Genomic DNA, 144,179 nt, shown 5'->3' on the forward strand with positions numbered 1-144,179 from the left:
GGCAGGGGAGGAAGCAAAAGACAATAATGAAATTACAGCAGGGGATCACAGTGGATTCATTTTGTGAGGTAAAATATTTCACTGACTGTTTTTTAAAAAAATATTTTACCTCACAAAATGTATCCTCTGCGATCTCCTGCTGTAATGTCAGTATTGGCTTTTGCTTCCTCCCCTGCCCAGGAGCTGTGGTATGTTCTGTACATGATCAGACACAGGGGTGACTGTGTCTGACCGTGTATCCTCTGCGATCTCCAGCTGTACTCGATCCTAGGCTGGTGCCGTTACCAGGCATAGGCGATGAGTGCTCAGATTGTCGCGATCGACGATAACATCGATCTCGACAATCGCAATGGCACAGCCGCGGTGTTACAGTGCTGTGCCCTGCCGGTGACCTGCCTAGGATCAGTGCTGTAAGAGCACCAATCCTACGCCGGTGCCTAGGAAATGCCAGCCATGGCCTGGAGCTGCTGATTGGCATCATCAATGTAATCGTCGATCGCACCAATCACAGGGCACAGCTGCCGTGTGACCACGCTGTGCCCTGCCGGTGACCTGCCTAGGATAGGAGCTGTGAGCCTATCAACATGGCAGATCGGAGATGCTCGATCGGGACGAGAATTGGGTACTGCTTGAGAGACCTCCATGATGTCCTGTGACTCCATAGCCTGGACAGGAGATTCCAGAGGCTTGGCAAAGTTTGACGCCAGCAGAAACTATTGCCGACACTGGGCTCGCGCCAACCTTCGCTCAGAATGACAAAGGTAAATAAGAGTGGAGACAGAAATTAGCTCCTCCAGTGTGGCAGGAATCTCCCTAACGGCTAGGACATCTTTTACATGGTCAGCCAATCCCTTTTAAAAGACAGGGATTAGCGCTTTATCCGGCCACTCTAACTCAGAGGCAAGAGTCCGGAAACGGATAGCATAGTGACTGACCATGGACGAGCCCTGAGTTAAAGTCAGCAATTGGAGCGCAGTATTGTGGGTGACTCAAGGCCCTAAAAAGACCTGCTTCAGAGTGCTCAGGAAGGATGAGCCACTCTGCACCACCAAATCATTGCACAACCACAGCGACGTTGCCCAATCCAACGCTCTGTCCGACAACAGGGGGATCACAAATCCCACCTTAGCCTGCTAAATTAGGAAATGTGACGCCAGTAGCTCCAAATGTATAGCACACTGGTTCATGAAAACCCTACAAGCTTTGTTGTCACCTGTGAACTTGTCGGGCAGAGGGAGACGAGAGAGGGACAGAACAGAGGTTGCAGTGGACATACGAGATGCAGCTTCAGAGGCTTTATGAGCTGCTACTGCGGCAATATCCACAGCTGAGCTCGAATGCTCAAGAGCAGACAACCTGGCCTCCAGCTGCTAAATGTACTGCCGTAGCAACTGTTCGTCCGTCATTGTTAGCCAGACACTCGCGCTAAGATACTGTTAGGGTTGGCGGAACGCACTAAATAAAATATAATACCACTGTGCAGGGATGGTAAACTGCAGCTAGTAAGGACAATGGTGAAACATAACAGCGACTGTAAAGTATGCCAGAACTGAATTAAATGTCATTCAGCGCTGAAACACGTGCGGTACCAATCGCACACAGCGAAGGACAGATACTCTGCAGCAGAGCTGTGTTATAAGCACACAGCCACAGAGTTGTTTAGATGCAAAATGCAAACCCTGTTAACTTCACAGGTGTTCACTACCTAAATGAGGCATGGGAACCAGTAGCGGACTCAAACACAGCATGTGCACACACAGAACTCCTCTTTGGAGAAGCTGGAATTCTAAAGGCTAAACGCCAGCCCTGAAACTACACAAATATTCTCCTCTCCGGAGGTGCCGGAATTCTAAAGGCTCTAGGCCTGCCCAGTGCACATGCAAACAAGTCAACACTACCATTAGGTTCTACACTCTCACAGAACATAAATGATCTTAGTGCACCGACAGGCACACCAAAGATCCTTTCATAGATTTTGCCAATCAGACAAGACGTTGCTCACAGGCCAATCCGAAGCCGGACCAGGACCTGAGCATGTGACGACCGACCACCAATGAGAAGTCACCTCAACAGCATGCACAGTGGAGCGAATCCTGGACTTAGTCTCAGGAGAGATTTCTTGCTGCTGTCTATTATTAATTACCACAGCTGAACCTGAAGAGGCAGCGGTAACCATGCACACAGACTGAGCAAGACACCGAGACAGACGTCTATGCTGAGCAACAGCCGCTGCGGTGGGGACTCAATGGGAGACCGCAGAGGAAGATAGGGCTTGGGATCTTTTCTGGGCAGAGGAAGAATCCCAACGCCTAACAGTGTCCTTAAGATGATCCGACAGTCCTCTCCTGAACTGACATCTTAGGACATAGTAATTCCAGGCCACCTTGGTGGACCACCATCTGGACTCTGAACAATACATTCAACAGTGAGTTTTCTCTAGGAGAGACCCATGATCTCATCCTCTGCCACCCTGACCCAGTCTGTTTCATCAAAAATCAATCCTAAAGCCTCAATAAAAAAAACCTATCTCTAAACATGCGTTCAGAAGCAGTAGCAGGTAAAGAAAAAGCCCAAGTTTGAGGGCCCTACTGGGGTGAAGAAACAATTATTCCCAACTGCTGATTCTCATCACCCAAGGATCGGGGTCTAAGGGAGAAAAGCAGTTTGAAACTCTCCCTAAATATATGGAACTACTCTTTTACTCCAGAGAAAGCATCTGGGAGCCTGGCCGTAGGTTCAGGAGAGTGTAAAACGACATCCATGGGGGCCTAGTGCTTACAGCCTGATTGTGTCATAGAACCCTGAAAAGACTAAACCGTCTCAGTAAGTTCCCCATGGAGATGATTATGGGAAGTGGCCAGGGCTCTATGTTCCACAGACAATTCCTGCATCTTATGAGTCAGATTAGACATCTGATCCGCCAGGGAATGAAGGGGATACATAAAGAGAGGAACAAGAGAAAAAAAATCTGTCTAGAGCCAGTTATAATGTCACACTGCAGCACTGCAGGTAAATGCAAACTCCACTAGATGGCAGCAGAGTGGAAAGAGGGCTAAAAGACTTGCTCAGAGCAGACCAGCAGAACTTCAGCGAGGCTACCACTATGTGGCAGCAGAAAAGTCAGACAAGCCGGGTTGATATTAGACAATAGAGTAGTACCAAGGGAAATCCCAAACACAGTGTCAGAGGAGCACCAAAGGTCATTAATGGTCCGTAGCAGAAGTACTGGACGGAAGAGACAGAATTAGCTCAGGGCCAAAGCAGAGTCGAGTACCAGGGAATCAAAACGCACAGGAACACACAGAGTCGGGGTAGGACAAGAGGAATGAACAGACACGGTCAAAGAAGGCTAAACGCAGCAGGACAAATCAGGGTCTCACCAGAGCCAGCTACAGATGCCATAGACAGTAAATATAACTGGCACTGGCAACACAGATATATAGCAGACCTGACATAGGAACGAGGCTGTGAAAGTTAACCCTTGACATGAAAAGACCAGGAAAGGAGAGAAAAGACCCAAAACCCAATCTGGATCATGACAATATGATTTTTTATTTTCAGACCCAGGCATTATAAACTTTAGTGAAACACTTGGGGGGTCAAAGTGCTCACAACACATCCAGATAAGATCCTAGAGGGAGTCTAGTTTCCAAAATAGGGTCACTTGTGGAGGGTTTCCACTGTTTAGGCACATCAAAGGCTTTCCAAATGTGACATGGCATGCGATCTCCATTGTCAGGACTCTGAACATTTTTTACCTTTTGTGCATTACTGCCCTTTTCCAACATGGCGTCTTTGGTCTCATGTGCACTTGTCTTCCTGCTATAAAACTCCACCCCAGCCTTCAGTCTGTGCTAGATTATTCTGCTTTGCATCCAGCTCCTGATTGCACCTGCACCTGCTCCTGTGAACCTGTGTTGGAGATCCTGCCACTCTGCTCTGAGTTCCTGCTGCATACACCAGTGTTCAGTAATCTGCTGCTCGTGTTACTTCCATCTGCATTTGCTGGAAATGTAAGTTGTTGCTGCTCTGCAAAACCTGAGACCATTAACCCCTTCACGACATGCGCCATACTAGTACTGTGCTGCCGGCACTGCATTTGTGCCAGCAGCAGTACTAGAACGGCGCACCGATCACCGCGGTCTCGCGCTGAGTGCCGCGGTGATCGGGTGCGGATGTCAGCTGTATATGACAGCTGACACCCCGCAGCAATGCCCACGATCGGCGCTAGCGCCGATCGCGGGTATTTAACCCCTCCGATGCCGCTGTCAGCAGTGACAGCGGCATAGAGGTGGATCGCGCAGGGACGGGGGCTCCCTGCGCTCTCCCACCGGAGCAACGCGATGAGATCGCGTTGCTCCGGTGATCCGGAAGGAGTCCCAGGATGCAAGATGGCCGCGGGACTCCTTCCGGGTCATGAAATGACCTGGCTAGCCGGCGCCTGCTGAGAGTTGCTGAGAGCAGCCGCCGGAAAGCCTCTTGAATTTGCCTGTCAGATCGTTGATCTGACAGAGTGCTATGCACACTGTCAGATCAACGATCTGATCTAATACAGTGATTTCCCACCCTGGGACAATGGTAGAAAGTAAAAAAAAAAAAAAAAATAGGATGTATAAAAAATAAAATAAAAAAATCCCCAAATAAAGAAAAAAAAAACATTTCCAGGAAAACCATTTATTTATGTAAATAAAAAAAAACAATAGAAGTACACATATTTGGTATCGCCGTGTCCGTAACGACCCACTCTATAAAACTATCCCACTAGTTAACCCCTTCAGTGAACACCGCAAAAAAAAAACAAGGCAAAAAACAACACTTTATTATCATACAGGCGAACAAAAAGTGGAATAACACGCGATCAAAAAGACGGATATAAATAACCATGGTACCGCTGAAAACGTCATCTTGTCCCGCAAAAAAAAAGCTGCCATACAGCATCATCAGCAGAAAAATGAAAAAAGTTATAGCTCTCAGAATAAAGCGATGCAAAAACAATTATTTTTTTTATATAAAATAGTTTTTGTGTAAAAGCGCCAAAACATTAAAAAAATTACATAAATGAGGTATCGCTGTATTCGTACTGACCTGAAGAATAAAGCTGCTTTATCAATTTTACCACACGTGGAATGGTATAAACGCCCCCCCTAAAAGAATTTCAGGAATTGCTGGTTTTTGTTCATTCCGCCTCCCAAAAATTGGAATAAAAAGCGATGAAAAACTGTCATGTGCCCGAAAATGGTACCAATAAAAACGTCAACTCGTCCCGCAAAAAACAAGATCTCACATGACTCTGTGGGCCAAAATATGGATAAATTATAGCTCAAAATGTGGTGATGCAAAAACTATTTTTTGCAATAAAAAGTGTCTTTTAGAGTGTGATGGCTGCCAACCATAAAAATCCGCCAAAAAACGCTATAAAAGTAAATCAAACTCCCCTTCATCACCCCCTTAGTTAGGGAAAAATAATAAAATTTAAAAAAATGTATGTATTTCCATTTTCCCATTAGGGTTAGGGCTAGAGTTAGGGCTAGGGTTAGGGTTGGGGTTAAGGTTGGGGTTGGGGTTAGGGCTGGGGTTAAGGTTGGGGTTAGGATTTCAGTTAGAATTGGGGAGTTTCCACTGTTTAGGCACATCAGGGGCTCTCCAAACACGACATGGCGTCCGATCTCAATTCCAGCCAATTCTGCTTTGAAAAACTAAAACCGTGCTCCTTCCCTTCCGAGTTCTCCTGTGCGCCCAAACAGTGGTTCCACCCAACATATGGGGTATCAGCGTTCTCAGGACAAGTTGGACAACAACTTTTGGGGTCCAATTTGTCCTGTTACCCTTGGGAAAATAAAAACGTGGGGGCTAAAATATGATTTTCGTGGAAAAAAAATATATATATTTTCACGGCTCTGCGTTATAAACTGTAGTGAAACACTTGTTGGTTCAAAGTTCTCACAACACATCTAGATAAGTTCCTTGGGGGGTCTAATTTCCAATATGGGGTCACTTGTGGGGGGGTTCTACTGTTTAGGTACATCAGGGTCTCTGCAAATGCAACATGACACCTGCAGACCAATCCATCTAAGTCTGCATTTCAAACGGCGCTCCTTCCCTTCCGAGCTCTGCCGTGCGCCCAAACAGTGGTTCCCCCCAATGTATGGGGTATCAGCGTACTCAGGACAAATTGGACAATAACTTTTGTGGTCAAATTTCTCCTGTTACCCTTGGGGAAAAAAAAATTGCGGGCTAAGACATCATTTTGTGGAAAGAAAAAATTATTTTTTAATTTTCACAGCGCTACATTCTAAACTTTAGTGAAACAACTGGGGGTTAAAAGTGCTCACCACACATCTAGATAAGTTCCTTAGGGGGTCTTCTTTTCAAACTGTGGTCCACTGTGGGGGGTTTCCACTGTTTAGGCACATCAGGGTCTCTCCAAACGCGACATGGGTGCCGATCTCAATTCCAGCCAATTTTGCATTGAAAAGTCAAACGGCGCTCCATCCCTTCCGAGCTCTCCCATGTGCTCAAACAGTGGTTTATCCCCATATATGAAATATCAGAGTACTCAGAACAAATTGCACAACAACTTTTGGGGTCCAATTTATCCTGTTACCCTTGGGAAAATAAAAAAATGGGGCAAAAAGATCATTTTTTGTGAAAATTAATATGAAATTTTTTTTACGGCTCTACATTATAAACTTATGTGAAGCACTTGGAGGTTCAAAGTGCTCACCACACAACTAGATTAGTTCCTTAGAGGGTCTACTTTACAAAATGGTGTCACTTGTGGGGGTTTCCACTGTTTAGGCACATCAGGGGCTCTCCAATCGAGCCATGGGTTCCGATCTCAATTCCAGCAAATCTTGCATTGAAAAGTCAAATGGCGCTCCTTCCCTTCCGAGCTCTGCCATGTGCCCAATCAATGGTTTACCCCAACATGTGGGGTATCGGTGTACTCAGGACAAATTGTACAACGACTTTTGTGGTCCAATTTCTCCTGTTACCCTTGGTTATTTTACAACAAATTGGATCTGAAGTAAAAATTTTGTGAAAAAAAAGTTAAATGTTCAATTTATTTTAAACATTCCAAAAATTCCTGTGAAGCACCTGAGGGGTTAATAAACTTTTTGAATGTGGTTTTGAGTACCTTGAGGGGTGCAGTTTTTAGAATAGTGTCACTTTTGGTCATTTTCTGTCATATAGACCCCTCAAAGTCACTTCAGTGTGAGGTGGTCCATAAAACAAATGGTTTTGCAAATTTTGTTGCAAAAATGAGAAATCGCTGGTCAACTTTTAACCCTTAACTCCCTAACAAAAAAAAATTATGTTTCCAAAATTGTGCTGATGTAAAATAGACATGTGGGAAATGTTATTTATTAACTATTTTGTGTGACATATTTCCCTGGTTTAAGGGAATGAAAATTCAAAGTTTAAAAATTGCTAAATTTTCCAAATTTTCCCCCCAATTTGTTTTTTACACAAATAAATGCAAGTTATAGCGAAGAAATTTTACCACTAACGTGAAGCGCAATATGTCACGAGAAAATCTCAGAATCGCCAAGATCCTTTTAAGCGCTCCAGAGTTATTACCTCATAAAGGGACAGTGGTCAGAATTGTAAAAATTGGCCAAGTCATTAACGCACAAACTACCCTCGGGGGTTAACGTTATAACGGCGACCGCAAAAAAAAAAGTCTGATTGAACATTTAATTGTGATCGCACATCAGAGGAGAGAGAAATAGTGTCCTCCGGGCACCCCCCCACCCCTCCCCCACCGAACCATCAATGTCCATGCCGTCCTCTGGGCCGCTGGAGTCTTCTTCCGGGAGAAAATGGCGGACGTATGCGCAGTGCACCCGCCGAGATCACCCGGCCGGTACACGGCAACAATAGGAAATTTTTCCTATTGGTTCATTTTGATCACTGTGATAGACCATATAACAGTGATCAAAAAAAAAAAAATAAAATAGTAAATAAAACCCTCTTTTATCACCCCCTTAGTTAGGGTAAAATAATTAAATATAAAATGTTATTTATTTCAATTTTTCTATTTGGGTTACAGTTTGGCTAAAGTGAGATGGGCTAAAGTTAGGGTTAGCATTAGCGTTTGGGTTGGGAATAGGGTTAGGGGTGTGTTAGGGTGAGGTTTGTAGATAGGGTTATGGTTGGAATTAGGGTTAGGGGTGTTTTGCGGTTAGGGTTGTGATTAGGGTTATGGATAGGGCTGGGATTAGGGTTAGAGTTGTTTTGGGGCTTGGTTTGTGGTTAGGGTCATGGTTGGGATAAGAGTTGTGGTTAGGGTTACGGTTGGGATTAGAGTTATGGTTAGGGTTGGGATTAGGGGTGTCTTGAGGTTAGGGTTGTGGTTAGGGTTGGGATTAGGGTTAGGGGTGTGTTGAGGTAAGGGTTGTGGTTAGGATTATGGTTAGGGTTGGGATTAGGGTTAGAAGTGTGTTAGGGTTAGGGTTGGAGCTAGAATTGGGGGATTGCCACTGTTTAGGTACATCAGGGAGTCTCCAAATGCGACATGGCACCACCATTGTTTCCAGCCAATTTTGCGTTCAAAAAGTCAAACGGTGCTCCCTCCCTTTTGAGCCCTGCCATGTAAACAGTTGTTTACCCCCACATATGGGGTATCAGAAAACTCAGGACAAATTGCACAACAAATTTGGGGGTGTAATTTCTCCTATTACCCTTGGGAAAATATAAAATTGGGGGCAAAAAGATATTTGGGGGTTCAAAGTGCTCACGAAACATCTAGGTAAGTTCCTTTGGGTGTCTAGTTTCCAAAATGGTGTCACTTGTAGGGGGTTGTAACTGTTTAGGCACATCAGGGGCTCTCCAAATGCGACATGGCGTCCGATCTCAATTCCACCCAATTCTGCATTGAAAAAGTCAAATGGAACTCTTTCCCTTCCGAGCTCTATTGTGCGCCCAAACAGTGCTTTACCCCCCACATATTGGGTATCGGCATGTTCAGAAGAAATTGCAAAAAAACTTGTGGATAATTTTCTCTTTTTACACTTTATAATAGATGAATGTGGATAAAATCTGCGCTGCTGTAACAAATAATGAATCCAGATATAGTTGTAAGGTGTTCGGGTGGTTTATTCAACGCGTTTCGAAGCTCATGGCTTCTTCTTCAGGAAGTTTCCACACAAAGATCTCTTTTTACACTTGTGAAAATAAAAAAAATTGGTTCTGAAGTATAATGTTTGTGAATACAGTTAAATGTTCATTTTTTCCTTCCACATTGCTTCAGTTCCTGTGAAGCACGTAAAGGGTTAATAAACTTCTTGAATGTGGCTTTGAGCACATTGAGGGGTGCAGTTTTTAGAATGGTGTCACTTTTGGGTATTTTCCATCATATAGACCCCTAAAATGGACTTCAAATGTGATATGGTCCCTAAAAAAAAATGGTGTTGCAAAAATGAGATATCGCTGGGCAACTTTTAACCCTTATAACTTCCTCATTAAGTACCAAATTGGCTCTCTCACTAAGGTGTTAAAGAATGGAGGCTTCAAATTATACAAGAAGTTTGTTAATCCTTGAAGTGATTTACATTAATTAATGAAAATTGGACTGAAAAGATAAAATATTCCAGTTAGTCAAATTCCATTCAGAAAAAAGGTTACTTCAGCCCCAAATTTTAGCCTTCACAATTTACTGTGCAATTTTCCCTGAATGCAGCATTGCCCCACACATAGCAGAGACTAATGTTTTATAGCTATAAACAGTACATGTCATTAAGTGTATACAGCTAAAGAGATCTCCAAGATCCTATCCCAATATGTAGTAGCTGTAATAATAATATTAATAATAATATTAGCAAATACCTCCAATTAGAAATGTAGTATACTTTTTTGATTCCCTATGTCTCTTTCCTCATGTACAGACATTGAAGGACCTTAGGTATCCATGGTTACGACCAGTGGCAACTAGCTAACTAATTGTCACTTCATCAGTGGATGTAATCATGGATACCTAAGATACTGCAATGCCTATATAGGAGGAAAGAGACAACGCAAATCAAAAAAACTATATTACATTTGGAGGTATCTCCTAATATTCTTATTATTACACCTACTACATATTGGGATAGGATTTTGAAGAAGATTATATCCCTTTAGGTTTAAAAAATGCACATTTTTCAAAAATTTCAGGAAATGTGTCATATTTTCATGAATAGAGCAAAACTTATTAATCTAAATTTCCCAGAAGTAATAGATACAAAGTTTTACAAAAAGAAAATCACAATCTCAGAATCACTGGCAGAAGCATTTCACAGTTATTACCACATAAAGTGATATGTCAGACTTGAAAACTGGGGCGGACAGGAAGGTTAATACTGATTACCAAGAGACAGGGTTAAGAAACATGGAATGGTAATTTGCAGTACATACCAATGTGTGGCTGTGCACTTTTCTCCGACTCGCTGCGAATCCCTATATAATAATTAAAGAAAATACCAATCAGCCCAGGCGATAAAAAAATGTATGGAACATATAGGTGTTATATATATTTATCTAATATACAGTATAAAGCTGAATGTGTGTGTATGTGTTTGTGTATGTCCGGAATTGGCATGTGCACCGTCGCAGCTACAGCCACAAAATGTTGCAGTCACATATCTGGACCCCGAGTATATACAGGTCCTTCTCAAAAAATTAGCATATAGTGTTAAATTTCATTATTTACCATAATGTAATGATTACAATTAAACTTTCATATATTATAGATTCATTATCCACCAACTGAAATTTGTCAGGTCTTTTATTGTTTTAATACTGATGATTTTGGCATACAACTCCTGATAACCCAAAAAACCTGTCTCAATAAATTAGCATATCAAGAAAAGGTTCTCTAAACGACCTATTACCCTAATCTTCTGAATCAACTAATTAACTCTAAACACATGCAAAAGATACCTGAGGCTTTTAAAAACTCCCTGCCTGGTTCATTACTCAAAACCCCCATCATGGGTAAGACTAGCGACCTGACAGATGTCAAGAAGGCCATCATTGACACCCTCAAGCAAGAGGGTAAGACCCAGAAAGAAATTTCTCAACAAATAGGCTGTTCCCAGAGTGCTGTATCAAGGCACCTCAATGGTAAGTCTGTTGGAAGGAAACAATGTGGCAGAAAACGCTGTACAACGAGAAGAGGTGACCGGACCCTGAGGAAGATTGTGGAGAAGGACCGATTCCAGACCTTGGGGAACCTGAGGAAGCAGTGGACTGAGTCTGGTGTGGAAACATCCAGAGCCACCGTGCACAGGCGTGTGCAGGAAATGGGCTACAGGTGCCGCATTCCCCAGGTAAAGCCACTTTTGAACCATAAACAGCGGCAGAAGCGCCTGACCTGGGCTACAGAGAAGCAGCACTGGACTGTTGCTAAGTGGTCCCAAGTACTTTTTTCTGATGAAAGCAAATTTTGCATGTCATTCGGAAATCAAGGTGCCAGAGTCTGGAGGAAGACTGGGGAGAAGGAAATGCCAAAATGCCTGAAGTCCAGTGTCAAGTACCCACAGTCAGTGGTGTGGGGTGCCATGTCAGCTGCTGGTGTTGGTCCACTGTGTTTCATCAAGGGCAGGGTCAATGCAGCTAGCTACCAGGAGATTTTGGAGCACTTCATGCTTCCTGGCACCTGCTCACAGTGCCAAAAGCACTGGTAAATGGTTTACTGACCATGATATTACTGTGCTCAATTGGCCTGCCAACTCTCCTGACCTGAACCCCATAGAGAATCTGTGGGATATTGTGAAGAGAAAGTTGAGAGACGCAAGACCCAACACTCTGGATGAGCTTAAGGCCGCTATTGAAGCATCCTGGGCCTCCATAACATCTCAGCAGTGTCACAGGCTGATTGCCTCCATGCCACGCCGCATTGAAGCAGTCATTTCTGCCAAAGGATTCCCGACCAAGTATTGAGTGCATAACTGAACATTATTATTTGATGGTTTTTTTGTTTGGTATTAAAAAACACTTTTATTTGATTGGACGGGTGAAATATGCTAATTTATTGAGACAGGTTTTTTGGGTTATCAGGAGTTGTAGGCCAAAATCATCAGTATTAAAACAATAAAAGACCTGACAAATTTCAGTTGGTGGATAATGAATCTATAATATATGAAAGTTTAATTGTAATCATTACATTATGGTAAATAATGAAATTTAACACTATATGCTAATTTTTTGAGAAGGACCTGTATAGGAGGAGATGACATACAGGTATATACTATATACAGGAGGAGATGACACACATATATACTATATACAGGAGGAGATGACATACAGCAGGTATATACTATATACAAGAGGCGATGACTCATAGGTATATAGAGGAGGAGATGACATACAGCAGGTATATACTATATACAGGGGAGATGACATATAAGTATATACTATATACAGGAGATGACATACATGTATATACTCTATATAGGAGGAGATGATATACAGGTATATACTATATGCAGAAAAGATGACATACAGGTATATACTATATACAGGAGGAGATGACACATAGGTATATACAATATACAGGAGGAGATGACATAGAGCAGGTATATACTATTTACAGGGGAGATGACATACAGGTATATACTATATACAGGAGATGACATCCAGGTGTATACTATATATAAGGGAGATCACAAACATGTATATACTGAGGGGAAAATGAGAGTTGGGAGGTGAAAATGAAAAGGTGTGAGTGCAAAATGAGAGGAGTGAGGGAAAATAGTGGAATGATTGGAAAATGACAGATGTGAGGTCGAAATGACAAGTGTTAGTGGGGAATGAGAGGAGTGAGGGGGGATGAGATGAGTGACGGGGAAAATAAGAGTGAAGGGGAAAATGAGAGGTATGAGGGAGAAAATGAGAGATGTGAGGGGAACAATACATTCAACAGTGAGTTTTCTCTAGGAGAGACCCATGATCTCATCCTCTGCCACCCTGACCCAGTCTGTTTCATCAAAAATCAATCCTAACGCCTCAAAAAAAAACCTATCCCCAAACATGCGTTCAGAAGCAGTAGCAGGTAAAGAAAAAGCCCAAGTTTGAGGGCCCTCCTGGGGTGAAGAAACAATTATTCCCAACTGCTGATTCTCATCACCCAAGGATCGGGGTCTAAGGGAGAAAAGCAGTTTGAAACTCTCCCTAAATATACGGAACTACTCTTTTACTCCAGAGGAAGCATCTGGGAGCCTGACCGTAGGTTCAGGAGAGTGTAAAACGACATCCATGGGGGCCTAGTGCTTACAGGCTGATTGTGTCATAGAACCCTGAAAAGACTAAACCGTCTCAGTAAGTTCCCCATGGAGATGATTATGGGAAGTGGCCAGGGCTCTATGTTCCACAGACAATTCCTGCATCTTATGAGTCAGATTAGACATCTGATCCGCCAGGGAATGAAGGGGATACATAAAGAGAGGAACAAGAGAAAAAAAATCTGTCTAGAGCCAGTTATAATGTCACGCTGCAGCACTGCAGGTAAATGCAAACTCCACTAGATGGCAGCAGAGTGGAAAGAGGGCTAAAAGACTTGCTCAGAGCAGACCAGCAGAACTTCAGCGAGGCTACCACCATGTGGCAGCAGAAAAGTCAGACAAGCCGGGTTGATATCAGACAATAGAGTAGTACCAAGGGAAATCCCAAACACAGTGTCAGAGGAGCACCAAAGGTCATTAATGGTCCGTAGCAGAAGTACTGGACGGAAGAGACAGAATTAGCTCAGGGCCAAAGCAGAGTCGAGTACCAGGGAATCAAAACGCACAGGAACACACAGAGTCGGGGTAGGACAAGAGGAATGAACAGACACGGTCAAAGAAGGCTAAACGCAGCAGGACAAATCAGGGTCTCACCAGAGCCAGCTACAGATGCCATAGACAGTAAATATAACTGGCACTGGCAACACAGATATATAGCAGACCTGACATAGGAACGAGGCTGTGAAAGTTAACCCTTGACATGAAAAGACCAGGAAAGGAGAGAAAAGACCCAAAACCCAATCTGGATCATGACAATATGATTTTTTATTTTCAGACCCAGGCATTATAAACTTTAGTGAAACACTGGGGGGGTCAAAGTGCTCACAACACATCCAGATAAGATCCTAGAGGGAGTCTAGTTTCCAAAATAGGGTCACTTGTGGAGGGTTACCACTGTTTAGGCACATCAAAGGCTTTCCAAATGCGACATGGCATCCGATCTCCATTGTCAGGACTCTGAACATTTTTTACCTTTTGTGCATTACTGCCCTTTTCCAACATGGCGTCTTTGGTCTCATGTGCACTTGTCTTCCTGCTATAAAACTCCACCCCATCCTTCAGTCTGTGCTAGATTATTCTGATTTGCATCCAGCTCCTGATTACTCGCTGGCCTTGCACCTGCTCCTGTGAACCTGTGTTGGAGATCCTGCCACTCTGCTCTGAGTACCTGCTGCATACACCAGTGTTCAGTAATCCTCCTTCATCTGCTGCTCGTGTTACTTCCATCTGCATTAGCTGGACATGTAAGCTGTTGCTACTCTGCAAAACCTGAGACTATTAACCAGGCCTCCCTGGTTGAGCTAAGATATGATTTTAACTGCCTTATAGCATATCTATCTGTGTCTGGACTAAGTCAAGGATCTATTCGTGTCAAGTTTCCTCAAGAACAACTGTGCTTCATAGACTTCTGTTTGTTTGCATCTACCTCTGAAGTTTCCTATTGACTGCTAAGCTGCGTTTTATATTTGCACCAAGTGTTGTGGACTTGAGTTTCTCTCTGCACCTGTTTGAATCACCGTGTGATAATATAAACTTTACCACTTATAAAACTGTGTCCTGTTGTCTTGTTCCACGCAAAGAGTCTCCTGAATTATCCCCTATAATTATTACATCCATTCCAACCAATTTTAGTTTGAAAATGTCAAACGGCGCTCCTTCCTTTCCAAACTCTGTCATGCACCCAAACAGTGGTCTCCCCCACATATGGGGTATCAGCGTACTCGCGACAAGTTGCACAACAACTTTTGGGGTCCAACTTCTCCTGTAACCCTTAGGAAAATAAAAAATTGGGGACTAAATGATCATGTTTGTGGAAAAAATATTATTTTTTTTCACGCCAACAAATAATAAACTTAAGTTAAACACTTGGGGGGTCAAAGTGCTCACCACACGTCTAGATAAGCTCCTTCGGGAGTCTAGTTTCCAAAATGGGGTCACTTGTAGGGGGTTTCCACTGTTTAAGCACATCAGGGGCTCTCCAAACGCGACATGGCGTCTGATCTCAATTCCAGACAATTTTGGTTTGAAAAACTCAAACGGCGCTCCTTCCTTTCCGAGCTCTACAGTGCGCCCAAACAGTGGTTTTCCCCCACGTATGGGGTATCGGGAGAAATTGTAAAACAACTTTATCTGTCTATTTTCTGATTTTAACCTTGTGAAAATACAAAAAATTGTTGCTAAAATATCATTTTTGTGATCAAAAAGTGAAATGTTCATTTTTTCCTTCCAGGTTGCTTATGCTCCTGTGAAACAGCTGAAGGGTTAATAATAAACTTCTTGAATGTGGTTTTGATCAGCTTGAGGGGTACAGTTTTTAGAATGGTGTCGCTTTTGGGTATTTTCTGCCATATAGACCCCTCAAAGTGACTTCAAATGTGAGGTGGTCCCTAAACAAATGGTTATGTAAATTTTGCTGTAAAAATGAGAAATCGCTGGTCAACTTTTAACCCTTCTAATTTCCTAACAAAAAAAAATGTTGTTTACAAAATTGTGCTGATGTAAAATAGACATGTGGGAAATGTTATTTATTAACTATTTTGTGTGACATATTTCCCTAGTTTAAGGGAATGAAAATTCAAAGTTTAAAAATTGCTAAATTTTCCAAATTTTCCCCCCCAATTTGTTTTTTTACACAAATAAATGCAAGTTATAGCGAAGAAATTTTACCACTAACATGAAGCGCAATATGTCACGAGAAAATCTCAGAATCGCCAAGATCCTTTTAAGCGTTCCAGTTATTACCTCATAAAGGGACAGTGGTCAGAATTGTTAAAATTGGCCAGGTCATTAACGCACAAACTACCCTCGGGGGTTAACGTTATAACGGCGACCGCAAAAAAAAAAAGTCTGATTGAACATTTAATTGTGATCGCACATCAGAGGAGAGAGAAATAGTGTCCTCAGGGCACCCCCCCCCCCCCACCCCTCTCCCACCGAACCATCAATGTCCATGCCGTCCTCTGAGCCGCTGGAGTCTTCTTCCAGGAGAAAATGGCGGGCGTATGCGCAGTGCACCCGCCGAGATCAGTCGGCCGGTACACGGCAACAATAGGAAATTTTTCCTATTGGTTCATTTTGATCACTGTGATAGACCATATCACAGTAATCAAAATAAAAAAAAAAATAGTAAATAAAACCCTCTTTTATCACCCCCTTAGTTAGGGTAAAATAATTAAATATAAAATTTTATTTATTTCAATTTTTCTATTTGGGTTACAGTTGGGCTAAAGTGAGTTGGGCTAAAGTTAGGGATAGCATTAGCGTTTGCGTTAGGGTTGGGAATAGGGTTAGGGGTGTGTTAGGGTTAGGTCTGTAGATAGGGTTATGGTTGGAATTAGGGTTAGGGGTGTTTTGCGGTTAGGGTTGTGATTAGGGTTATGGATAGGGCTGGGATTAGGGTTAGAGTCGTTTTGGGGCTTGGTTTCTGGTTAGGGTCATGGTTGGGATTAGAGTTGTGGTAGGGTTACGGTTGGGATTAGAGTTATGGTTAGGGTTGGGATTAGGGGTGTCTTGAGGTTAGGGTTGTGGTTAGGGTTGGGATTAGGGGTGTGTTGAGGTAAGGCTTGTGGTTAGGATTATGGTTAGGGTTGGGATTAGGGTTAGAAGTGTGTTAGGGTTAGAAGTGTGTTAGGGTTAGGGTTGGAGCTAGAATTGGGGGATTGCCACTGTTTAGGTACATCAGGGAGTCTCCAAATGCTGAAAATCTCGGCTTATACTCGAGTATATACCGTAACTTTTTTTCACACAAAATTTACTTTAGCTCCAATTTGTTTATTTTAACCCCTTAATCCCATATGACGTACTATCCCGTCAAGGTGACCTGGGACTTAATTCCCAGTGACGGGATAGTACGTCATATGCGATCGGCCGCGCTCACGGGGGGAGCGCGGCCGATCGCGGCCGAGTGTCAGATGACTATCGCAGCTGACATCCGGCACTATGTGCCAGGAGCGGTCACGGACGGGGCGTCACATTAACCCCCGGCACAATGCGATCAAACATGATCGCAGTGTTCCGGCGATACAGGGAAGCATCACGCAGGGAGGGGGCTCCCTGCGTGCTTCCCTGAGACGATCGGTACAAGGTGATGTACTCACCTTGTACCGAGCGTCTCCTCCCTGCAGTCCCCGGATCCAAAATGGCCGCGGGGCTGCATCCGGGTCCTTCAGGGATTACTTCCAGGTGCAGACCAGGCTCTTGTAAGCCTGCACTGCTGTATGTCAGATCGCCAATCTGACAGAGTGCTATGCAAACTGTCAGATCGGCGATCTGTGATGTCCCCCCACCCCCCACCCCCCCGGGACAAAGTAAAAAAAAAAAAAAATCCACGTGTGAAGAAAAAAAATATATATATTATTCCCATAAATACATTTCTTTATCTAAAAAAAAACAATAAAAGTACACATATTTAGTATTGCCGCGTCCGTAACGACCCAACCTATAAAACTGTCCCACTAGTTAACCCCTTCAGTGAACACCGTAAGAAAAGAAAAAAAACGAGCCAAAAAACAACGCTTTATTATCACACCGCCAAACAAAAAGTGGAATAACACGCGATCAAAAAGACGGATATAAATAACCATGGTACCGCTGAAAACGTCATCTTGTCCCGCAAAAAACGAGCCGCCATACAGCATCATAAACAATGAAGAATGAAGCGATGCCAAAATAATTATTTTTTCTATTAAATAGCTTTTATCGTATAAAAGCGCCAAAACATAAAAAAATCATATAAATGATGTATCGCTGTAATCGTACTGACCCGAAGAATAAAACTGATTTTTCCATTTTACCAAACGTGGAACGGTATAAACGCCTCCCCCAAAATAAATTCATGAATAGCTGGTTTTTGGTAATTCTGCCTCACATAAATCGGAATAAAAAGTGATCAAAAACTGTCACGTGTCCGAAAATGTGACCAATAAAAACATCAACTCGTCCCGCAAAAAACAAGACCTCACATGACTCTGTGGACCAAAATATGGAAAAATTATAGGTCTCAAAATGTGGAGACGCAAAAACTATTTTGCTATAAAAAGCGTCTTAGTGTGTGACAGCTGCCAATCATAAAAATCCGATATAAAAATGCTATAAAAGTAAATCAAACCCCCCTTCATCACCCCCTTAGTTAGGGAAAAATAATAAAATTAAAAAAATGTATTTATTTGCATTAGGGCTAGGGTTAGGTTTAGGGCTAGGGTTAGGGTTAAGGCTAGGGTTAGGGCTAGGGTTAGGGTTGGAGCTAAAGTTAGGGTTAGGGTTGGGGATAAAGTTAGGGTTAGGGTTGCGGCTAAAGTTAGGGTTAGGGTTGGGGCTAAAGTTAGGGTTAGGGTTGGGGCTAAAGTTAGGGTTTAGATTACATTTACGGTTGGGATTAGGGTTGGGATTAGAATTAGGGGTGTGTCAGGGTTAGGGGTGTGGTTAGGGTTACCGTTGGGATTAGGGTTAGGGGTGTGTTTGGATTAGGGCTTCGGGTAGAATTGGGGAGTTTCCACTGTTCAGGCACATCAGGGGCTCTCCAAACGCGACATGGCGTGCGATCTCAATTTCAGCCAATTCTGCGTTGAAAAAGTAAAACAGTGCTCCTTCCCTTCCGAGCTCTCCCGTGCGCCCAAACAGGGGTTTACCCCAACATATGGGGTTTCAGCGTACTTGGGACAAATTGGACAACAACTTTTGGGGTCCAAGTTCTCTTGTTACTCTTGGGAAAATAAAAATTTGGGGGGCAAAAAATCATTTTTGTGGGAAAAAAAAATATTTTTTATTTTCACCGCTCTGCGTTGTAAACTGTAGTGAAACACGGGGGTTCAAAGGTCTCACAACACATCTAGATAAGTTCCTTGGAAGGTCTAGTTACCAATATGGGGTCACTTGTGGGGGATTTCTACTGTTTGGGTACATCAGGGGCTCTGCAAATGCAATGTGACGCCAGCAGACCAATCCATCTAAGTTTGCTTTCCAAATGGAGCTCCTTGCCTTCCGAGCTCTGCCATGCGCCCAAACAGTGGTTCCCCCCCCCATATATGGGGTATCAGCGTACTCACAACAAATTGGACAACAACTTTTGGGGTCCAATTTATCCTGTTACCCTTGTGAAAATACAAAAACTGGGGGCTAAAAAATCATTTTTGTGAAAAAAAAAAAGAATTTTTATTTTCACGGCTCTGCGTTATAAACTGTAGCGAAACACTTGGGGGTTCAAAGCTCTCAAAACACATCTAGATAAGTTCCTTAGGGGGTCAACTTTCCAAAATGGTGTCACTTGTGGGGGGGTTTAATGTTTAAGCACATCAGGGGCTCTCCAAACGCAACATGGCGCCCCATCTTAATTCCAGTCAATTTTGCATTGAAAAGTAAAATGGCGCTCCTTCCCTTCCGAGCTCGGCCATGCGCCCAAACAATGGTTTACACCCACATATGGGGTATCAACGTACTCAAGACAAATTGCACAACAATTTTAGGGTCCTATTTCTTCTCTTACCCTTGGGGAAAAAAAAATTGGGGGCGAAAAGATCATTTTTGTGAAAAAATATGATTTTTTATTTTTACGGCTCTGCATTATAAACTTCTGTGAAGCACTTAGTCGGTCGAAGTGCTCACCACACATCTAGATAAGTTCCTTAGGGGGTCTACTTTCCAAAATGGTGTCACTTGTGGGGGGGTTTAATGTTTAAGCACATCAGGGGCTCTCCAAACGCAACATGGCGCCCCATCTTAATTCCAGTCAATTTTACATTGAAAAGTAAAATGGCGCTCCTTCCCTTCCGAGCTCTGCCATGCGCCCAAACAATGGTTTACACCCACATATGGAGTATCAGCGTACTCAGGACAAATTGTACAACTTTTGGGGTCCATTTTCTCCTGTTACCCTAGGTAAAATAAAAAAATTGGAGCTGAAATACATTTTGTGTGAAAAAAAGTTAAATGTTCATTTTTATTTAAAAAAATATTTAGAATTGAGAGTCCTCAGTGGTTGATACCTTTTAATGGCTAACTGAAAAGATGGTAACAAATTGCAAGCTTTCGAGACTACATACGTCTCTTCATCAGACAAAGTCTTTGCCTGATGAAGAGACGTATGTAGTCTCGAAAGCTTGCAATTTGTTACCATCTTTTCAGTTAGCCATTAAAAGGTATCAACCACTGAGGACTCTCAATTCTAAATATTTTTCTATCTACTGGCTAACACGGTACCAAGATATATTTCTTTCCTGTATCATTTTTATTTAAACATTCTAAAAATTCCTGTGAAACACATGAAGGGTTAATAAACTTCTTGAATGTGGTTTTGAGCACCTTGAGGGGTGCAGTTTTTAGAATGGTGTCACACTTGGGTATTTTCTATCATATAGACCCCTCAAAATGACTTCAAATGAGATGTGGTCCCTAAAAAAAAATGGTGTTGTGAAAATGAGAAATTGCTGGTCAACTTTTAACCCCTGTAACTCCAACAAAAAAAAATTTTGATTCCAAAATTGTGCTGATGTAAAGTAGACATGTGGGAAATGTTACTTATTAAGTATTTTGCGTGACATATCTCTGTGATTTAAGGGCATAAAAATTCAAAGTTGGAAAATTGCGAAATTTTCAAAATTTTCGCCAAATTTCCGTTTTTTTTTACAAATAAACGCAAATTATATCGAATAAATTTTACCACTAACATGAAGTACAATATCTCACGAGAAAACCATGTCAGAATTGCCAAGATCCGTTGAAGCGTTCCAGAGTTATAACCTCATAAAGGGACAGTGGTCAGAATTGTAAAAATTGGCCCGGTCATTAAAGTGCAAACCACCCTCGGGGCTTAAGGGGTTAACAAGGGTAACAGGAGAAAATGCACCCCAAAAGATGTTGTACAATTTGTCCTGAGTACGCCGATACCCCATATGTGGGGGTAAACCACTGTTTGGGCGCTTGACAGAGCTCGGAAGTGAAGGAGTGCCATTTGACTTTTCAATGCAAAATTGACTGGAATTGAGATGGGACGCCATGTTGCGTTTGGAGAGCCCCTGATATGCCTAAACATTGAAACCCCCACAAGTGACATAATTTTGGAAAGTAGACCCCTAAGGAACTTATCTAGAAGTGTGGTGAGCACTTTGACCCACCAAGTGCTTCACAGAAGTTTATAATGCAGAACCGTAAAAATAAAAAATCATATTTTTTCACAAAAATTATCTTTTCGCCCCCAATTTTTTATTTTCCCAAGGGTAAGAGAAGAAATTGGACCCCAACAGTTGTTGTACAATTTGTCCTGAGTACGCTAATTCACCATATGTGGGGGTAAACCACTGTTTGGGCACATGGGAGAGCTCGGAAGGGAAGGAGCGCCGTTTGACTTTTCAATGCAAAATTGACAGGAATTGAGATGGGACGCCATGTTGCGTTTGGAGAGCCACTGATGTGCCTAAACATTGAAACCCCCCACAAGTGACACCATTTTGGAAAGGAGACCCCATAAGGAACTTATCTAGAGGTGTGGTGAGCACTTTGACCCACCAAGTGCTTCACAGAAGTTTATAATGCAGAGCCGTAAAAATAAAACAAACATTTTTTCCCACAAAAATTATTTTTAGCCCCCAGTTTTGTATTTTCCCGAGGGTAACAAGAGAAATTGGACCACAAAAGTTGTTGTCCAATTTGTCCTGAGTACGCTGATACTCCATATGTGGGGGGGAACCACCGTTTGGCGCATGGGAGGGCTCGGAAGGGAAGGAGCGCCATTTGGAATGCAGACTTAGATTAAATGGTTTGCAGGCGTCACATTGCGTTTGCAGAACCCCTAATGTACCTAAACAGTAAAAACCCGCACAGTTGACACCATTTTGGAAAGTAGACCCCCTAAGGAACTCATCTAGATGTGTTGTGAGAGCTTTGAACCCCCAAGTGTTTCACTACAGTTTATAACGCAGAGCCGTGCAAACAAAAAATATTTTTTTTCCACAAAAATTATTTTTTAGCCCCCAGTTTTGAATTTTTCCTAGGGTAAAAGGAGAAATTGGACTTGAAATATTGTTGTCCGATTTGTCCTGAGTACGCTGATACCTGAAATGTGGGGGGGAACCACTGTTTGAGCGCATGGCAGAGCTCGGAAGGGAAGGAGCATCATTTGGAATGCAGACTTAGATGGATTGGTCTGCAGGCGTCACATTGCGTTTGCAGAGCCCCTAATGTACCTAAACAGTAGAAACCCCCCACAAGTGACCCAATATTGGAAACTAGACCCCGCAAGGAACTTATCTAGTTGTCTAGTTGTGTTGTGAACTTTGAACCCCCAATTGTTTCACTACAGTTTATAACGCAGAGCCATGCAAATAAAAAATATTTTTTTTCCCACAAATATTATTTTTTAGCCCCCAGTTTTGTATTTTCCCAAGGGTAACAGGAGAAATTGGACCCCAAAAGTTGTTCTCCAATGTGTTCCGAGTACGCTGATACCCCATATGTTGGGGTAAACCCGTTTGGGCTCACGGGAGACCTCGGAAGGGAAGGAGCACTGTTTTACTTTTTCAACGCAGAATTGGCTGGAATTGAGATCGGACGCCATGTCGCGTTTGGAGAGCCCCTGATGTGCCTAAACAGTCGAAACCCCCCAATTATAACTGAAACCCTAATCCAAACACACCCCTAACCCTAATCCCAAAGGTAACCCTAACCACACCTCTAACCCAGACACACCCCTAACCCTAATCCCAACCCTATTCCTAACCGTAAAAGTAATCCAAACCCTAACCCTAACATTAGCCCCAACCCTAACCCAAACTTTAGCCCCAACCCTAACTGTAGCCTTAACCCTAGCCCCAACCCTAACCCTAGCCCTAGCCCTAACCCTAGCCCTAACCCTAACGGGAAAATGGAAATAAATACATTTTTTAATTTTTCCCTAACTAAGCTGGTGATGAAGGGGGGTTTGATTTACTTTTATAGCAGGTTTTTTAGCGGATTTTTATGATTGGCAGCCGTTACACACTGAAAGACGCTTTTTATTGCAAAAAATATTTTTTGCGTTACCACATTTTGAGAGCTATAATTTTTCCATATTTGAGTCCACAGAGTCATGTGAGGTCTTGTTTTTTGCGGGACGAGTTGACGTTTTTATTGGTAACATGCTCGGGCACGGGAGATTTTTTGATCGCTTTTTATTCCGATTTTTGTGAGGCAGAATGACCAAAAACCAGCTATTCATGAATTTCTTTTGGGGGAGGCGTTTATACCGTTCCGCGTTTGGTAAAATTGATAAAGCAATTTTATTCTTCGGGTCAGTACGATTACAGCGATACCTCATTTATATCATTTTTATGTTTTGGTGCTTTTATACGATAAAAACTATTTTATAGAAAAAATAATTATTTTGACATCGCTTTATTCTGAGGACTATAACTTTTTTATTTTTTCGTTGATGATGCTGTGTGGCGGCTCGTTTTTTGTGGGACAAGATGACGTTTTCAGCGGTACCATGGTTATTTATATCCGTCTTTTTGATCGCGTGTTATTCCACTTTTAGTTTGGCGGTATGAAAATAAAGCGTTGTTTTTTGCCTCGGTTTTTTTCCTTTTTTTTACGGTGTTCACTGAAGGAGTTAACTAGCGATATAGTTATATAGGTGGGGTCGTTACGGACGCGGCGATACTAAATATGTGTACTTTTATTGTTTGATTTTTTTATTTAGATAAATGTATTTGTGGAAATAATATTTTTTTTTTATTTAGGAATTTTTTTTTATTTATTTTTTTCACATGTGGAAATTTTTTTTTTACTTTGTCCCAGGAGGGGACATCACAGATCGCTGATCTGACAGTTTGCACAGCACTCTGTCAGATCACCGATCTGAGTTCCAGTGCTGCAGGCTTACCAGAGCCTGGTCTGCACCCGGAAGTAATCCCTGCAGGACCCGGATGCAGCCCCGTGGCCATTTTGGATCCGGGGCCTGCAGTGATAGGAGGGTAAGAGACCCTCGCAGCAACGTGATCACATCGCGTTGCTCAGAGGGTCTCAGGGAAGCATGCAGGGAGCCCCCTCCCTGCGCGATGCTTCCCTGTACCGCCGGCACACAGTGATCATGTTTGATCGCAGTGTGCCGGGGGTTAATGTGCCGGGGGCGGTCCGTGACCGCTCCTGGCACATAGTGCCGGATGTCAGCTGCGATAGGCAGCTGACACTCGGCCGCGATCGGCCGCGCTCCCCCCGTGAGCACGGGCGATCGCGCTGGACGTACTATTCCGTCCCTGGGAATTAGGGCCCACCACACATGGACGGAATAGTACGTCCAATGGCAGAAAGGGGTTAATACTGATTACCACGAGACAGGGTTAAGAAACATGGAATGGTAATTTGCAGTACATACCAATGCGTGGCTGTGCACTTTTCTCCGACTCGCTGCGAATCCCTATATAATTAAAGAAAATACTGATCAGCCCAGGAGATAAAATAATGTATGGAACATATAGGTGTGATATATATTTATCTAATATACAGTATAAAGCTGAATGTGTGTGTATGTACAGTATGTGTGTATGTCCGGGATTGGCATCTACACCGTCGCAGCTACAGCCACAAAATTTTGCAAAGTCACATGGCTGGACCCCGAGAGCATCATAGGCTATGTTGTGAGGCGAAATTTTAACCCCGCGTGTTCCAATTCACCAAACAATTTTGCCCCCATTCTACATAATGGGGAAAAAGTGAAAGGAAAAGTGTTGGAGGCGAATTGACAGCTGCCAGGTGTGAACAAGGGGGACTTAAAGAGTGAGAGTGATGGCGCCAAAGAGTATATATCATACAGTTGCTAAGGTGGGGCCCCGACATGGGATACTCACCACACACGGGGGAACACACACACAAAATGCGCCACACACTGCCACGTGTTTGAACACATATACCACCCTCAGCACACATTTCACCACACATACACCAACCTCGCCACATAAAAGTCGAAACACAAAAGTCACCGCTCAAAACTCGCCACACGCAAAATTCGTCACATGCAAAACTCGCCACATGCAAAACTAGGCTCACGCAAAACTAGCCACACGTGCAAAATTCACCTCATGGAAAACTCGCCACACGCAAAACTTGCACAAGCGGAAAAATTGACACATGCACAAAAGTTGCTACACATGCAAAAGATGCCTAACAGAAAACTTGCACATACTCAAAACTCGCCACACGCAAAACTTGCTGCACACAACTTGCTACACTAACCTGTCACATGCAACTCGACACACAAAAAGTTGCTACACGCATGTCGCCACACAAAACTCATCTCACAAAAGTCTCTACATGCATGTAAGAACATGCAACTCAACACACACAACGTGACACATGAAACTCGCCCTAAAACACACACAAGTCTGGTATTATCCTTCAAAAATAAAAATGTGATTAATAAGCAGACAAACTACAAGAGCAACAAATGTACCATATTGGAAATACGGCAGCTGTCAGTCACATGACCTGTCTATTATGTGTATGTGTGAGCTAATATATACTACCAGGGGGGAGGGCTTCCTGTAGGCTGGGGATTTATCAGGCTGCCAATTTAGCTTACAAATACTGAGGTAAAAATACTGACCAAATAACGTGTGAACGAGGTCTAATACAGGAGGAGGTGACATACAGGTACATACTATATACGGGGGAGATGCCACACAGGTATATACAATATACAGGAGCAGATGACTCACAGATATATACTATATACAGGAGATGACTTACATGTATATACTATATACAGGAGGAGATGACTTACAGGTATATACTATATACATGAGATGACATACAGGTATATACTATATATAAGAGGAGATGACATACAGGTATATACTATATACAGGAGGAGATGACACAGGTATATACTATATACAGGAGGAGATGACATACAGCAGGTATATACTATATAAAAGAGATGACTCATAGGTATATAGAGGAGGAGATGACATACAGCAGGTATATACTATATACAGGGGAGATGACATACAGGTATATACTATATACAGGAGATGACATACATGTATATACTATATATAGGAGAAGATGACATACAGGTATATACTATATATAGGAGGAGATGACATAAAGGTATATACTATATACAGGAGGAGATGACACACAGCAGGTATATACTATATAAAAGAGGAGATGACTCATAGGTATATAGAGGAGATGGCATACAGTGGTATATACTATATACAGGAGGAGATGATATACAGGCATATACTATATACAGGAGATGACATACATGTATATACTATATATAGGAGATGTCATACAGGTATATACTATATACAGAAGAGATGACATACAGGTATATACTATATACAGGAGGAGATGACACATAGGTATATACAATATACAGGAGTAGATGACATAAACCAGGTATATACTATTTACAGGGAAGATGACATACAGGTATATACTATATACAGGAGATGACATACAGGTGTATACTATATATAAGGGAGAACACAAACATGTATATACGGAGGGGAAAATGAGAGGTGTGAGGTGAAAATGAGAGGTGTGAGGTGAAAATGAGGTGTGAGGTGAAAAAGAAAAGGTGTGAGTGCAAAATGAGAGGAGTGAGGGAAAATAGTGGAGTGATCGGAAAATGACAGATGTGAGGTCGAAATGACAAGTGTTAGTGGGGAATGAGAGGAGTGAGGGGGGAATGAGAGGAGTGAGGGGGAAAATAAGAGGAGTGAAGGGGAAAATGAGAGGTATGAGGGAGAAAATGAGAGATGTGAGGGGAAAATGAAAGATGTGAGAGGGAAAATGGGAGGCGTGATGGGAAAATAAGAGAAGTGAGGTACTATAACTAACCACAGATATTTACTATGCCCAGGCAACGCCGGGCTCTTCAGCTAGTGTATTTATAAGTATCATTTGTTTCAGTGATCAGGATAAAGTGACTACAACCCCTTCAAAAAAGTGAGATACTAATTAATACCTCACTGAACTCAAAAACAGTTTCCAAAATGCTGACAAGAAAGAGTTTCACAAGAATGAATACACCCCACATAAAGGCTACTCCAACTAGTATTTGGTATGACCTCTACGACTACTAAGCACAGCACCAAGTCTTCTAGCTCAGAGATGATCCCAAAAATAAAAGACATCAACGTATCATATTTTTGGACTATAAGATGCAATTTTTCCCTATAAGTTTGGGTAAAAAATAGGGGGTGCGCCTTACAGTTCAAATGTAGATTGGGGGGGAGATGAGGCAGTGATGGAGAGGGATCACAAGAGGCAGGACCCCTTCCTTAGGAGGCTGGCGGCAGCAGAAACCCACATCTTCAGGAAGATGGCAGCTGGGAAAGCAATGCCACTCCACTCTGCTTCACCACCGACAACTGGCTCACAGCATTGCACCGCTTCTCCCACCCAGGGCCTGCAGCATACCTCCACTTCTGGTAGCTTCGGCTTCCTAAGGAAGGGACCATGCCTTCTGTGACCTTGCTCCACTTTCGTCGTCTCCTAGCTAAAATACCTTAAAAATCAGACTATATGACGGACCCCAAAAATATTTTTTAAAAAATATTTTTTTTTTCTCCTATTTTACTCCTTAAATTTTTGGTGCGTGAGGAGGAAACACTATGCAAATAAATAATCAAGTAATGCTACTTGATCTCATTTCCATTCTTACCCTTTACGTCAATAATGAATGAAGGACATTTGTTAAGTACAAAAAGAGGTTACATGCCTCTATAGAGAGAGACAGAGAAACAGACACAGATTCAGCCAAGACATCAAAACATCCAAAGGACCAGAGACAGGACAGCAGACAATACATCATGGCTCCCTCAAGAGGGACAAGGATCTATCATTCTACAGGAAACAACCTAGGGGCCTAGGCTCCGGCTGGAAGAATACAGATCTGCTCCATTGACCATCGCTGAACACTGGATACATTTCGAGAAAGCCAGCATTGGGACCCACTAGTCGCCTGGCTCCATGGAGATGTTCGGAGCCAGGTTGTGACCCTCGGGATAACTGGACTTGTACCTCAATAGACTATCATCTTCCTAAGCTTGTCTTTACCTCCTCTCTGTGTGCGTGCCACAGGTCAGATGGTCGACCATGGGCGCTCTGAAGAAACAGCTGCCATTATCCTGGTGAGTTAGCGGAAGTGTGAAATTCTGTAACGTGCACCACCTGGGGTATTTATCCGAGACTGTTCTGTATGCTATGTGTCTGTTTGTGGTTCAATAAAGCGCTGCCACACTGTTTTACATTCACCCTGTGTTGTCTGGGTAGCGTTATGCCCATGTTAAAAGGAGAGAGGGCACTTGGTGGAACGATCCCTGGTCCATGAGGCTTCAGCTAGCAGACCTGCATGCCATCCGACTCCCAGCCCCCCCCCCCCCCCCCCCCCCCGGTGTCTCAGTAGCAATGCACTCCGCTCTGCTGCACTGTCGACAAAGGGCCCACAGCATTGATTGCAACACTTCTCCCACCTAGGGTCTGCAACATTGCTCCACTTCTGCCGACACCGGCTTCCTGAGGTAGGGACCATGTTCCATGTGAACCTGCTCCACAGCCGCCCTCTCCCAGCTAAGGTACCTTAAAATCGGACTATACGATGGTCCCCAGCTTATAAAATATCTTTTTTTCCGCCTTAAATTTGGGGTGTATCCTATAGTCCAAAAATACAGTAGATAGTGTATTACATGCCACTAAAACAGAGTAAAGAGCAATAAGCCTATACATAATATATACCTTGAGACATGCTGTACCGCAAAATAAAGACTGAGTGGTAAAGAGCACACTGCCACCTTTACCACATGTCTACTTCATGATTCCATGATTTGTCAAACATCCTTATTTTAATAGCAATTTTTTTCTATTTTCAAAGAAATGTAAAAAAAAATGCATTTTAGGGATCTAATCACTTCTGAAGTGACTTTGAAGGACTTCTTTATTGTAATCTCTCAAAAGTCACCCCAGTTTAAAGAATGGAAGTTTCAAAGTATACAAGAAAATGTGTTAATCCTTGAGGTGATTTACATTAATGAAAAATGGAATGAAAAAATAAAAATCCATTTATGTCAAATTCCATTCAGTAAAAAATGTTACTTCACCCCTAAATTATTGCCTGCACAATTTACTGTGCAATTTTTCCTGAACGCAGCATTGCACCTTATATAATAGCAGAGACTAATGTTTTATATCTATATACTGTATATGCCGTTAAGGGTATGCAATTAAAGAGAAATTCCTATCTCCAAGATCCAATACCAATATGTAGTAGGTGTAATAAAAATAGTATAAGGAAATACCTGCAAATAGAAACTTATTATAGTTTTTTTGATTAGTGTGAGATATGTGAAAATGATATATAATTGATATTATTTTGATATCTGATGGAATTCCCTGTCAGATACAGTTTGGCTCATGGTGCTACTCTCAAGCTCAGCCCCCATATTTGGCATTCCCCCAGACCAATGTTTTTTTAATTAGCTCGAACAAATAGGCCTGGGTGGCACATTTTAAGGAGCTGAAACTCCTAAACCCTTCATCCAATTTTAATGTGGATACCCTCAAATGAAAGCTGAAAGTCTGAACTTCAACTGCATCTGAATTGTTTTGTTTAAAATTCATTGTGGTAATGTCTATAACCAAAATTAGAAAAATGTTGTCTCTGTCCGAATATATATGGACCTATCTGTACCTGTATCCTTCTAGTGCGCTTTCGGCGATGAAATATAAAATTAATCTTGGGCTGCTCTCATCCCGATTCACTAATCCCCACATCCTCATGCTCAGCTGGTTATTATACGCTACACGGGTTGGTTTCTGACCCGATACAAGCCTGTTGTCGGACAGAGCTTATATCTAAAGAGGAACTGGTAGCAGCATAACGTACTGTGTTAGTGATGAACAATGACATTGATGGCTGGGAGGTTAACATATATATCACCAGCCTGGACTGGAGATATACAGTGCATTGCGAAAGTATTCGGCCACCTGGAACTTTTCAACCTGTTCCCACATATCATGCTTCAAACATAAAGATATCAAATGTAAATTTTTGGTTAAGAATCAACAATTGTCTGCAACAAACTATTAAGTTAAAGGGGCGGAATAATATTTAATAAAAGAAAGCAAAGTCCAGCTCACCATGGTTGACATCTCTGAATATTCGGAGCACGGAACCGCTGTGTCAGGGCGTGGAGGGATCAAAGAAAAAAGGAAAATCCAGCTCAACGAAATAGTGCTAGGGTTGCCGATGTGGCCTTGAACGAGGGCTGAAAAGACTTATTGCAGGCACATGAAGCCGGACAAGAATGATAGCCGGGGAGCTACCCCATAATGCGGAGAATGACTGTGCTATTTCCGAAGAGGGGGGAACCAGGGGGTCCCACTAGGGCTCCCTAAGCAAATCTCTGCCATTGCCCTACCTTGCCGCAGGAGAACGTGCCTCTACTGCCCTTCTCCCCGGACAGCCCAGGTCAGAGGCCTTCTATCAAGTTTCCCTGACCAGTTTTGAGGCGGGGAGTGAGGAAGCCTCCGCAGCCCTTCTGAAAGCGGCAGAGCGCCAGGCGGGATTGGGAGGCAGCAGAACACCAGAGAGAGAGGCGGCAGAACACCATGCGGCTACAGAGCGAGAGGCGGCAGAACGCCGTGTGGCCACAAAGGGAGAGGTGGCACAAGCAGAGCGGGAGGCGGTGGAATGTCATGAAGCTGCAGAGAGACAGCATCAGCTGGAGTTAGCTCGGCAGGGCAGCACCTCCGGAGCCCAAGACTGCCAAGGTCCAAACCTAGGACTTCTCGTTGCTGGAGAAGGAAGGAGACCTGGACTCCTTTCTTCGGGGCTTTGAGCGAACCTGCTGACAGCATCATCTGGCCTCAGATCAGTGGGCCAAGTACCTTACCCCCCGTTTGAGGGGTAAATCCCTGGGCATCCTGGGGGACTTACCTTCTGAGGCGGAGTAGGACTATGAGAGAATCAAACAGGCCCTGATCCAGCAGTTCAAAAAGGCCCCAAAGACACCTGGGTCGACCACATGCGGGCACTCCTGCGAGCTGTAGAACACTGGACCAAGAGTCTGGAGCTCACCACCGGCCAGAAGAACCAATTCATGTGGAACTGCTCAGAGGACAACCAGCAGTACTCTCCGTGACCGGAAACCAAAAGGGGGCGCTGCTTCAGCAGCTCTGGCAGACAACTATGACAATAACAAGGCCCCTGTAGAAAAGCGGACCGCCCACAGCACTTGGAGAGGGGGTAAGACTCATCCTGCCCATTCCCCAAGCTCCTAGACTGCAAGGAGCGACCCCCCTCTCCAGGCCAGGGGTATAACCCAGGACTGTGTCACCTGTTATGACCTGGTGGTTAAGAAGCAACATGGGACAAGCTCTGAGGAGGTGGTATCTGTACTGACCGCAGTTCCTAATCCTAACACCAACACTAGAAGTAGCCGTGGGATGTTCCTGTCACTCCCTAGACACCTCGTCACAGCCTGAGAACTAACTACCCCTAAAGATGGAAACAGAAAGCTATCTTGCCTCAGAGAAAACCCCCAAAGGAAAGATAGCCCCCCACAAATATTGACTGTGAGTGGAGAGGGAAATGACATACACAGAATGAAAACAGGATTTAGCAAAGGAGGCCAAAACTACCTAGATAGACAGAACAGGAAAGGATACTGTGCGGTCAGTATTAAAAGCTAAAAAATCCACGCAGAGTTTACAAAAATAATCTCCACACCCACTCACGGTGTGGAGGGCAAATCTGCTTCCTCAGAGCTTCCAGCTAAGTTGAATATATCATACTGAAAAGCTGGACAAGAAAAAACATAACATGAGCTGAGCGATTAAGCCCACAGCAAGTGGACAACAAAAGAACAAGCAAGGACTTATCTTTGCTGAAATGGACAGGCAATCAGAGAAATCCAAGGAGAGATCTGAATCCAACCAAGAAACATTGACAGCTGGCACTGGCTGAAGACTAGAGCCAGGTTAAATAGCAGAGCCAGGAGAGACGATCAGTGGAAGCAGCTGCTAATGCTAAACGCAATGAGCAGCAGTTCCACTCAAAACCACCAGAGGGAGCCCAAGGGCAGAATTCACAAAAGTGCCATTTACAACCACCGGAGGGAGCCCAAGAACGGAATTCACAACAGTCACCTCTACAACCAACCCGGACACTTCAGGGCCATGTGTCCCCAGCGCCCCATCCTCATTCCTAAAACTGTCCCCTGTCGTGTGTGTGGGTGAGGTGGTGGGAGGTCCAGTGACAATTTCCAGCCTGCCACCATAAACCACGCCACTGCTATGACCCTCGCGCGACCTGAGTTAGTGTCCCCCCAGAACTTGATACCTGGGAAACCCCCTCGCAGTCTTGAGGATGAGAGGAATTGAACTGGCGCTGCCCGCCACCAAGGTCTATTTGGACTGGGGCGCCAGGAGGGGAATTAGGGAGGTGAAGTGAAAGTGTCTGCAAATATTCCCACAAATGTTTTACATGGGACAGTTTTGGGGCGGCTAGTGTCACAGTATGTGGCTACTGAGACCCTAAGTTAAGTTCTGATCCAACAGTGTCCTGATTTGTCTACTGCTAGTAATGTTGTAAATGTGTTGCCTGTGCCTCCTGTGTTAAGGGGGGAGGTGGGATCTGAGAGTCACTCCTGTACTGACAGGACACCAGCAGCAAGCGCAGATGAGACAAAGCCAGAGGACACAGGAATAAGTGAGAATGCCACCAGGTGTGATGAGACAGTGTGCTCTGGAGGGAGATGTAGGGGGAAGGTAGATGCAAGGCCACAACCAGTGGGAAGGAGGGGCTGCCACAGGGATTGTAGGGCCCCTAGATGAGTCCAGACTGCTGAGTTCGGCGCAGCTGCAGGAAGGGGAAAGTTCCAATGGGGTTGGGGCTTTCACAGGAGGGGTGGAGCTTCTAGGTAAGGCCCAAGGGCAGGAGGTTCCCACCCTCGGGATGCTAGGAGACCAGGTTGGTCCACCCGACACGGCGACTTGTGTGGAAGCTGAGGGGAGGCAGGCACTAAAGCGGTCGTGGTCACTGTCACCAGTGCCGGAGCCCAAGGAGCCTTCCCTCTTCTGACCAAGTGGCGGCTGAGCCAGAGGGAGACCTGGAGACGGGGAACTGACAGAATACGTGGCAGTTTTGTCCAATCGGGCCACGCCTAGTCAGGGGTTTCAGGCGGCGCTGGAAGCCGACGACAGCCTGAAAGCTCTTAAGGAGCAGACGGCACAGCTTTTCACGGACTCAGACCTCAAGCGGGTGATCTGGGACCAGGGATGGCTGCTGTATCGGGTGTCGGTTCAGCAAGAGTCACCAGAGGCGTGGCCTAGGGAGCTACAGTTAGTGGTACCCTATCCATTCCGGGCGGAGTTGTTGCGGATCACACATGAGGTTCAGATGGCCGGACACTTAGGGATCGCTTAGACCAAGGCCAGGCTAGCTCAGCATTTCCATTGGCCTAAAAAGGGGGCCGATGTGGCTGCCTTCTGCCGTTCGTGTGACACCTGTCAGAGTGGAGAAGGCGGGGTGGTGCCCCAAAGCCCCACTGGTGCCATTGCCCATCATTGAAGAGCCTTTCCGGAGGATGGCTGTGGATCTCATAGGACTGTTGTCCATTCCAAGCCACTTCGGGAAATGCTTCATACTAACGGTAGTAAATTATACCACACAGTACCCGGAAGCGGTAGCCTTGTCGTCCATTCGGGCCAACAAGGTGGCCACCACTTTACTCGAGATTTTCTCCCGAGTGGGATTTCCCAAGGAAATGCTCACCGATGAGGGACCCAGTTTATGTCACAGTTGACGGAGTCCCTTTGTAAGCAAATATAAGTGCAACATCTGTTGGCCAGCCCGTACGATCCACAGACTAATGGTCTGTGAGAGCGGCTCAATGACACAATCAAACAGATGCTTAAGCTGTTGGTTGACTCCCACGGGAGCTCCACCTCCCACACCTACTGTTTGCCTACCGGGAGGCTCCGTGGATCTCAACGGGGTTCACCCCCTTTGAGCTACTGTATGGGCGGTGTGTACGAGGGCCCATTGCTCTGGTGAAAGAGGCATGGGAAGGAGACTTGGCCACCCCTGGAGTGTCGATCGTTGAGTACGTCGTGCGCTTCCGTGATAAAATGACGGCCTTGTCGCATATAGTGTCGGACAATATGGCCCAGGCTTACTAGAAGTGCTGGTATGACCAGAATGCTTGTGAGAGGTCCTACCAGGTGAGTCAGAAGGTGTGGGTACTGGTCCCGTACCACAGGACAAGTTTAAGGCAGCCTGGGAGGGCCCATACCTCGTGCCCCGGCGGCTCAATGACATCACATTTCTAGTCATCCTAGACCATACCTGTGAAAGGAGGAAGGCCTTCCACTTGAACATGAAGGCGCATCATGAGCGGGAGGCCCATCCCGTGTGCAACCTTCCCGAGGAGGGGGAGGCAGAACAACTCCTGGATCTGCTCACCCAGCCCAAGGTGGGTGGATCGATCCATTGAGGACAGAGGTTAGCCACCAGCTCTCCGAGGACCAATGGTCCCAACTGGCGGTTACTCTATGCCCCTTCCGGGAGCTGTTCAGCAGTCTTCCCGAAAGGACTGAGTTGGCTGTCCATCACGTGGACACTGGGGATCACCCCTCGATCCGGCGATCAGTATATCGAGTCTCTTTCAAGGTGTAGCAGCAGATACGACAGGAGATTGACGAGATGCTGAAGCTGGGGGTGATCCAGGCATCCAACAGAGCGTGGGCGTTGCCCGTATTCCTCGTCCACAAAAAGGACTGAACAACCTGGTTCGGCGTGGACTTCTGTGGTCACAATGCTGTCACGGTCACCGATGCATTGCCTACGCCACACATCAATGACTTGCTTGATAAGTTGGCTGGGGCCAAGTACCCTGACCATCATAGATCTGAGCCGGTGATATTGGCAGATACCTCTGACTCACAAGGCCCGGTTGCGCTCTCTGCCTTCATCACCTCGTTTAGACTGTACGAGTCCACCGTGATGACAATCGGCATGAAGAGTGCCCCTGCCACTTTTCAGTGGATGGTCAACACGCTGCTCCAGGGCCTTGAAGGGTGCGTGGCTGCGTACCTGGATGATATTGACATCTTCAGTCCCACATGGGAAAATCACCAAGATCATCTGAAGCAGGTGCTTAGGCGGATCCACCGGGCAGGTTTGACCATCAACCGGAAGACTGCCAGCTGGGCATGAGCAAGGTCCTCTACCTGGGTCACCGGGTGGGGGGGTTCTGAAGTCAGAACTCAGGAAAGTGGATGCCATTGCATCCTGGTCCACCCTCAGGACCTAGAAACAGGTCATGTCCTTCTGAGGACCGCTGGGTACTATAGGAAGTTTGTTCCACACTTCACACTTGTTTGTACCCTGGCCAAGCCCCTGACGGACCTCATCAAGAGAAAGCTGCCACTCGTGGTAGACTGGTCAGTAGCCTGCGAGACCGCTTTTCAGGCGCTCAAGACAGCTCTCACTAGCTTCCCAATACTACACGCTGCTGAATTTGCGCTGCCGTGTGTAGTACAGATTGACGCCAGTGACTTTGGCCTCAAATAGGTGCTCCACCAGGTCAACACCACGGGCCAGGAGCATCCCGTCCTGTACCTGAACAGGAAGATCTTGCCGAGAGAGGTTGCCTACGCCACAATGAAACAGGAGTGCCTGGCAATTGTGTGGACCTTGCAGCATCCCTTCATTGTGGAGACGGACCACGACCCCCTCAGCTGGTTACACATGGTCTCCGGGACGAATGGGAGGTTGCTGAGTTGGAGACTGGCGCTCCAGCAGTACCACTTCTCCATTTGCCATAAAAGGGGCCGTGACTATGGCAATGCTGATGGGCTTATCCCGTAAGGAGAGATTTCGGGAGTGCGCTCGAGGGAGCACAGGAATGTGATGCCACCTAACGGCATCTAATGGGGGAGGTGTGAGATATGGGAAAATTACATCTAATTCTTATTTTTATATCTGATGTAATTCCCTGTCAGATACAGTTTGGCCCAGAGGGCTGCTCTCAAGCTCAGCCCCCACCTTAGGCATTCCCCCAGACCACTGTTTTTGTTAATTAGCTTGAGCAAATAGGCCTTTTAAACTGTCCCCAGGGAAAGGGGGGGGGGGGGGGGCAAAAGACAAAGACCCTGCGTCCCCAGCAATTATCACAGGGGTGTAAACTATTGTGCAGTTACCAGCCAACTGGCTTCCTTTGTTTGAGTCAGGCTGTCATGCAGACATTGTGGCAACACAGGTTCCAGGTTCCCAGCACAAGGCTCGGAGATATTGAATCTAGAAAATGACCTATAATAAAAGAATACAATATCTTTGAATCTAGCCGAGCACATAATCGGAATCTGCATTCCTTTCCCCGCAAGCCCATACCATGCAGCCACCTCTGGAACTCTGCGTTATTGAGCTATAAAGCATAGCTACTAGGAATTAAGTATGGTAGCCATATTTGGTCTACCAGGAATTAAATACGGTAGCCTTATTTGATCTATCTGTACAGATAAAATCCATCAAAACCCAATGGCACCCCCACCATCCCGTTTAGAGATTCGGGCGGAAAGTTATGAACATCCACAGTTCTGGCCAGAAAACCATGCACTCAGATATGGGAGGACAGAGGCTGTTCAGCCCAGGGGATGGTGCAGCGTGTGGGAGGCAGAAATCTAGGGAATAGGCAGCTCCTCATTTTGGACTCAGTCTTTCTACTGGCAGGAGGCCCATTAGCAGACGCTGTGCCTCCCTGTGGTCACATGCTACATAACATGATAACTTTAATTTATCTGTACCCTGCCCTCGTACTAACTCCTGACTGTATACTTGTATATTTGTTCTTGGATATATACCTGTATCTTTCTAGTGCGCCTCTCGGTGATTAAATATAAAATTAATCTTGGGCTGCTCTTTTATCTCGATTCACGAATGCCCATGTCCTCATGCTCAGCTGGTTATTATACGCTACCCGGGTTGGTTTCTGACCCGATACGAGTGTTGTCGGGCAGGGCTTATATCTAACGAGGAACTGGTGGCAGCATACCTTACTGTGTTAGTGAGGAATTCTGACAGTGACGGCTGGGAGGTTTACATATATATCCCCAGCCTGGGCTGGTGATATATTTCCCTCCTCACTGGGAGCTCCCCAACAACTCGTACCTATAAGGGAAGCCTTTCCATCGACTATTTGCCCTCGGTGCAGTTTCCTGACTGACCTGGGGTACGTGGTGGCACCAGAGAGCCAATCCCTGCTGGGTCATTCTCTCCCCTCCCCAGAGGTGAGGGAAGTCGACATACCTCTTCCTCTATACGATCAATCAGCTATGTCTCTTTCCGCATGTGCAGGCATTGCAGGACCTTAGGTATCCATTGTTACGACCACTGGCAGCTAGCTGTCACTTCATGAGTGGTTGTAACCATGGTTACCTAAGATCCTGCAATGCCTAAACATGAGGAAAGAGACAAAGCGAGAAAAAAAAAACTATACTACATTTCTAATTGGTGGTATCTGCTAATATTATTATTATTATTACCCATACTACATATTGGGATAGGATCTTGGAGAAGGGAACATCCCTTTAGGTTTACAAATTGCACATTTTTCAATATTTTCAGGAAATGTGTCATTTTCATGAATAAAGCAAAACTTAAAGGGAACCTGTCACCTGAATTTGGCGGGACCGGTTTTGGGTCATATGGGCGGGGTTTTTGGATGTTTGATTCACCCTTTCCTTACCCGCTGGCTGCATGCTGGCCGCAATATTGGATTGAAGTTCATTCTCTGTCCTCCGGAGTACACGCCAGCGCAAGGCAATATTGTAAGATCAGTCAAGGACAATCCTCAGGCCACCTCCAGAGATCTGCAGCATCAGCTTGCTGCAGATGGTGTCACTGTGCATCGGTCAACTATACAACACACTTTGCACAAGGAGAAGCTGTATGGGAGAGTGATGCGAAAGAAGCCGTTTCTGCAAGCACGCCACAAACAGAGTCGGCTGAGGTATGCAAAAGCACATTTGGAGAAGCCAATTTCTATTTGGATGAAGGTCCTGTGGACTCATGAAACCAAGATTGAGTTGTTTGGTAATACAAAAAGGCGTTATGCATGGCGGCAAAAAAACACAGTGCGTTGTATAGTTGACCGATGCACAGTGACACCATCTGCAGCAAGTTGATGCTGCAGCTCTCTGGAGATGGTCTGAGGATTGTCCTTGACTGATCTCACCATTCTTCTTCTCTGCCTTTCTGATGTTTTTCTTGGCCTGCCACTTCTGGCCTTAACAAGAACTGTACCTGTGTTCTTCCATTTCCTTACTATGTTCCTCACAGTGGAAATTGACAGGTTAAATCTCTGAGACAGCTTTTTGTATCCTTCCCCTGAACAACTATGTTGAATAATCTTTGTTTTCAGATCATTTGACAGTTGTTTTGAGGAGCCCATGATGCCACTCTTCAGAGGAGATTCAAACAGGAGAACAACTTGCAAGTGGCCACTTAAGTAGCTTTTCTCATGATTGCATACACCTAGCTATGAAGTTCAAAACTCAATGAGGTTACAAAACCAAAAAAAGTGCTTTAGTAAGGCCATGTGCACACGTTCAGTATTTTTCGCATTTTTTTCGCGTTTTTTCGCTATAAAAACGTGATAAAAACGCAAAAAAAACGCTAACATATGCCTCCCATTATTTTCAGTGTATTCCGCATTTTTTGTGCAAATGTAGCCTTTTTTTCCGCAAAAAAATCGCATCGTGGAAAAAAAAGCAACATGTTCATTAAAATGCGGAATTTCAGGGGATTCCGCACACCTAGGAGTGCATTGATCTGCTTACTTCCCGCACGGGACTGTGCACACCATGCGGGAAGTAAGCAGATTATGTGCGGTTGGTACCCAGGGTGGAGGAGAGGAGACTCTCCTCCACGGACTGGGCACCATATAATTGGTCAAAAAAAAAAATTAAAATAAAAAATAGTGATATACTCACCTTCGATGTCTTCCCGCCTCTCCGCTGCATGTTGCCGCTTCGGTTTCTATAGCTGGTGTGCGGTGAAGGACCTGCGATGACGTCACGGTCTTGTGATTGGTCGAGACCGGTCATGTGACCGCTCACGTGACCGCGACGTCATGGAAGGTCCTGAACCACACCGGCATCTATAGGAACGGACGCCTGCAGGTGAGTATAACCATTTTTTTTATTTTTTTTAAACATTCTATCTTTTACTATAGATGCTGCATAGGCTGCATCTATAGTAAAAAGATGGTCACACTTGTCAAACGCTATGTTTGACAAGTGTGACCAACCTGTCAGTCAGTTTTCCAAACGATGCTACAGATCGCTTGGAAAACTTTAGCATTCTGCAAGCTAATTACGCTTGCAGAATGCTAAAAAATTGCGAAAAAAACGGAAAAAAAACGCAAAAAAAAAAAAGTGTATTTCATACAGAAAATTTCCGGTTTTCTTCAGGAAATTTCTGCAAGAAATCCGGACGTGTGCACATACCCTAAGTCAGTAAAAAGTAGGTAGGAGTATTTAAAACAAGAAAATGATAAAGGTGCCCATACTTAGGCACCTGTCAAATTTAGTTTGAATGCAGATTGCACATTTTCTGTTAGTACAATAAACCTAATTTCAAGGCAGAAACATTACTGTGTCCAACAGTTATTAGATACATGAAACTGAAATAGCTGTTGCAAAAAAAAACATTTTTATAAAACATTAAGCTTAAGATTAATAGGGGTGCCCAAACTTTTTCATATGACTGTATATATCTATACTATGTGTGTATATCTATTCTATTCTAACCTGTCAGTGTGATTTTACTGTACACTTCACTGAATTACCGGCTTTCCTATAGGTGTGTATTTCTCACAAGTCACACTGATGGTCTGTGTAGTGTGAGTTTTTCTCGTGGCCATAGACTTTCATTTGCGAGTCTCGGCCTAGATACACAGACAATCTCAGCATGCTGCGATTTCACTTGCACGTATAATACGGCCGAGAAAATAAAGGATGATGGGAGCTGCCCCATAGATTAACATTGGTCCAAGTGCTATGCAATTTTTTCTCGTATAGCACTCTTCCGTATTCCTCTCTAGTGTGACTCCGGCCTTATACTGAAGCTACAAAATACAACAACCCTAAACCGTGTGGTGAATACGATAAAGTAATGAAGCAATACAACAAATACAAAACCTTTTAAGACATATCATTAACCCCTTAGTTACCACCTTTTTACTGAAGTGTGATATAAGAGACAAGCATCACTCTACGGGTGATAATCCTGAAGCTATCAGCTGTACACTATAGCTGACAACTTGTAGTATCAGCCTCAATCAGTGTTGGCACTGACTACAGTTGTGTAACCTTTTGAATGCTGCTGTCAATAGTGACTACAGATCTTCCCTATCTTTAACATTGGGTACGCAGGCCATACGGATGTATGCGGATATCTCCGCATGCGTCATCTTGACGCTGCGCTGACCTGCGTCAAATCCAACATGCTGCATTTTGTTGCGGTCGGCACAGCTTCAAAGCGACGCATGTGGAGGCATCCGCATACATCCGTATGGCCTGCGTACCCAATGTTAAAGTTAGGGTATGCAGGACGCATGCAGACGTAGGCTGAGCTGAAGGAAGATGTGCGGCAGTGGGCGGGGCTTCACGGAGGAAGAAGGCTGCCATCCGCAGTTCTGCCGAATGCTAGTGTGAAGCTAGCCTTAGACAATACATTTGAAAATAGATGCGTAGTAACAATACAGTGACTCCCCATGATGTGGTAACAAAATCTCCCTGAGCTGCAGTAGATAGGTTTAAGTCACACTTAACGTATGAAAAACCGGTCCGATTCTCTCAGCCGAGAATCGCACCAATGGTCTCCGTATGGTGATCCGCGTGTAATCCGTTTGCAATGTGATGATGTGATTTCCTCGCATCTAGTATCCGTATGACATCAGTATGCAATCCGTATGCAATGCGATTTTAACTTGGGATTTTACATACAGCAGTTCTCTGTGATCGACACGTCGTTTTAAAAAGAAATATTCTTCAAAATATATATGAAGAAGCTTCACACGTTAGAAAATGTCTGCTAGAGTATCTCTCTGTCACTAATCCTTGGAAGAATGACAATGCCTTATTTATATCCTTCCAGAGCACTAGGAAGGGTCTTAGAGTTTCAAAGTACGTTGGCAAAATGGATTAGGGAGGCTATTTTCCTAGCATATACATCAGGTGGTAGTTCGGCTCCGCAGAATTTAAGGGTGCATTCCACTCGAGCCATGGCCACCTCTTGGGCAGAAAGATCGGGAGTTTCCATCGACTAGATATGTAAGGCAGCTACGTGGTCCTCTCCTTCCACTTTTATAATCATTATAGGCTGGACATGGGTGCTTCCTCAGATCTTACCTTTGGGTTAAGGGTGCTGCAAAGCTGTAGTCCCTCCCTAAAAATAGTGTTTACATCTCTAATTCCCTCCTGGTGCGGTCATGGGAGTCCAAATAAAGCCTTAAGTTACTTACCTGTAACTATATTTTTCGGAGCCCCTTAGTTCCCTCCCTTCACGTGTGGGTGCGCACTTCATCCTCTTCTAAGTTTTTAAGTGTGTGAAATTGTTCAGGTTTAAATTTTGTCCATATTATTTGCCATTAACCATGGTAGTCCTCTCAAGCTTTGTAATCCAACTGATGCGTGGGAGAGGTGCCGCCCTTTTGTATCTGTAGGTTTCCTGTTCCTGAAGGGCGGATCCCCTCATGGTTCTGTCATGGGCCTCCGAAAAATACCATTACCGGTAAGTAACTTAAGGCTTTCCCCACTGTATTATAAATGTGCACCCATTAATGCCTTTCAAGTGGCACTAAAAGGTGTTTAGCCTTGTTTAACAGAATAATGAACCCCTATATTTTGCAACCAGCAAAGGTAAAACAGACAGGTGTGGGTGAATATTATCAGGTTGGGAACAACCATTGTTATACCAAATACCAACTAGCAGCTGCCCCAGAAGTGGTGCATCACGTTAGATGCACCCATTCTAGTGCTTAGCCCAGCTCTTTCCCGATTGCCCTGGAGCAGTGGCAATTGGGGTAATGGTAGTTGATATCAGCTGTGAGTTCTCAAAAATCACAGTAACTCAAGGGCTTGATGCCAGCTAACAGAGAGGTGTCTAACAGACAGCCCCATTATTAACACAGTAATCAAAAATAAAAAAACAAACACAGAAATACTTTAAAAAAAATACTCCCTATTTTACATCAGTACTTGTAAGCCAGAGGTCTTTTCAATGGAAATGTAGAAAATAGAAACACGTCATCATTTCTGCATATTTCACCCTCTCCTGGTCTTGGCTCACAAATACTCACGTAAAATACTGACCAACTGCCGAACATGTGAACGTGGCCTTATACTGACATGCGACTATTAAATTCTGACGCTGGCAGGGTCGCAGCGTCTAAGTGGATACAAAGGTGGTAAACCTATACATATTTAGCTCTCCTCTCAGATAAAAACTGCAACAAGAAAGCATACGTACAGTATAAACATGTAAAACGCACACACATAAACCTTACCCGTCTTTCTTGTATACTGTACATCCCTCCGAATATATTTAAGTTCGGGATAAAGATGGTCATAAACATAGGAAGGACGAGGCATCCCAGCGAGCCGGGGACTTCGCCTTAGTGGCGGCATTTCTGTGGGTCTGAGCACAGAAACATCACTTAAAGAAGCGTTATCGTGCAAAATTGGGGAATTGAGACTAAAACACAATTACTGGTAATTATGTAACGTCAGTGTACAGCAAGCAACATTCTAAATAAATATTAACAATCACAGGGAACCATGAAAATGCTCTGCAATCTATGAGCAGGATACGCTGAACAGCTTAATATAGTTTTATGAGACAAGCTTCAGTACAAGGGAATGTTCACACACAGCAAAAATCCAACATATTTTCCACCAAGATTTGAATGCAGAATTATAGTAGCGGAATAGAGGTGCAGCAAATGAAATTGGCAAACATCTCCTAATGAAGTAAATGTGTAGAATTCTTCGACTGCTATCACACAGAAACAAACACAGCCACACTCTGAGCATGCTAAGTTATATGTGAATACTGAATATATTCATTCCAAACCACCGCTACACATACTGCACACATAAAATTATATATCTTTTATTAATGATACTCCTGATGAACATTCTGATGAACGCGAAACGCATTGAGTTGGCTAATTGTGCTGGCATATTAATATTTATGAAGTATTTTATTATACAGTACATGGCAATATTTCACAGTTTAAGAAAAAGCAATAGCATCTCACCCTTGGTGGAGACTCCCTGAGAGTTTCAGTGTTTCTTGAGCTTTCTCCTCGGATCAAGGACGAGTTAGCAGGTCGTGATACTCCGACCTCCCTGGAGGATCTTATTTCTTTGGCGACCCGCATTGACTTACGTTTTCAAGAACATTCTCGGGAAACCGCTAGAGAGAGAAGGTCTCCTCGTCTTCTTGCGGCTATTCTTAGTTCTTCCCGTCCTCGTTCAGATTTGACTTCTACTAGTACTGCTCCAGAACCTATGCAGGTGGATCGCCTAATATCTGTATACCAGCGTCGGAAGGAAAGGCTAACCCAAGGTCTTTGCTTCTATTGCGGCAGTGCATCACATCTTTTGCGTTCTTGTCCTGTCAGGCCGGGAAACGCCTCCACCTAGGGCAGGTAAGAGAGGTCTCCCTAGGTATCTCTGAACCCTCTCAACCCCTTACTCTTTCTGTTCTTTCGCATTTGGGTGATAAGCGTTTTTCTGACTTTGCCTATATAGATTCTGGGGCTGCTGGGAATTTCATCCAACTCGAGGCTGTTAGGAGATTGTGGATTCCGGTCAGATCCCTGGAGACTCCTCGACAGATTGCGTCGGTTGACGGTCAACCTCTGCGGGAGTCCGTTACGTTGGTTACCGAAGAATTGGAGCTTCAAATTGGAATTCTGCAGCGGGAAAAGATAGCTTTCTATGTGCTGCCTTCCTTGTCTCATACAATTTTGCTTGGTCTTCCTTGGTTGAGGATTCATGAGCCTACTCTTGACTGGCGGTCAGGTGAAATCCTGCGTTGTGGGGGTCTCTTCTGTCAGAAGAATTGTCTTCTTCCGGTTCAGCCAAGAAAACCTTCTCGTCTTATTTCTGAGTCCTCAAATTTACCTTCCTCGTATCAGGCTTTTTTGGATGTCTTCAATAAGAGAGAAGCAGAGACCTTGCCTCCGCATCGACCATACGACTGCCCAATTGATCTTGTACCAGGCTCTACTCCGCCTCGAGGTCGAATCTCCCCGTTGTCTCCTACCGAGACACAAGCCATGTCTGAATATGTTCAGGAGAATCTAGCTAAAGGCTTTATCCGCAAATCTTCCTCTCCAGCAGGCGCAGGTTTTTTCTTCGTTAAGAAGGATGGAACCCTCCCGTCCTTGTATAGACTACCGTGGTCTCAACAACCTCACGATTAAGAACAAGTATCCACTTCCACTCATTCCTGAGTTGTTTGATCGTCTTAAGGGAGCACGTATTTTTATGAAACTGGATCTTCGTGGAGCCTACAACCTCATCCGTATTCACTCTGGTGACGAATGGAAAACCGCCTTCAACACCCGACATGACCACTATGAATATTTAGTCATGGCTTTCGGCCTGTGTAATGCTCCAGCGGTGTTTCAAGAGTTTGTGAATGATGTTTTCCAGGACTTACTCTACTCCAGTGTAGAAGTATATTTGGATGACATTCTTGTGTTTTCTTCGGATCTAGCTTCCCACAGAAGACACGTCCGCCAACTTCTGTCATGACTAAGAGAAAACACTCTTTACGCCAAACTCAAAAAGTGCATTTTTGAACAAACTTCGCTACCGTTTCTTGGCTATGTCATTTCTGATTCTGGTTTGTGGATGGACCCGGATAAAGTGTCTGCTGTGCTTAACTGGCCGCGTCCGCAGGGAGTAAAGGCAATTCAACGCTTTCTCGGATTCGCAAGTTATTATCGGCAGTTTATCCCACATTTTTCCTCTCTGGTCGCCTCAATTTCAGCCTTGACTCGTAAAGGATCTAACCCTCACGTTTGGTCTTCAGAGGCTGAAGATGCTTTTCGCTCTCTAAAACAAGTCTTTGCCTCGGCTGCTGTACTCAGTCGACCTGGTATCAATAAGCCCTTCATTTTAGAAGTAGATGCCTCTGCCATCGGCGCCGGCGCAGTACTTTCCCAGAGATCTTCTTCCGGACAACTGGCTACCTGTGGTTTCTTTTCCAAGATCTTCTCCGTCTCTGAAAGAAAATTACACCATTGGCGACAAGGAACTATTGGCCATCAAGTTGGCGTTGGAGGAGTGGCGGTATCTGTTAGAAGGAGCTGTTCATCCTTTCAAGATCTTGACCACAAGAATCTGGAGTATATCCGCTCAGCGCAAAGACTTAACCCCCGACAAGCCAGATGGTCGTTATTCTTTGCCCGCTTTGACTTTGAATTACATTTCCGTCCCAGCGACAAGAACCTCAAGGCTGATGCTTTATCCAGATCTGTTCTCGCATCCGATTCGGAAGAGGAGCCTTCACACGTCGTGGATCTAAGCAAAATCATTCTTGTGGCTCCGGTTAGCATGTCTTCCTTGCCCTCTGGTAAGACCTTTGTCCAGGAGAACGAGAGGACTCTAGTTCTTCGTTGGGGTCATGCCTGTAAACTGGCAGGCCATGTGGGATATAGGAAGACACTTGCTCTCATTTCGCGCCACTATTGGTGGCCATCTCTTCTTCCGGATGTCCGAGGTTTTGTCGCTGCATGTCCTTCGTGTGCTAGGAACAAGGTTCCTAGACGTCTGCCCTCCAGTCTCCTGCATCTGCTTCCAGTTCCTTCGGCTCCATGGCAACATATTGCAATGGATTTCATTACCGATTTACCCTGGTCTTCTGGTCATACAGTCATATCTGTGGTCGTAGATCAATTCTCCAAGATGGCTCATTTCGTTCCTTTGCCAGGCTTACCTTCTGCTCCACAATAGGCAAGAATCTTCATTACTCATGTCTTCCGGATTCACGGTTTCCCGCTACACATTGTCTCTGATAGAGAAGTCCAGTTCACCTCTCGATTCTGGTGGGCTCTTTGCAAACTAATGAACGTTACTCTAGATTTCTCTACAGCTTACCATCCACAGACCAATGGACAAGCAGAGCACACAAACCAAATTCTAATGACTTATCTTCGTCATTTTTCCAACGGTCATCAAAATGACTGGTCTGATTTGCTTCCATGGGCCGAGTTCGCATACAATAACCATATCAATGTTTTTTCTTCCAAGTCTCCCTTCTTTATCGTCTACGGGAAACATCCTGGTATTCCTCTGCCGGTACTTCCTGTCTCGGGTGTGCCGGCGGCCGATCTTCCGTCTGAGGAGGTCTCCAGGGTCTGGCGGGAGACCAAAATCGCGTTAGAACAGGCACAGGCCAGGACTAAGAGATATGCTAAGAGACGCCTGGATCCTCCGTTATTTCAGCCTGGTGATAAGGTGTGGTTGTCTTCCAAGTTTATTTGTCTTAAAATCCCCTCGTATTAACTGGGTCCACGCTACGTAGGTCCTTTCGAAGTTTTGTCTCGTATCAATGATGTTGCCAACAAATTGAAATTGCCCACCTCACTTCGCTTCCCCAACTCTTTTCATGTCTCCCTTCTAAAACCTGTCGTTTTCAATTAGTTCAATGTTTCTCCTGCTCAAACTCCTTTACCTGTCTCCGACCCAGATGTCTTTGAGGTTAAGGACATTCTTGCCATGAAAAACTCTCGAGGTAAAACTCTCTTTTTGGTTGATTGGAAGGGTTTTGGTCCCGAAGAGAGGTCTTGGGAGCCCCGTGAGAACATACAAGCTCCTAAGATTTTATCCAGGTTTCTGTCTGGTCTTCGAAAGGAGGGGAGTAAGGGGAGGGGTACTGTCACGGCCACACCTTCCGCTCATTTTTACCCGCTGCGGCGTGCTCCTCCTGCAGGCGCGCGTCCTCTCCTTCATTCTTCTCCCCTCCCTGGTTCTCATCGGGTGCGCATGTGCACCGCCCACTCTAGCACTTCCTCTTTCTGATTTTCAGGCGCTCTGTATCTCCTCTCTGTGATCCCTGAGGACCGTGACCCGGAAGTCCTCCAGCACTCCATGTATATAAGGCGATTCCTTCCTCTGCTCCTTGCCTGTCTGTCATTTGTGCTTCTGTGACTCAGGTTCACTTTTGTCTTTGCACAGCCTGTTTTGAGTCTCCACTCTGTCCAGCCATTTCAGCTTCTCTGTCTCTCCCAGGCTTCCTTGTCTCCTCGTCCAGTCCAGCCCTCCCAGTGTCCTCTCCGTACTCTGTTAGTCTGGTGTCTCTGTCCTGTCCTGCTTCCTTTGTGTCTTCTCCTTCGCAGTGCTCCTTTGGTCTCGCCTGTACCCAGCTCTTACCTAACTGTACTTCATCTTACCCCGCTGTCTGTCCTACGCCTAGCTTCTCTATTTTGTACCTCCTACTACCTGTCTCCGGGTTCCAGCTTCTGCGGCAATAGTTTCTCTTGGGTATGCCCCTAACGCTCCCTGTATAGGGGGTGGTCTACCTGGTCAGCTCACCCTTGGGAGGTTCGTTGTCGTGGATCTGCGGGTCCACCCCAGGTATTCCAAAAGATCACACAATAGGACTGCACTCGGATGACATCTGAGTGCAGTCTGATTCTCACACCCACCTATTTATCTTAAAGGGCCACTGTCACCCCCCTCCAGCCGTTATAAACTAAAAGAGCCACCTTGTGCAACAGTAATGCTGCATTCTAACAAGGTGGCTCTTTTAGTTTTTGGTTCAAGTATTCCCAAAATAAAGCGTTTTGAAACTTAGCCAAAATACCTGTCTCTAGCCAGGGAGGCGGGTCCTCACCCCCCTGCTTGAACCGCTACTCTGCTGTCAGTCCAATCTTCAGGGGCTTTCGGCGCCACCCCCTCAGCGCTGTTTACGCTTTAAAACCGGCGCCTGCGCTGTGTACTAATGTGCTGCGCAGGCGCAGTAAGCTCCGGCCGTCTGACGTCCCAGCCAGGCTTGCAGACTGCGCCTGTGCGGGCAGTACGGCCACCCACCTTTGGAATCCCAGCCCCGCACTGTGTGTTATGCATTCAGCCGGGTCCCTGAGTACACACAAGAGTGACCACATTGGCGCAAAGCTCATCACATGAATTGATACTAGGGCATGGCCACGCGGTCATGCACACCTTTTATAGCTGCAGCAAGTACAGGACCTTCCTAAAGGACCAATGGGAGCTGCCACAGACTTTTGAGCACCTTCAGGACCTTCCTAGAGGACCAATGGGTTTTGCTGCAGTATCTAAGCATGTGACCCTTGATCTCCAATGAGAGATCTTACCCTGGGCATGCTCAGAAGGAGAAAAGTGGGACTTTCCCACGTCCCAAAAACGTCTGCTCGCCGCTGCCCAGTACTGGCCACAATGGCAGAAGCTGGAAAGCCAGCAGTAACCCTCTGCACAGTCAGACTGAGCAAGACGCTGGGTCTGATGTCTCTGCTGAGCAGCCTCCACTGCGGCAGGAGAAGAATGGGAGACCGCAGCGGAGATGGCTCGAGATTCCCCCTGTGCAGAGGCGGGAACTCGACCCAACAGGTGTATGTATTGTATGTACTGTATATGTGGGGGTTTTTTACATTCAACACATTTGCCGGATGATGGGACTATTACTGTCTCATCATTGGCTAATGTGCCAATCACTGTCACTGTAGCAGGCATAGCCCAATGGGACTTGTAGTCCCATCGGACAATGCCTGCACAAACACACACACCAATGATCGACGCACACACACTTCCCTCCTCCCGAACGGCAGCGTTTCTCTGACCCACATCCGCAGCACATCCGGTTTTGCTGTGGATGTGCCTGACTCAATGCAAGTCTATGGGTGCAGAAACGCTGCAGTTCCACACAAAAGAAGTGACATGCTGCGGAAAAATAAAGCTACGTTTCGGTGCGGCTTTTTCAACAACATGTGTACATCAAGTCTGCGGTTCTCAAAGACTTACATTGGTTGTGCACTACACTGCGGATTTGATGCAATTCCGCGCCACAAAAAACGCTGCGGATCTGCAATCAAATCCTCAACGTGTGCACACAGCCTTAAATACTAAAGAATAAAAATACCATCACCTGTATGGTGCTGTTACCAAGATGTCAGCGGCGAATCTACCACCCCAGCCCTGCAGCCAATGAGCGTCTGCTATCGAGCTGCTGTGCTCTCGCTTCCTTTGGACACACTATAGAGGGAAGAGTGACAGCAGCAGCTCAATGGCTGCAGGATTTACTTGGCTTGGCAATGTCATACGACCCACAGGAGACCCAGTGCTAACATCACTGGGACAAATCCAGTACAAGAGAAGATTATATGGTGTTTTAGTTTACAAGGGGGAAAGAGGTATTTAAGAAGGGGTTGTCCTAATTGTGGACAACCCTGTTAAGAGAAATAAATAAGACTTACCTTTCTTTGGGCGTTTTCTTCAGTTTTATCTGCTGGAGAAAAACAAAACAGATTAGGATTTTCATAGCTCTTAAAGCTAAATCCAATCTATCACATAAAACATGCCGACTTTTCATGAATAGAACTTGTAGCCACTCTAGTCAATGAGGGTGTTCACATGTCCGTGTATTTTTGTGGACCCAATATCCGCACCAAAACACAGAGACAAGTCCAAAATTGATCAGAGTCACGGATTGAACTTGCTAACACAAGTCTATCGGTCTGTGAAAATAAATACGACAGCACTTGGATGCCACCTCTGTGCAATCTGTGTGATGTCCTATTTTATGTTAGCTTGACAGGAGGAGCTGGAGAAAACATCCTGCTGCAAAAAAAAAAAAAAATCCTGATGAATCTCTGATGGAAAAAACTGCCACAAGGACCAAACACTGACAAAAATCTGATCCAAAACACTGGTGAAAATCAGTCCACTCTCTATGTTGGAGAAACATCACTGATGTCTATGAGACCCCATAAGTAAAGCAGGAAGCGCTGAGCAAATTGATATACAGCTACAGAATAACGTGGGTTTTATTCTCTGCACCTTCAGAGCCTTTCAGACAAGTGGGTGGTCCTAATCAGACACTGACAGCTCTATCTGAATACACTTATACAACCCCTGGCAAACATTATGGAATCACTGGCCTTGGAGGATGTTCATTCAGTTGTTTAAGGCCGGCGTCACACTCAGCGTATGAAAATACGGTCCGTTTTTTACAGCCGTAATACGCAGAAATGTTCCCAAAATAGTGATCCGTATGTCATCCGTAGGCAGGGTGTGTCAGCGTATCTTGCGCATGGCATCCCCCGTATGTAATCCGTATGGCATCAGTACTGCGAGATTTTTTCGCAGAATTGCAAAACCGACATCTAATGGATCTATGTGCTCAAATGTTCGTTAAAACATATATACAGTATCTCTCTCTCGCTCTCTATCTATCTATCTATCTATCTCTATATATATATATATATATATATATATATATATATATATATATATATATATATATATATATATATATATATATATATATATATATATATAGGTCATTGAGACACAAATATATCTAATATATAAAGCTGAATGTGTGTGTGTATGTGTGTATGTCCGGGATTGGCATCTGAACCGTCGCAGCTACAGCCACAAAATTTTGCACAGTCACACGTCTGGACCCCGAGAGCGTCATGGGCTATGTTGTGAGGTGAAATTTTAACCCCGCGCTTTCCAATTCACCAAACAATTTTGCCCCTATCTACATAATGGGGAAAAAATGAAAGGAAAAGTGTTGGAGGCAAATTAACAGCAGCCAGATGTGAACAAGGGGGACTTAAAGAATGAGAGCGATGGCGCCAAAGAGTATATACTGTACAGTTGCTAAGGTGGGGCCCCGACATGGGATAATCACCACACCACCACGGGGATATGAACACACACACAAAATGCGCCACACACTACCACGTGCTCGAACACATATACCACCCTCAGCGCCCATTTCACCACACACACACCAACCTCGCCACATAAAAGTCGAAACACAAAAGTCGCCGCTCAAAACTCGCCACGCGCAAAACTCTCCAACATGCAAAACTCGCCACACGTGCAAAACTCACCTCATGGAAAACTCGCCACACGCAAAACTTGCACACACGGAAAAATTGCCACATGCACAAAAGTTGCAACACATGCAAAAGTTGCCTCACACAAAACTTGCACATACTCAAAAGGCACCACACATAAAACTCGCCACGCGCAAAACTCGCCATGCGCAAAACTTGCTGCACACAACTTGCTACACTAACCTGTCACATGCAACTCGACACACAAAAAGTTGCTACACGCATGTCGCCACACAAAACTCATCTCACAAAAGTCGCTACATGCATGTCGCCACACGCAACTCAACACACACAACTTGACACACGAAACTCGCCCTAAAACACACACAAGTCTGGTATTATCCTTCAAAAATAAAAATCTGATTAATAAGCAGACAAACTACAAGAGCAACAAATGTACCATATAGGAATCCGGCAGCTGTCAGTCACATGACCAGTCTATTATGTGTATGTGTGAGCTAATATATACTGCCAGGGGGTGGGCTTACTGTTGGCTGGGGATTTATCAGGCTGCCAATTTAGCTTACAAATACTGAGGTAAAAATACTGACCAAATAACGTGTGAACGAGGTCTAATACAGGAGATGACATACAGATATATACTATATACAGGAGGAGATGAATGACACACAGGTATATACTATTTACAGGGGAGATGACACACAGGTATATACTATATACAGGAGGAGATGACACACAGATATATACTATATACAGGAGAGATGACACACACAGGTATATACTATATAGAGGAGGAGATGACATACAGGTACATACTACATACAGGAGGAGATGACATACAGGTATATACTATATACAGGAGCAGATTACCTACAGGTATATAGTATATACAGGAGGAGATGACACACAGGTATATACTATATACAGGAGCAGATTACCTACAGGTATATAGTATATACACGAGGAGATGACATACAGGTATATGCTATGTATAGGAGATGACATACAGGTATATACTATATACAGGAGGAGACGACACACAGATATATACTATATATAGGTGAGATGACACACAGGTATATACTATATACAGGAGGAGATTACATACAGGTATATACTATATATAGGAGGAGATGACATGCATGTATATACTATATACAGGGGAGATGACACACAGCAGGTATATACTATATACAGTGGAGATGACATACAGGTATATACTATATACAGGAGATGACATACAGGTGTATACTATATATAAGGGAGATGACAAACATGTATATACTGAGGTGAAAATGAGAGGTGTGAGGTAAAAATTAAAAGGTGTGAGTGCAAAATGAGAGGAGTGAGGGAAAATAGTGGAGTGATCGGAAAATGACAGATGTGAGGTCGAAATGACAAGTGTTAGGGGGGAATGAGAGGAGTGAGGGGGAAAATAAGAGGAGTGAGGGGGAAAATGAGAGGTGTGAGGGAGAAAATGAAAGATGTGATGGGGAAAATGAGAGGCGTGATGGGAAAATAAGAGAAGTGAGGTGCTATAACTAACCACAGATATTTACTATGCCCAGGCAACGCCGGGCTCTTCAGCTAGTATGTGTATATATATATATATATATATATATATATATATATATATATATATATATATACACATACATATATACATATATATTTATATTTAATTCAGTGCTAGATAGCATATAAGCCGGTAATTCAATTGTCGCCTTTTGCTATCTCCTTCCCAAACCCGACATATGAGACATGGTTTACATACAGTAAACCATCTCATATCCCTTTTTTTTTTTTTTGCATATTCCACACTACTAGTGTTAGTAGTGTGTATGTGCAAAATGTGTGCGCTCTAGCTATTAAAGGGTTAAATCGCAGAAAAAAATGTTGTGAGCTCCCACGCAATTTTCTCCCCCAGAGTGGTAAAGCTAGTGACTGAGGGCAGATATTGATAGCCTAGAGAGGGTCCATGGTTATTGCCCCCCCCCCCCCCCCCCGGCTAAAAACATCTGCCCCCAGCCACCCCAGAAAAGGCACATTTGGAAGCAGTGTAGCCGTGGGATATGGGGTAATGAAGGGTTAATGTCACCTTGCTATTGTAAGGTGACATTAAGCCAGATTAATAATGGAGAGGCATCAATTATGACACCTATCCATTATTAATCCAATAGTATAAAATGGTTAATAAGACACACACACATTATTACAAAGTACTTTAATGATATAAAGACACAGGGTGTTGTAATATTTTATTATTCTCTTAATCCACCTGAAGACCCTCATTCTGTAAAAAAGGAAAAATAAAAAATCAACAATATCCCATACCTTCCGGCGTTCTGGCAAGTCCCACGATGTAAATGCATCTGAAGGGGTTAAATCATTTTACACCCAGGAGCTCTGCTAAAGCAGCTGTGCTCGTGGTTGTAAAAATACATACGGGGAATGAATGGAGTGCAGGGGAATGTCCTGTAGTTACCTTGAGTCGCGGTGATGCGCCCCCTGCTGGATGTCCTCATATGAACTCGAGCCTGGGAAAATATTCGGAAAAGTTCCCAGGCTCGAGTTCAGTCAGTAATGGTTACCGTATATACTCGAGTATAAGCCGAGATTTTCAGCCCAAATTTTTGGGCTGAAAGTGCCCCTCTCGGCTTATACTCGAGTCATGATCGGTGGTGGGGTCGGCGGGTGAGCACTGTGATATACTTACCTAGTCCCGGCGATCCTGGCGCTCCCCCTGCCTGTCATACTGTCTTCGGTGCCGCAGCCTCTTCCCCTGAGCGGTCACGTGGGACCGCTCATTAGAGAAATGAATAGGCGGCTCCACCTCCCATAGGGGCGGAGCCGCATAATTCATTCCTCTAATGAAGCAGTGCCGGTGACCGCTGATAGAGAAAGAGGCTGCGGCACCGAAGACAGGCAGGGGGAAGGAGCGGGACGCTGGGAGCAGGTAAGTATGACATATTCACCTGTCCTCGTTCCACACGCCGGGCGTCGCGCCATCTTCCCGGCGTCTCTCCGCTCTGACTGTTCAGGCAGAGGGCGCGATGACGCATATAGTGTGCGCGCCGCCCTCTGCCTGATCAGTCAGTGCGGAGAGACGCCGGGAAGATGGCGCCGAGGAGCTGCAAGCAAGACAGGTGAGTATGTTTTTTTTTTTTTTTTTTTTATTGCAGCAGCAGCAACAGCTATGGGGCAATAATGGACGGTGCAGAGCACTATATGGCACAGCTATGGGGCAATAATGGACGGTGCAGAGCACTATATGGCACAGCTATGGGGCAATGGTGCAGAGCACTATATGGCACAGCTATGGGGCAATGGTGCAGAGCACTATATGGCACAGCTATGGGGCAATAATGGACGGTGTAGAGCACTATATGGCACAGCTATGGGGCAATAATGGACGGTGCAGAGCACTATATGGCACAGCTATGGGGCAATGGTGCAGAGCACTATATGGCACAGCTATGGGGCAATGGTGCAGAGCACTATATGGCACAGCTATGGGGCAATGGTGCAGAGCACTATATGGCACAGCTATGGGGCAATAATGGTGCAGAGCACTATATGGCACAGCTATGGGGCAATGGTGCAGAGCACTATATGGCACAGCTATGGGGCAATGGTGCAGAGCACTATATGGCACAGCTATGGGGCAATAATGGTGCAGAGCACTATATGGCACAGCTATGGGGCAATGGTGCAGAGCACTATATGGCACAGCTATGGGGCAATGGTGCAGAGCACTATATGGCACAGCTATGGGGCAATAATGGTGCAGAGCACTATATGGCACAGCTATGGGGCAACAGTGCAGAGCATTATATATATGGCACAGCTATGGGGCAACGGTGCAGAGCACTATATGGCACAGCTATGGGGCAACGGTGCAGAGCATTATATATATGGCACAGCTATGGGGCAACGGTGCAGAGCATTATATATATGGCACAGCTATGGGGCAACGGTGCAGAGCATTGTATATATGGCACAGCTTTATGTGGAGCATCTATGGGGCCATAATGAACGGTGCAGAGCATTATATGTGGCACAGCTTTATGTGGAGCATCTATGGGGCCATAATGAACGGTATGGAGTATCTATTTTTAATTTTGAAATTCACCGGTACCTGCTGCATTTTCCACCCTAGGCTTATACTCGAGTCAATAAGTTTTCCCAGTTTTTTGTGGCAAAATTAGGGGGGTCGGCTTATACTCGGGTCGGCTTATACTCGAGTATATACGGTACTTTTTTTAACCAAGCATAGGGGAAAAATTATGGAATCACTCAATTCTGAGGAAAAAATTATGTAATCACCCTGTTAATTTTCATTCCCAAAACTAACACCTGCATCAAATTAGATCTGCTTTTTAGTCTGCATCTTAGGCTACTTTCACACGTCCGTCTTCTGTGCTCCGTCGCAATCCGTCGTTATGGCTAAAAAAAACGGATCCTGCAAATGTACCTGCAGGATCCGTTTTTTGGCCATACACTGCAATGGACGGATTGGGACGGATGGCCACACGTCGCATCCGTCATGCGACGGATGCGTCGTGTTTTTGCGGTCCGTCGAGACGAAAAAAAACGTTCAATGTAAGGTTTTTTCGTACGTTGAATCCGCCCCCTCCTCCCCGGAACTCATAAGGGGCAGCGGATGCTTCATAAGACTGCATCCGCTGCCCACGTTGTGTACAATTGTGCACAACGTCCGTCGGTACACCGGCCCGACGGTTTGCGACGGCCCCGTACCGACGGATGCGTGAAAGTAGCCTAAAAAGGAGTGATCGCACCTTGGAGAGCTGTTGCACCAAGTGGACTGACATGAATCATGACCAACACGAGAGGTCAATTGAAACAACGGAGAGGATTATCAAACTCTTAAAAGAGGGTAAATCATCACGCAATGTTGCAAAAGATGTTGGTTGTTCACATTCAGCTGTGTCTAAAATCTGGACCAAATACAAACAACATGGGAAGGTTGTTAAAGGCAAATATACTGGTAGACCAAGGAAGACATCAAAGCGTCAAGACCGGAAACTTCAAGCAATATGTCTCCAAAACAGGAAATGCACAACAAAACAAATGAGGAACGAATGGGTGGAAACTGGAGTCAACGTCTGTAACCAAACTGTAAGAAACCGTCTAAAGGAAATGGGATTTTTACATACAGAAAAGCTAAACAAAAGCCATCATTAACACCTAAGCAGAAAAAAAAAGGTTACAATTGGCTAGAGAAAAGCAATCGTGGACTGTGGATGACTGGATGAAAGTCATAATCAGTGAGGAATCACGAATCTGCATTGGGCAAGGTGATGATGCTGGAACTTTTGTTTGGTGCTGTTCCAATGAGATTTATAAGGCTATGTGCACACATTGCACATTTGCCTGCAGATATTTCTGCACTAAATCCACAGCTCTTGGCAGAAAACGCAGGTGCGTTTTTTGTGCGTTTTTTGCGGGGTTTTAATGCATTTTTGAAAGCTAAATAAAGATGTATTATTGAACAAAAAAAAAAGATTTGTGATGTCACGTCTTGTCCAACCTCCTCTTTTACATTTGTCCAACCCACACTCCATTACACACAGACAGAGACAGACAGATAGATAGATAGATAGATAGATAGATAGATAGATAGATAGATAGATAGATAGATAGATAGAAGGAATGAGATGTATAGATGTAGATAGATATATCTATGGATAGATGTAGATAGATATATGGATAGTTAGGCTACTTTCACACATCAGTTTTTTTCAGTCAGGCAGGATCCATTGCAAATATTGAAAAACTGATGCAACCGATCCGTTTTTTTGAGAGAGAGAATGGAAAACCTGCTTGATTTGAATGGAAACATGCATGAAAAACTGGATTCGGAGGCCGGATTCATCATTTCACATCTCAGTTTCATACGTTTTTCGCCAGACAGAAAAAAACGTTTTCTCCGTCCGCCGGAAACAGCTTTTCTGACGGATCCAGCAAAAAAACGGATGAAACGTGTGGCCATCAGGCGCAATCCGACACTAATACAACTGTATGAGAAAAAACGGATCCGGCGGAAAAAAAAACGGATCCGTTGTTTTCAAAACTCGCCGGATTGTGCCTGACGACAAAAACTTGATGTGTGAAAGTAGCCAGATAGATATATCTATAGATGCATAGATATATCTATCTATCTATAAATATATCTATAGATAGATCTAGCCATAGTTATCCATCTATAGATATATAGATTTATCTATGGATATATCCATAGATATATAATAGCAAGGCCTATGTTTATTAATGAACATTTAATTTAAAAAAAAAAAAAAGGAAAAAAAGGAAAAAAATGGCGTGGGCTCCAGCGCAATTTTCTGCCCCAGAGGGGGAAAGCCGACGGCTGGGGGCCAATATTTGTACCCTGGGAAGGGGGTAATATCCATGGCCCCCTCCCAGGCTATGAATATCAACCCGCAGCTGTCTGAATAGCCTTTACTGGCTATTAAAATAGAGCGACCCCCCCCAAAAAAAATGACGTGGGGTCCCCCTATATTTTATAGCCAGAAAGGCTACGCAGACAGCTGCGGGCTGATATTCATAGCCTAGAGAGGTGCCATGGATATTGCCCCCCCCCCCAGGCTACAAACACCAGCTCCTAGCCGCCCCAGATGTAAGTTGTGCCATTTCCAGCACTTAGCCCCTCTCTTCCCACTCCCGAGTAGTGGTGGGATATGGGGTTATAAGGGGTTAATGTCACCTTGCTATTGTAAGGTGACATTAAGCCTGGTTAATAATTAATGGAGAGGAGTCAATAAGACACCTATCCATTACTAATCTTATAGTAGTGAAAAAGTTAAAAAAATAAAAATAAAGACACAGCCAGAAAAAAGTATTTTAATATTCTTAATTTAACCATACTTACCATACTCGATCGCCTGCAAAAAATAAAAAATAATAAACCGTTTACTCCCTGTCCGACGCAGTCCAATTAATAACGAGTGTCCCAGGACGATCTCCCCTATAGAACAGTGACATTGGGTGATGTCACTGCTCTATAGACCTTCAGTGACACACTGACAGGAGACAATGGCTCCAGCAGTGCATCACTGAGGTTACCTTAGTTCAGGGTCTCACTTTATGGCAAAGCTGCGTGGGAATTTTACCACACAGCAGTGCCACAAGTGAGACTAGGAACTATTTTTTACAGTAGTGGAGGAATACATGGTGGAAGGATACCTTCTGTCATTGTATTCCTGGAGCCCCTGTAGAGCGGTCGCATCAGCTAATGTGGCTGCTCTCCACGGGAGATCGTCGTGGGACACTCGTATTAATTGGATATCTGCGGATCAGGGAGCATATGGTTTGTTTGTTATTTTAATATTTTTTATAGGTGACAATGGCTTCGGGAATCAAGGTGACAAGGTGATCGTGGGTATGTACTGTTGTATATTGTATGTACTGTTACAGTATATGCTGTATGGTGTATGTACTGTTGTATGGTATATATACTGTTGTATGTCTATGTACTGTTATATGCTTGTGGGTTTTTGGGGGAGTTTTTTACATTCAACATATCATTCGGATGATGGGACTACTACTGTCCCATCATTGGCTAATGTGTCAATCACTGTCACTGTAGCAGGCGTAGCCAGATGGTACTTGTAGTCCCATCGGACGATGCCTGCGCACACACACGCACACCCCCGACAGACACGGCAGACAGCCCTGCACAGACCACCGACAGCACCGCACAGACCACCGACAGCCCCCCACAGACCCACACACACAAACACACACGCAGACCCCGCCCGCACACACAGACACGCACAGTCTCCGCCCACACTTCCCTCCTCCTGATCTGCAGCGTTTCCCCTGCAGCTAAACCGCAGATCTTTTTTACATCTGCGGTTTTGCTACAGATGTGCTTGACTCAATGCAAGTCAGTGGGTGCAGAAACGCTGCAGATCCGCACAAAGAATTGACATGCTGCGGAAAAAACAATGTTCCGTTTCTGCACGTTTTTTTCCACAGCATGTGCAGTCGATTGGGTTTTCCATAGGTTTACATGGTACTGTAAACCGCATGGAAAACTGCTGCAGGTCCGCAGCGTCAAAAACGCTGCAGATCCGTGGTAAAATCCACAACGTGTGAACATGGCCTTAAGATGACTGCCTGAAGAGAACATGCAAATTTCCACAGTCATTGATGATATGGGGCTGCAAGTCAGGTAAAGATAGAAAGTCAATAATCACTGCACTCTTCAGGTAAAGGCACTGGGGAGATGGCTGTCATTACATCTAATATACACTCACCGGCCACTTTATTAGGTACACCTGTCCAACTTCTTGTTAACACTTAATTTCTAATCAGCCAATCACATGGCGGCAACTCAGTGCATTTAGGCATATAGACATGGTCAAGACAATCTCCTGCAGTTCAAACCGAGCATCAGTATGGGGAAGAAAGGTGATTTGAGTGCCTTTGAACGTGGCATGGTTGTTGGTGCCAGAAGGGCTGGTCTGAGTATTTCAGAAACTGCTGATCTACTGGGATTTTCACGCACAACCATCTCTAGGGTTTACAGAGAATGGTCCGAAAAAGAAAAAAAATCCAGTGAGCGGCAGTTCTGTGGGCGGAAATGCCTTGTTGATGCCAGAGGTCAGAGGAGAATGGGCAGACTGGTTCGAGCTGATAGAAAGGCAACAGTGACTCAAATCGCCACCCGTTACAACCAAGGTAGGCCTAAGAGCATCTCTGAACGCACAGTGCGTCGAACTTTGAGGCAGATGGGCTACAGCAGCAGAAGACCACACCGGGTACCACTCCTTTCAGCTAAGAACAGGAAACTGAGGCTACAATTTGTACAAGCTCATCGAAATTGGACAGTAGAAGATTGGAAAAACGTTGCTTGGTCTGATGAGTCTCGATTTCTGCTGCGACATTCGGATGGTAGGGTCAGAATTTGGCGTAAACAACATGAAAGCATGGATCCATCCTGCCTTGTATGGAGCATCTTTGGGATGTGCAGCCGACAAATCTGCGGCAACTGTGTGATGCCATCATGTCAATATGGACCAAAATCTCTGAGGAATGCTTCCAGCACCTTGTTGAATCTATGCCACGAAGAATTGAGGCAGTTCTGAAGGCAAAAGGGGGTCCAACCCGTTACTAGCATGGTGTACCTAATAAAGTGGCCGGTGAGTGTATAATTGCCTAGAATACTACTTCCTGCAATTTGTGCCAACTTCCGTGGCTTTGTCCGGAGCTAATGTCCGGAGATAATGTTCGGAGCTAATGTCCGGAGCTAATGTCCGGAGCTAATGTCTGGAGATTAATTGCCTAGAATACTACTTCCTGCAATTTATGCCAACTTCCGTGGCTTTGTCCGGAGCTAATGTCCGGAGCTAATGTCCGGAGATAAGTGACGTCACCAGTGTCCTACACCCAGGCAGAGCACAGGGGCCCCAGGCAGCATATGGGGCCCCAGGCAGAGCACAGGGGCCCCAGGCAGCATATGGGGCCCCAGGCAGAGCACAGTGGCCCCAGGCAGAGCACAGGGGCCCCAGGCAGCATATGGGGCCCCAGGCAGAGCACAGTGGTCCCAGGCAGAGCACAGGGGCCCCAGGCAGCCTATGGGGCCCCAGGCAGAGCACAGTGGCCCCAGGCAGAACATGGGGCCCCAGGCAGAGCACAGGGGCCCCAGGCAGAGCACAGGGGCCCCAGGCAGAGCACAGTGGCCCCAGGCAGAGCACAGGGGCCCCAGGCAGAGCACAGGGGCCCCAGGCAGCATATGGGGCCCCAGGCAGAGCACAGGGGCCCCAGGCAGCATATGGGGCCCCAGGCAGAGCACAGTGGCCCCAGGCAGAGCACAGGGGCCCCAGGCAGCTTATGGGGCCCCAGGCAGAGCACAGTGGCCCCAGGCAGAACATGGGACCCCAGGCAGAGCACAGGGGCCCCAGGCAGCATATGGGGCCCCAGGCAGAGCACAGGGGCCCCAGGCAGCATATGGGGCCCCAGGCAGAGCACAGTGGCCCCAGGCAGAGCACAGGGGCGCCAGGCAGAACATGGGGCCCCAGGCAGAGCACAGGGGCCCCAGGCAGAGCACAGGGGCCCCAGGCAGCATATGGGGCCCCAGGCAGCATATGGGGCCCCAGGCAGAGCACAGTGGCCCCAGGAAGAGCACAGGGGCCCCAGGCAGCATATGGGGCCCCAGTCAGAGCACAGTGGTCCCAGGCAGAGCACAGGGGCCCCAGGCAGCCTATGGGGCCCCAGGCAGAGCACAGTGGCCCCAGGCAGAACATGGGGCCCCAGGCAGAGCACAGGGGCCCCAGGCAGAGCACAGGGGCCCCAGGCAGCATATGGGGCCCCAGGCAGAGCACAGTGGTCCCAAGTAGAGCACAGGGGCCCCAGGCAGCCTATGGGGCCCCAGGCAGAGCACAGGGGCCCAAGGCAGCATATGGGGCCCCAGGCAGAGCACAGTGGCCCCAGGCAGAGCACAGGGGCCCCAGGCAGAACATGGGGCCCCAGGCACAGCACAGGGGCCCCAGGCAGAGCACAGGGGCCCCAGGCAGCATATGGGGCCCCAGGCAGAGCACAGGGGCCCCAGGCAGCATATGGGGCCCCAGGCAGAGCACAGTGGCCCCAGGCAGCATATGGGGCCCCAGGCAGAGCACAGGGGCCCCAGGCAGCATATGGTGCCCCAGGCAGAGCACAGGGGCCCCAGGTAGCATATGGGGCTCCAGGCAGAGCACAGTGGCCACAGGCAGAGCACAGGGGCCCCGGGCAGCATATGGGGCCCCAGGCAGAGCACAGTGGTCCCAGGCAGAGCACAGGGGCCCCAGGCAGCCCATGGGGCCCCAGGCAGAGCACAGTGGCCCCAGGCAGAACATGGGGCCCCAGGCAGAGCACAGGGGCCCCAGGCAGAGCACAGGGGCCCCAGGCAGCATATGGGGCCCCAGGCAGAGCACAGGGGCCCCAGGCAGCATATGGGGCCCCAGGCAGAGCACAGTGGCCCCAGGCAGAGCACAGGGGCCCCAGGCAGAACATGGGGCCCCAAGCAGAGCACAGGGGCCCCAGGCAGAGCACAGGGGCCCCAGGCAGCATATGGGGCCCCAGGCAGAGCACAGGGGCCCCAGGCAGCATATGGGGCCCCAGGCAGAGCACAGTGGTCCCAGGCAGAGCACAGGGGCCCCAGGCAGCATATGGGGCCCCAGGCAGAGCACAGTGGTCCCAGGCAGAGCACAGGGGCCCCAGGCAGCCTATGGGGCCCCAGGCAGAGCACAGTGGCCCCAGGCAGAACATGGGGCCCCAGGCAGAGCACAGGGGCCCCAGGCAGAGCACAGTGGCCCCAGGCAGAGCACAGGGGCCCCAGGCAGAACATGGGGCCCCAGGCAGAGCACAGGGGCCCCAGGCAGAGCACAGGGGCCCCAGGCAGCATATGGGGCCCCAGGCAGAGCACAGGGGCCCCAGGCAGCATATGGGGCCCCAGGCAGAGCACAGGGGCCCCAGGCAGCTTATGGGGCCCCAGGCAGAGCACAGTGGCCCCAGGCAGAACATGGGGCCCCAGGCAGAGCACAGGGGCCCCAGGCAGCATATGGGGCCCCAGGCAGAGCACAGGGGCCCCAGGCAGCATATGGGGCCCCAGGCAGAGCACAGTGGCCCCAGGCAGAGCACAGGGGCGCCAGGCAGAACATGGGGCCCCAGGCAGAGCACAGGGGCCCCAGGCAGAGCACAGGGGCCCCAGGCAGCATATGGGGCCCCAGGCAGAGCACAGGGGCCCCAGGCAGCATATTGGGCCCCAGGCAGAGCACAGCGATATTTTGGACCACTGTGCGGTGTTTCAGACCCCCTGTGTGATGTCTGGGGCCCTGTTCTTAAGTATATTAAAGATTAAAGTAACGTATATTAAAGTATATTATAGATCAAATTTGACACGTTTATGAGCACCATTGAGTGATATATTAAAGAATGACATAATTTTTCAACATTTTATGGTTTCAAACTGTAAACACTCAGAGTTTTTTTTACTTCAACCAGAAAACCTTAACGGTTCATAAAAAACTTGACTGTTCAGGATATGATAAAAGTCATAGTATTCTGAATCTTTAACTTATAAAGATACCTTTACATGGGGTGATTATTGGTTCCAGAGAGGCTTTCGGCCGATAATCGTACACATGGCTGGTGACAGGACAATCTAATATATAATTGCCTAGAATACTACTTCCGGCAATTTGTGCCAACTTCCGTGGCTTTGTCCGGAGATAATGTCCGGAGATAAGTGACGTCACCAGCGTCCTACACCCGCTCAGGGTGGACAAAGATATATGCCTTCGTGGTGCGCGGCACTTTTCTGATTGGTTGCCGCCTGCCGCGAGCGACCAATCAGAAATGTGCCGTACTGTGACACACTCCGCCCGCCATTTTGGTGTGATTTTTGAATTTTTACCTCACAGCAAGTTTCTACTGTGTGGAGGCGGTCCCAGTGACGTCGCTCTTCAAGCTCCTGCTGAATTTCGTCAAAAAAATGATAATACCATTTACCAAAACTATATATATTTAGTTGTGAAGTGGTTCAGTGACATTTTCACACCAATTTTGAACTTTTGTTTGGTGTTTTCTCCATATACTGCCTATTATTCACTGACTGTTATACTGAGAGACTGTCGTTTATTAACCTCTTCTTTGCCACACTGGGTATATTGCTCTATTATTTGCCACATAAGGACATTGTCCATTATTGCCCAGCAATTTCTCTGCAATATAAACTGCCTATTTATTAATATCTGTATTCCTGCAAAGAACTATTGCCTATTATTAACTGGCTATTTTCCTACTACCTGACACTGCCTCTTATTAACCTGTTGTTTGCCACCACCACGCTTAAAGCTGTTTAGCTTAGCCAACATGAGCTCTAATAGTAAGGATACTAATGACAGAGCCCAAAGCTGCTGATGGCGCACGTAAGATTAGGTCTGATATAAAGTATACTAATAATGCAGAGCAAAAAGACGCCGATGCCGCACGTAAGCGTAAACAGCGTGCTAACAAGAGTACAGAGGATAGATGCAAGCGCCTGGACACTGTTAAGTATAGTAATGACACAGAGTCCAAAGCTGCTGATGGCGCACGTAAGATCAGGTCTGATATAAAGTATGGTAATGATTCAGAGCGAAAAGCCGCCGATGCCGCACGTAAGCGCAAACAGCGTGTTAACAAGAGTACAGAGGATAGATGCAAGTGCCTGGATACTGTTAAGTATACTAATGACACAGAGCCCAAAGCTGCTGATGGCGCACGTAACATCAGGTCTGATAATAAGTATACCAATGACGCAGAGCGAAAAGCCGCCGATGCCGCACGTAAGCGCAAACAGCGTGCTAACGAGACTACAGAGGACAGACAGAAGCGCCTGGACACTGTTAATGCTGCTTGCAATAAACGCATTACTAATGAGTCTTTTGAGGACAAAACTAATCGATTAAGTAATAAAGCTGCTGCTGCACGCTCTCAACGTTGCAAACATAATATTTCCACATCCTCAGTCATAGATTCTGCCCACAATACAACTTCTTTGTCTCCATTCATAGAATGTGTGCAGCCTCAAGCTCCTTTAACCGTTGGTAAATCTGCACGTAAGCGCAAACACTGTCCTACTTACACTCCAAATGATAAACGCCGTCGCCTGTACACCGTTAAGTCTGCTTATAAGACATGCTTCACACCTGACTCTTCTAAGGCAACAAACAAACCATTACCAAATGCAGCTGGTGCACGCCGTGAATGGCGCAAAAAAAACGCTTGCACCTCCATATTAATAAACCCTGATCACGATACACCTTCCAACTCCTCAGTGATTGAATCTGTGGACAGTGAAGATCCTCTACCAGGTCCACGCTTTATATATGTTGGCTTAAAGAAACATTCCAATGCTCCGTTACCACAACCTGTACCTCAACATCCTACAGGTTTTACTAATGATGACAGTACCATAGTAGAACACTCCTGTGGTCCTATGAACTATTTATGTGAACATTGTCAAGCATTACATTTTAATGCTGAGATACCAGCAGATAAAAATTTTACTCTGTGTTGTCACAAGAGTAAAGTGCATATACCTATACCCCAATATCCCGAGGTCTTTAAACGATTGCTGACAGGGGAGAGTGAGTTCAGTAAGAATCTCATGGAAAATATTCGTAGTATTAACAGCTCATTTGCTTTCGCCTCCATGGGTGCCAATATATCCCCTCCACCTGGACATGGCCCTTACTGTTTCCGTATACATGGACAAATATATCATCGTACTGGAACCCTACATCCCAGTGATGATCAAGTTCCAGCTTATGCCCAACTGTATATTTTGGATACCGCTACCGCGAATGAACAACGTTTAAACTGTGAACAAAATCAAAAATGTCATCCCACTTTGATGAGTATAATTGCTCTTCAGTTAGACAATGTGAATCCCTTTGTTGCTGCCTACAAAATGTTACGAGATGTGGAACATGAAGAACATCTTAAAGCTGAAGCTAATGGCACTCTCATGCCAAATATCATCATGGCCCTTAAACAAGATCGGAATCAAGACCCTCGCCGATATAATAATCCAACTGTCAATGAAGTTGCTGTCGTATTTGAAAATGACAATGGAGAGCCACCATTTAATCGTGATATTTTAATACATTTACAACCGGACCCCAAAAATCCTTTGGCGCCAAGAACACAACAGGTCAGCATTCTACACAGTAATTTAGATGCTTTACTCTATCCTTTATTTTTCCCTTACGGAGACCAGGGCTGGCATGATGGCCTCAAGCAACAAGGGCAAAGTCCACGCAGAGTTACACAACTGCAATATTACTGCTATGTGCTGTCTGTCCGTAATCAGTTTAATCCACTCCTGAATGGTGGCAAACTCACTCAGCAGTACTTAGTGGATGCTTATGTGAAAATCGAGGCAAATCGCCTAAATTATATCCGTCAACACCAAAAGGATTTGAAAGTAGAGGATTATTGTGTACTCCAGGAACATCTCCAGAAAAAATCCATTGAGAAGGGCATCCCCATTGGAAAAACGGTCATTTTACCATCTTCGTTTGAAGGCAGTCCCAGGAATATGCAGCAGCGGTACCAGGATGCCATGGCTATTGTGACTAAATATGGTCGTCCTGATCTATTCATCACCATGACCTGCAATCCGAAATGGAATGAGATTACTGAGAATTTGGAACCTTGGCAGCGTGTGGAACATAGACCTGATTTGGTGGCACGTGTTTTCAAAATAAAACTGGAAGCACTCTTAAAAGACATTAACAACGGATTATTTGGGAAAGTTTGCGCTATGGTTCATGTAATTGAATTTCAAAAACGTGGCCTTCCACACGCTCACATTTTGATTATTCTGGACAGCAACTCCAAATTAAGGACTGAGGAGGACATAGACAATACAGTGTGGGCTGAAATTCCCAATCCTACCCACTACCCTCAGCTCCATAAAATTGTTCTCCAACATATGATTCATGGTCCGTGTGGAGAACACAACCCAAATTCTCCCTGTATGGATCTGGGGAAGTGTACAAAAGGTTTCCCTAAAGATTTGCAACCAAGAACCATCATAGCTAAGGTTGCCTATCCTACTTATCGCAGACACTTTGGCCCATCTTTTCAACACCATTCTAACATGATTGACAATTCGTGGGTGGTTCCATATAATCCGTTCCTGCTATTAAAATACAAGTGCCATATAAATGTCGAAGTTTGTGGTTCCATTCAGGCTGTGAAATATTTATTTAAATACGTCTACAAAGGACATGATAAAGCCAATCTTGAAATCTGCCAGACTAACATCCAACATGATGAAACACACCAATTCATGGATTCAAGATATGTCAGTGCACCAGAGGCAGCTTGGCGAATATTCTCATATCCAATGCATAAACAATCTCATAGCATCATTCGCCTTGCTGTACATCTACCGCATTCTCAGCCACTCTATTTTCATGAGGATGACTCTATTGGAAACATCAAACAAAAGCTCCATCAAAATTCTACACTTATGGCCTACTTCAAGCTTAATCAGAATGACCATCATGCTCATATTTATTTATACCGTGAAATTCCTGAAAACTATGTTTGGAAAGAAGGTTCTTGGGAAGATAGAAAGCGAGCAGGTGGTTCTGTGATTGGACGAATGTATACTGTCAGTGTGAAAGACCAAGAACGCTACTATTTAAGATTGTTATTGTTACATGTCAAAGGTGCAACCAGTTTTGACAGCATAAAAACTGTACACGGAGTCACACATGAAACCTTCAAAGATGCGGCATTAGCTCTTGGCTTACTATTTGATGATAGTCTGTGGAGAAATACATTACTTGATGCCAGTATTCTCAACATGCCAGCACAGCTACGTGACATGTTTGCCTACATTTGTATTTTTGGTCCTCCAGCTAAACCTCGGGACTTATGGGATGAATTTAAGGAACACTTTGTAGAAGACTACTGCTATGCATACCACTCCGACACTCTGGAGTGTGTCAATTGTGAAGGCTATGCTATGACAGATGTCCAACATGTTCTTAAAGCTCATGGCAAAACTTATACTGATTTTAATTTGCCACGTCCAGTCAAGAAACAACACCTCCTCCCACAGTATGATAAAGATTATGAGTTATCAGCAGCTGCTGAAATGAAAGCTACTCTAAATGAGGACAAACTTTTTGCTTTTGATGCTATCACTCAAGCTTTAGAAGACACTAATTCTACAGCAAAGTGTTTTTTCCTTGATGGTCCTGGTGGCAGCGGAAAAACGTACCTATATCATCTACTCCTACATCAGCTAAGAGGACAAGGAGACATTGTGTCACCTGCTGCCACTACTGGAATTGCCGCCAACTTGCTACAAGGTGGACGAACCATTCATTCTCTTTATGGGATTCCAATTCCTGTGAATGAAACATCTGTTTCCAGGATTAAGAATGATACCGATGCAGCAAAAGATTTGCACAGCACTAAACTTTTTATTATTGATGAGTGCACAATGCTATCCAAATATGCATTGCATGTCATTGATAGAGTTTTACGTGATGTCATGACAACAAATGTAGCTCACAAAGAAAAAACACCGTTTGGAGGTAAAGTGATTGTTTTTGGAGGCGACTTTAGACAATGTCTTCCTGTCATCCCTCATGGGACAAGAACTGATGTTGTAGAGAGCTGTATAAAATATTCACAACACTGGCAACATTTTACTCGCCTGCCACTTATTAACAACATGCGCTCCATTGATCCTCACTACAGCAGTTGGTTGCTTCAACTGGGAAATGGTGAACTATCTAATGAACATAACCTTGGAGATGATGTAATTGAAATTCCTCCAGACATGGTATGCACTGGCTCTTTAATAATTGAAATTTTTGGAGATAATCTTTGTATTGATGTGAATGACACCGAAAGCATAAATACAGCTGCATCTCATGCAATTTTATGTCCAAAAAATGAGGACGTTGAGAAAGTCAATTCCCAAGTCATGGATTTATTGATAGGTGACTATACTGAATATATCAGTGATGATTCCATCGATCCTGATGAAGCTGATGACCTCGATCAATACCCACTTGAGTTTTTGAATTCACTAACACCAACTGGAATGCCTTCACATCGGCTGAAACTTAAAATTGGCACCATTGTCATGTTATTACGTAATCTGAACACGAACAAAGGTCTCTGCAATGGTACGCGGCTCATTGTCACTGCCTTACATGCCAATATCATACTGGCTAAAGTAATTAGTGGGTCAGCAGCAGGAAATGTGGTATTCATTCCACGAATTGATTTGTGTCCATCAGAGACTGGATTACCTTTTAAATTAAGACGGAGACAATTTCCCATCAAGCCCGCATTTGCAATGACCATAAATAAATCTCAAGGCCAGACCCTCCATCGAGTTGGCATTTATCTACCAGAACCTGCTTTTGCCCATGGTCAATTGTATGTTGCTTTTTCCAGGGTGAAGCAATGTTGCAATGTGAGGGTTAAAGTGGTTAATACACCACTTCAAGGACAATTATTGGCTGATAGTACTAAAGTCTTCACACGTAATATTATCTACAAAAATATTTTAGTTTAAAGTTACTTTTCTTTTTTTTCATTATTCAGTTTTTCTAATAACATAGACAGCAATAGGCAAATTCTATGTATAGAGATAAGGAAAAAAAACAAAAACAAAAAAAAATTAGTGTAGCCATAGACATATAGATTTTAAGTACTTATGTAGGAAATACGTATATAACATACGTACTCATTAGCATATAGGGTTAATAACTCTATATCATATCTACATAAATTTAGAAATATGATATATCAATACATATTTTTATAGGTAAGTAGAACACACATTAAGTACAAGATGTAAGATGTGTATCATCCAAATGCCTGTATTTGGTGATAGGAACCTGTATTTGAAGCTCCAGCAGTATAGCTGCTGAGAGATTTCATTTTGTTTTTAAAAAGGGTGAGGTTTTTGTGAACAGGTAAGAGACGGGTGGGATGGCTGTTCACACACATCTCTATCTCCAGGTGTGTTCTGTACATAGAAATAGATATATAGATAGGTACACATTTAGATAGATAGGGAAAGAATAGAGATTTTGCTTTCACATCAACATTTTTCTGCTATTTGGAGAATTTATGGTGGAAAAAAGGCTATTTCTGCACTTCCTGCCTAAGGGCTGACCCACGCCACTCTTGCTGTAAGTTGCATGCAATGTATACGGAATTTGTACTTCACTTGCGGCAGGTGCGGCACATGTGGTTTCTGCAGTTTTCGCCACAAAATCTCCACTTACCAGTGTTTTTGTTGTGGCTTCATTTAATGCAATTGTCGAAGCCGCGTTTGCCGCATTTACTGCAAGTTAACTCCAAGCTTCATCTACATTGCATGGCACTTGCTGAAAGTGTGTTGTAGGTCAGCTCTTTGGTGCCAAGTGTGGAAGTTGTATTGTTTTTAACCCCTTAACGACCTTTGACGCATACGCTGCGTCATGAAAGTCGGTGCCTTCACGACCTGTGACGCAGCGTATGCGTCATGGAGGGATCGCGCTCCTGCAGATCGGGTGAAAGGGTTAACTCCAATTTCACCCGATCTCCAGGAACAGGGGGAGTGGTGCTTCAGCCCAGGGGGGGTGGCTTCACCCCCCCGTGGCTACGATCGCTCTGATTGGCTGTTGAAAGTGAAACTGCCAATCAGAGCGATTTGTAATATTTCACCCCAAAAAACGGTGAAATATTACAATCCAGCCATGGCCGATGCTGCAATATCATCGGCCATGGCTGGAAAACCTAATCTGCCCCCACCCCACCCCACCAATCGCCCCCCCAGTGCTCGGTGCGCGGTCCGCCCACCTAATTCGTTCTGTCCGCTCCTCCGTTCTCCTGTCCGCTCCCCCCGTGCTCCGGTGCCCCCTCCCTGTGCTCCGGTCCCCCCCCCTGTGCTCCGGTCCCCCCCCCCGTGATCCGATCACCCCCCCTTCATACTTACCGGGCCTCCCGATGTCCGTCCGGCTTCTCCATGGGCGCCGCCATCTTCCAATATGGCGGGCGCATGCGCACTGCGCCCGCAGAGTCTGCCGGCTGGCAGATTCATTTCAGAAGTATTTTGATCACTGCGATATAGCCTATCACAGTGATCAAAATAAAAAAAAGTAAATGACCCCCCTTTATCACCCCCATAGGGACAATAATAAAAATAAATAAAATATTTTTTTTTTTTTCTGCTAGGGTTAGGGTTAGAACTAGGGTTAGAATTAGGGTTAGAATTAGGGGTAGGGTTAGGGGTAGGGTTAGGGCATGTGCACACAGTGCGGATTTGGCTGCGAATCCGCAGCGGATTGCCGCGGATCCGCAGCGGATCGGCCGCGGATCCGCAGCGGATTGGCCGCTGCGAATTCGTAGCAGTTTTCCATCAGGTTTACAGTACCATGTACACCTATGGAAAACCAAATCTGCTGTGCCCATGGTGCGGAAAATACCGTGCGGAAACGCTGTGTATTTTCCGCAGCATGTCAATTTTGTGCGGATTCCGCAACGTTTTACACCTGTTCCTCAATAGGAATCCGCAGGTGAAATCCGCACAAAAAAACACTGGAAATCTGCTGTAAATCCGTAGGTAAAACGCTGTGCCTTTTACCTGCGGATTTTTCAAAAATGGTGCGGAAAAATCTCACACGAATCCGCAAAGTGGGCACATAGCCTTAGGGTTAGGGTTGGAATTAGAGTTAGGGTACCGTCTCACAGTGGCACTTTGATCGCTACGACGGTACGATCTGTGACGTTCCAGGGATATCCATACGATATCTCTGTGTCTGACACGCAGCAGCGATCAGGGACCCTGCTGAGAATCGTACGTCGTAGCAGATCGTTTGGAACTTTCTTTCGTCGCTGGATCTCCCGCTGTCATCGCTGGATCGTTGTGTGTGACAGCTATCCAGCGATGCGTTCACTTGTAACCAGGGTAAACATCGGGTTACTAAGCGCAGGGCCGCGCTTAGTAACTCGATGTTTACCGTGGTTACCAGCGTAAAAGTAAAAAAAAAAAAAAAAACATACATACTCACATTTCGGTGTCCTTCAGGTCCCTTGCCGTCTGCTTCCCGCTCTGACTGTCTGCCGGCCGGAAAGTGAGAGCAGAGCGCAGCGGTGACGTCACCGCTGTGCTGTGCTCTCACTGTACGGCGGCGCTCAGTCAGAGCGGGAAGCAGACGGCAAGGGACCTGAAGGACACCAAAATGTGAGTATGTACGTTTTTTTTTTTTACTTTTACGCTGGTAACCACGGTAAACATCGGGTTACTAAGCGCGGCCCTGCGCTTAGTAACCCGATGTTTACCCTGGTTACCCGGGACCTTGGCATCGTTGGTCGCTGGAGAGCGGTCTGTGTGACAGCTCCCCAGCAACCACACAATGACTTTCCAACGATCACGGCCAGGTCGTATCGCTGGTCGTGATCGTTGGTAAATCGTTATGTGAGACGGTACCCTTAGGGTTGGAATTAGGGCTAGGGTTGGAAATAGGGTTAAGATTAGGCTTGTGGTTAGGGTTAAGGATAGGGTTAGGGTTGTGTTGGGGTTACAGTTGTGGGTAGGGTTGGGATAAGGGTTAGGATTAGGGTTGGATTTAGGGTTACGGGTGTGTTGGGGTTAGGGTTGTGGTTAGGGGTGTGTTGGGGTTAGGGTTGTGATTAGGGTTATGGCTACAGTTGGGATTAGGGTTAGGGGTGTGTTGGGGTTAGTGTTGAAGTTAGAATTGAGGGGTTTCCACTGTTTAGGCACATCAGGGGTCTCCAAACGCAACATGGCGCCACCAATGATTCCAGCCAATCTTGCGTTCAAAAAGTCAAATGGTGCGCCCTCCCTTCCAAGCCCCGACGTGCGCCCAAACAGTGGTTTACCCCCACATATGGGATACCAGCGTACTCAGGACAAACTGGGCAACAACTATTGGGGTCCATTTTCTCCTGTTACCCTTGCAAAAATAAAAAATTACTTGCTAAAACATAATTTTGAGGAAAGAACAATTATTTTTTATTTTCACGGCTCTACATTATAAACTTATGTGAAACACTTGGGGGTTGAAAGTGCTCACCACACATCTAGATAAGATCCTTTTGGGGTCTAGTTTCCAAAATGGGGTCACTTATGGGGTGTTTCTACTGTTTAGGCACATCAGGGGCTCTGCAAATGCAACGTGACGCCCGCAGACCATTCCATCAAAGTCTGCATTTCAAATGTCACTACTTCCCTTCCGAGCCCTGACGTGCGCCCAAACAGTGGTTTACCCCCACATATGGGGTACCAGCGTACTCACAACAAACTGGGCAACAAATATTGGGGTCCAATTTCTCCTGTTACCCTTGTGAAAATAAACAATTGCTTGCTAAAACATCTTTTTTGAGGAAAGAAAAAATGATTTTTTATTTTCACGGCTCTGCATTGTAAACTTCTGTGAAGCACTTGGGGGTTGAACGTGCTCACCACACATCTAGATAAGTTCCTTGGGGGGTCTAGTTTCCAAAATGGGGTCACTTGTGGGGGGTTTCTACTGTTTAGGCACATCAGGGGCTCTGCAAACATAACATGATTCCCGCAGACCATTCCATCAAAGTCTGCATTCCAAATCGTCACTACTTCCCTTCCGAGCCCCGCCATGTGCCCAAACAGTGGTTTACCCCCACATATGGGGTATCAGCGTACTCAGGAGAAACTGGACAACAACTTTTGGGGTCAAATTTTTCCTGTTACCCTTGGGAAAATTAAAAAATTCTGGGCTAAAAAAATATTTTTCAGGAAAGAAAACACATTTTTTATTTTCACGTCTCTGCGTTATAAACTTCTGTGAAGCACTTGGGGGTTCAAAGTGCTCACCACACATCTAGATAAGTTCCCTTCGGGGTCTAGTTTCCAAAGTGGGGTCAATTGTGGGGAGTTCCTACTGTTTAGGCACATCAGGGGCTCTGCAAACGCAACGTGACGCCCGCAGAGCATTCCATTAAAGTCTGCATTTCAAAACGTCACTACTTCCCTTCCGCTCCCCGACGTGTGCCAAAACAGTGGTTTACCCCCACATATGAGGTATCAGCGTACTCAGGAGAAACTGCACAACAACTTTTGGGGTCCAATTTCTCCTGTTACCCTTGGGAAAATAAAAAATTGTGGGTTAAAAAATCATTTTTGAGGAAAGAAAAATAATTTTATATTTTCATGGCTCTGCGTTATAAACTTCTGTGAAGCACTTGAGGGTTCAAAGTGCTCACCACACATCTAGATTAGTTCCTTGGGAGGTCTAGTTTCCAAAATGGGGTCACTTGTGTGGGAGCTCCAATGTTTAGGCACACAGGGGCTCTCCAAACGCGACATGGTGTCCGCTAATGATTGGAGCTAATTTTCCATTCAAAAAGCCAAATGGCGTGCCTTCCCTTCCGAGCCCTGCCGTGCGCCCAAACAGTGGTTTACCCCCACATATGGGGTATCATCGTACTCAGGACAAACTGGACAACAACATTTGGGGTCCAATTTCTCCTATTATCCTTGGGAAAATAAAATACTCCGGGCTAAAAATCATTTTTGAGGAAAGAAAAATATTTTTTTATTTTCATGGCTCTGCGTTATAAACTTCTGTGAAGCACCTGGGGGTTTTAAGTGCTCACTATACATCTAGATTAGTTCCTTGGGGGGTCTAGTTTCCAAAATGGGGTCACTTGTAGGGGAGCTCTAATGTTTAGGCACACAGGGGCTCTCCGAACGCAACATGGTGTCCACTAACGATTGGAGCTAATTTTCCATTGAAAAAGTCAAATGGCGCGCCTTCCCTTCCAAGCCTTGCCGTGCACCCAAACAGTGGTTTACCCCCACATATGAGGTATTGGCGTACTCAAGAGAAATTGCCCAACAAATTTTAGGATCCATTTTATCCTGTTGCCCATGTGAAAATGAAAAAATTGAGGCTAAAAAAAATTTTTTGTGAAAAAAAAGTACTTTTTCATTTTTTACGGATCAATTTGTGAAGCACCTGAGAGTTTAAAGTGCTCACTATGTATCTAGATAAGTTCCTTGGGGGGTCTAGTTTCCAAAATGGGGTCACATGTGGGGGAGCTTCAATGTTTAGGCACACAGGGTCTCTCCAAACGCGACATGGTGTCCGCTAACGATGGAGATAATTTTTCATTCAAAAAGTCAAATGGCGCGCCTTCCCTTCCGAGCCTTGCCGTGCACCCAAACAGTGGTTTACCCCCACATATGAGGTATCGGCGTACTCAGGAGAAATTGCCCAACAGATTTTAGGATCCATTTTATCCTGTTGCCCATGTGAAAATGAAAAAATTGAGGCTAAAAAAAATTTTTGTGAAAAAAAAGTACTTTTTCATTTTTACGGATCAATTTGTGAAGCACCTGGGGGATTAAAGTGCTCACTATGCATCTAGATAAGTTCCTTGGGGCGTCTAGTTTCCAAAATGGGGTCACTTGTGGGGGAGCTCCAATGTTTAGGCACACGGGGGCTCTCCAAACGCGACATGGTGTCCGCTAAAGATTGGAGCCAATTTTTCATTGAAAAAGTCAAATGGCGCTCCTTCGCTTCCGAGCCCTGCCGTGCCCACAAACAGTGGTTTACCCCCACATATGAGGTATCAACGTACTCAGGACAAATTGGACAACAACTTTTGTGGTCCAGTTTCTCCTTTTACCCTTGGGAAAATAAAAAAATTGTTGCTAAAAGATCATTTTTGTGACTAAAAAGTTAAATGTTCACTTTTTCCTTCCATGTTGCTTCTGCTGTTGTGAAACACCTGAAGGGTTAATAAACTTCTTGAATGTGGTTTTGAGCACCTTGAGGGGTGCAGTTTTTAGAATGGTGTCACTTTTGGGTATTTTCGGCCATATAGAACCCTGAAACTGACTTCAAATGTGAGGTGGTCCCTAAAAAAAAATGGTTTTGTAAATTTTGTTGTAAAAATGAGAAATCACTGGTCAAATTTTAACCCTTATAACTTCCTAGCAAAAAAAAAATTTATTTCCAAAATTGTGCTGATGTAAAGTAGACATGTGGGAAATGTTATTTATTAACTATTTTGTGTCACATAACTCTCTGGTTTAACATAATAAAAATTCAAAATGTGAAAATTGCGAAATTTTCAAAATTTTCGCCAAATTTCCGTTTTTTTCACAAATAAACTCAGAAATTATCGACCTAAATTTACCACTATCATGAAGCCCAATATGTCACGAAAAAACAATCTCAGAACCGCAAGGATCCGTTGAAGCGTTCCTGAGTTATTACCTCATAAAGGGACACTGGTCAGAATTGCAAAAAATGGCAAGGTCATTAAGGCCAAAATAGGCTGGGTCATGAAGGGGTTAACATTACTTCTGCAAATATCAGAAACATGCAGATGTGAAAGAGGTTTGAGTATTAAGAAATAGGAATCAGTTAGTTAGGACCCATCAGTTCAAAGGCTACCGTGACGTGGTTGATGGGCATGCTTATATTAGCCCATCGGTGTACTATGAACGTTGATTTCTTAAATTTTACACTTCTGTAAAAATAAACACAAAAAATTTGGATACACAAAAAGGCTTTTATTTCTGTTGTACTTATTAGAATTATTTAAAATGAAGGCTTAGCTAAGCCCAAGAGATGATTAAAAACGTTTCATACCAACCCATCAGATGTAAAATTACTGTGAAAATACCTGATGGGCACACAAGTATGCGCCAGTATGGGTACTAAGAGCTTTTCCACATAATAATGAAATATTTTAAAATGTCATAGAACATACCAATATACATAGTTATTGATACATATTATTTATTATTTACATTATTGTTCTTAAGCAAAGAACCGTTGTTGTGGCATTTGCCACAACACGCAAAGTTGTTGTCTGATGTCTTTCATTCCTCCCCTCATAAGCATGTTCATGGATCCTGTGTAACTGTACCTTAAATAACAAGAATTGTCAAGAGCTGGTGAGTGCAGCCATTTTTTGTTCTTTCTTACTATTATTTATTAATTGTATTATTCTTACATTTGAATAAATAAAGTATATATGGATTCTAGACTCCCGATTCTTTAGAATCGGGCTGCCATCTAGTGTTCAATAAATGCACAAGTTTATGTTCATATTTTGGACACTTTTCTTATCCCATCAATTGAAAGTATGTTTGGGGATGATCATTTTTCAAGATAATAATGCATCCTGCCATAGAGCAAAAACTGTGAAAACTTTTCTTGAAAAAAAGACACATAAGGTCGATGTCATGGCCTGAGCAAGGCACGGGCCGCTCCTACACTCCACCATATCGGACTCAGCAGTATACCAGGAGCCAGAAAATTCAACACCCCACGTCTCCCTAGTACATCCTACCATACTGTACATAGATGTACTCTGGCCCAAGGACAATACAGGTCCAGCACGTCTAATCCTGCCTCACCAGTGAGGGTGAGTGGACTCGCTACCTCCCCTTTTCCAATACATTACACTGAGTTCTATACAGAAGTATTGCAGCCTCGAGCCTTAACAGGCACAACTAATGCGCTACAATGCTACCCCTGGCTCTTCAATAATTCGCCATTGGCCTTCATCTTCATGCATTGTATTGTCACTTACATCGATGCGGCTTCCAGTGACACCATAGTGACAGGATTTATACTGAAAAATTGCCTACCTGCTTACTTCTTTATGTACGCATTTTTGGAAACCAAGTAAACCCCATGAATAAGACCCTTGTGGGTCGAAACGTTGGGTTTGGTCCAATCTGAATTCATTGTGCTTCTGTCTATTCCATGGCAACTTTCTTTTTTTGTAATAAACTTGTTGAACACTTTTTTGCATCATATCGAGTCAGAGTGTGCGGTAATTTTTGATTACATGACTCTTTGGGCCTCCGGGTCTGTCCTACCAGCACCTCGCATTGTTTTGGTCAGAGTGCATACCATTATTCTCCCCATATGGCCTGCAAATAGTCCGGATCTCAATCCAATTGAAAATCTTTGGTGGAAGTTGAAGAAAATGGTCCATGACAAGGCTCCAACCTGCAAAGCTGATCTGGCAACAGCAATCAGAGACAGTTGGAGCCAGATTGATGAAGAGTACTGTTTGACACTCATTAAGTCCATGCCTCAGAGACTGCAAGCTGTTATAAAAGCCAGAGGTGGTGCAACAAAATGCTAGTGATGTGTTGGAGTGTTTTTTTTTGTTGGTTTGTTTTTCATGATTCCATAATTTTTTCCTCAGAATTAAGTGAATCCATAATTTTTCCCTATGCTTGGTTACAAAAAGTAACCATTACTGACTACCACATTTTTAGTTCTAGATTTCTTTTAGTGTTTCTTAAAGCCAGAAAGTTGCCATTTGAAATTACTGTAGTTTTGTGCCATGTCTGTGACCTGCTTTTTTTCTGCAAAATTAAACAACTGAATGAACATCCTCCAAGGCCAGTGATTCCATAATTTTTGCCAGGGGTTGTATAAGGAAGGATGCCAATCCAAGTAGCACCACACTCCTGACTGAAAACTGCAGAATGATCAGACCCCTATGACCAATGTGTTATCACCTGCCCTGTGTTGTATTCAATCAAAAAAATCCTTAACCCCCTTCACCACCGAGCCTGTGTTGACCTTTATGACCAGGTCAAATTTTACAATTCTGACCACTATCACTTTATAAGGTAATAACTCTGGAACAGATTCCAATGATTCTGTTTTTCATGACATTGTACTTCATCATTATGGTGAAATTTGTTTTGTATGACTTGCGCTTATTTGTAAAAAAAAAAATCATAAATTTGGTGAAATTTTCACAATTTTTTAAAACTTTTAATTCTTATGCCCTCAAATCAGAGATATGACACAAAATAATTAATAAATAACATTTCCCACATGTCTACTTTCCATCGTTATTGCATTATTTTTAAAACAATGTTTTTGTTAAGACGCTAGAAAGGTTAAAGTTATGTGCACACGATGCCTTTTTGGTGTGTTTTCGCATCGTTTTTTCCACTCAGAAATGGGCAAAAAACACTATGGAATCCTTATGCAGGCTAATTCAATGACAATCCTGAAGTGTTGTGCACATGATCAGTAAATTTCCTTTGAGTATTTCCAGTGCGTTTTTTGTTGCAGCACGTCAACTGTGCGGATTTTTCACCCATTGAGTTCAAATGAGTCAGTCAAATCTGCAGGAAAAACGCAGGTATAAAAATGTTTGCAGATTTGCTGAGCTTTAGGCTAAGTGCACACGTAGCAGAATTGCCGCGGAAATTTCCGCGGCAATTCTGCACCTCCTGCCGCGGGTATATCGCATGCAGAATTTGCATGCATATACCCGCAGAAAACTAGCGTTTTGCAAGCATAATTAGCTTGCAGAATGCTAGCGTTTTCCAAGTGATCTGTAGCATCGCTTGGAAAACTGTTTGACAGGTTGGTCACACTTGTCAAACATAGTGTTTGACAAGTGTGACCAACTTTTTACTATAGATGCAGCCTATGCAGCATCTATAGTAAAAGATAGAATGTTAAAAATAATAAAAAAAAATAAAAAAAAGGTTATACTCACCTCAGCGGCTTCCGTTCCTAATGCTGTGTGTTCAGGACCTTCCATTGACGTAGCGGTCACGTGACGCAGGTCCTTCACACACACCACGGAAGCCGCTGAGAAGGTCGGGCCGCCAGAAGGTGAGTATATCGCTATTTTTTATTTTAATTCTTTTTTTTTTTTACCAAATACATGGTGCCCAGTCCGTGGAGGAGAGTCTCCTCTCCTCCACCCTGGGTACCAACCGCACTTGATCTGCTTACTTCCCGTATGGTGTGCACAGCCCTGTGCGGGAAGTAAGCAGATCAATGCACTCCTAGGTGTGCAGAATCGCCGCGATTCCGCAATTTTAATGAACATGCTGCGTTTTTTTCTGGATTGCGATTCCGCTCAGGAAAAAAATGCAGCATGTGCACAAAAAAAGCGGATTGCATTCTGTTACATAGGATGCTTAATGTTAGCGTTTTTTTTGCGGTTTTATAGCGTTTTTATAGCGAAAAACCGCTAAAAGAACGCAAAAAATCTGCTACGTGTGCACACAGCCTTAGTTTGTGTTTTCATGGGCGTTCTATGGTGTGTTCCACGCTGTCATCTGCGTGACAGAGTGGAAAACACCGGCGTGGTGGTTCTCGTTACCGCCGGTAAGACCGTCGATCAGAGCGCTGGGGGGGGGGTCATGCTGTCAGATGTCAGCATGACCTTGAAGAGATTCTGTGACCCGCAGAGAGAATTCACCGGAGATCAGCTGATCAGCTCCGATGCTCTAACTTAGGCCGGAGACACACTGGTGTGAGATACGGCCGAGTCTCGCTGGTTAAAAGCAAGCTGTGGCACCGGCACTCCGGAGCGGAGCGTGCAGCTGCATAGCAATACATGGAGCTGCACGCTCCGCTCCGGAGTGCCGGTGCCACAGCTTGCTTTTAACCAGCGAGACTCGGCCGTATCTCGCACCAGTCTGTCTCCGGCCTTACGGTAACACCGCTATGTGAGAACTTTCTCACGCATCACTGGCACCGTAAGGGAGATCACCGGAGCTGATCAGCTGATGATCTCCGGTGAACTCTCTCACGGCTGCTCAGTGCTATACAGAGACAGGAAGCCATCACTCCTGCAATGTATACCACTGAGCTGCCGTGAGAGAGTTCACCGGAGATCATCAGCTGATCAGTCGGCTGTTTTTGAGAGCAGTCACATCAGTGACAAAGTCATCAAGATCGTCGTGGGACATTATGGATAATCTTCTCGCAGACAGGTGAAGTATATTTTGGTTTATCATTTGATTTTTGTTGCCGTAGATGTTGGCTTCAGTTGACTAGGTGTTCGGTGAGTATGGATTAATTTTGATTCATTAAATGAGTCTGTGTCCATTTCAATTAACCCCTTTACCCCCAAGGGTGGTTTGCACGTTAATAACCGGGCCAATTTTTACAATTCTGACTACTGTTCCTTTAAGAAGTTATAACTCTGAAACACTTCAACGGATCCTGGTGATTCTGACAATTTTTTTTGTGACATTTTGTACTTCATGATAGTGGTAAAATGTCTTTGATATTACCTGCATTTATTTGTGCAAAAAACTGAAATTTGGCAAAAAAATTCGCAATTTTCCAAATTTGAATTTTCATGCCCTTCAATCACAGAGATATGTCACACAAAATACATAATAAGTAACATTTCCCACATGTCTACTCTACATCAGCACAATTTTGGAGCCAACATTCTTTTTTTTTTTTTTAGGGAGTTATAAGGGTTAAAATTCGACCAGCAATTTCTAATTTTTACAACACTTTTTTTTAGGGACCACATCACATTTGAAGTCACTTTGAGGGGTCTATATGATTGAAAATACCCAAAAGTGACAAATTTCTAAAAACTGCACCCCTCAAGGCGCGCAAAACCATATTCAAGTAGTTTATTAACCCTTCAGGTGTGTCAGAAGGAATTTTTGGAATGTTTAAAAAAAAAAAAGAACATTTAATTTTTTTTCACAAAAAATTTATTTCAGCTCCAATTTGTTTTATTTTACCAAGGGTAACAGGAGAAAATGGACCCCAAAAGTTGTTGTACAATTTGTCCTGAGTACGCTGATACCCCATATGTGGGGGTAAACCACTGTTTGGGCGCATGGCAGAGCTCGGAAGGGAAGGAGCGCCATTTGACTTTTCAATGCAAAATTGGCTGGAATTGAGATGGGACGCTATATTGCCTTTGGAGAGCCCTGATGTGCCTAAACAATGGAAACCCCCAATTCTAACTGAAACCCTAACCCAAACACACTCCTAATCCCAACCACACCCCTAACCCCAACCACACCCCTAAACACACCCCTAACCCTGACACACCCCTAATCCCAACCGTAAATGTAATCCAAACCCTAACCCTAGCCCCAACCCTAACCCTAATGGGAAAATGGAAATAAATACATTTTTTAAATTTTATTATTTTTCCCTAACTAAGGGGGTGATGAAGGGGGGTTTAATTTACTTTTATAGCGGGTTTTTTAGCGGATTTTTATGATTGACAGCTGTCACACACTAAAAGACGCTTTTTATTGCAAAAAATATTTTTTTACGTTACCACATTTTGAGAACTATAATTTTTCCATATTTTGGTTCACAGAGTCATGTGAGGTCTTGTTTTTTGCGGGGCGAGTTGGCGTTTTTATTGGTAACATTTTCGGGCACGTGACATTTTTTGATCGCTTTTTATTCCGATTTTTGTGGGGCAGTATGACCAAAAAACAGCTATTCATGATTTTCTTTTCGGGGCGCGTTTATACCGTTCCATGTTTGGTAAATAGATAAATAGATACCTCATTTATATTAGTTTTTTTTATGTTTTGGCGCTTTTATACGATAAAAACTATTTTATAGAAAAAAATAATTATTTTTGCATCACTTTATTCCAAGGACTATAACTTTTTTATTTTTTCACTAATGACGCTGTATGGCGGCTCGTTTTTTGAGGGACAAGGTGACGTTTTCAGCGGTACCATGGTTATTTACATCTACCTTTTTGATCGCGTGCTATTCCACTTTTTGTTCGGCGGTATGATAAAGGGTTGTTTTTTGCCTCTTTTTTTTTTTACGGTGTTCACTGAAGGGGTTAACTAGTGGGACAGTTTTATAGGTGGGGTCGTTACGGACGCGGCAATACTAAATATGTGTACTTTTATTGTTTTTTTAATTTAGATAAAGGAATGTATTTATTGGAACAATTTTTTTTTTTACACATGGAAATATATATTTTTTTTCTTTTTACTTTGCCCCAGGGGGAGGGCATCACAGTAAAGTGACAGATCGCTGATCTGACACTTTGCTGTGCACTGTGTCAGATCAGCAATCTGACATGCAGGGCTGCAAGCTTACCAGCGCTTGCTCTGAGCAGGCGCTGGTAAGCCACCTCCCTGCAGGACCCGGATGCAGCCCCGCGGCCATTTTGGATCCGGGGCCTGCAGGGAGGAGGAGGTAGGAGACCCTCGGAGCAACGTGATAACATCGCGTTGCTCCGGGGGTCTCAGGGAAGCACGCAGGGAGACCCCTCCCTGCGCGATGCTTCCCTATGCCCCCGGAACGCTGCGATCATGTTTGATCACAGTGTGCCGGGGGTTAATGTGCCGGGGGCGGTCCGTGACCGCTCCTGGCACATAGTGCCGGATGTCAGCTGCGATAGTCAGCTGACACCCGGCCGCGATCGGCCGCGCTACCCCCGTGAGCGCGGTCGATCGCTATGACGTACTATCCCGTCGGTGGGCATACGGGCCCACCCCACCTCGACGGGATAGTACGTCTAATGTCAGAAAGGGGTTAACGTAGAACATTTCTAAAAGTGCAACATGTGTAGCATATAGCACAGCCACGTAGCATATAACACAGCCCACGTAGCATATAACACAGCCCACGTAGCATATAACACAGCCCACGTAGCATATAACACAGCCCACGTAGCATATAACACAGCCCACGTAGTATATAACACAGCCACGTAGCATATAGTACACGTAGTATATAACACAGCCCATGTAGTATATAACAGCCACGAAGTATATAAACACAGCCCATGTAGTATATAGCACAGCCCACGTAGTATATTGCAGCCACGTACCATATAGCACAGCCACGTAGCTTAACAGACCACGTAGTATATAACAGCCCATGTAGTATATAGCACAGCCACGTAGTATATAGCACAGCCACGTAGTATATAGCACAGCCCACTTAGTATATAACACAGCCCACGTAGTATATAACACAGCCCACGTAGTATATAACACAGCCCACGTAGTATATAACACAGCCCACGTAGTATATAACATAGCCCACGTAGTATATAACACAGCCCACGTAGTATATAACACAGCCCACGTAGTACATAACACAGCCTACGTAGTATATAACACAGCCCACATAGTATATAACACAGCCCACGTAGTATATAACACAGCCCACGTAGTATACAACACAGCCACATAGTATATAGCACAGCCATGTAGCATATAGCACAGCCAGGTAGTATATAACACAGCCCACGTAGTATATAACACAGTCCACGTAGTATATAACACAGTCCACGTATATAACACAGCCAAGTAGCATAACAGCCCACGTAGCATATAACACAGCCCACGTAGTATATAACAGCCCACGTAGTATATAACAGCCCACGTAGTATATAACACAGCCCATGTAGCATAACACACAGCCCACCTAGGATATAGAAGTGTGGGCACCATATCCCTGTTAAAAAAAGAAATAAAATAAAAAATAATTATATACTCACCTTCTGGCAGCCCCCGGATCCAGCCCAGGCCTTAGCGATGCTCCCGGCAGCTCCCGTTCCCAGTAATGCCTTGCGTGACAATGACCTGTGATGACGTAGCATATAACACAGCCCACGTAGCATATAACACAGCCCACGTAGCATATAACACAGCCCACGTAGCATATAACATAGCCCACGTAGTACATAACACAGCCACGTAGCATATAGTACACGTAGTATATAACACAGCCCATGTAGTATATAACAGCCACGAAGTATGTAAACACAGCCCATGTAGTATATAGCACAGCCCACGTAGTATATTGCAGCCACGTACCATATAGCACAGCCACGTAGCTTAACAGACCACGTAGTATATAACAGCCCATGTAGTATATAGCACAGCCACGTAGTATATAGCACAGCCCACTTAGTATATAACACAGCCCACGTAGTATATAACACAGCCCACGTAGTATATAACACAGCCCACGTAGTATATAACACAGCCCACGTAGTATATAACACAGCCCACGTAGTATATAACACAGCCCACGTAGTACATAACACAGCCTACGTAGTATATAACACAGCCCACATAGTATATAACACAGCCCACGTAGTATATAACACAGCCCACGTAGTATACAACACAGCCACATAGTATATAGCACAGCCAGGTAGTATATAACACAGCCCACGTAGTATATAACACAGTCCACGTAGTATATAACACAGTCCACGTATATAACACAGCCAAGTAGCATAACAGCCCACGTAGCATATAACACAGCCCACGTAGTATATAACAGCCCACGTAGTATATAACAGCCCACGTAGTATATAACACAGCCCATGTAGCATAACACACAGCCCACCTAGGATATAGCAGTGTGGGCACCATATCCCTGTTAAAAAAAGAAATAAAATAAAAAATAATTATATACTCACCTTCTGGCAGCCCCCGGATCCAGCCCAGGCCTTAGCGATGCTCCCGGCAGCTCCCGTTCCCAGTAATGCCTTGCGTGACAATGACCTGTGATGACGTAGCGGTCTCGCGTGATGCTTTGTCATATGGGGTCATTTCTCAAGGCATCACTGGGAACGGAAGCATCGAGAGGAGCAGAAAGGCTGCAGGGGCCGCCAGAACGTGAGAATAGCACGATTTTTTTTTTTTTTTTCATTTTTAACATTATATCTTTTTACTATTGATGGTGCATAGGCAGCATCAATATTAAAAAGTTGGTCACACTTGACAAAATGGGCCCCCCATCTCGCTAGGGCCCCGGCACTTGCCCGGGTGCTGACGACGGCCCTGGGTGCAGTGATCATATTGACACCATGGGTGTGTCACAGAATTTTATACCATTGGGAAGCCATGTGGAGAAAATCGGGAGAAACGGAGCACTATTTGCCTATTCACGTGAATGGGTCTGTGCACGTCAGTGTTTCCACGGACCGTGTGTCAGTGGGCAAAACACGCTGACATGTCTGTTTTTTAATGTCAGCACAGGCCACAAAACATCCAGCACACATACATACGCAAAACACACATGAATGTCATCCATGTGACGCGCCAGGGAAGAAGCGTTACAGTAAGAGCTGTTCCCCGGCGCCGGGTGCTGAACATGGCTCTCATGATTCTCCTCTGCTCGTGCCAATCACCGGCAGAGCAAGGGAGAGTGAAGAGAGCCGTCATTCTCTGCGGCTTGTGCCGATCGCCGGCAAAGCAGGGGAGAATGGTGAGATCTGTGTTCAGCACCCGGAGCCGGGGAACAGCGCTTACTGTAACGCTTCTTCCCTGGCGCCCGTCCGTGTGGTACTGATGCAGCACACGGATGCCACATGTGTGCACCAAGTATTACACACGGACACTGACTTCTTCGGTACCGGAAACATAAGGACGTGTGAAAGAGACCTTATAGCGGGTTTTTATGTTTGGCTGCTGTCACTAACTACAAAACGTTTTTTATGTAAAAAAAAAAGTTTTTGCATCACCACATTTTGGGAGCTATAATTTTTCCATATTTTGCCCCACTGAGTCAGGTGAGGTCTTGTTCTTTGCGGGACGAGTTGACGTTTTTATTGGTACCATTTTCGGGCACATGACATTTTTTTATTGCTTTTTATTCCGATTTTTGGGAGGCAGAATGAACAAGAACAAGCAAATCATGAATTTCTTTTGGGGGGGGCGTTTATACTGTTCCGTGTGTGGTAAAATTGATAAAGCAGTTTTATTCTTCGGGTCAGTACGATTACAGCGATACCTCTTTTATACAATTTTTTTATGTTTTGGCACTTTTATACAAAGAAAACTATTTTATATAAAACAATTATTTTGCATCGCTTTGCTCTGAGAGCTATAACTTTTTTATTTTTCCGTTGATGGAGCTGTATTGCAGCTTGTTTTTTGCTGAACAAGATGTCGTTTTCAGTGATACCATGTTTATTTATATCCGTCTTTTTGATCACGTGTTATTCCACTTTTTGTTCAGTGGTGTGATGAAAAGCATTGTTTTTTGCCTTTTTTTTTTTATTATTTATGGTGTTCACTAAAGGGGTTAACTAGTGGGACAGTTCTTTAGGGCGGGTCATTACGGACATGGGGATACCAAATATGTGTACTTTTATACTGTTTAGATCTTTTTCATTCAAATATATATTTAGTGATAGAATAAATATTGATTTTTATTATTATTTTTTTAAAATATTTTTACAATTATTAAAAAAAAAAAATTAATTCATTCTTATTTTTCCACTTTGTCCCACTATGGGAAAATCATTTTCTGCAGGCTGATCGCTTCAGCGCTGCATGTATTTTACACTGACCTGAGAGACTTCCTGATCATCACTGCGCATGATAGGAAGTCTCTCAGCTCGGCGGCGCCGAAAGCGCAGGAAGATTGGAGTGACGGCAGAGAAGCTGGCCAAGCTGGGGAGTGAGGACCCGCCTCCCTGGCTAGAGACAGGAATTGTGGCTAAGTATAAAAACGCTTTATTTGGGGTATACTTGAACCTAAAACTAAAAGAGCCACCTTGTTAGAATGCAGCATTACTGCTGCACAAGGTGGCTCTTTTAGTTTATAACGGCTGGAGGGGGGTGACAGTGGCCCTTTAATAGTACGCCGATGTCGCACTCCCTCCCTTTGATGTGGGCTCCGACGGTGAGCCCACATCTTTCCTAGGACATGTCAGCTGTTTTGAACAGTTAACATCTAGCTGCAATAGCGATCCACCCGTGACTATTAACCGTTAAAATGCCAGTCAAACACTTCCGGGAATCGCGCAGAAAATACACACAATTTAATACAGAGCTAGATAGCATGAAAGCTGGTAATTCAATTGCCGGCTTTTGCTAACTCCTACAGTAAACCATTTTATATCCGTTAGATTTTTACATATTCCTCACTAATAATGTTAGTAGTTTGTGTGTGCAAAATTTGGGAGGTCTAGGTGATAAAATAAAGGGTTAAATCACGGAAAAAACTGGAGTGGGCTCCCGCACAATTTTCTCCGCCAGAGTGGGAAAGCCAGTGACTGAGGGCAGATATTAATAGCCTAGAGAGGGTCCATGGTTATTGCCCCCCCCCCCCCCCGGCTAAAAACATCTGCCCCCAGCCACCCCAGAAAAGGCACATCTGTATGATGTGCCTATTCTATCACTTAGCCACTCTCTTCCCACTCTCCTGTAGCGGCGGGATATGGGGTAACAAGGGGTTAATGTCACCTTGCTACTGTAAGGTGACATTAAGCCTGGTTAATAATGGAGAGATGTCAAAAAGACAACTATCTACTATTAACCCCTTCCCGACCTGTGACACAGCGTATGCGTCATGAAAGTCGGTGCCAATCCGACCTGTGACGCATATGCTGTGTCACAGAATGATCGCGTCCCTGCAGATCGGGTGAAGGGGTTAACTCCCATTTTACCCGATCTGCAGAGACAGGGGGAGTGGTACTTCAGCCCAGGGGGGATGGCTTCACCCTCCCCCGTGGCTACGATCGCTCTGATCCGTTGAAAGTGAAACTGCCAATCAGAGCGATTTGTATTATTTCACCTATGAAAATGGTGAAATATTACAATCCAGCCATGGCCGATGCTGCAATAGCATCTGCCATGGCTGGAGACCCCGATCTGCCCCCACCGATCGCCTCCCCAGTCGTCCTTTTTGCCCCGATCTCCGATCCCCCCCCCCCCCCCCCCCGCCGTGTTCCGGTCCTACCCCCCCATACTTACCTAGCTCCGATGTCCCTCCCGGTGTCCGGCCGTCTTCTTCATGGGCGCCGCCATCTTGGAAAATGGCGGGCGCATGCGCAGTGCGCCCGCCGAATCTGCCAGCCGGCAGATTCGTTCCTGCACATTTTGGTCGCTGTGATAAGTTCTATCACAGCGATCAAAATAAAAAAAATAGTAAATAAATCCCCCCCTTTATCACCCCCATAGGTAGGGACAATAATAAAATACAGAAAATATAATTATTTTTGTTTTTCCATTAGGGTTAGGGGTACGGTTAAGGGTACGGTTAGGGGTAGGGTTAGGGGTAGGGTTAGGGTTGCACTTAGGGCTAGGGTTGCACTTAGGGCTAGGGTTGCACTTGGGGTTGCACTTGGGGCTAGGGTTGCACTTAGGGTTGCACTTAGGGCTAGGGTTGCACTTAGGGTTGCACTTAGGGCTAGGGTTGCACTTAGGGCTAGGGTTGCACTTAGAGTTGCACTTAGGGCTAGGGTTGCACTTAGAGTTGCACTTAGGGCTAGGGTTGCACTTAGTTAGGGTTGCACTTAGGGCTAGGGTTGCACTTAGGGTTGCACTTAGGGCTAGGGTTGCACTTAGGGTTGCACTTAGGGTTGCACTTAGGGCTAGGGTTGCACTTAGGGCTAGAATTAGGGTTAGAATTAGGGTTGCAATTAGGGTTAGGGTTGGAATTAGGGTTAGAATTAGGCTATGTGCACACGGTGCGGATTTGGCTGCGGATCCGCAGCAGATTGGTCGCTGCGGATTCGTATCAGTTTTCCATCACGTTTACAGTACCACGTAAACCTATGGAAAACCAAATCCGCTGTGCCCATGGTGCGGAAAATACAGCGCGGAAACGCTGCGTTGTATTTTCCGCAGCATGTCAATTCATTGTGCAATTCCGCAGCGTTTTACACCTGCTCCATAATAGGAATCCGCAAGTGAAATCCACACAAAAAACACTGGAAATCCGCGGTAAACCCGCAGGTAAAGCGCAGTGCGTGAGCACATAGCCTTAGGTTTAGGGTTGGAATTAGGGGTAAGACTAGGGTTAGGGGTGTGTTGGGGTTAGGGTTGTGGTTAGGGTTGGGATTAGAGTTAGGGGTGTGTTGGGGTTAGTGTTGGAGTTAGAATTGAGGGGTTTCCACTTTTTAGGCACATCAGGGGGTCTCCAAACGCGACACGGCGCCACTATTGATTCCAGCCAATCTTGCGTTGAAAAAGTAAAATGGTGCTCTCTCCCTTCCGAGCCCCGAAGTGTGCCCAAACAGTGGTTTACCCCCACATATGGGGTACCAGCGTACTCAGGAGAAACTGATCAACAACTTTTGGGGTCCAATTTCTCCTGCAACCCTTGGGAAAATAAAAAATTGCGGGCTAAAAAATTATTTTTGAGGAAAGAAAAATGATTTTTTATTTTCACGGCTCTGCGTTATAAACTTCTGTGAAGCACTTGGGGGTTCAAAGTGCTCACCACACATCTAGATAAGTTCCCTTGGGGGTTTAGTTTCCAAAATGGGGTCACTTGTGGGGGGTTTCTACTGTTTAGGCACATCAGGGGCTCTGCAAACGCAACGTGATGCCCACAGAGCATTCCATCAAAGTCTGCATTTCAAAACGTCACTACTTCACTTCCGAGCTCCGGCATGTGCCCAAACAGTGGTTTACCCCCACATATGGGGTATCACCGTACTCAGGAGAAACTGGACAACAACTCTTGGGGTCAAATTTCTCCTGTTACCCTTGGGAAAATAAAAAAATCAGGGCTAAAAAAAAATTTTTGAGGAAAGAAAACGTATTTATTATTTTCACGGCTCTGCGTTATAAACTTCTGTGAAGCACTAAGGGGTTCAAAGTGCTCACCACACATCTAGATAAGTTCCCTTGGGGGTTTAGTTTCCAAAATGGGGTCACTTGTGTGGGGTTTCTACTGTTTAGGCACATCAGGGGCTCTGCAAACGCAACGTGACGCCCGCAGAGCATTCCATCAAAGTCTGCATTTCAAAACATCACTACTTCACTTCCAAGCCCCGGCATGTGCCCAAACAGTGGTTTACCCCCACATATGGGGTATCACCGTACTCAGGAGAAACTGGACAACAACTCTTGGGGTCAAATTTCTCCTGTTACTCTTGGGAAAATAAAAAAATCAGAGCTAAAAAAAATCTTTTGAGGAAAGAAAACGTATTTATTATTTTCACGGCTCTGCGTTATAAACTTCTGTGAAGCACTTAGGGGTTCAAAGTGCTCACCACACATCTAGATAAGTTCCCTTGGGGGTTTAGTTTCCAAAATGGGGTCACTTGTGGGGGGTTTCTACTGTTTAGGCACATCAGGGGCTCTGCAAACGCAACGTGACGCCCGCAGAGCATTCCATCAAAGTCTGCATTTCAAAACATCACTACTTCACTTCCAAGCCCCGGCATGTGCCCAAACAGTGGTTTACCCCCACATATGGGGTATCAGCATACTCAGGAGAAACTGGACAACAACTCTTGGGGTCAAATTTCCCCTGTTACCCTTGGGAAAATAAAAAATTCTGGGCTAAAAGTCATTTTTGAGGAAAGAAAAATTATTTTTTATTTTCACGGCTCTGCGTTATAAACATCTGTGAAGCACTTGTTGGTTTAAAGTGCTCACTATGCATCTAGATAAGTTCCTTGGGGGGTCTAGTTTCCAAAATGGGGTCACTTGTAGGGGAGCTCCAATGTTTAGGCACACAGGGGCTCTCCAAACGCGACATGGTGTCCGCTAACGATTGGAGCTAATTTTCCATTCAAAAAGTCAAATGGCGCGCCTTCCCTTCCGAGCCTTGCCATGCGCCCAAACAGTGGTTTACCCCCACATATGAGGTATCGGCGTACTCAGGAGAAATTGCCCAACAAATTTTAGGATCCATTTTATCCTGTCGCCCATGTGAAAATTAAAAAATTGAGGCTAAAAGAATTTTTTTGTGAAAAAAGGTACTTTTTCATTTTTACAGATCAATTTGTGAAGCACCTGAGGGTTTAAAGTGCTCACTATGCATCTAGATAAGTTCCTTGGGGGGTCTCCTTTCCAAAATGGGGTCACTTGTGGGGAAGCTCCAATGTTTAGGCACACAGGGGCTCTCCAAACGCGACATGGTGTCCGCTAACGATGGAGATAATTTTTCATTCAAAAAGTCAAATGGCGCTCCTTCCCTTCCGAGACTTACCATGTGCCCAAACAGTGGTTTACCCCCACATGTGAGGTATCAGTGTACTCAGGAGAAATTGCCCAACAAATTTTAGGATCCATTTTATCCTGTTGCCCATGTGAAAATTAAAAAAATTGAGGCTAAAAGATCATTTTTGTGACTAAAAAGTTAAATGTTCATTTTTTCCTTCCATGTTGCTTCTGCTGCTGTGAAACACCTGAAGGGTTAATAAACTTCTTGAATGTGGTTTTGAGCACCTTGAGGGGTGCAGTTTTTAGAATGGTGTCACTTTTGGGTATTTTCAGCCATATAGAACCCTCAAAATGACTTCAAATGTGAGGTGGTCCCTAAAAAAAATGGTTTTGTACATTTTGTTGTAAAAATGAGAAATCACTGGTCAAATTTTAACCCTTATAACTTCCTAGCAAAAATAAAATGTGTTTCCAAAATTGTGCTGATGTAAAGTAGACATGTGGGAAATGTTATTTATTAACTATTTTGTGTCACATAACTCTCTGGTTTAACAGAATAAAAATTCAAAGTGTGAAAAATTTTCAAAATTTTCGCCAAATTTCCATTTTTTTCACAAATAAACGCAGAAATTATCGACCTAAGTTTACCACTAACATGAAGCCCAATATGTCACGAAAAAACAATCTCAGAATCGCTAGGATCCGTTGAAGCGTTCCTGAGTTATTACCTCATAAAGGGACACTGGTCAGAATTGCAAAAAACGGCAAGGTCATTAAGGCCAAAATAGGCTGGGTCATGAAGGGGTTAATCCAATATTAGTAAAGGGTTAAAAATACACACATTAAGAATAAAGTATTTTAAAAGGGAACCAGTCACCCCCAAAATCGATGATGAGCTAAGCCCACCAGCATCAGGGGCTTATCTACAGCATTCTGTAATGCTGTAGATAAGCCCCCAATGTATCCTGAAAGATAAGAAAAAGAGGTTAGATTATACTCACCCAGGGGCGGTCCCGTTGCGGTGGGCGTCGCAGTCCGGTCCGGGGCCTCCCATCTTCTTACGATGACGTCCTCTTCTTGTCTTCACGCTGCGGCTCCAGCGTACTTTGTCTGCCCCAGCGTACTTTGTCTGCCCTGTTGAGGGCAGAGCAAAGTACTACAGTGCGCAGGCGCTGGGAAAGGTCAGAGAGACCCGGCGCCTGCGCACTGCAGTACTTTGCTCTGCCCTCAACAGGGCATACAAAGTACGCATGTGCTGGAGCCACAGCGTGAAGACAAGAAGAGGACGTCATCGTAAGAAGATGGGAGGCCCCAGACCGGACCGCGACGCCCATCGGACCCAGACCGCAGCGGGACCACCCCTGGGTAAGTATAATCTAGCCTCTTTTTCTCATTTTTCAGGATACATCAGGGGCTTATCTACAGCTTTCCAGAATGTTGTAGATAAGCCCCTGATTCTGGTTGGCTTAGCTCATTGTCGATTTTGGGGGTAGCAGGTTCCCTTTAATGAAATAAATAAACACATGGGGTTTTATTATCTTTATTGTATGCTCAATCCAACTGAAGACCCTCGTTCTCCTGTAAAAAAAAGGAAAATAAGAAAGCAACAATATCCCATACCTGTCCGCCATACAGTCATGTCGAACGCTGTAAATCCATCTGAAGGGGTTAAATACATTTACAACTAAGAGCCTGCTAATGCAGCCGCTCCCAGCTATAAAAGACTGGGGAATGAATGGAATGAATGGAATGCAGGGAAGCTTCGGTGACTAGCGGTGCCGTCTCCGAAGCTGCGCCCCCTGGTGGCATAAACTCATTTGAACTGTAGCGTGGGAATTTTTCTGACTATTTGTTGCTTTCTTATTAAAGTACTACAGTGCGCAGGCGCCGGGAAAGGTCAGAGTTCTAGCACCTGCACACTACAGTACTTTGCTCTGCCCTGCAACAGGGCAGATAAAGTATGCCTGCGCAGGAGTCGCAACAGAAGTAAGGAAGAGGACGACATCGTATGAAGATGAGAGGCGCCGGACCCGGACCGCGACGACCATCGGACCTGACCGCACCGGGACCGCCCCTGGGTGAGTATAATCTAACTTGTTTTTCTCATCTTTCAGGTTACATCTGGGGCTTATCTACAGCATTACAGAATGCTGTAGATAAGCCCCTGATGCCGGTGGCTGCAGCTTATAGGCTAATTTTGTGGTGACAGATTCCCTTTAAAATACACAGATAGTGATGGACCGCATCAAACCCAGGTCCCTCCAGCCTGGCCCAAATGGGTTCTGGGCACCAGAATTGGAATCAAAGTGGGCAAACAGCCAATTTTCACAGATTTGAAGTAACTGATGCTTTACTTTTTAAGGGGTTAAAATGCCTTTGGGCCACAGATACCACAGTGAATACATATAGAACAGTGAGCCCCACATCAAAACCAGGTCTCTTCAGCCAGGCCCATATGGGTTCTGGGCATCAGAACTGGCATCAAAGTGGGCAAACAGACCATTTTCACATATTTGAATAAGTACCGTATATACTCGAGTATAAGCCGACCCCCCTTATTTTGCCACAATAAACTGGGAAAACTTAATGACTCAAGTATAAGACTAGGAAAGGAAAAGCAGCAGCTACTGTGGTAAGGCCTCTTTCACACTATCGTCGTGCACTGCACGTCGCTAGGCGTCGTTTTGCAGAAAAAAACGCATCCTGCAAAAGTGCTTGCAGGATGCGTTTTTTCTCCATAGACTTTTATTAGCGACGCAGTGCAACGCATTGCCACACGTCGCAACCGTCGTGCAACGGTTGCGTCGTGTTACGTCCGACCGTCGCCACCAAAAAACGTTGCTTGTAACGTTTTTTGGTGCGTCGTCTGCAGCATTTCCGACCGCGCATGCGCAGCCGGAACTCCGCCCCCCCCGCACCTCACAATGGGGCAGCTGATGCGTTGAAAAACAGCATCCGCTGCCCCCGTCGTGTGGCGCTTTCACAGCTAGCGTCGGTGCGCCGCGACGTCGCATAGCGACGTGCAGTGCACGACGCTAGTGTGAAAGTAGCCTAAATTTAAAAAACAAAAATAGATACCAATAAAAGTAAAATTAATTGAGACATCAGTAGGTTAAGTGTTTTTGAATATCCATATTGAATCAGGAGCCCCATATAATACTCCATAAAGTTCGTGATGGGCCCCATATAATGCTCCATACAAAATACGCCCCATAAGATGCTCCACACATTACGCCCCATAAGATACTCCACACATTACGCCCCATAAAATGCTCCATAGATTATGCCCCATAAGATTCTCCACACATTATGCCCCGTAAAATGTTCCTGATTATGCCCCATAAAATGCTCCATACATTATGCCCCATAAGATACTCCACACATTATGCCCCATAAGATGCTCCACACATTATGCCCCATAAGATGCTCCACACATTATGCCCCATAAGATGCTCCACACATTATGCCTCATAAGATTCTCCACACATTACGCCCCATAAGATGCTCCATACATTACGCCCCATAAGATACTCCACACATTACGCCCCATAAAATGCTCCATAGATTATGCCCCATAAGATTCTCCACACATTATGCCCCGTAAAATGTTCCTGATTATGCCCCATAAAATGCTCCATACATTATGCCCCATAAGATACTCCACACATTATGCCCCATAAGATGCTCCACACATTATGCCCCATAAGATGCTCCACACATTATGCCCCATAAGATGCTCCACACATTATGCCTCATAAGATTCTCCACACATTACGCCCCATAAGATGCTCCATACATTATGCCCCATAATAAGCTCCATACATTATGCCCCATATGCTGCTGTTGCTGCGATTAAAATAAAAAAAAAAATCACATACTCACCCCTCTTCGCTCAGGCCCCTGGCACTTGCGATATTCACCTTCCCTGTTCCACCGCTGCGCACTGCTCTGTCTTCCATCCTCCGCAGTGACTGTTCAGGCAGAGGGCGGCGCGCACACTAATACATCATCGCGCCCTCTGACCTGAACAGTCACAGCCAGAGGATGGAAGACAGAGCAGCGCCAAGCGGTGGAACGGGGTCAGGTGAATATCGGAATGCTCACCTCCCCCGTTATACTCACCTGCTCCCGGCGCTGTCAGATGGTCTACGGGAGCCGGCGGCATCTTCCTATGTTCAGCAGTCACGTACCGCTCGTTAAAGTAATGAATATGCGTCCATATTTATTACTTTAATGAGCGGTACCACGTGACAGCTGAACACAGGAAGAGCTGCCCAGAGACCATCGGACATGCAGGGACCGTGCCAGGAGCAGGTGGGTGAGTATGTGACAACCGCCGCTCCCCCTCCCCTGCCGACCCCCTGGGACAAAGACTCGAGTATAAGCCGAGAGGGGCACTTTCAGCCTAAAAAAGTGGGCTGAAAATCTCGGCTTATACTCGAGTATATACAGTAACTGATGTTTTTAAGGGGTTAAATGACTTTGGGCTACTGATCTGACACTTAAAATACACAGATAGATTGCCCTGCATCAAACCCAGGTCCCACCAGCCTGGCCCAAATGGGTTCTGGGCACCAGAATTGGCATCAAAGCTGGCAAACAGCCCATTGTCACAGATTTGAATAAGTAATTGATGTTTTTAAGGGGTTAAATGATTTTGGACCACTGATATCACAGTGCATACATATTGAACAGGGAGCCCCACATCAAAAACAGGTCTCTTCAGCCTGGCCCAAATAGGTTCTGGGCACCAGAATTGGCATCAAAGTGGGCAAACAGCCGGTTTTCACAGATTTGAATAAGTAACTGATGTCTTTAAGGGGTTAAATGACTTTGGGCCACTGATCTCACACTAAGAGTACACAGATAGTGATGCCCTGCATCAAACCCAGGTCCCTCCAGCCTGGCCCAAATGGGTTCTGAGCATCACTATCTGTGTATTTTAAGTGAGATCAGTGGCTCAAATTCATTTAACCCCTTAAAAACACCAGTTACTTACTCAAATCTGTGAAAATCGGCTGTTTGTCCACTTTGATGCTAATTCTGGTGCCCAGAACCCATTTGGGCAAGGCTTGAAGGACCTGGGTTTGATGCAGGGCATCACTATCTGTGTATTCTAAGTGTGAGATCAGTGGCCCAAAGTCATTTAACCCCTTAAAAACATCAGTTACTTATTCAAATCTGTGAAAATCGGCTGTTTGCCCACAGTGATGCCAGTTCTGGTGCCCAGAACCCATTTAGGCCAAGCTGGAGGGACCTGCGTTTGATGCAGGGCATCACTATCTGTATATTCATAGTGTGAGATCAGTGGCCCAAAGTCATTTAACCCTTAACTACATCAGTTACTTATTCAAATCTGTGAAAATTGGCTGTTTGCCCACTTTAATGCCAATACTGGTGCCCAGAACCCATTTGGGCCAGGCTGACGAAACCTGTTTTTGATGTGGGGCTCCCTGTTCAATATGTATGCACTGTGATATCAGTGGCCCAAAGTCATTTAACCCCTTAAAGGGAACCTGTCACCCCCAAAATCGACGATAAGCTAAGCCCACCGGCATCAGGGGCTTATCTACAGCATTCTGGAATGTTGTAGATAAGCCCCCGATGTATCCTGAAAGATGAGATAAAGAGGTTAGATTATACTCACCCAGGGGCGGTCCCGCTGCGATCCGGTCCGTTGGGCGTCGCGGTCCGGGGCCTCCCATCTTCTTACGTTGATGTCCTCTTCTGGTCTTCATGCTGCGGCTCCGGCGCAGGCGTACTTTGCCCTGTTGAGGGCAAAGCAAAGTACTGCAGTGTGCAGGCGCCGGGAAAGGTCAGAGAGGCCCAGCGCCTGCGCACTGCAGTACTGTGCTCTGCCCTCAACAGGGCAAAGTACGCCTGCGCTGGAGCCGCAGCGTGAAGACAAGAAGAGGACGTCATCGTAAGAAGATGGGAGGCCCCGGACCGGACGCCCATCGGACCCGAACCGTAGCGGGACTGCCCCTGGGTGAGTATAATATAACCTTTTTCTTATCTTTCAGGATACATTGGGGGGCTTATCTACAGCATTCCAGAATGCTGTAGATAAGCCCCTGATGCCGGTGGGCTTAGCTCACCTTCGATTTTGGGGGTGACAGGTTCCCTTTAAAAACATCAGATACTTCTTCAAATATATGAAAATCGGCCATTTACCCACTTTGATGCCAATTCTGGTGCCCAGAACCCATTTGGGCCAGGCTGGAGATAACTGGTTTTGATGTGGGGCTCCCGGTTCTACATGTCTGCAGTGTGAGATCAGTGGCCCAAAGGCATTTAACCCTTTCTTCAACGCTCTTTGGTGCCCACTTTGATGCCCATTTTGTGCCAGTTTTATTGTTTTTGTAGCTGTTTTTAAGTGTATTCCCATCAGGGCACCTCACTGCATAATGTTTTATTATTGTGATGATTATTTTTTGTGGTTAAACCTATAAAAAACAGAAAAGAAAAAATTGCATGAAGAACAATAAACCACCTTCTATTCTGCTCACCTGTGGGGCGGTCCAGTTGGTTGGATGTGGCTGGTCTCGGTCCGGCGCCTCCTCTCTGCTTCGTGTGGACGACGCACCCCACGTCATCCAGAGTTCCCCATCGCAGGCACCTGTCTCTCTGCCCTACCGAGGGCCGAGCACAGTTCTGAGCATGCGCGGGAAAAGCCAAAGAGCACATGCACACTACGGCAGCTGGGGGACTGGGGCACTGTGTGGATGACGTAAAATGCGCCAGGACCAGCGACGACCATCGGACCGGGCCGCCCCATAGGTGACTATAATAAAAGGGGTTGTTTTGGGCTTGAAGCCTTTTCTACACACCTGGGAGAATTGGCTAATGCCCACGCGATGCCCAGAACTCGGACGGACCCGGCCGCACTGACCTGCATTAGATGAGCTGCATCATTATGTGTCTGCACTGTGACATCGGCCATTTCACCCTCTCACTAGCACCACTTTGCTGCCCATTGTGGAGCTGCTGGTAAATGTAGTCCCACCGGGCTCCTCCCTGCAGTGTTTTATTAATGTGAGCCAACTAAGCCTTCTTTCACACTTCCGTCGGTACGGGACCTTCACAAAGCGTCGGCGCAACGTACCGACGGACAGTGGTGATTTTCTGCATAGCGTGGGCAGCGGACGCACTGTTTCAACGCGTCCGCTGCCCATTGTGAAGTCCCAGGGAGGAGGGGGTTACGGCCGCGCATGCGCAGTTCAAAATGCAGGACCTGACATAAGAAAAAAACATTCCCTTGAATGAAGGTCCGCCAAATACCGACGCATCCAGTGCACGACGTATGGAACATGTGGCCATACGTCGCGATGCGTCGGTAATACAAGTCTATGGAGAAAAAAACGCATCCTGTGGGCAACTTTGCAGGATGCGTTTCTTCTCAAAAACGACGCATAGCGACGGAGGGCAAACGACGCAAGTGTGAAAGTAGCCTTAGGAGCCACCTCCAGCACCGTGAGCCTAGAGGGGCTCAGCAGTGCCCCTCTACTGGTAAGGGCTGACTCAGGTACAACACCGGTGCAGGGGCCGGCAATGGTCGCTGCTGGAATCCGCCGGCCAGCATCCCCACCTTCCACAAACGCTGGAAGAAGGGCCGTTAGTGTAAGATTAGCGGCGGGAAGCCGCGGCCATGGTTACCTGACGCCCAGCAGATGCCCCACTCTGCTTTGCCTTCATGGTGGACTCGCTCGGCTGCTGTGGTGTCACGGCTGCTCGGCTGTGTCTCTCCACTGCTCGGCTCTCTCTCTCTTCACTGCTCTGCTCTCCCTTTCCGATGCTCTGCTCTCTCTCTCTCTCTTTCCGATGCTCTGCTGTCTCTCTCTCCGATGCGCTATCCACTGTGCTGGTGTACCACCGCAAGCTGCAGATAACTGCCTCTGAGAATCTAACGGTCGCCAGCAGGAGAATCTGAGCATGCGCGCAGACGTCCCCAGTCTCCGTCCCCAGTCTCCGTCCCCTCATTGGTGGCTGGTCCCGTCTAGCTCGGAGTCGATACTTTCGATATTAGCCCCGCCCTCCGATCTCCGCGGCTCAGCACTGACAGGACTAGACACGGCAGTTGGTCCCACGAGCTCCTCATACAGACTCCATGTTAGTCTCCACTTCTGGCTCTTTATGGAATTTCTCAAGCTTTTAATAAAGGTCAGACAGGAAGGTTCATTACAGTGCTCTGTATTTTATGGATTTGGTTACAATTCTTTTTCTTTTCTGATTTATTAATCTTACATTTATATTGTCACTTTCTGTAATATAAATAATGGCGCTCAGCGCTGATTGTTCAGTGTCCCCAGAATGTGACTTTTCCTGTCTGTTACGGTCAGGGCCGTATTTAGAGTTTCTGCTGCCCTAGTTGCTTTTCGTGCTGCCTCCCCATTGGTGAGTATGACTAATGCAGACCCTGTCGGCAGTGACTTGGGCTACGTTCACATCAGTGATTTTTGCCATTCACGGCAGATCCTACAGTTTTTCCTCATCTGCCGTGTAACAGATCACTTACGGCAACACTGCGTTCGGCCTCATTCATTCCCTATGGGACTTGCGGACATGTGCAGCACTTGCGGTTCTTGCAACAGCAGAAAAAAAATGCTGCTAGCAGTGTTTTTTGTATCACCGCAAGTGCAAAACCGCAAGTGCCGCACATGTCCGCAAGTAGCCATCACTACCTGTCCCTGCACCTTCCTAGCTCATCCCTAACCATCCCTCCCTGACCTAAAACTACACTATAAAGCTTTAGAAAAACAATTACCTGACATATTCCTATGATAATGACTCCTGGCTACAGCGTAAATGCATTGTTTTCCCAGCTTCAGGAAGACGGCCGCCATAGGCGGCGCATGCGCAGACTGAGATCGCATCTGGACCAAGATCACAATCTCCGCATGCGCCGCCTCCATTGGCACACAGCTTCAGAAATATGGCCGCCAGGACAGCAATGCACTTCACTTAGCTCACCGCCAACATCAAGCCCGCAGCATTGCACCGCTGGGACACCCCCTCCTCCCATTCAGGGCCCACTGCATTGTCCCACTTCTGCCACTGCAGACTTCCAGAGGAAGGGACTCGGCCTCCTGTGATCTTACTTACAAGACAGACCATTACTACAGGACAAGATATGTTATTACAGGACGGGGGATGCGATTACTGGACTGGAAATGTTAATACAGGACAGGGGACGTTATTACAAAGGCGGGGACATGTATATGTATCACAGATACACGGCACAGGGGGGCACAGTATACACACATATACAGTACAGACCAAAAGTTTGGACACACCTCATTTAAAGATTTTTCTGTCATGATTCTGAAAATTGTAAATTCACACTGAAGGCATCAAAAATTTTAATTAACACGTGGAATTATATACTTAACAAAAAAGTGTGAAACAACTGAAAATATGTCTTATATTCTAGGTTCTTCAAAATAGCCACCTTTTGCTTTGATGACTGCTTTGCACACTCTTGGCATTCTCTTGATGAGCTTCAAGAGGTATTCACCGGAAATTGTCTTCCAACAATCTTGAAGGAGTTCCCAGAGATGCTTAGCACTTGTTGGCCCTTTTGCCTTCACTCTGCTGTCCAGCTCACCCCAAACCATCTCGATTGGGTTCAGGTCTGGTGACTGTGGAGGCCAGGTCATCTGGCGTAGCACCCCATCACTCTCCTTCTTGGTCAAATAGCCCTTACACAGCCTGGAGGTGTGTTTGGGGTCATTGTCCTGTTGAAAAATAAATGATGGTGCAACAAAATGCAAACCGGATGGAATAGCATGCCGCTGCAAGATGCAGTGGTAGCCATGCTGGTTCAGTATGCCTTCAATTACAAGTAAATCCCAAACAGTGTTACCAGCAAAGCACCCCCACACCATCACACCTCCTCCTCCATGCTTCATGGTGGGAACCAGGAATCTAGAATCCATCCATTCACCTTTTCTGTGTCGCACAAAGACACGGTGGTTGGAACCAAAGATCTCAAATTTGGACTCATCAGACCAAAGCACAAATTTCCACTGGTCTAATGTCCAATCCTTGTGTTCTTTAGCCCAAAAAGTCTCTTCTGCTTGTTGCCTGTCCTTAGCAGTGGTTTCCTAGCAGCTATTTTACCATGAAGGCCTGTTGCACAAAGTCTCCTCTAAACAGTTGTTGTAGAGATGTGTCTGCTGCTAGACCTCTGTGTGGCATTGACCTGGTCTCTAATCTGAGCTGCTGTTAACCTGCAATTTCTGAGGCTGGTGACTCGGATAAACTTATCGTCAGAAGTAGAGGTGACTCTTGGTCTTCCTTTCCTGGGGCGGTCCTCATGTGAGCCACTTTCTTTGTAGCACTTGATGGTTTTTGCAAATGCACTTGGGGTCACTTTCAAAGTTTTCCCAATTTTTCTGACTGACTGACCTTCATTTCTTAAAGTAATGATGGCCACTCGTTTTTCTTTACTGCTTTTTTCTTGCCATAATACAAATTCTAACAGTCTATTAAGTAGGACTATCAGCTGTGTATCCACTAGACTTATGCTCAACACAACTGTTGGTCCCAACCACATTTATAAGGCAAGAAATCCCACTTATTAAACCTGACAGGGCACACCTGTGAAGTGAAAACCATTTCCGGTGACTACCTTTTGAAGCTAATCAAGAGAATACCAAGAGTGTGCAAAGCAGTCATCAAAGCAAAAGGTGGCTACTTTGAAGAACCTAGAATATAAGACATAATTTCAGTTGTTTCACACTTTTTTGTTAAGTATCTAATTCCACATGTGTTAATTTGTAGTTTTGATGCCTTAAGTGTGAATTTACATTTTTCATAGTCATGAAAATACAGAAAAATCTTTAAATGAGAAGGTGTGTCCAAACGTTTGGTCTGTACTGTATGTATACACCACACAGTGCTCCATACTGTATAATCGCCACACAGTGCTCCATACTGTATAATGGCCGCACATAATGCTCTGCTCCGTACACACACACGCATGTGGCTCTGCACACATGCCGGTCCGCTCCATACACCTCGTACACACCCGGCTCGGCTCCGCGCGCCTCGTACACACCCAGCTCCGCTCAGTGCACCTCGTACACACCCGGCTCCGCTCAGTGCACCTTGTACACACCCGGCTCCACTCAGTGCACCTCGTACACACCCGGCTCCGCTCAGTGCACCTCGTACACACCCGGCTCTGCTCCATCCACACTGTAAACCCCTCCTTACCCCACACATAAACTTACCCTCATCCATCACCATGACAACCAGCACAGCAGAGTCCTGCATACACTGAGGCCCCTGATCATATGACCCCGACTCCTCCCCTCCTGTGACCTCATCAAAGGTCCTGTGCGAACAGTGCAGCCATATATGTTATGTGCAGTGCACAGCTCTGCGGGTGGAGGGATGTGGATCCGCTGAATCCAGGACTATCGAGAGGTGTGTGCTGCCAGCTGCATTCGATCTGAGATTACCTTGACGTTTGGTGAATGGGCTCACAACTTTTGGCCAAATTTTGTGCTAAAAATCTCGTGTTTTTTTCATAAATTTCACAAGCCATTATGCTGTTCACATTTCATGTATTGCACATTTCCTTGCTTTAGCACAATAAACTTGAGTGCAGCCATTATCTATTGACAGTCATAACAGAGCGCCACCGACAGTCCTCATAACAGCACCACCGACAGTCATCATAAAATAACGCAACCGACAGTCTTCATAACAGAGCGCCACCGACAGTCCTCATAACAGAGCGCCACCGACAGTCATCATAAAAGAGCGTAACCGGCAGTCACCATAATAGAGCAACACCGATAGTCATAAAAGAGCGAAACCGACACTCATCATACAAGAGCACAACCAACAGGCACCATAACAGAGAACAACCGACAGTCCCCCTAATAGAGCGCCACTGACAGTTATCATAACAGCGCAACCGACAGTCATCATAACAGAGCGCAACCAACAGTCATCGTACAAGAGCGCAACCAGGGTCAGACTAACTCAACGGGACACCGGTAAAATGCCCAGTAGTCCCCAGAAAGAAGGAGGAAGAAGGGAAAAAAAGGACATGGGCCCTTTAAAAACGCAGGAGGCAGAGGTGTGCGCGGGCGTGTGTGCTCAGTCCCGACATACTGCAACGAGCAGGGCCGGAGGCACCACCCGGCTAACTCAGGTAAGCACTGGGGGCCCTGGGCAAACTGAGGGTGGGACACACGCTATAGGGTCCATGAGTCAGGAGAGCCCGGTGCCAGCGAGGGCACAGGCCCCCTTTAATACCTCTCCTGGTTCCCGGCAGCTGTACTGTCTTCAGCGTCCTCTGACTCTGCGATGTCTCAGGGCAGAGGGATCTATTCCATCATTACTGCATGCTCAGCCTCTCTGTCCAAAGCATTGCAGAGCCGGGAGAGACGCTGATTATACCGGACCTGCGGTGGGAACTTCTGAGGTGAGTATTTGGTTTTTTTTATTTGTTTTTTTTAATGTATGGAGCATTACATGGGGCATATAAAAGTGGGGACATAATTACTCAAGCCACATAATTATTCAAGCCACATATCCAAGCCCTTGCCTCCTCTTGCCGATTCCAACTCAAAAACATATCCCGGATCCGTGCATTCCTTGACCATGAAACCACAAAAACACTAGTACATGCCCTTATCATCTTCCGCCTCGACTACTGCAACCTCCTACTCTCTGGCCTCCCTGTTATGATCCTTAGTGGTTGAGGATCACGAATTACTCCAGCTAAGTAACAAACATAGGACAAGCTCTAGGGAGGTGGCAAACTGGACTGACCGCAAATCTGAACCTATCCAAACACACTAGAAGTAGCCGGTGAACGTGCCTAAAAATCCTAGACGTCTCGAGCCAGCCTGAGGAACTAACTACCCCTAGAGAGAAAGAAAGACCTCTCTTGCCTCCAGAGAAATAATCCCCAAAGATATAGAAGCCCCCAACAAATAATAACGGTGAGGTAAGAGGAAGGCACATACACAGGGGTGAAAACAGATTCAGCAAATGAGGCCCACTAATACTAGATAGCAGAAAATAGTAAAGGGGTCTGTGCGGTCAGTAAAAACCCTTACAAAATATCCACACTGAGATTTCAAGAACCCCCGCACCAACTAACGGTGTGGGGGGAGAAACTCAGTCCCCTAGAGCAACCAGCAAGTGAGGAGATCACATCTTAGCAAGCTGGACAAGAAACATGATGAATGCTGATAATCAAAAAATGAACGGACAAAAACTTAGCTTGTCTTGGAGAGGCTGGGAGCAAGGTAATCACAAGGAATCTGAAGAGCACTGAATACATTGATAGCAGGCAAGGAACTGAGTATGCAGGTGAGCTAAATAGGAAACCAACCAGGATAACGAACCAGCTGATGCAGCCAACCTGCAGAAAGACAACACTACACAGTACCGCTTGTGACCACTAGAGGGAGCCTAAAAATAGAGTTCACAACACCTCCCCTCTAGCACTCTGGCACCACTCCAATCCATCCTAAACTCTGCTGCCCAACTAATCCACCTGTCTCCCCATTACTCCCCAGCCTCTCCTCTCTACCAGGCCCTTCACAGGCTTCCTGTTGCCCAGAGGCTACAGTTCAAAACACTAACAATGACATACAAAGCCATTCACAACCTGACTCCTCCATACATCTGTGACATGGTCTCCCGGTACCTACCTACACACAACCTTCGATCGTCTCATGATCTCCTTCTCTACTCCTCTCTCATCTCTTCCTCACACAACCGCATCCAAGACTTCTCCCGTGCTTCCCTTATACTCTGGAACTCTCTACCCCAACACATCAGGCTCTCGCCTACCACAGAAACCTTCAAAAGGAACCTGAAGACCTACCTCTTCGACAAGCCTGCAACCTGCAGTGATCCCCAGTCTACTGAACCGCCGCATGACCAGCTCTACCCTCTCCTAGTGTATCCTCAACCATCCCCTGTAGACTGTGAGCCCTCACGGGCAGGATCCTCTCTCCTCCTGTACTTGCGTGTGCCTTGTTTTGCTCATGTTTATTGTACTTGTCTATATTTGTCCCGTTCACATGTAAAGCGCCATGGAATAAATGGCGCTATAAAAATGTATAATAATAATAATAATAATAATAATAATAAAAAAAATACTGTAGGGGCCAATCAGGGGACATTATTACTGCTGTAATTTACTTTTGTTTTTAGGTTACTGTCTTCCATTGGAGAACAAAAAGGGGTCCTGCTGCTGTGCAGGGTGGCATTATGTCTTTCTTTTTTCTTCATCTGATATAGTGTAGAAGTTAGGAAAAATAGTGGGGAATGTGCTCTGGAACTGTGTTAGTTTCTGCAGAGATGAGTCCTGGCTGGACGAAGTGATAGCGGTCTGCACTGGATGAAGATAAAATACTGCAACTACAGACATCACTAGTGAGTCTGTGTTAGGCTGCCGTCACACTAGCAGTATTTGGTCAGTATTTTACATCAGTATTTGTAAGCCAAAACCAGGAGTGGGTGATAAATGCAGAAGTGGTGCATATGTTTCTATTATACTTTTCCTCTAATTGTTCCACTCCTGGTTTTGGCTTACAAATACTGATGTAAAATACTGACCAAATACTGCTAGTGTGACGGCAGCCTTAATTGCACACTTACACTATATACTGTATGTTGTTACAGAGCTCCTCTGTACAGTATATTGTCAATGGTGATCACTGTGTTACCTGTACACTGACACTATATACAGAGCTCATGTGTATAATGTCACTGGTGATCATTCTATTACCTGTACACTATACACTACATACAGAGCTCCTGTGTATAATATCACTGGTAATCCGTGTATTACCTGTACACTGACACTATATACAGAGCTCCTGTGTATAATATCAATGGTGATCCCTGTTTTACCTGTACACTGACACTGTATACAGAGCTCCTGTTTATAATGTCACTGGTGGTAATATTAGTGTTATTAGTATTGTGGTTTTTATTAATGATCCGTATTGTAGTACTCTCACTATGTGGTGGTAATATGTGATCTGGTCATGATTTGGTGGTATTTCTCTTGTATGTGGTAGTATTTAGTCACTATGTGGTCTGGTTATGATGTGACTGCATTAGGCTGCATTGATGCTGCAGATCTGCAGCTGTTTTTCATGCGTTGTACAGTACCATGTGAACGTATGGAAAACAAAATCGGCAGTGCACATGCTGCGGAAAAAACGTGAAGAAACACAGCAGTGTTTTTTCCTCAGCATGTCAATTCTTTATGCGGATTCCACAGTGGTTTACACCTGCTCCTCAATAGGAATCCGCAGGCGTAAAACCACAGGTGGAATCCGCACAAAAAACGCGGTAAATCTGCTGCAAATCCGCAGGTAATCTGCAGTGCAGTTTGCCTGCGGATTTTGCAAAAACAGTGTGGAAAAATCCGTACACCAATCCGCAACGTGTGCACATAGCCTCAATCCTCTGCATGCAGTATTATTAGGTCACTGCGGTCCGGTCATGATGTGGCTGTATTAACCACCTGTATGTGGTATTATTCATTCACCATGTGGTGGTAATATGTGGTCTGGTCATGGTGTGGTGATATTTTTTTCCCTGTGTGATATTATTCGATTACCATGTGGTAATAATATGTAGTCTGGTCATGGTGTGGCGGTATTTGTTCCCTGTGTGTGATATTATTCGGTTACCATATGGTAATAATATGTGGTCCGGTCATGGTGTGCCGGTATTTGTTCCCTGTATGTGATATTATTTGGTCACTGTGTGGTAATAATATGTGGTCTGGTCTTGGTATGGAGGTACTTGTCCCCTGTTTGTGATATTATTCGGTCACTATGTGGTGGTAATATGTGGTCTGGTCATGGTATAGCGGTACTTGTTCCTTTGTATGTGGTATTATTGGTCTCGGTATAGGGGATTGTGTTGTTTATGGAGTTCACTTGTTCTCTCTGATATCAATAAGGAGAAGATTCTTGATTTCCAATAGAGATTAAATACTTGGACGTTTAACCCTCCCTGTCCTGTGACTATCACACAGTAGCAAATATGCACTTACAGTGGTTCTACGGTGAAGACAAGTAATCACCTATCCTAAGGCCATGTTCATACATTCAGTATTTGGTCAGTATTTTGTGTAAGTTTTTTTAATCCAAAACCAGGAGTGAGTGATAAATGCTGAAATGGAACATGTCGCTATGATACTTTTCCTCTGATTGTTCCACTCCTGGTTTTGGCTTACAAATACTGATGTAAAATACTGACCAAATACTGAACGTGTGAACATGGTCAAAGGATAAGTGACAAGTTATAGATTGGTGAGGGTCCGACTGCTGGGACCTACACCGATCTGCACAAAGTGAACTCTTATCCCCATTAGTATGGAGTGACATGTATGACTCGACCAGTGATCTATTCATTCCCTAAGGGGCCGCACTTGGCTTTTTCTGGAAGCCCCCAAAGAGGATGAATGGGGCTGACATTCCATCTGCTGCTCCATTTTATAAATGGGGATAAAAGTGTCCTGTCATGGATAAAGGTTCCCTATTCTTCCAATCGGTGCGGTTTCCAATGGTCGGATTCCACCGATCAATAACTTATCACATACCTAACCTGTGGATAGAACCCTTTACTGCAAACTACCGTAGTTGTACATCCCAGTTATGGTGGCGCACAGTAGATGTGCAGCAGCCGCCTATCTTTTACAGTCGATGTTCCACTATATCGGGGATAATGGTTAAGTTATTTGCATATAGCTGTAGGGTGGGCCCCTAGGGTCAATTCTCCCTGTGGACCCCAGACACCCCAGTCCGACCCTATCTCTGACTGACTGTGCACAGGACAGACCAGACACTGATGGACACACAATGAATATTTCATTCTAACCCTACATGCTAATGGCCAATCACATATCCAAATCTTCAATGTCCAGTGCACAGAGAAGCCTTTAGGGAGCATCTTCTGTGTTGTGCTGGTAAGATCCCACTCTTGTCACTAGTTATAATTAATGTCAGTGTATCCAACCTTAGAGTGTCCTTACTGGAGATGAGCGAGCACTAAAATGCCCGGGTGCTCGTTACTGGAACCGAGCAATTCTTAATACTCACAAGTAGGGTTGAGCGAAACGGGTCGTTCATTTTCATAAGTCGCCGACTTTTGGCAAAGTCGGCGTCTCATGAAACCCGACCCGATCCCTGTGTGGGGTCGGCCATGCGGTACGCGATCTAGGCGCGAAAGTCGCGTTTCGTATGACGCGTTTAGCGCCATTTTTGCAGCCAATGAAGGAGCGGTAGAGTGCTGACGTAGGTGTTAGGGGGCGTACACAACAACAGGCATTTTTTTGCGCGTGCATTACAGCGATGTGCAAAGTGTAAAATGAGCGTTCTGGGAGGAGAGAGAGAGAGAGAGAGAAGAGAGATTTAAAAAATAATATTGGTTTCGTGTTTCGGCCGAAACCCGACTTTTCACGGTGGTCGGCCGATTACACTCGACTCGACTTTTAAGACAGTCGGGTTTCACAAAACCCGACTCGACCCTAAAAAACTAAAGGTCGCTCAACCCTACTCACAAGTAATGAGTATAATGGGAGTCAATGGGAAGCTGAGCTTTATACTGGCAGACCCTACAAAGAGGTCTGAGAGCAGTGAAAATGTTGAAATGGATGGAAAAAGTGCTGAATGGAAGAAGAACAGCATGGGGAAGACCCCTGGATCACCAGGGGCATATATACAAATCGAGGGGCCCCATAACAGAAGTTCTAATTAGGCTCCCCCCCAAAAAAAAAATAATAATAATTGTCGCGGTCACAGAAGAGCATATCTTACAACTTTCCAGCATTTACATAGTAATTTTCCTCCTACTGAAGCCCTAGATTCCTCTTTCATTGCCCCCATAATGTATGATGCCAACAAAGGTGCCACAAGACACAATATGATACCCCATGGTGAATTAGCCTACTGTACCCCACCTCAGCTTTCAAGTATGGTGACCCCAACACAGTATGATCCCCCAACTGTGACCCCCACACAGCCCCCCATGCAGTATAATGGACCTACATACAGTATAATAGCTCCACACTGCATAATGGCCTGCACTAGTCCTCCAAATAGTATAATGGCCCCCCACACAGCCTTCCACATAGTATGACAGACCTCACACAAACCTTCACACTTTGTTATTGCTTGCATACAGTATAATAGATCCCCACAGAGGCCTCCAAATATTATAATAGAAACCCACAACCTTCCACATAGTATACTGTGCTCTCCATAATCTATATAATGCACCCCCATGGTCCAACATACAATATATTGCACCCCCATTGTCCAACATACAATATAATGCACCCCCCTCAATCCTTTATACAATATGTTGCAACCCCCATGGTTCTCCATATAGTATAATGCACTACCCTTGGTCCTCTATACAACAAAATACACTCCCCATTGTACTTTATACAATATAATGCACTCCCCATGGTCCTCTATACAACAAAATGCACTCCCCCAGGTCCTCCATAAAATATAATGCACTGTCCATGGCTCTTCATAAAAAATAATGCAATCCCCATGGTCCTCTATACAAAATAATGCATCCCCCATGGTCCTGCATAAAATATAATGCACTCCCCATGTTCCTCCATACAATACAATGCATTCCCCATGGTCCTCTATACAATATAATGCATTCTCCATGGTCCTCTATACAATATAATGCACCCCCATGATCCTCCATGCAATATAATGCACTCCCCATGGTCCTCCATACAATATAATGCACACCCCATGGTCCTCCATATACTATTATGCACTTCCCTTGGTCCTCCATACAATATAATGCCCTCTTCATGGTCCTCTATACAATATAATGCAATCCCCATGGTCCTCTACACAATATCATGCACTCCCCATGGTCCTCCATACAATATAATGCACTCCCCATGGTTCGACATACAATATATTGCACTCCCCATGGTCCAACATACAATATAATGTACCCCCTCATGGTCCTTCATACAATATAATGCACCTGCCATGGTAGTTCTTACAATATAATGCACCCCCATGGTCCTCCTCATAATATAATGCACCCCCATGCACCTCCAAATAAAATAATGCATACCCCATGGTCCTCCATACAATATAATGCACTCCCCATGGTCCTCCATGCAATATAATGCATTCCCCTTTGTCCTTCTTACAATATAATGCATTCCCCATGGTCCTCCATACAATATAATGCACTCCCCATGGTCCTCCATACAATATAATGCACTCCCCGTGGTCCTGCATAAAATATAATGCACTCCCCGTGATCCTCCATACAATATAATGCACTCACCGTGGCCATCCATACAATGTAATGCACTCCCCATGGTCCTCCATACAATATACTGTAATACACTCCCCGTGGTCCAACATACAATATAATGCACTCCCCATGGTCCTCCATACAATATAATGTGTTCACCTTGGTCATCCATTCAATGTAATGCATTCTCCACGGTCCTCAATACAATATAATGCATTCACCGTGGTCATCCATACAATATAATGCACTCCCCATGGTCCTCCATATAATATAATGCATTCCCCATGGTCCAACATACAATATAATGCACTCCCCATGGTTCACCATACAATATAATGCACTCTTCATGGTCCTCTGTACAATATAATGCATTCCCCGTGTTTCTCCATACAATATAATGCATTTCCCGTGGTCCTCCATAAAATATAATGCACTCCCTATGATGGTCCTCCATATAATATAATGCATTCCCCATGGTCCTTTATACAATATAATGCATTCCCCATGTTCCTTCATACAATATAATGCACTCCCCATGGTCCTCCATACAATATAATGCATTTCCCATGGTCCTCCATACAATATAATGCACTCCCCATGGTCCTCCATATAATATAATGCAATCCCCATGGCCCTCTATACAATATAATGCACCTCCATGGTCCTCCATACATTATAGTGCATTCCCATGGTCCTTCATACAAAATAATGCATTCCCCGTGGTCCCCATACAATATAATGCACGCCCCGTGGCCCTCCATACAATATATTGCACTCCCCATGGTCTTCCATATAATATAATGCATTCCCCATGGTCTTACATACAATATAATCCACTCCTCCTGGTCCTCCATATAATATAATGCATTCCCCATGGTCGTCCATACAATATAATGCCCTCCCCATGGCCATCCATATAATATAATGCAACCCCCATGGTCTTCCATACAATATAATACATTCCGCATGGTCCTGCATACATCATATTGAATTCCTCATGGACCTCCGTACAATACAATGCACTAATCATGGTCCTCCATACAATATAATGCACTCCTCATGGTCCTCCATAGAGTATAATGCACTTCCTTTGGTTCTCAATACAATATAATGACCTCTCCATGGTTCTCCATACAATATAATGTACTCCCCATGGTTCTCCATGCAATATAATGCATTCCTCATGGTTCTCCATATAGTATAATGCACTTCAATTGGTTTTCCATACAATATAATACCCTCTCCATGATCCTTCATACAATATAATGCAATCCACATGGTCCTCTGTACAGTATAATGCACTTCCCATGGTACTCCATACAATATAATGCACTTCCCATGGTTCTCTATACAATATAATTCACTCGTCATGGTCCTACATACAATTTAATGCTTTCCCCGTGGTCCTTCACACAATATAATGCACTCCCCATGGTCCTCCATACAATATAATGCATTCCCCTTGCCCTCCATACAATATAATGCATTCCCTGTGATCCTCAAAACAATATAATGCATTACCCATAGTTCTCCATGCAATATAATGCCCTCCCCATGGTCCTTCATACAATATAATGCATTCCCCCATGGTCCTTCATACAATATAATGCATTCCTCATGGTTCTCCATACAATATAATACATTCCCCATGGTCCTTCATACAATATAATGCACCTCCCATAATCCTCCATACAATATAATGCATTACCCGTGGTCCTCCATACAATATAATGCACTCCCCTTGATCCTCAAAACAATATAATGCATTCCCCATGGTTCTCCATACAATATAATGCATTCCCCATGGTCCTCCATATAGTATAATGCACTTTCCTTGGTTTTCCATACAATACATTGCCCTCTTCATAGTCTTCCATACAACATAATGCGCTCCCCGTGGTCCTTCATACAATACAATGCACTGCCCATGGTTGTCATTCAGTAGCGTAGCTACCGGGGGGCAGAGGGGGTGGTGGCCCAGGGCCCCATGCTCTGAGGGGTCCCGCCCGGAGCTAGGCTACTGTAACTGTGCGCCGATACAGTTACATTCTGTTGCAGAACAGGGATACATGATCTCCCTGCGCTGCCGCCCGGCCCCTGTGCAACCCCTGAGGAGGCGATGGGGGCCCTGTACCAGCAATGGCCCCCCCGCCTGTCATCACAGGGTTAGCTTGATGAGAGAGGGAGCGTTACGCTCCTTCTCTCATCATCCCCCTGTCAGCATCTGACGTCACCAACACTGACAGGTGGTAGTGATGATGTCAGTACCCTGCGCCCGCTGTCAGTAGATGAGCGGGCGCTCAGAACACTGCGGGAACAAGAAGGAAGAAAGGTGAGTTGTTTTTTTTTATCGGGTGCATTATACTATACAGGATGCCTATGGGGGTGCATTATACTGTAAAGGCTGCCTAAAGGGGGTGCATTATATTGTACTGGCTGCCTAATGGGGGCGTATTATACCATACAGGCTGCCTAATGGGGGTGCATTATACTATACAGGCTGCCTAATGGGGGTGCATTATACTATACATACTGCCTAATCGTGGTGCATTATACTATTCAGGCTGTCTATGGGGGTGCATTATACTTTAAAGGCTGCCTAAAGGGGGTGCATTATATTGTACTGGCTGCCTAATGGGGGTGCATTATACTATACATGCTGCCTAATGGGGGTGCATTATACTATACAGACTGCCTAATGGGGGAGTATTATACTATACAGGCTGCCTAATGGGGGTGCATTATACTATACAGGCTGCCTAAAGGGGGTGCATTATACTATACAGGCTGCCTAATGGGGGAGCACTATACTATACATGCTGCCTAATGGGGGTGCATTATACTATACAGACAGCCTAATGGGGGTGCATTATACTATACAGGCTGCCTAATGGGTGTGCACTATACTATACAGGCTGCCTAAAGGGGGTGCATTATACTATACAGGCTGCCTAATGGGGTGCATTATACTGTACAGACTGCCTAATGGGGGAGCAGTATACTCTACATGCTGCCTAATGGGGGTGCATTATACTATACAGACAGCCTAATGGGGTTGCATTATACTATACAGACTGCCTAATGGGGGTGCATTATACCATACATGATGCCTTATGAGGGTGCATTATACTATACATGCTGCCTAATGGGGGTGCATTATACTATACAGGCTGCCTAAAGGGGGTGCATTATACTATACATGCTGCCTAATGGGGGTGCATTATACTATACAGACAGCCTAATGGGGGAGCAGTATACTCTACATGCTGCCTAATGGGGGTGCATTATACTATACAGACTGCCAAATGGGGGTGCATTATACTATACAGACTGCCTAGTGGGGGTGCATTATACTATACAGACTGCCTAATGGGAGTGCATTATACCATACATGGTGCCTTATGGGGGTGCATTATACTATACAGGCTGCCTAATGGGGGTGCATTATACTATACAGGCTGCCTAATGGGGGTGCATTATACTATACATGCTGCCTAATGGGGGTGCATTATACTATACAGACAGCCTAATGGGGGTGCGTTATACTATACAGACTGCCTAATGGGGGTGCATTATACCATACATGGTGCCTAATGGGGGTGCATTATACTATACAGGCTGCCTAATAGGGGTGCATTATACTATACATGCTGCCTAATGGGGCGCATTATACTATACAGGCTGCCTAATGGGGGTGCATTATACTATACAGACTGCCTAATGGGGGTGCATTATACTATACAGGCTGCCTAATGGGGGTGCATTATACTATACATGCTGCCTAATGGGGGTGCATTTTACTATACAGACAGCTAATGGGGGTGCATTATACTATACAGACTGCCTAATGGGGGTGCATTATACCATACATGGTGCCTAATGGGGGTGCATTATACTATACAGGCTGCCATATGGGGGTGCATTATACTATTCAGGCTGCCTAATGGGCCTAATGGGGGTGCATTATATTGTACTGGCTGCCTAATGGGGGTGCATTATACCATACATGGTGGCTAATGGATGCATTATACTATACATGCTGCCCAATGGGGATCGGGGGTGGATTAAGGGTAGCCAGGGCCCCGGGCTGTTCAGTCACTGTGGGCCCCTCGGTCATGTGATGGGGTCATCATATACCTGAACCAGATTATTCCAAAAAAATAGTTGCTGTGTGAAACTAGAACCTGTCAAACATCCATTGATCTAGTCAATTTACCCTTCAGTTAGGAAGAAAAAAAACACAATACTATCACCATAAGTGCCAGTATTCACAGGAGATCTGTACTTAGTATGCAGTGTCTGTGTAGAGGTAATACAATGATCACCGGTGACATTGTACACAGGACCTCTGTATATAGTATACAGTGTATAGTGTCACTGACTCACCAGTGACGTCTCTAGGTGAAGTCCTTCATCTTTCATCCAGCACAGACCGCCATCACTTCATCCAGCCAGGACTCGTCTCTACAGGAAATAACAGTTACCTCGAGCTCCGCTTGCAGAACACTTTATTTAATTTTTCCCAACTTCTACATTACACCACATGAAGAAAAAGAGGCAACATAGTGTCACTCTACACAGTAACAGGACCCCCCCCCCCTTCATTTAAAACAGTGTCCTTAAAAAATAAAATAAATACATCACTGCAGTAATAATATCCCTTAATTAACCCCTATGGTAATAATAATATCCCCCATCCTGGCCCCGTGTATCTCATTCTTGGCTCCAGCCATATGTTCTCCCATCCTGCCCTCATGAGTATCCATTCTGCCCCATATGATCTCCCCATCCTGCCCCATCAGTCTCCATCGTATCATCCTGCCCCATCCATGATCCTGCACGATCTGTCTCCAATCCTGCCCCATTTCTTTGATTCTGCCCCGTGTCTCCAATCATGCCCCGTATCTACATTCTGCCCATGTCTCCAGTCCTGCCCCCAGTGTGTCCAGCATCTCTGCCCCCAGTGTGCAGCATCTCTGCCCCCAATGTCCAGCATCTCTGCCCCCAGTGTCCAGCAACTCTGCCCCCAATGTGTCCAGTGTCTCTGCCCCCAATGTGTCCAGCATCTCTGCCCCAATGTGTCCAGCATCTCTGCTCCCAATGTGTCCAGCATCTCTGCCCCCAGTGTCCAGCATCTCTGCCTCCAGTGTCCAGCATTTCTGCCCCCCAGTGTCCAGCATTTCTGCCCCCAGTGCCAAGCATCTCTGCCCCTAGTGTCCAGCATCTCTGCCCCCAGTGTCCAGCATCTCTGCCCCCAGTGTCCAGCATCTCTGCCCCCAATGTCCAACATCTCTGCCCCCAATGTCCAGCATCTCTGCCCCCAATGTGCAGCATCTGTGCCCCCAATGCCCAGCATATCTGCCCCTAATGTCCAGCATCTCTGCCCCCAATGTGTCCAGTATCCTGCCCCCAGTGTGTCCAGCATATTGCCCCCAGTGTGTCCAGCAATCTGCCCCAGTGTCTCCAGCATATTGCCCCCAGTGTGTCCAGCAATCTGACCCAGTGTCTCCAGCATATTGCCCCCAGTGTGTCCAGCATATTGCCCGCAGTATGTCCAGCATATTGCTCCCACTGTGTCCAGCATCCTGCCCCCAGTGCGTCCAGCATCCTGCCCCCAGTGCGTCCAGCATCCTGCCCCCAGTGTGTCTAGCATATTGCCCCCAGTGTGTCCAGCATATTGCCCCCGGTGTGTCCAGCATATTGAGCCCAGTGTGTCCAGCAATCTGCCCCAGTTTCTCCAGCATATTGCCCCCAGTGTGTCCAGCATCCTGCCCCCAGTGTGTCTAGCATTGCCCCCAGTGTGTCCAGCATATTGCCCCCGGTGTGTCCAGCATATTGACACCAGTGTGTCCAGCAATCTGCCCCAGGGTCTCCAGCATATTGCCCCCAGTGTGTCCAGCATATTGCCCCCAGTGTGTCCAGCATATTGCCCCCAGTGTGTCCAGCAATCTGCCCCAGTGTTTCCAGCATATTGCCCCCAGTGTGTCCAGCATCTCTGCCCCCAGTGTCTCCAGCATCTCTGCCCCCAGTGTCTCCAGCATATTGCCCGCAGTATGTCCAGCATATTGCTCCCACTGTGTCCAGCATCCTGCCCCCAGTGCGTCCAGCATCCTGCCCCCAGTGTGTCTAGCATATTGCCCCCAGTGTGTCCAGCATATTGCCCCCGGTGTGTCCAGCATATTGACCCCAGTGTGTCCAGCAATCTGCCCCAGTTTCTCCAGCATATTGCCCCCAGTGTGTCCAGCATCCTGCCCCCAGTGTGTCCAGCATCCTGCCCCCAGTGTGTCTAGCATATTGCCCCCAGTGTGTCCAGCATATTGCCCCCGGTGTGTCCAGCATATTGACCCCAGTGTGTCCAGCAATCTGCCCCAGGGTCTCCAGCATATTGCCCACAGTGTGTCCAGCATATTGCCCCCAGTGTGTCCAGCATATTGCCCCCAGTGTGTCCAGCATATTGCCCCCAGTGTGTCCAGCAATCTGCCCCAGTGTTTCCAGCATATTGCCCCCAGTGTGTCCAGCATCTCTGCCCCCAGTGTCTCCAGCATCTCTGCCCCCAGTGTCTCCAGCATATTGCCCCCAGTGTGTCCAGCATATTGCCCCCAGTGTCTCCAGCATCTCTGCCCCCAGTGTCTCCAGCATTCTGGCCCGGCCCCCCCGGATTGCCGTTGGCAATTTAAAATAAAACAAAGAAATGAGTTCTCCTCACCTGTCCGCGCTCCAGCGGCGAAGCTCTCTCCTCGCAGCTGAAGCACACCACTGGGCCCTGGGCTACCGCCCAGATTGACCCTATTATAATCCGCCCCTGATGGGGATGCATTATACTATACATGCTACCTAATGGGGATGCATTATACTATACAGACTGCCTAATGGGTGTGCATTATACAGTACTGGCTGCCTATAGGAGTGCATTATACTATACAGGCCTATGGTGAAACTATTATACTATACAGAACTATAGGGAGTGCATTATACTATACAGGCCTATGAGGAGTGCATTATACTATACAGGCCTATGGCGAGTGCATTATACTATACAGGCCAATGAGGAGTGCATTATACTCTAGAGGCCTATGGGGAGTGCATTATACTATACAGGCCTATGGGGAATGTATTATACTATTTCGAGGACTATTTGGCACATTATACTATATGGAGGCTATCTAGGGGGCCATCATACAGTGTGGGGATTACAGTAAAGGGGCCATCACACAGTGTTGGGGCCATCAACAATTTGGGGGCTACTAAGGGGTCAGTATACTGTGTGGGGGTACATTACAGTAAGGAGGCATCATGTTATGTATAAGAGAGCATCATGCTGTGTATAGGGGAGCTGTACAGGGGGGAGACTCGGGACATTATTCAATGTTAAGTGGGTACTTATTGTTATAGGGGAACTCAGGTTGCTGTGACTATCAAAGGGGCAAATAGGGCAATATTACTTTCTAGAGCGCAAAATGTGGGCACTGTTTTCTAGGGCACTTGCACCCGACATTACTATATTATAGAGGGCTGCTTTAGAATTTAGAGGGCACAGAGAACCACACAGCAGGTGCAGTAATAGGGACACATACAGCAGCAGCATAGGGGATTTAGTAGGATGATGAGTTTGTGCAGGTTGGCAATGGATGGTGACGTGCTGAAAATATGAGAAGTGAAATGAGTCTTTGTTGTAGTCTCTGCAGATGAGTCCTGGGTGGAAGAAGTTGTCATGTCGGTCTGGGCCAGATGGAAAAGACCAGAAAAGTGGACAGCTCCATCAGAAACGTCAGCGGTAAGACATTATCTGTAACTGTGCTGTGATCTCTTATACGTTCTGCAGGGCTGGTATCTACCAATGACCATATGGCGGTAATATCTATGTTGCTGTTTGTATAGAGATTATTTTCAGCGACAGCACGGTAAAATGCTGAGGTTCTCCTCCACTATTAGGGTGAGTCACCCTGTTGTATTCAAGGATACCTGGTTAGGGTCCCACTCAGAAGCTTTGCCCCCCGTTAACCAAAACCCTAGCTACGACTCTGTCCTCATTACAATATATTGCAATCCCCATGGTCCTCTACATAATATAATGCACACCCCATGGTCCTCCACACAATACAATGCACCCCCCATGGTCCTCCATACAATATAATGCACTCTCCATGTTCCACCATACAATATAATGCACTCCACATGTTCCACTACACAATATTATGGACTCCCCATGTTCCACCATACAACATAATGCATTCCCCGTGTTCCACCATACAATATAATGCACTCCCCGTGTTCCACCATACAATATAATGCCCCTCCATGGTTCTCCATATAATATAATGCACCCACCATATTCCAACATACAATATAACGCACTCGCCATGGTCCTCCATACAATATAATGCACTTACCATGGTCCTCTACACAATATAATGCACTCCCCATGGTTCTTCATACAATATAATGCACTCCCCATGGTTCTTCATACAATATAATGCACTCCCCATGGTTCTTCATACAACATAATGCACTCCCCATGGTTCTTCATGCAATATAATGCACTCCCCATGGTCCTCTATACAATATAATGCATTCCCCATAGTCCTCCATACAATAAAATGCACCCACCATATTCCAACATACAATATAATGCACTCCCCATGGTCCTCCATACAATATAGTGCACTCCCCGTGGTCCTGCATAAAATATAATGCACTCCCCGTGATCCTCCATACAATATAATGCACTCACCGTGGCCATCCATACAATGTAATGCACTCCCCATGGTCCTCCATACAATATATTGTAATACACTCCCCGTGGTCCAACATACAATATAATGCACTTCCCATGGTCCTCCATACAATATAATGTGTTCACCTTGGTCATCCATTCAATGTAATGCATTCTCCACGGTCCTCAATACAATATAATGCATTCACCGTGGTCATCCATACAATATAATGCACTCCCCATGGTCCTCCATATAATATAATGCATTCCCCATGGTCCAACATACAATATAATGCACTCCCCATGGTTCACCATACAATATAATGCACTCTTCATGGTCCTCTGTACAATATAATGCATTCCCCGTGTTTCTCCATACAATATAATGCATTTCCCGTGGTCCTCCATAAAATATAATGCACTCCCTATGATGGTCCTTCATATAATATAATGCATTCCCCATGGTCCTTTATACAATATAATGCATTCTCCATGGTCCTTCATACAATATAATGCACTCCCCATGGTCCTCCATACAATATAATGCATTTCCCATGGTCCTCCATACAATATAATGCACTCCCCATGGTCCTCCATATAATATAATGCAATCACCATGGCCCTCTATACAATATAATGCACCTCCATGGTCCTCCATACATTATAGTGCATTCCCATGGTCCTTCATACAAAATAATGCATTCCCCGTGGTCCCCATACAATATAATGCACGCCCCGTGGCCCTCCATACAATATAATGCACTCCCCATGGTCTTCCATATAATATAATGCATTCCCCATGGTCTTACATACAATATAATCCACTCCTCATGGTCCTCCATATAATATAATGCATTTCCCATGGTCGTCCATACAATATAATGCCCTCCCCATGGCCATCCATATAATATAATGCAACCCCCATGGTCTTCCATACAATATAATACATTCCGCATGGTCCTGCATACATCATATTGAATTCCTCATGGACCTCCGTACAATACAATGCACTAATCATGGTCCTCCATACAATATAATGCACTCCTCATGGTCCTCCATAGAGTATAATGCACTTCCTTTGGTTCTCAATACAATATAATGACCTCTCCATGGTTCTCCATACAATATAATGTACTCCCCATGGTTCTCCATGCAATATAATGCATTCCCCATGGTTCTCCATATAGTATAATGCACTTCCCTTGGTTTTCCATACAATATAATACCCTCTCCATGATCCTTCATACAATGCAATGCAATCCACATGGTCCTCTGTACAGTATAATGCACTTCCCATGGTTCTCTATACAATATAATTCACTCATCATTAATGTTGAGCATTCCGATACCGCAAGTATCGGGTATCGGCGGATATTTGCGGTATCGGAATTCCGATACCGTGATCCGATACTTGCCGCGTATCGGATACCGGAATCGGAAGTTCCCTGGATTCAAACTGCACGAATTCAGCCAATGAGGAATGATTACAAGTGTGGGCACATCCTGTTCAGCATGGTGGGCATGTAACTACTGGCAAAGCTGTGATTGGCTGCTGAAATGATGTCATGATGCAGTATAAAAAACGCTGCCGCCCTTTCTGGCTCACTCTGCTGTGAATTCAGTTAGGCATAGCACGCTGTGTTCTGACTCAGGGCCAGTTTAGATAGCGATTTCATCCATTGTGCTTCTCCCAGGCTAATTTAGCAACCGCTGTGTGTTCACCTTGCTTTTGCCTTGCAGCGCTGTTTTCACAGCGATTTGCAAGGTTTTTTTTTTTTGTGTGTGTGTGAGTTAGTGCAGCCCATTCTGTAGTCTGTGTGCAGCCATCTCTGGTTGTATTCAGCTCAGGGTGGTTCACTGACTCATATTGTTGTATCCATTTTCCTTTATTTTAAGTAGTGCAGGCTGCTGCACATTTTTTTCAAAAAATTCCTATTAGTGTATTTCCACCCGTAGCCAGCTAAATTGTGGAAAAACACTACATAGGATAGCGTAGAGGAGTTTTTTTGGGCCTTGCAGCGCCGTTTACGGCTGTCTGCACGGTCTCCGTGTGACTGCAGCTCGCCCTGTAGTCTGTGTGCAGCCATAGCTGGTTGTATCCAGCTCAGGGTGCGTCACTGCGTCATACCGTAAAATCCATTTTCCTTTTTTTAAAGTATTGCAGGCTGCTGCACATTTTTTCAAAAAATTCCTATTAGTGTCTTTCCACCCGTATCCAGCTAAATTGTGGAAAAACACTACATAGGATAACGTAGAGGAGTTTTTTTGGGCCTTGCAGCGCCGTTTACGGCTGTCTGCACGGTCTCCATGTGACTGCAGCTCGCCCTGTACTCTGTGTGCAGCCATAGCTGGTTGTATCCAGCTCAGGGTGCGTCACTGCGTCATACCGTAAAATCCATTTTCCTTTTTTTAAAGTAGTGCAGGCTGCTGCACATTTTTTCAAAAAATTCCTATTAGTGTCTTTACATAGTTACATAGTTATTAAGGTTGAAGGAAGACTTTAAGTCCATCTAGTTCAACCCATAGCCTAGCATGCCCTAACATGTTGATCCAGGGGAAGGCAAAAAAAACCCATGTGGTAAGAGTAAGCTCCACCATGGGGAAAAAAAAATTCCTTCCCGACCCCACATACGGCAATCAGACTAGTTCCCTGGATCAACGCCTTATCAAGGAATCTAATATATATACCCTGTAATATTATACTTTTCCAGAAAGGTATCCAGTCCCCTCTTAAATTGAAGCAATGAGTCACTCATTACAACATCATACGGCAGAGAGTTCCATAGTCTCACTGCTCTTACAGTAAAGAATCTGCGTCTGTTATTATGCACCCGTATTTCCACCCGTATGCAGCTAAATTGTGGAAAAACACTACATAGGATAACGTAGAGGAGTTTTTTTGGGCCTTGCAGTGCCGTTTACGGCTGTCTGCACGGTCTCCGTGTCAGTGCAGCTCGCCCTGTAGTCAGTTCTGCCCCCCCAAAAATTAATAAATATTAAAGTTCACCAAGCACACCACGTTACAGTTGCGTAGGCCACATTAGCTCATATTAAAGTCTAGTCCACACTTTAGAAAATTAGTGTTTCTTATACCTGTTAGGAGCTGTTCAGGAATAAACACACTAAGGCCTTAGTACTTTTCTGCTTATCTTTATCAGTCAACCAAGATGAAGAAGGCAGTGAGTAAGGCACGTGGGCGCGGAGCAGGGACAGGACGTGGGGATTCTGTGCCTGCTGCGGGCACCGGCAACTCATCATCACCCAGTTTCAGGAGGGAACAGACCTTCATGCGCAGCTTTGTCGGAGAGCGCCGTACACCGCTGCTGCGTGAAGACCAAATTGAAGCCGTTGTCGGATGGATGGCAGCTAACGCTTCGACTTCAATTAGTGCCACATCCTCTCAGGCACAGAGCACTGGAGAGCAGCCATCTGTCTCTTCACCACCTGCCAAATTGCCCAGGCAGTCAGAGAGCCCAGGACAGGAGCAGTCTCTACTTCTGTTCTCTGAATCTCTTGGTTTGGAAACAGGGGGCCAGCCAAGCAGCATTGGAGAAATGGAAGAAGAGGCAGTGTGCAGTGATGCGCAACAGCTTTGTCTCTCTTCCTCTGAAGAGGTGGGTGGGCCAGTGCCTCCGGTCACCACACCGCAGTACGCATCTGATGACGACCCTCAGGTGCCACTTTCTGGTGCGTGCTGTGCTGCCGAGACTACCCAGGAGGAGCAGTTGGTGGGAGAGGGTAGTGTAGATGATGAGGTCCTTGACCCATCGTGGCGTGAGGGACAGGAAGGTAGTGGGAGCAGCTCTGAGGAAGAGATTCCCCGAACGGCTGGGAGAGGGAGGGGGAAGACTGCGGTGCCTGTAGCCTCCACTTCGGCACCCGTTAGGAGCATGTCTCTTCAAAAAGCCAAAAAGGGCGCTCCCAAGACTTGCAGTGCCTGGTCCTTTTTTGACACCATTGCAGATGACATTTGCTTTGTCAAATGCAAGGTGTGTCATCATAAAATCAAAAGAGGGAGAAATGTTGGCAACCTCAATACCTCAAATATGTGGAAACATGTGCGGACCAAGCACGCGGCGGAGTTACAAAAACACACTGAAGACCTAGGCCAACCAACAGCGGCAGCTACAACCTCTTCCTCCAGCTCACACACAGCTGGTTCGGCTTCCTCACAGGATCGCCATGGAAGAACCTCTGGCACTGTTGTCCAGAGACCCACTGTAATTCCACCCGCAGCACCACATTCCCAGTCATCCTCACAGTCCCAGCCCAGTCTACAGCCATCGGTAGTACAGGCATGGGAGAAAAGGCGGCCTTTCTCGGCAAACCACCCACAAGCACAGGCTCTGACTGCAGGCATTGCCAAACTTCTGTCACTGGAAATGCTGTCATTCAGGCTTGTGGAGACTGACAGCTTCCGTGACTTGATGTCATTGGCAGTCCCACAGTACAATGTGCCCAGCCGCTTTTATTTCAGCAGGCAAGCCGTCCCCGCCCTACACAAGCATGTGGAGGGACACATAAAACACGCGCTACTGAACGCCGTCAGTAGCAAGGTCCACCTCACCACCGATGCGTGGACCAGTCACCATGGACAGGGTCGATACCTTTCCCTCACTGCCCATTGGGTTAATGTTGTTGAGCCGGGTACAGATCGTGCGAGTGGCGCAGGACGTGTCCTGCCCTCTCCAAGGATTGCAGGAATCGAGTCTGTAAGCATTGACTCCTCATCATACACAAGTTCCTCTGAATCATCGCTGCAGGAGCCGTCACAGTCCACCTCCACATTGACCCGTGAACATTTGCCTGTTACGACCGACATGAGCACAGCCGTGGCCAAACGTCAACAGGCCGTCTTGAAATTAATTTCTTTGGGGAATCGAAGCCACACAGCGCAGGAGCTCTGGAATGCCATCAAGCAGGAGAGCGATGTGTGGTTAGTGGCAGCGAATCTCCAGCCAGGCATGGTAGTGTGTGACAATGGCCGAAATCTGGTGGCAGCTCTGGGCCTCGGCAACCTCACTCACATCCCATGTCTGGCACATGTGCTCAACTTAGTCGTGTAAAGTTTTTTGAGGGACTATCCGGATCTTGATGCACTGCTGCACAAGGTCCGCCTAGAGTGTGTTCACTTGCGACGTTCCAGCACGGCAAGATCGCGCATTGCAGCTCTGCAGTGTCGATTCCGCCTTCCGGAACATCGCATCATATGTGACCTACCTACCAGGTGGAATTCCACGTTACATATGTTGGACCGGTTGTGTGAGCAGCAGCAAGCAGCGATGGAGTACCAGCTGCATCAGGCGCAAAGAAGTCGCACTCCGCGCCGTTCAGACTTCACAACCACAGAGTGGGCCACTATGAAGGACGTCTGCCAAGTTTTGCGTCCCTTCGATTATTCCACGCAGATGGCGAGTGCAGATGATGCACTAGTCAGCATGACTGTCCCCCTTATCTGCCTGCTTCAACAAACACTGCAAGAGCTAAGGGATGATGTTGTGGAAGAGGTGGAGGATGAGGAGTCACCATTTCCATCACATTCTGGACAGTCAGCGCCACGTGGTTCCTCACAAACGCGTAGGCAGGGGACACTTTGTGAGGAAGATGAGGAGGAGTCAATGGACGAGGAAGACATCCGTCCAGAGGAGGGAGTTACACAATTGTCCAGTAGTCAGTGTGTACAGCGAGGGTGGGGTGATGAAGAGCGGGCAGAGATCACGCCTCAAGCAGGGGACAGCGTTTCTTGGCCGGTTGGCAGTCTGCAGCACATGGTTGATTACATGCTGCAGTGCCTGAGAAACGACCGCCGCATCGCCCACATTCTCAACATGTCTGATTATTGGGTGTTCACCCTCCTCGATCCTCGCTACCGGGACAACGTACAAAGCCTCATCACACCGTTGAACCGGGAGCGTAAAATGCGGGAGTACCAAGAGACACTGGTGAATTCCATCATCTTCTCCACTCCAACTCGGAACAGTGCTGCTAGTGCTTTACAAAGCAGCTCAGTGCGTCGAGGCAGGGGAGGAGGCTCTGCACATAGAGGGAGCATAAGCAGTGCCTCTGCCCACGGCAAGACCAGTATGGCCCAACTGTGGCACCGTTTTGTGTGCCCGCCACAAATGTCTACACCATCACAGGCGGCTCCAGTCAGCAAGAGGCAACGGTTCCGTCAGATGGTGACAGACTACATGTCTTGCCCTCTTACTGTACTCCCAGACGGCTCTTCCCCTTTCAAGTTTTGGGTCTCTAAGCTGGATACATGGCCAGAGCTAAGCCAGTATGCATTGGAGGTGCTGGCTTGCCCTGCGGCTAGTGTATTATCGGAACGCATCTTTCGTGCCGCAGGTGGTGTACTAACAGACCGTCGCATGCGACTATCCTCCGATAACGTTGATCGGCTTACTTTTCTGAAAATGAACCATGCCTGGATCTCAAAGGAATTTGCCACTCCTCTTCCTGATTAAATAATTGGGTGACTGTCTACAGTATCCAGGTCTCCTGTTGTGTTCATCTTTCTACCACCTGAACTGTAATTCCTGGTCTCCAACACCGCCAGTTGAGGCTCAGAAGTGCCGTCTGCACAGTAAAAACATACGACCCAGTGTTATTGGGTTTCAGTAACGTCAGCTGATCCCCAGCTGTGTAGCTGGCAATGTGTCCTGCGACCGCCACGCTGACACAACAAATGAAATTGAAGGGAACCTGTCCCCCCCCAGGCGTTTGTTACTGAAAGAGACACCTTGTGCAGCAGTAATGCTGCACAAGGAAAAGGTAGCTCTTTTAGTTTTGCTCCTTGCACACGCAGAACTTAACACTTCTAAAATGTGTCCACTGATACCGGAAAACAGTCCCGGAGGTGGGACTTTCCTTCGTAATGGGACGCAGCAGAGCCGTCATTCCTACCCCCTTGGTGCCGTGCGCTGCCTCCTCAGCGTCGTTTGATTCTGTCCCGGAGCCTGCGCTGTTATGTTATCCCTTGGCCAGGCGCACTTAGCGCTGCGCGTCTTCTGACATCGTTTGGTGTCAGGCTGACTGCGACTGTGCGGCCGCGCTGCCCGAGATTCCGCCTCGCAGTGTCTTCTGATCTGATTTAATCACACTGCGAGTCTGGGATCCATGGGCATGTGCAGTGCGTATCTTCACCTCTGCCTCTCAGTCTTCTCCTTCTGCCTTCTTCCGACAGTGCGCCGTCAGCTGATCCCTAATAGCATGCCACGGCCGTGACGCCGCACAGTCTGAAGAAGCCAGAGGGAGGGGAGTGAGAGGCGAGGATATGCACTGCACATGCCCATGGATCCCAGGCCCGCCGTGGGATTACATTAGACGACACTGCGAGGCGGGATCTCGGGCAGCGCGGCCGCACAGGCGCAGCCAGCCTGACACCAAATGATGTCAGAAGACGGACAGCGCTAAGTGCGCCTGGCCAAGGGATAACATAACAGCCCAGGCTCCGGGACAGAATCAAACATCGCTGAGGAGGCGGTGCACGGCGCCAAGGGGGTAGGAATGACGGCTCTGCTGCGTCCCATTACGAAGGAAAGTCCCACCTCCGGGACTGTTTTACGGTATCAGTGGACACATTTTAGAAGTGTTAAGTTCTGCGTGTGCAAGGAGCATAATTAAAAGAGCCACCTTTTCCTTTTGCATCCTTAGTGCTGCACAAGATGGCTCTTTCAACTACAAACGCCTTGGGGGGGGTTAAAGGTTCCCTTTCGACTTGCTCCAATCAGGCTTCGGCCTACACTGTCTTCCTGTGCTCCCCCTGCTGTCCCTGGGCTTCAACACCGCTAGTTGCTGTCCGGTAGTGCTGTCTGCACAGTTAACACTTGCTGCCATGTTAGTGGGGTTCAGTACCGTCAGCTGCTCCCCTGCTGTGTGTGCGGCAATCCCTCCGATCTGCTCCTCCTGCTGTCCCTGGGCTTCAATACCGCTAGTTGCTGTCCGGAAGTGCTGTCTGCACAGTTAACACTTGCTGCCGTGTTAGTGGGGTTCAGTACCGTCAGCTGCTCCCCTGCTGTGTGTGCGGCAATTCCTCCGATCTGCTCCTCCTGCTGTCCCAGGCCCGCCGTGCATGCCCATGGATCCCAGGCCCGCCGTGGGATTACATTAGACAACACTGCGAGGCGGGATCTCGGGCAGCGCGGCCGCACAGGCGCAGCCAGCCTGACACCAAATGATGTCAGAAGACGGGCAGCGCTAAGTGTGCCTGACCAAGGGATAACATAACAGCCCAGGCTCCGGGACAGAATCAAACGACGCAGTGGAGGGGGGCGCACGGCGCCAAGGGGGTGGGAATGATGGCTGTGCTGCGTCCCATTACAAAGGAAAGTCCCACCTCCGGGACAGTTTTACAGTGTGAGTGGACACATTTCATAAGTGTCTAGTTCAGCGTTTGCAAGGAGCATAATAAAAAGAGCCAGCTGTTCCTTTTGCAGCAATAGTGCTGTACAAGATGGCTCTTTCAGCAACAAACACCTGGGGGGGGGTTAAAGGTTCCCTTTAACCATGCTCCAGTGCAAGCTTCGGCCTACACTCTGCTCCCTCTGCTCCTCCTGCTGACCCTGGGCTCTAACACCGCAAGTTGGTGCCCGGTACTGCTAGCTGCACAGAGAAAAACACCCGCCAATGTGTCAGTGGGGTTCAGCAATGCCAGCTGTTCCCCTGCTGTGTAGCCGGCATCGTGTCCTGCAACAGCCACGCAGACACAAGAACTGAAATTGAAGGGAACCTGTCCCCCACCCCCAGGCGTTTGGATGTATAACAGCCACCTTGTACAGCAGTAATGCTGCTTTTGTACAAGGTGGCTCATTAGGTTATTCTGCTCGCACACATCGAACTCAACACGTATAAAATGTGTCCCCTGAGACCATTAAAACGTCCCTGAGGTGTGACTTTCCTTTGTAATGACACGCAGAAACCCCCTTGGTAGCGCTGCCCATCTTCTGGCATTATTGGTTGGCTGGCTGTGCCTCTGCTGCCGCCCTGCACGACACAACGCCCCTCGGTGTCTTATTTATGTAGACTGCGAGGGTGTGATTGATGGGCATGAGCAGTGCATATCTTCGCCTGTCACTCATCTCCTTCCGCCTTCTTCAGACTGTGTGGCTTCATGGCCGTGGCATGCGATAAGGGATCAGCTGACGCCGCTCAGTCTGAAGCAGGTGTAAGGACCCGAGTGAGAGGCGAACATATTGACTGCGCAAGGCCATGAATCCCAGCTCCGCAGTGTGAATAAATGAAAAGACACTGCGGGGCTGGGATTCATGGCCATCGCGAACCGCACCCGCCGACATGAAATGATGTCTGAAGACGGGCAGCGCTAACAGCGCATGGCCAAGGGATAACACAACAGCGCAGACTCCTGTACAGCAAATAACGACGCTCAGGAGGCCCCGCCCAGCACCAAGGTGGTATTTTTTACAGCTGTGCTGCGTCTCATTACGAAGGGAACTCCCGCCTCCAAGACAGTTTGACTGTATAAGGTGCTAAATGTTATACGTGTTTCATTCAGCGTGTGCAAGGAACAAAATTAAAAGAGCAACCTTTGACTTGTGCAGCACTACTGCTGCCCAAGGTGTGGCTCTTCTAGTTTATAACACCTGAGGGGGGGTTAAAGGCTACCTTTAAAATTGGTTCAATTAGGGTTCGGCCTACACTCTGCTCCTCCTGCAGACCCTGGGCTCTAACACCACCAGTTTGAGCCTGGAAGTGCTAGCTGCACAGAGACAAACACCAGCCAATGTGTCAGTGGGATTCAGCAACGCCAGCTGTTCCCCTGCTGTGTAGCCGGCATCGTGTCCTGCAACAGCCACGCAGACACAACAGACCTAAAACTGCCTCCAGTGCAGGCTTCGGCCTACACACTGCTCCATCTGCTCCTCCTGCTGATACTGGGCTCTAACACCGCCAGTTGGTGCCCCGAAGTGCTGGCTGCACAGAGCAAAACACCCGCCAATGTGTCAGTGGGGTTCAGCAACGCCAGCTGTTCCCCTGCTGTGTAGCCGGCATCGTGTCCTGCAACAGCCACGCAGACACAACAGACCTAAAACTGCCTCCAGTGCAGGCTTCGGCCTACACACTGCTCCCTCTGCTCCTCCTGCTGATACTGGGCTCTAACACCGCCAGTTGGTGCCCCGAAGTGCTGGCTGCACAGAGCAAAACACCCGCCAATGTGTCAGTGGGGTTCAGCAATGCCAGCTGTTCCCCTGCTGTGTAGCCGGCATCGTGTCCTGCAACAGCCACGCAGACACAACAGACCTAAAACTGCCTCCAGTGCAGGCTTCGGCCTACACACTGCTCCCTCTGCTCCTCCTGCTGATACTGGGCTCTAACACCGCCAGTTGGTGCCCCAAAGTGCTGGCTGCACAGAGCAAAACACCCGCCAATGTGTCAGTGGGGTTCAGCAATGCCAGCTGTTCCCCTGCTGTGTAGCCGGCATCGTGTCCTGCAACAGCCACGCAGACACAACAGACCTAAAACTGCCTCCAGTGCAGGCTTCGGCCTACACACTGCTCCCTCTGCTCCTCCTGCTGATACTGGGCTCTAACACCGCCAGTTGGTGCCCCGAAGTGCTGGCTGCACAGAGCAAAACACCCACCAATGTGTCAGTGGGGTTCAGCAACGCCAGCTGTTCCCCTGCTGTGTAGCCGGCATAGTGTCCTGCAACAGCCACGCAGACACAACAGACCTAAAACTGGCTCCAGTGCAGGCTTCGGCCTACACACTGCTCCCTCTGCTCCTCCTGCTGATACTGGGCACTAACACCGCCAGTTGGTGCCCCGAAGTGCTGGCTGCACAGAGAAAAACACCCGCCAATGTGTCAGTGGGGTTCAGCAACGCCAGCTGTTCCCCTGCTGTGTAGCCAGCATCGTGTCCTGCAACAGCCACGCAGACACAAGAACTGAAATTGAAGGGAACCTGTCCCCCACCCCCAGGCGTTTGGATGTATAACAGCCACCTTGTACAGCAGTAATGCTGCTTTTGTATAAGGTGGCTCATTAGGTTATTCTGCTCGCACACATCAAACTCAACACGTATAAAATGAAACCCCCTTGGTAGCGCTGCCCGTCTTCTGGCATCATTGGTTGGCTGGCTGCGCCTCTGCTGCCGCCCTGCACGACACAACGCCCCTCGGTGTCTTATTTATGTAGACTGCGAGGTTGTGATTGATGGGCATGAGCAGTGCATATCTTCGCCTGTCACTCATCTCCTTCCGCCTTCTTCAGACTGTGCGGCTTCATGGCCGTGGCATGCGATAAGGGATCAGCTGACGCCGCTCAGTCTGAAGCAGGTGTAAGGACCCGAGTGAGAGGCGAACATATTGACTGCGCAAGGCCATGAATCCCAGCCCCGCAGTGTGAATACGTGAAAAGACACTGCGGGGCTGGGATTCATGGCCATCGCGAACCGCACCCGCCGACATGAAATGATGTCTGAAGACGGGCAGCGCTAACAGCGCATGGCCAAGGGATAACACAACAGTGCAGACTCCTGTGCAGCAAAATGCGACGCTCAGGAGCCTGCGCCCAGCACCAAGGTGATTTTTTTCACAGCTGTGCTGCGTCTCATTAAGAAGGAAACTCCCGCCTCCAACACAGTTTGACTGTATAAAGGGCTAAATGTTATACGTGTTTCATTCAGCGTGTGCAAGGAGAAAAGTTAAAAGAGCAACCTTTGACTTGTGCAGCACTACTGCTGCCCAAGGTGTGGCTCTTCTAGTTTATAACACCTGAGGGGGGGTTAAAGGCTACCTTTAAAATTGGTTCAATTAGGCTTCGGCCTAAACTCTGCTCCTCCTGCAGAGCCCGGGCTCCAACACCACCAGTTGGTGCCTGGAAGTGCTGGCTGCACAGAGAAAAACACCCGCCAATGTGTCAGTGGGGTTCAGCAACGCCAGCTGTTCCCCCGCTGTGTAGCCGGCAACGTGTCCTGCAAACGCCACGCAGACACCAAGCTGCCGCCAGAGCAGGCTTCGGCCTACACTCAGCTCCCCCTGCTGACCCTTTGCTCCAACACCGCTAGTTGGGGCTCTAGGAAGACAATCTTAAATAGGTCCCCATCCTGGTTCCAGTACCGTCAGCTGGTTCCGGGTAGAGCCTTTGGCTTAGGTGCCTCCTTCTGGGTATCCGAGTTCCACCAACGTCAGGTGGTCCTTGGTAGTGCTTTGAGGCACGGGTACCTCCTGCTTAGTAACCGGGTTCCAGTAATGTCAGCTGGTCCTCGGTAGTTCCATTGGCTCTTGGACCTTCAGCTACCCATCCGGGTTCCAGTACCATCAGCTGGTTCTCGGCAGTGTCTTTTGCTCTTGTACCTTCTGCTCCCCCTCCTGGTTCCAGTACCGTCAGCTGGTTCCGGGCAGAGCCTTTGGCTTAGGTGCCTCCTTCTGGGTATCCGAGTTCCACCAACATCAGGTGGTCCTTGGTAGTGCTTTCAGGCACGGGTACCTCCTGCTTAGCATCCGGGTTCCAGTAATGTCAGCTGGTCCTCGGTAAGTTCCATTGGCTCTTGGACCTTCAGCTACCCATCCGGGTTCCAGTACCGTCAGCTGGTTCTCGGCAGTGTCTTTTGCTCTTGTACCTTCTGCTCCCCATCCTGGTTCCAGTACCGTCAGCTGGTTCCAGGCAGAGCCTTTGGCTTAGGTGCCTCCTGCTGGGTATCCGAGTTCCACCAACGTCAGGTGGTCCTTGGTAGTGCTTTCAGGCACGGGTACCTCCTGCTTAGTAACCGGGTTCCAGTAACGTCAGCTGGTCCTCGGTAGTTCCATTGGCTCTTGGACCTTCGGGTAGCCATCCGAGTTCCAGTTCCATCAGCTGTTTCTCGGCATTTTCTCAGCCTTCTTGTACCTTCTGCTACATTTCCAAGTTCGAGACCCTAAAGACGACGACACGGAAGACCACCCCTAAGATGACGACAACACCAGAGACGACAACCACTGAGATGACGACGACCCTGGAGACGATGACCCTGAAGACCACCCTGATGACGACGACGACGACCCCGGAGACGACGACCCCGGAGACGACAACATGGAAGACCGAGAAGCAGAAGAACAAGAGGCTGCAGAACAAAGAGCAGAAGAACGTTAAGCATAACACTAAATATCAGAGCAAAAGATATTATCTAAATTATAAGCAGAAGAAGACTAAGCAGTGTATGGGGGTGAGTCCGTTCCTCCTCGTGGTGCCCCTGGATAAAGCCTGATGCTGCAGGCCAAACTGAACGCGGACAAATGTAACTCTTTTGTGGCAGGCAGAACGGATGGTGTAATCTTCAAACTTTTATAGATAACAACTACAGGAATGCCTGTCACAAATAAGAATATGATGAAGAAGTAGAAAATGAAGAAGAATAATAGTTGAATAAAAAGAATATGAAGAATGTAACCAAAACAAAATTGGTAGAAGATGAAGAGGATGAATAAGGTGAAGAAGAAGTTGATGTCAAAGATGCTGCTGCTGAGGATGATGAAGAAGAAAGTGTGGGAGAAGTAAAAAAAAAGGTGGAGGGCATGGAAGTAGTGAAACATCAATATCTGACAAAATAAAAATCTTAACATAGTCAATATCTTTGTAACTCCGAACGTCTTAAAAAAAAAATTAAATTCCTGCTATTCTATTTGATTGGGCTAATGTCTGTAAAGGCTATGCCTTTAATGTCTCTGCCACCTCCCCCAATACATCCTACATTATTCTTAGTTGTTTTCCTTCATGTAGAATGAACCTACAAGGAAAGAAAGGGTTTATTTTAATTCCGATACTTTCGTCCCATTGACTTGCATTGGCATCGGGTATCGGAATCGGCGAGATCCGATACTTTGCCGGTATCGGCCGATACTTTCCGATACCGATACTTTCCGATATCGGATGGTATCGCTAAACACTACTCGTCATGGTCCTACATACAATTTAATGCTTTCCCCGTGGTCCTTCACACAATATAATGCACTCCCCATGGTCCTCCATACAATATAATGCATTCCCCTTGCCCTCCATACAACATAATGCATTCCCCGTGTTCTTCAAAACAATATAATGCATTACCCATAGTTCTCCATGCAATATAATGCCCTCCCCATGGTCCTTCATACAATATAATGCATTCCCCATGGTCCTTCATACAATATAATGCATTCCTCATGGTTCTCCATACAATATAATGCATTCCCCATGATCCTTCATACAATATAATGCACCTCCCATAGTCCTCCATACAATATAATGCATTACCCGTGGTCCTCCATACAATATAATGCACTCCCCTTGATCCTCAAAACAATATAATGCATTCCCCATGGTTCTCCATACAATATAATGCATTCCCCATGGTCCTCCATATAGTATAATGCACTTTCCTTGGTTTTCCATACAATACATTGCCCTCTTCATAGTCTTCCATACAATATAATGCGCTCCCCGTGGTCCTTCATACAATACAATGAACTGCCCATGGTTGTCATTCAGTAGCGTAGCTACCGGGGGGCAGAGAGGGTGGTGGCCCAGGGCCCCATGCTCTGAGGGGTCCCGCCCGGAGCTAGGCTACTGTAACTGTGCGCCAATACAGTTACATTCTGTGGCAGAACAGGGATACATGATCTCCCTGCGCTGCCGCCCGGCCGCTGTGCAACCCCTGAGGAGGCGATGGGGGCCCTGTACAAGCAATGGCCCCCCCGCCTGTCTTCACAGGGTTAGCTTGATGAGAGAGGGAGCGTCTGACGTCACCAACACTGACAGGTGGTAGTGATGATGTCAGTACCCTGCGCCCGCTGTCAGGAGATGAGCGGGCGCTCAGAACACTGCGGGAACCAGAAGGAAGAAAGGTGAGTTGTTTTTTTTTTATCGGGTGCATTATACTATACAGGCTGCCTATGGGGGTGCATTATACTGTAAAGGCTGCCTAAGGGGGTGCATTATATTGTACTGGCTGCCTAGTAGGGGCGTATTATACTATACAGGCTGCCTAATGGGGGTGCATTATACTATACAGGCTGCCTAATGGGGGTGCATTATACTATACATACTGCCTAATCGTGGTGCATTATACTATTCAGGCTGCCTAATGGGGGAGCATTATACTATACATGCTGCCTAATGGGGGTGCATTATACTATACAGGCTGCCTAATGGGGGTGCATTATACTATACAGGCTGCCTAAAGGGGGTGCATTATACTATACAGACTGCCTAATGGGGGAGCACTATACTATACATGCTGCCTAATGGGGGTGCATTATACTATACAGACAGCTGGATCTCCTTTCTTTTCCTGTTCGTCCACGCCTTGACACAGCGGTTCCGTGCTCCGAGTCCTTGGGAATGTCAGTATGGTGAGCTGGACTTTGTTTATTTCTAATCTGCATTATACTATACATGCTGCCTAATGGGGGTGCATTTTACTATACAGACAACTAATGGGGGTGCATTATACTATACAGACTGCCTAATGGGGGTGCATTATACTATACAGACTGCCTAATGGGGGTGCATTATACCATACATGGTGGCTAATGGATGCATTATACTATACATGCTGCCCAATGGGGATCAGGGGTGGATTAAGGGTAGCCAGGGCCCCGGGCTGTTCAGACACTGTGGGCCCCTCGGTCATGTGATGGGGTCATCATATACCTGAACCAGATTATTCCAAAAAAATAGTTGCTGTGTGAAACTAGAACCTGTCAAACATCCATTGATCTAGTCAATTTACCCTTCAGTTAGGAAGAAAAAAAACAAAAAAACACAATACTATCACCATAAGTGCCAGTATTCACAGGAGATCTGTACTTAGTATGCAGTGTCTGTGTAGAGGTAATACAATGATCACCGGTGACATTGTACACAGGACCTCTGTATATAGTATACAGTGTATAGTGTCACTGACTCACCAGTGACGTCTCTAGGTGAAGTCCTTCATCTTTCATCCAGCACAGACCGCCATCACTTCATCCAGCCAGGACTCGTCTCTACAGGAAATAACAGTTACCTCGAGCTCCGCATGCAGAACACTTTATTTAATTTTTCCCTACTTCTACATTACACCACATGAAGAAAAAGAGGCAACATAGTGTCACTCTACACAGTAACAGGACCCCCCCCATTTAAAACAGTGTCCTTAAAAAATAAAATAAATTCATCACTGCAGTAATAATATCCCTTAATTAGCCCCTATGGTAATAATAATATCCCCCAACCTGGCCCTGTGTATCTCATTCCTGGCTCCAGCCATATGTTCTCCCATCATGCCCTCATGAGTATCCATTCTGCCCCATATGATCCCCCCATCCTGCCCCATCAGTCTCCATCGTATCATCCTGCCCCATCCATGATCCTGCATGATCTGTCTCCAATCCTGCCCCATTTCTTTGATTCTGCCCCGTGTCTCCAATCATGCCCCGTATCTACATTCTGCCCATGTCTCCAGTCCTGCCCCCAGTGTGTCCAGCATCTCTGCCCCCAGTGTGCAGCATCTCTGCTGTTATGACCCCAATGGCAGAGGGTCTCAGAAATAATTACTAAGTCTGCAAACACAAAAAACCAGCTCATAGGGCAGTGGTAACTGAGCTGACCATATATCTAATCCTAGCACCACAAATAGCAGCAGCCGGGGAACGTGCCTACGTTGGTTCTAGACGTCTCGCGCCAGCCGGAGAACTAACTAACCCTAGAAGGGAAAAGAAAGACCTTTCTTGCCTCCAGAGAAAAGACCCCAAAAGTTGGATACAAGCCCCCAACAAATAATAACGGTGAGGTAAGAGGAAAAGACAAACGTAAGAATGAGCTAGGTATTTAGCAAAGAGAGGCCCACTAGCTAATAGCAGAATATAGTAAGATGACTTATATGGTCAGCAAAAACCCTATCAAAATATCCACGCTGGATATTCAAGAACCCCCGAACCGTCTAACGGCCCGGGGGTAGAACACCAGCCCCCTAGAGCTTCCAGCAAGGTCAGGAATCACATTTAGTACAAGCTGGACAAAAATGAGAGCAAGCAAATAACCAAAAAACAAAGAAGCAGGACTTAGCTTAATTTTGCACGAACCCAGACCAGCAGACAGGAGCAAACAGAAAGGATCTGATTACAACGATGCCAGGCACTGGACTAAGGAACCAGGAAGCTTATATAGCAACTCCCCTGGACTAACGACCCAGGTGGGTGCCAAACTGAGGAAAGACAATCCCAGAGTCATATCACTAGTAACCACAAGAGGGAGCCAAAAAGTCTAATTCACAACACTCTGCCCCCAATGTCCAGCATCTCTGCCCCCAGTGCCCAGCATCTCTGCCCCCAATGTGTCCAGCATCTCTGCCCCAAATGTGTCCAGCATCTCTGCCCCAATGTGTCCAGCATCTCTGCCCCCAATGTGTCCAGCATCTCTGCCCCCAGTGTCCAGCATCTCTGCCTCCAGTGTCCAGCATTTCTGCCCCCAGTGTCCAGCATTTCTGCCTCCAGTGTACAGCATCTCTGCCCCTAGTGTCCAGCATCCCTGCCCCCAGTGTCCGGCATCTCTGCCCCCAGTGTCCAGCATCTCTGCCCCCAATGTCCAGCATCTCTGCCCAATGTCCAGCATCTCTGCCCCCAATGTGCAGCATCTGTGCCCCCAATGTCCAGCATATCTGCCCCTAATGTCCAGCATCTCTGCCCCCAATGTGTCCAGTATCCTGCCCCCAGTGTGTCCAGCATATTGCCCCCAGTGTGTCCAGCAATCTGCCCCAGTGTCCCCAGCGTATTGCCCCCAGTGTGTCCAGCAATCTGACCCAGTGTCTCCAGCATATTGCCCCCAGTGTGTCCAGCATATTGCCCCCAGTGTGTCCAGCATATTGCCCGCAGTATGTCCAGCATATTGCTCCCACTGTGTCCAGCATCCTGCCCCCAGTGCGTCCAGCATCCTGCCCCCAGTGTGTCAAGCATATTGCCCCCAGTGTGTCCAGCATATTGCCCCCGGTGTGTCCAGCATATTGACCCCAGTGTGTCCAGCAATCTGCCCCAGTGTCTCCAGCATATTGCCCCCAGTGTGTCCAGCATCCTGCCCCCAGTGTGTCCAGCATCCTGCCCCCAGTGTGTCTAGCTATTGCCCCCAGTGTGTCCAGCATATTGCCCCCAGTGTGTCCAGCATATTGCCCCCGGTGTGTCCAGCATATTGCCCCCGGTGTGTCCAGCAATCTGCCCCAGTGTCTCCAGCATATTGCCCCCAGTGTGTCCAGCATATTGCCCCCAGTGTGTCCAGCATATTGCCCCCAGTGTGTCCAGCAATCTGCCCCAGTGTTTCCAGCATATTGCCCCCAGTGTGTCCAGCATCTCTGCCCCCAGTGTCTCCAGCATCTCTGCCCCCAGTGTCTCCAGCATATTGCCCCCAGTGTGTCCAGCATATTGCCCCCAGTGTCTCCAGCATCTCTGCCCCCAGTGTCTCCAGCATTCTGGCCCGGGCCCCCCTCACCTGTCCGCGCTCCAGCGGCGAAGCTCTCTCCTCGCAGCTGAAGCACGCACTCGCCGGCGACTGACAATGACATCAGACACCGGCGACGTGCGCGCTGCGGCTGATGTCAGCTGCCAGCCTCCGATTGGCTGGCGGCTGTTAACTATTGACGAGCGGGTGCGCGCCCGCACATCAATAGCGTTTAACTGCCGCAGCACCGGCAGGGGCCCCATGAACAGATGAGACGGGGCCCTATGCGGGCCCCCTTTGCCCATTGGGCCCATACGTTAGTCAGGGCAGTAATGCCCTGATGGCGGCGGGCAATCTGAGCGGAAGCCCAGGGCCCCCCCCCACACCACTGGGCCCTGGGCTACCGCCCAGATTGACCCTATTATAATCCGCCCCTGATGGGGATGCATTATACTATACATGCTACCTAATGGGGATGCATTATACTATACAGACTGCCTAATGGGTGTGCATTATACAGTACTGGCTGCCTATAGGAGTGCATTATACTATACAGGCCTATGGGGAAAGTATTATACTATACAGAACTATAGGGAGTGCATTATACTATACAGGCCTATGGCGAGTGCATTATACTATACAGGCCAATGAGGAGTGCATTATACTCTAGAGGCCTATGGGGAGTGCATTATACTATACAGGCCTATGGGGAATGTATTATACTATTTTGAGGACTATTTGGCACAATATACTATATGGAGGCTATCTAGGGGGCCATCATACAGTGTGGGGATTACAGTGAAGGGGCCATCACACAGTGTTGGGGGCATCAACAATTTGGGGGCTACTAAGGGGTCAGTATACTGTGTGGGGGTACATTACAGTAAGGAGGCATCATGTTATGTATAAGAGAGCATCATGCTGTGTATAGGGGAGCTGTACAGGGGGAGACTCGGGACATTATTCAATGTTAAGTGGGTACTTATTGTTATAGGGGAACTCAGGTTGCTGTGACTATCAAAGGGGCAAATAGGGCAATATTACTTTCTAGAGCGCAAAATGTGGGCACTGTTTTCTAGGGCACTTGCACCCGGCATTACTATATTATAGAGGGCTGCTTTAGAATTTAGAGGGCACAGAGAACCACACAGCAGGTGCAGTAATAGGGACACATACAGCAGCAGCATAGGGGAATTAGTAGGATGATGAGTTTGTGCAGGTTGGCAATAGATGGTGACGTGCTGAAAATATGAGAAGTGAAATGAGTCTTTGTTGTAGTCTCTGCAGATGAGTCCTGGGTGGAAGAAGTTGTCATGTCGGTCTGGGCCAGATGGAAAAGACCAGAAAAGTGGACAGCTCCATCAGAAACGTCAGCGGTAAGACATTATCTGTAACTGTGCTGTGATCTCTTATACGTTCTGCAGGGCTGGTATCTACCAATGACCATATGGCGGTAATATCTATGTTGCTGTTTGTATAGAGATTATTTTCAGCGACAGCACGGTAAAATGCTGAGGTTCTCCTCCACTATTAGGGTGAGTCACCCTGTTGTATTCAAGGATACCTGGTTAGGGTCCCACTCAGAAGCTTTGCCCCCCCTGAACCAAAACCCTAGCTACGCCTCTGTCCTCATTACAATATATTGTAATCCCCATGGTCCTCTACACAATATAATGCACACCCTATGGTCCTCCACACAATACAATGCACCCCCCATGGTCCTCCATACAATATAATGCACTCTCCATGTTCCACCATACAATGTAATGCACTCCACATGTTCCACTACACAATATTATGGACTCCCCATGTTCCACCATACAACATAATGCATTCCCCGTGTTCCACCATACAATATAATGCACTCCCCATGTTCCACCATACAATATAATGCCCCTCCATGGTTCTCCATATAATATAATGCACCCCCCAATGGTCCTCCATACAATAAAATGCACCCACCATATTCCAGCATACAATATAACGCACTCGCCATGGTCCTCCATACAACATAATGCACTCCCCATGGTTCTTCATACAATATAATGCACTCCCTATGGTTCTTCATACAATATAATGCACTCTCCATGTTCCACCATACAATATAATGCCCTCCCCATGGTTCTTCATACAACATAATGCACTCCCCTGTTGTGAATTCCGTTCTTAGACTCCCTCCTGTGGTCATGAATGATACTTCAGTGAGTTCGGTCCTTGGACTCCCTCTGGTGGCTTTGAGTGGTACTGCTGATCCTTGAGGTTGGCTTTCCCAGCTGCCCTTGTTTATCGCTAGGCTGGCTTCTCTATTTAACTCCACTCAGATCGTTACCTCATGCCTGCTGTCAATGTATCAGTACTGGTTCAGATCTCTCTTGGATTTCTCTGGTGACCTGACTGTTCCAGCAGAAGCTAAGTCATTGCTAGCTCATTTATTGTTCATTGTGTTCTGAATATATTTCTTAGTACATGCTAAGTTCTGTCCAGCTTGCTTTCATGATATCTCCTTGCTAGCTGGAAGCTCTGGGGGCGCAGGGTGGCAGCTCCACACCGTGAGTCGGTGTGGAGGGCTTTTTGCACACTCTGCGTGGTTTTTGTAGTTTTTTTGTGCTGACCGCATAGATCACTTTACTATCCTCTGCCTATCTAGTGAAGACTGGCCTCCTTTGCTAATACCTGTTTCATTCCTGTGTTTGTGACTTTCCTCTTAACTCACCGTCAATATTTGTGGGGGCTGCCTTTTCCTTTGGGGAATTTCTCTGAGGCAAGGTAAGGCTTTATTTTAGAGTTAGGTACGCTCCACGGCTATTTCTAGTGTTTGTGTGATAGGATTAGAGTTTGCGGTCAGCAGAGCTCCCACTCCCCAGAGCTCGTCCCGATTTCCAGTTTAACCATCAGGTCATTCTGGGTGCTCCTAACCACCAATCCATCATAACAGTACAGCAGGCCCGCAAAGTGTTAATGCATCTCAAAAGAGGGATAAGAGAAGTTCGTAGACCATTTTTTTTTCTCTGCAGTGTGTTTTGTCTTTTCCCCTTGACCTCTGGGTGGTTCAGGACTCAGGTGTACAAATGGATATTCAAGGTCTGTCCTCTTGTGTCGATCAACTCACTTCAAGGGTACAAAGCATTCAAGATTATGTAGTTCAGAATCCGATGTTAGAGCCTAGAATTCCAATTCCTGATTTGTTTTCTGGGGATAGATCTAAGTTTCTGAATTTCAAAAATAATTGTAGACTGTTTCTTGCTTTGAAACCCCGCTCCTCTGGTGACCCCATTCAGCAAGTAAAAATCAATATTTCTTTGTTACGTGGCGACCCTCAAGACTGGGCATTCTCCCTAGCGCCAGGAGATCCTGCACTGCTTAATGTAGATGCGCTTTTTCTGGCGCTTGGATTGCTTTATGACGAACCTAATTCTGTGGATCAGGCAGAGAAAATCTTGCTGGCTTTGTGTCAGGGTCAGGATGAAGCGGAGGTATATTGCCAGAAGTTTAGAAAGTGGTCTGTGCTTACTCAATGGAATGAGTGTGCCCTGGCAGCAATTTGGAGAAAGGGTCTTTCTGAAGCCCTTAAGGATGTTATGGTGGGGTTTCCCACACCTGCTGGTCTGAATGAATCAATGTCCTTGGCCATTCAGATCGATCGGCGCTTGCGTGAGCGCAAAATTGTGCACCATTTGGCGGTTTCCTCTGAGCAGAGGCCTGAGCCTATGCCGTGTGACAGGACTTTGACCAGAGCTGAACGGCAAGAACACAGACGTCAGAATGGGCTGTGTTTTTACTGTGGTGACTCTACTCATGCTATCTCTGATTGTCCTAAGCGCACTAAGCGGTTCGCTAGGTCGGTCACCATTGGTACAGTACAGCCTAAATTTCTTTTGTCCGTTACTCTGATTTGCTATTTGTCGTCCTACTCTGTTATGGCATTTGTGGATTCGGGCGCTGCCCTGAATTTGATGGACTTGGAGTTTGCCAGGCGCTGTGGTTTTCTCTTGGAGCCCTTGCAGTATCCTATTCCATTAAGGGGAATTGATGCTACGCCTTTGGCCAAGAATAAACCTCAGTACTGGACTCAGTTGACCATGTGCATGGCTCCTGCGCACCAGGAGGATGTTCGCTTTTTGGTGTTGCATAATTTGCATGATGTGGTCGTGTTGGGTTTGCCATGGCTGCAGGTTCATAATCCAGTACTGGATTGGAAATCAATGTCTGTGTCTAGTTGGGGTTGCCAAGGGGTACATGGTGACGTTCCGTTGTTGTCAATTTCTTCTTCCACTCCTGCTGAAGTCCCTGAGTTTCTGTCGGATTACCAGGATGTATTTGATGAGCCCAAATCCAGTGCCCTACCTCCTCATAGGGATTGTGATTGTGCTATCAATTTGATTCCTGGTAGTAAGTTTCCTAAGGGCCGACTTTTCAATTTATCTGTGCCAGAACACGCCGCTATGCGAAGTTATATAAAGGAGTCCTTGGAGAAAGGGCATATTCGCCCGTCATCCTCACCGTTGGGAGCAGGGTTCTTTTTTGTGGCCAAGAAGGATGGTTCTCTGAGACCCTGTATAGATTACCGCCTTCTCAATAAAATCACGGTCAAATTTCAGTACCCTTTGCCTCTACTGTCTGATTTGTTAGCTCGGATTAAGGGGGCTAGTTGGTTCACCAAGATAGATCTTCGAGGGGCGTATAACCTTGTGCGTATTAAACAGGGCGATGAATGGAAAACAGCATTTAATACGCCCGAGGGCCATTTTGAGTACTTGGTGATGCCATTCGGACTTTCTAATGCTCCATCTGTGTTTCAGTCCTTTATGCATGACATCTTCCGAAGGTATCTGGATAGATTCATGATTGTATATCTGGATGATATTTTGGTCTTTTCGGATGATTGGGAGTCTCATGTGAAGCAGGTCAGAATGGTATTCCAGGTCCTTCGTGCTAATTCCTTGTTTGTGAAGGGGTCTAAATGTCTCTTCGGAGTCCAGAAGGTTTCCTTTTTGGGCTTCCTTTTTTCCCCTTCTACTATCGAGATGGATCCTGTTAAAGTTCAGGCCATTTATGATTGGACTCAGCCTACATCTGTGAAGAGCCTTCAGAAATTCCTGGGTTTTGCTAATTTTTACCGTCACTTCATCGCTAATTTTTCTAGTGTTGTTAAACCGTTGACTGATTTGACCAAGAAAGGTGCTGATGTCGTGAATTGGTCCTCTACGGCTGTTGAGGCTTTTCAGGAGTTGAAACGTTGTTTCTCTTCGGCCCCTGTGTTGTGTCAGCCAGATGTTTTGCTCCCTTTTCAGGTTGAGGTTGATGCTTCTGAGATTGGAGCAGGGGCTGTTTTGTCTCAAAGAAGTTCCGATGGCTCTGTGATGAAGCCATGTGCCTTCTTTTCTAGAAAATTTTCGCCTGCTGAGCATAATTATGATGTTGGCAATCGGGAATTGTTGGCTATGAAGTGGGCATTCGAGGAGTGGCGTCATTGGCTTGAGGGAGCCAAACATCGCGTGGTGGTCTTAACGGATCACAAGAATCTGACTTATCTCGAGTCTGCCAAGCGGTTAAATCCTAGACAGGCTCGATGGTCGCTGTTTTTCTCCCGTTTCGATTTTGTGGTTTCGTGCCTTCCGGGTTCTAAGAATGTGACGGCTGATGCCCTTTCAAGGAGTTTTGTGCCTGATTCTCCGGGAATCCCTGAGCCGGCTGGTATTCTCAAGGAGGGGGTGATTCTGTCTGCCATCTCCCCTGATTTGCGGCGGGTGCTGCAGGAGTTTCAGGCTGATAGACCTGACCGTTGTCCAGCGGAGAAATTGTTTGTCCCTGATAGATGGACTAGCAGAGTTATCTCTGAGGTTCATTGTTCGGTGTTGGCTGGTCATCCTGGGATTTTTGGTACCAGAGATTTGGTGGCTAGATCCTTTTGGTGGCCTTCCTTGTCACGGGATGTGCGTTCTTTCGTTCAGTCCTGTGGGACTTGTGCTCGGGCTAAGCCCTGTTGTTCTCGTGCCGGTGGGTTGCTTTTGCCCTTGCCGGTCCCGAAAAGGCCCTGGACGCATGTTTCCATGGATTTTATTTCAGATCTTCCTGTCTCTCAAAGGATGTCTGTCATCTGGGTGGTTTGTGATCGCTTCTCTAAGATGGTCCATTTGGTACCCTTGCCTAAATTGCCTTCCTCCTCTGATTTGGTTCCATTATTTTTCCAGCATG

The 144,179-nt window shown here is 46.1% G+C and overlaps 1 protein-coding gene across 1 annotated transcript; it reads right to left on the reverse strand.

Moving 5' to 3' along the window:
• Nucleotides 1-24,571: 24,571 nt before the first annotated feature.
• Nucleotides 24,572-99,586, reverse strand: LOC143775097 (uncharacterized). Its single transcript, XM_077262944.1, has 4 exons — nucleotides 99,246-99,586; nucleotides 49,757-49,785; nucleotides 42,815-42,945; nucleotides 24,572-24,648 (listed from the first exon to the last, which is right to left on the reverse strand). The coding sequence occupies exons 1-4, from the start codon at nucleotides 99,567-99,569 to the stop codon at nucleotides 24,572-24,574; spliced, it is 561 nt and encodes a 186-aa protein (XP_077119059.1). The 5' UTR covers nucleotides 99,570-99,586.
• Nucleotides 99,587-144,179: the final 44,593 nt, after the last annotated feature.

Source organism: Ranitomeya variabilis, chromosome 5 (assembly GCF_051348905.1).
Source record: "Ranitomeya variabilis isolate aRanVar5 chromosome 5, aRanVar5.hap1, whole genome shotgun sequence".
NCBI classification, from domain to species: domain Eukaryota; kingdom Metazoa; phylum Chordata; class Amphibia; order Anura; family Dendrobatidae; genus Ranitomeya; species Ranitomeya variabilis.

Coding starts and splice junctions, on each gene's coding strand:
- LOC143775097 (XM_077262944.1), bottom strand. CDS start 99,569: ATGAGGGGACGGAGACTGGGGACGGAGACTGGGGACGTCTGCGCGCAT. Junction 49,786..99,245: donor GGGCATCTGCTGGGCGTCAG/GTAACCATGGCC, acceptor TTTCTCCAGCAG/ATAAAACTGAAGAAAACGCC. Junction 24,649..42,814: donor ACAGTATACAAGAAAGACGG/GTAAGGTTTATG, acceptor TTAATTATATAG/GGATTCGCAGCGAGTCGGAG.